General features: G+C 40.0%; 3 protein-coding genes and 1 long non-coding RNA gene across 38 annotated transcripts; 2 read left to right on the top strand and 2 right to left on the bottom strand.

Annotated features, from left to right (window-relative positions):
* Positions 1-13,104: 13,104 nt before the first annotated feature.
* On the bottom strand, positions 13,105-75,232 carry CLHC1 (clathrin heavy chain linker domain containing 1). 30 transcript variants are annotated; one of them, XM_063649368.1, is made up of 13 exons: positions 74,863-74,975; positions 67,547-67,619; positions 65,348-65,606; positions 60,895-61,082; positions 55,436-55,569; positions 52,404-52,605; positions 52,178-52,290; positions 51,409-51,493; positions 49,040-49,146; positions 24,446-24,620; positions 17,971-18,173; positions 15,068-15,247; positions 13,105-13,447 (listed from the first exon to the last, which is right to left on the bottom strand). In XM_063649368.1, the coding sequence occupies exons 3-13, from the start codon at positions 65,522-65,524 to the stop codon at positions 13,251-13,253; spliced, it is 1,761 nt and encodes a 586-aa protein (XP_063505438.1). In that variant the 5' UTR covers positions 65,525-65,606; positions 67,547-67,619; positions 74,863-74,975; the 3' UTR covers positions 13,105-13,250. The 30 variants fall into 30 exon arrangements, with proteins under 30 accessions (XP_063505438.1, XP_054329930.1, XP_063505436.1 ...); XM_054473955.2 differs by lacking the exon at positions 74,863-74,975 and adding an exon at positions 74,630-74,799; XM_063649366.1 differs by lacking the exon at positions 74,863-74,975 and adding an exon at positions 74,630-74,767 and having other exon boundaries at positions 51,409-51,514.
* On the top strand, positions 74,394-78,228 carry RPS27A (ribosomal protein S27a). 2 transcript variants are annotated; one of them, XM_063649379.1, is made up of 7 exons: positions 74,394-74,734; positions 75,131-75,336; positions 75,436-75,500; positions 75,991-76,045; positions 76,740-76,825; positions 77,448-77,579; positions 78,047-78,228. In XM_063649379.1, the coding sequence occupies exons 3-7, from the start codon at positions 75,453-75,455 to the stop codon at positions 78,194-78,196; spliced, it is 471 nt and encodes a 156-aa protein (XP_063505449.1). In that variant the 5' UTR covers positions 74,394-74,734; positions 75,131-75,336; positions 75,436-75,452; the 3' UTR covers positions 78,197-78,228. The 2 variants fall into 2 exon arrangements, with proteins under 2 accessions (XP_063505449.1, XP_054330060.1); XM_054474085.2 differs by lacking the exon at positions 75,131-75,336 and having other exon boundaries at positions 74,401-74,734.
* Positions 78,229-79,264: 1,036 nt separating this feature from the next.
* On the bottom strand, positions 79,265-112,005 carry MTIF2 (mitochondrial translational initiation factor 2). 5 transcript variants are annotated; one of them, XM_054473942.2, is made up of 15 exons: positions 111,537-111,985; positions 110,299-110,365; positions 106,387-106,612; positions 105,081-105,192; positions 97,265-97,436; positions 96,638-96,798; positions 95,073-95,249; positions 92,018-92,157; positions 88,973-89,097; positions 86,668-86,872; positions 86,054-86,306; positions 85,573-85,713; positions 82,638-82,802; positions 79,932-80,072; positions 79,265-79,465 (listed from the first exon to the last, which is right to left on the bottom strand). In XM_054473942.2, the coding sequence occupies exons 3-15, from the start codon at positions 106,603-106,605 to the stop codon at positions 79,293-79,295; spliced, it is 2,184 nt and encodes a 727-aa protein (XP_054329917.1). In that variant the 5' UTR covers positions 106,606-106,612; positions 110,299-110,365; positions 111,537-111,985; the 3' UTR covers positions 79,265-79,292. The 5 variants fall into 5 exon arrangements, with proteins under 5 accessions (XP_054329917.1, XP_054329918.1, XP_054329920.1 ...); XM_054473943.2 differs by having other exon boundaries at positions 111,890-111,948; XM_054473945.2 differs by lacking the exon at positions 110,299-110,365 and having other exon boundaries at positions 111,890-112,005.
* A 47-nt stretch (positions 112,006-112,052) lies between these two features.
* LOC134737857 (uncharacterized) lies at positions 112,053-114,147 on the top strand. The gene is made up of 2 exons (XR_010123244.1): positions 112,053-112,159; positions 112,880-114,147. It is a non-coding gene; the product is annotated as an uncharacterized LOC134737857 (long non-coding RNA).
* Positions 114,148-117,276: the final 3,129 nt, after the last annotated feature.

The following is a 117,276-nucleotide window of genomic DNA, read 5'->3' as shown; positions in this document are numbered from 1 at the left end:
GGGACTTGAATGATAAAATATTTATTTGGTGATAAGACCTTGTGTTCCAGATCAAATGTCCACTCTTGCCTGGATTACCTTACAGTAAAGTCAACTTAATGACAGTGTCTGCTGCCTGCTGCCTCCAAATCGCTGGAGGGTCACTCACCCCAGCTTGCACAGAAGCCATCCCAGCCTCTCAGGTGGGGAAACAGACCAATCAGCAGAGATTCATATCTTTGATAAGCCACGCACCCCACGTACCCGGCCCACATGTGCTGTTCAGGACCACCAGGCTTCAGTCCTTTCTGCTTCCCTTTCCTTCCTCAGTGATAACACCAGTGATGGTGGGTTATCTTTCCTCCTCACCCCTTCCTTTCTTTGGTGCCTTGTCTCTGACAGTGTCGGAAAGCCATGTCCCTGCATCCCTGCCCTGCATGAAGACAGCTCCCACAGAGGCTCCTTCTCAGAGTTCTAGCTCTTCCTGGTTCTGGTACTGTGATTTCCTTCCTCCGCGTGCCCTATCTCCATGGGAGGTAATGGTTCCTGACTGAGGCAGCCTCTGGGTACTCAACATTCCTTACTGGTTCTCTCAACCTTGCCCAAATCTCTGGTAATAATCTCTTTATTAAAGTCTTTTTATTTGAACATTTATGGATAAATTCTATTTTCCTGTAAGGCGGGCCCTGACTGATATATATACTCGGAGATACCCATGTCTGCATCTAATTAGCTGAAAGGGCCAGCCATATCCTCATTCGTCAGCAGGAGCAGAGAGACAGCAGTGCCCGGTGCTCGTTCACTCATTTTCAACACAGAGCTTCCACATTCCAAGCAAGTCAAGCTTGCCCTTCCTTCCTCCCTCATCTTTCTAGAGGCAGTGGTCTAGCTGCACATTCTCATAAAGCAGCTCAGTGTGGGCTGCCAGCAATCTAACATCAGGATGGAAGAAAACAGAGGCCTCAGAGGTTCGGCATTTTCTGGAATCTAATGATTCTGCTGATTCTCCTGCGTTTAGCAATAGCTGTTTCAATTTCAGGATGCTTAGATCACTTCTTTGTTCTCTCTGCTGTGTAACTACGGCATTACTGTGAGTCTGGGGGGAATTCCTGTTTGGGGATAGGCCTTTTTAAAGGTTTTATTTTGGTTTTTGCCTTGTTCTGAATAAGTCAGGTCCATGTACTTGGCAGAAGGTCAAGTTTGTTTGGGATCTTCTCCTGCAGTGTGTCTACAGCTGACCTCTACTTCAAATGGTGCCGCTCTGTCCCTCAGGCTCTGACATAACTCCCTCCTCTCACTTCAGGGTACCTGTCTAAGTCTGGGAGATCCAAAACCTCTCCTTCTCTTTTGTATTTACCTGCCTCCAACTTCCAGGTTGCTGCAACCTTCACTGCCAAGTCACTCAGCAGGTTACTCCGATGCTCATTCATTACCCATTTATTTACTGAAGGCCTACCATGTGCCAAGGAAAACAATAGTGAACAAATATTTATCCCAGCCCTTCAGGACCTCAGAGTCTCGCGGGGAGGGGAAGACAAGTAAACAAGACGTTTCGGATTCTGCTGCTTTTGCGGGGAATTACAGAGGTGAAATGGAAGGGCTTGGGAGTGGGGTCCCTGCCGGGCTCTGCCTCCTGACCATGAGCATTCTAGACCAGGGATCAGGTTCACAGGTAGCCTATTTTCCACACCTCATAAGAAATGTGTTTCGTAAATAAGTAACCACACCTGAGTTACTATGCAAATAAGCTCAGCTCTGCCCTCCGAACAGCCAAGTTCACTTTTCCACTAGCCTTTTCTCTCCTGCTTCTACCTCCTCTGTCTTTACCCTGTGCCGCTAATTTCTCAGTCTGTCATTACTGAATGAGACACCCAGCCTGGAACAGAAAGGACAGTTTGAAGGGGGTCTCTACCCGGTATCTGAGCCGAGTTGCTTCTAAGGGCCAGTGTTTACGATGGCTCCGACTCATGCCTTAAAAAAAAAATCGCTACAGAAAATACCAACACTGATAGCTAAATCCAATTAAATTAAGATTAATAAAAAGGGAGGGAGGCCAGTAGAATGAAGCCAGCAGGAAACCTCTCTTGCTGCAGTGTGCTGCTCCGTGCATTTCAAATGCAGCCCAACACAAGTCCTGACTCACCTTCACTTACCCTTACACAGGAGCCTCGCAGACAGGCTAGGTGCAGCTGCAAGATGAGCTGCTAAGAACTTGCTGATTTCAATACAGACTGGTTTCCAAAATGTTCTGGGGTTTTAAAACTTCACTCCCCCAAACACTTCAGGCTATGCCATAACTAATCCCACATCTTGCATTTATTTGGGAAAAGAGACTTTGGTATTCTGTGAGATAAGAATCTTTGGTATCTGGGTGAGATAAGAAGCAAAGACTAACTAGGGAATCTGGCATCTCTTTTGTTGCCATTTCCTGTTGTGAAAATCCTTCAAATCAAAATATTATTGAACGCTGGAGTCAGAAGGAGTGATGGAGATTACTCGGTTCTATGGCCTCTCCCTGTTTTGGAGAACTAATGGAGGAAACAGGCCTTGACTGAGCTCCTACAAACGAGTGCCTCAGCTAATGCAGGCTGCAGTCCAGCATTCTGTCGACTGCACTACTGCCATGGGGATTCATCCACAAGGTGTTTACAAAGGACAGAGAAGGAATTCGCAGCCACGAAAGGGAGAATGGAAACTCTCCAAAGAGGAAGAAATCAGCTTGACATTTAGCTTGCCATCTAGGCTGGCTGTCACGAGGCCATGAATCTGCCTGATGAGAGGTGAAAGAGAGAAATGAAGAAGACGAGGAAAGAGGGAGGGAGGAATAAATTTCAGAACAAAGAGAATCTGTGGCTCTGCACTCACTCCCTGTACTGGGGTGGCAAAGGGTTGGGTGGGAATGACGGGAAGGGAAATATGTTCCTGGAGGAAAAGGCTTCTTATGTAAAGGGCTAAGGAAAGACTCAGACCCAAGTAGAAGCCAGGGGAAGCTGCTGTGGTGGATGCTGTGACGCTCCCCAGGTCCCCTTTCATGAATGAAGAGTTTAGTCCCTCACATGGTCGAAAAGCTGCTAGAGCAAGATCCTTGGCCATCAGCACTCTTGGGGACTTCCTGGGCTGAAGGAAACTACCCTGCCCAAGTCATGCCTACTTCCAGTGGCAGCCCCCATCCCGTGACTCATCCACAGGAGTCTAAAGGCCTGGCTGGTTCCACACACCCACTGGGGATACCTCAGAAGGGCCCTCCCAGCTTCAGTGCATTCCAAGTGGTCAGCTGAGCTCTTTTCTGGGACTACTTCAGAGCTTAGCTTCTCCCTCTGCCCAACCCTGCTTTCTTCTCTTCCCTTCCACAGGGTGGATACGGAGAGCACTTCCTAATGAACAGCCTGCACACAAACCTTTGTCTCAGAGTCAGTTTTCAGGGAGCCCTACCCACAACACTGCTTATGAAGTAAATGTGCAGAGCCCTGCTGAAGGCAGAGAGAAGATTGTCATCTGTTGAGTCTGGTCAGGTAACTCACACCGTGAAGAACATTGCCCAAGTCCTTATTTAGAGATAAGTTTGGTGCCACCTTACAGTCAACCACAACATGTGTATTGGGCCATCCAAGCAACAGAGCAGGGGGACTGAAAAAGTGATCCCTTCCCTCACAGAACCTGCCCTTCCTCAACCAATCAGTCAGATACAGGTACAGCCAATTCTTAAAGACCTTTAAAGAGCACTCCAAACCCACCCTTGGAACTGTCACCCCTTATAAAGTTCATAAACCTTAACTATCAAAAACATCTCCCTGCAATAATTTAAAGTTTTAATTTAAATTAAATTCTTGTGTTAATTTCTTTTTGTTGTCTCAAGCAGAAGTAGAAAACATGTATAAGGTTCTCTGTTCAGTAATCCTTTACGGTTCATCTTTAATATTTCTTCAAGGTTAATGATCCCATTTCCCACTAGCTTTCTGGCAAAAGGTCATGTTTTCAATCCTATCAGCTCTGTAGCTTTCTGTAATAAAGCTTGGTTTGAATGTCAGTCAGTTTAATGGCTATGCCAATTTCTCACCTATTAGAGCCAAGTCTTTATCATCCTCTGTGGCAAATGGCACAAGTGGATGCAATAACAAGTCACACTCTAAAGACACTGAGGGCACTTTGGTTCCCACTCTTCCAGGCAAGCATTTCCACAGCCTGGGCTCCTAACTGAAGATATAAAGGGATCAAGAGGTGGGAAGAAGAAAGGTTAAACCTAGGAACACAGAAGCCAATGTGCCCCCAGAGAACAGAAGAGGCGGTCTGCAGAGTTCAGAGGGCAGGCAGCTCATGCTTGAAGGTGATAGGCTTCTGCCTACAAGAGAAATCTGAGCACATCAGTTACTTCTGTCTTACCAAGAATCCCTGAGATACTTAGATTTCTGAGTTGAAAGTGAGATAAGGCCTGTTTTGTTTTGTTTGTTTGTTTCCATGTACATAGCTCAAGATGTTTTCTGGGCCAGGTGCGGTGGCTCACTCCTGTAATCCCAGCACTTTGGGAGGCCAAGGCAGGTGGATCATGAGGTCAGGAGATTGAGACCATCCTGGCCAACATGGTGAAACCCCGCCTCTACTAAAAATACAAAAATTAGCAGAGTGCGGTGGCACATGCCTATAATTCCAGCTACTCAAGAGGCTGAGGCAGGAGAATCGCTTGAACCAGGGAGTCAGAGGTTGTGTGAGCCCAGATGGCGCCACTGCACTCCAGCCTGGTGACAGAGTGAGACTCCATCTCAAAAAAAAAAAAAAAAAAAAAAAAAAAGATGCTTTCTGGATCTGCAATGATAAGTAGTGATTTTTGTTGGAGAAAGAAATAAGGGAGGTCCAGGCCCTTACTTTGCTATCTCTGACCCTCTACAGAAGACCCACCCAGTAACTATGACATTTAACTGTGAGTGGTAGAGTTTTTATACTCATGAGGAAAACTCACACTAGTGGTGCTAAACCACTGGGCGTGGCCTAACACCATTTCTGATAGCCAGGGGAGCTGGGGTTGGGGAGGGTGATTACTGGCATCTAGTGTCCTGCATCTACAAGGCCACAGGACAACCTCACATAACAAAGAATTATCCCGTCCAAACTATCAATAGTGCTGAGGTTGAGAAACCCTGACTTACAAATAATTCTCTGTCCTCCTAAATATATTCACCTACTCAGGAATCATCAGGCCTTGTTTCTCCTCCTCTAGACACTCAGCTGACCTGGGAAAATTACAAGCTGCTTGACCAACAAGCTCATTATCTTGTTTTTGATGGAGACAGAGCTGAGGAACAAAGACAACAAATAAAACCCCAACTGTGGGGTGAAAGAAGACTTAACCTTGACTCACAGGCTCCCTTCAAAAGCTATGTGGTATGTGGAGATCCGTGAGCTGGCAGTTCTGGTGAGAAAATAATAAAGTCTCAGAATTACTTCCTAGGCTAGGGTCTCTTCAGAGGCATACAGAGATGCCTCTTGCTTTCACCTCTGTACTAATCTCATTGCCCCACTTCGAATCAAGGCTTGAGCACTGTGCAAGCAGAATAATCAGGCACTCTCTTCAATTAGTTCTGAAACCATCTCAATGATTTTGGGAGAACACACTCCCCACAATCTGGCAACAAGTTGTCTGGCTTGGGTTATTTCTAAGTCTACATTTCTTAGTTTCCTGAAGAATACACTGGGCATGCCAAAAGGTTTCAAAGCTACAGTTACGGCATCAGCAACAACTCTTCAACTAGCCTGTGCTTCAGCCCAAAGCAGCACAAACAGAAAAGTCAGCCAAGCCACGAGGGGCCTGGTCAAGCGTCTAACAGTGTAGGATTGCTGCATAACGAGCACGATCCTACTACAATACAGCCTTTGAAGTGCCTTGAAAATAAATTCTATGTTTAGAAAACAAAGTCCTCTCTCCAGGCCTGGACTCACCCCACTCACCCCACCCTCATCCCTATTTCACTGAAAAGCTAAATATGAAAAAGTTTTTGGATGTTTACATATTTTCATATAGAGTAACTTTTTTCTTTAAAGGGCCATCTTCTTAAGAATACAAATCCTCCAAGAATGGTCCTCGAGCTGCTCAAGCTTTCCAACCAGAAAATATGACTGTATTGAAAAATACGACTAGAAACAATAGGACCAGCCTCACTTCTTCCCCATAGAAACACTTCCAGCCACTGAAGGTCTTGCTGGCATCTCTGCTGCCATCTACTGAGTCAAACTGGCACATATTCTAGTAAATCCTAACCAAGAAAGGTCATTGTTCTGTATATGTTTCCATTTTAACTCTCACCATGTTGTATTACAATTGTTTGTACATAACTTTACTTCTAGATTGCAAGTACCCATGAGATACATAGGATGTCTTATTCATCTTTTAGTAGGTAATCAGGAAATGGTTGTTGGATTAAATAATTTTGAGTGTTGCACAGGACTTCTCCAAAAAGATCATCTCAAGAATTTTCTTAAGGACTCTTCCAAAACCCAGAAACTACCATAATTATATCAAACGGAAGAGAGCAACTAGTTTATTTTTTAAGGCCTTCAGAGTAGCTCCTTCTACAACTTTCTTTATTCACCCAATATCAACCTTCACAATCTCCACCATCAGCAAATTATTCTGTCTCAAATAAAAATGGTTTATTATTTAGTTCTATGGCTCATGTGGCTTAGAGTTTGTTGTATCCTTAAGTTGAGGGCTTTTGGACACTCAAAGGCAGAACTGTGATTATATGTTTGTTTTTTTCTTCCCAAATTGAATAACCCCATTCCTTCAACTTTTCTTTCTACATCTTCATGATCTATACATGCTCAAAATTAGTAATAGTTTTCTTAATGTGAAGCCTCAAACTAGTTTCGATACTCTATATAGCATTTGGGCAAAGATGATTTCAACAAGTGTTTGTGGTGCCTGCTGTTATCCCTATCAATGGGACACCTTGCATCAGGCAAACCTAACATTTACCAGGCAGATAAATTAGGAGTTGGTGATTCATCTCACAGAGCATTCCCAGGAAAATTTCTTCAAAATAACTATTTCAGTGCTATTTCATTTAGAAAATATTCATTTTATGAGCAATTTTTCATGGATTACAAATCACAGAATGAGAGTAGCTGTAATCTTATTGATGTCTAATTTATGTGTCACTTGGGTTTAAGATATGCACCTTTTTCTGGTATCTGCTACTGGTGTTATGAGCTCTTCAAGACCTCTTGTTCCTTAGAGAAATGGTCAGCATGAAAATCATCTCTTAGAAAATATTATCATGTTCATTTGACACCTGAAAAAGCATACCCAGAGGGTAGAAGAAACTTGGAGACTGTTTATACACACAAATAGCAAATAGAAGTTTTTCCCATCTCTAGGGGACCAACCTGGGCAAAGGAATAGAAGGAATAGCCTTGGCAATTATTCTCCCTGTCCCTGCACCCTCAACAAAACAGGGAGAGTCACATTCTCTGATGCCAAGATTAATACCCATCTTTGGTTTCTTAGCAAGCAGGCTCTCTGCACTGCAATCTGGAAGGCCATGGAATCTCTGCCAATGTTTTTCTCATCCTCATTATTGATCCTAGTAGCAGCACAAACCTGTTTCTGGATGTTGTGTTCAGAAGCTGATCAACATTAAGTACTCACCTCAGGGAGGCTGGCCAAAAACAGCCTGCAGACTTTTCAAGCTGACTTTTTAAACTGTTTGCTCTTTGGGTTGGTCAGGGCTTGCAATCAAAACTCATCATCTTTAATTCATAAACGCCTAACTCTTTAAGCAATTTGGCAAAAATCTTTGACAATTCAGTCCCACTGCTGGGGGCTGCTTCCAAAATATACATTTTCAAAATGTGTGAGCAGGCTGGACATGGTGGCTCACGCCTGTAATCCCAGAGCTTTGGGAGGCCAAGGCGGGCAGATCACCTGAGGTCAGGAGTTTGAGACAAGTCTGGCCAACATAGTGAAACTCCATCTCTACTAAAAATACAAAAATTAGCCAGGCATGGTGGGGGGCGCCTGTAATCTCAGCTACTCAGGAGGCTGAGGCAGGAGAATCACTTGAACCCAGAAGGCGGAGGTTGCAGTGAGCCGAGATTGCACCACTGCCCTCCAGCCTGAGTGACAGAGGAAGACTCCATCTCAAACAACAACAACAATATAGTCAAAATGTGTGAGCAGTATGAGGCGAAGGAAGAGTTCCAGGAGAAAATGGATGGGAATGTGTTGTCACACATTCTGATCTGTGTACAACCAAAGTGGTAGAAGGGTGACATGCCCTTCCTGTTAAGCACAAACCCACCCAAAGCTCACTCTGTTTATGACAGTATCTTTATTATCTGACCTAATAAAACAAGATAACAGAATTTAACCTATACAACTATTCCTTGAGTGGAAAAGATGGATCCTTCTCAGTGTGGCCCTAACACATTAATACACATGGGAGCTTAAAGGTAGAGTTTGCACCCAGTGGAGAGCTAAAAATGCTTGGTGGTGATTATTGCTGCAGTTTGATATACAACATGATAATGGAGACACCCCACAGCCACAGTGGAATTTCCACTAAAGAGCTAACTGGATAGAGGCAAGGATCCATGTAGGCAAATCTTCAAAATGTAATTTTATAGCCTCTATTTTAAAACTGTAATACTGCTTCTTAACCAAGTTTATGGCATACAGTTGGGGAAGAATACTATAGATTAATTCTTTAGAGTGGGGTTGGGGGAAGTCAAAATTACTTAAGGACGCCGTACCTTTTTCTCTTTCTACACACAAATTACATCTGTGTTATCTTCCGTGTTCCTCTGCGTTAGAAATCAAAATGGCCTCCATACTGAATTGGCTTCCACATAGTAGCTCTACCCTTTATCCTCCCTTGTGTTACATCAGTAAATTGGGTATTCTGCAGTAGGCTTTTCCAAATGAGAAAATATGGTAATTCTTTTTTTTTCAGTCAGAGTCTCACTCTGTCGCCCAGGCTGGAGTGCAGTGGCACAATCTCAGCTCACTGCAAGCTCCACCTCCCGGGTTCACGCCATTCTCCTGCCTCAGCCTCCCGAACAGCTGAGACTATAGGCGCCCGCCACCATGCCCAGCTAATTTTTTGTATTTTTAGTAGAGATGGGGTTTCACCATGTTAACCAGGATGGTCTCGATCTCCTGACCTCATGATCCACCTGCCTCGGCCTCCCAAAGTCCTGAGATTCAGGCGTAAGCCACTGCGCCTGGCACCAAATAAGAAAATATGGTAATCCTTTACTATCTTTATCCACTAAAAAAGCTTCATTTAAAGTTGATGGAGGCCAGGCATGGTGGCTCATGCCTGTAATCCCAGCACTTTCGGAGGCCAAAGCTGATGGATCACTTGAGGTCAGGAGTTTGACACCAGCCTGGCCAACATGGTGAAACCCCATTTCTACTAAAAATACAAAAAGTATCTGGGTGTGGTGGCAGGCACCTGTAATCCCAGCTACTCGGGAGGCTGAGGCAGAAGAATCGCTTGAACTCAGGAGGCGGAAGTTGTAGCGAGCTGAGATTGCGTCACTGTACTCCAGCCTGGGTGACAGAGCAAGACTGTCTCAATAAATAAATAAATAAAAATAAAGTTGATGGAAACAAGAAATCAAATTTAGCCTCAGTTTAGGACAGAGGTTTCAAATTAGTGACCTGGTCTACGGCCATACCACCCTGAATGCACCTGATCTCGTCAAATTAGTGACCTGCAGGTCAAGTCTGGTCTGCAGATGTGTTTTGTTTGGCCCACACAGTACTGCTCACATCAAATCTGCATTTCCAGCTTCCAAGAAGGTAACACCGAGTCCACAGTCCTGCATAATAAAAGTTGCCTGGAATTTATCACAATTGTCCCTTTCAAAAAGTCCCCAGATCCTCCTTTCCCTGAGTGTGATACATTTCACTCATTTACAGTAGTGCCAAACCTCTATAGGTAGACACAGATCCTCAAGGTAGGGAGGGTACTTGTAGATAATTATCAATTAAAAAAAAAAACAAACTAAAAAACCTATATAAATAATAGTGTCTTTTTTATGTACCCAATATATTTTTATTCAAGAACACAACAAATTATAACTACTAGTAAACTGACAGCTTTATACACCGAACATTTGTTAAATGCCGTTTTTTTCTGAGAAAGAATGGAAGAAATGTATGAGCTTTCTATGAAATGTAAAAAGTTAAAAAAAAAAGCCTCTGCTATGATTTTTGACTTAACATATGCTGTAGCAATCCAACAGAATTCCAGGCACCTAAAAAGTAACAGGTTTTCATCTTTTAAAGTTAAAAAAGTGATTAATTTAATGGTCATTTCTTAGTTAATTCAGGATTTAGGAAAAGTTCTAAATATTAAAAAAAAATTTTTCATTAAATTAGACTTCTGTTCAACATCTCTAAACCTTTCCAAATGAATGAATTTAGTAGAAATTCATTTTGATACATGCTTGACTATAATAAACAAAAATGTAACTAGTTACAATTAAATCTTTCAGACCTTGGAAGAAATATCTTCCTTTCCTCACTGGTATGGTAGAAAGAAAACCTAATATGAAATCAGAGAAACTTAGTTCATCATGACACTTGCTTTGCAACTGCTATGTAAAGCAATCAATGGCAAGAGGAAAAAAGGAGAGAAGACACACTCAAGACAGCAAGACCTAATAGAACACATGAACGTTGGTTAAATCTTCATTGGAACAATTCAAATGTTAAAAGGTATTTTTAAGCAACCGGTGAAATTTGAATATGGACTGGCTATTAGATAATGCTAAGGAATTATTATTAGTAACTTTTAAAATACGCTGTGTGTTTCCATTGAGGTTGTGATCTTGCTAGCAGAAATTGTGTGCAAAATAGGTATTCAGTAGATGTTGTTGATGCTGATGTTGAATTGTAGTATTTGAAATTTAGGCTGAAGGTCAAGAAGCATTGGTAAATAATTTGTACCTTTTCAGAATTACTGAATTTTAGAGTTGGAAATGACAAGAGGAGGTATCTACTCAAAATAAATTTATCTTAAGCATGAGGAAAAGGACACATAGCTAGACAGTGGTGGGGCTGGTCCAGAATGCAGGTTTCTGTGCTGAGGCCCAGATTATACCTCCTTCAGTGTAGCTTACATGGAGGCTCTTATAGCTTCAAAGCCCTCTGTAGCTCACAACTCAATTCTTTCTCCTTCCTCATTTAACTTTATAATCTTGCTCTTCCTCCCAACTCCATTTTCCATCTCCAGGCATTTTAATTTATATTCACTTGACAACTTTTACTTTCCTTGGGAAAGCTGCTAAAGGCAATGCTAATTGAGAAGGAGTAATAATGAGCAAAGGAAAAACAAGGCAAAATTAGAATAACAACAACAATGGCTGTTTAAGCTTTCTCTAGATTTATATACCTACTTTATCCTCCTGGCTTTCATGGAGACATTTTTTTTTCTAAGCTGTGTCAATGGACATATAATAGCTTTCTATTAATCATACAGGTCTCAAAGAAAAAAAAAAAAAAAAAAAGGTTTTAAGCCATTGGTACACAAAGAACCAGTGCTGCCGAAATACCTCTCCCTTTCCATTCCTTTTTTCCATCCTTTATCTGCTCTTGTCAACAGCCTGTATGAAGGCCAAAAATCAAAATATTATTTTGATAAGCCTTTTAGTAATAAATTGCTTTTTAAACTATGCACATGTATTACTTTAAAAATGCTACATTTTAGAAAGCTGAATTATAATTATCCAGTACTCTGTTTAGCACCAAATGGAAAAATTAAAAACTCAGCTTGAATGCTTCTGAATTTATAAGATAAGCCAGGCAACCCTAATACGAGTGTGGACAGATAACTTAGTATCAGCAATAAGTTGTACCAATATATCAAACACTTTAAAGAAGGATAAACAATAAATACAAATGAATAGACATATGGGATTTAGTAAGTACAAACTAAGTAGAGAAATGTGTGTTTCTGGGGCCTATTACAAAGGAATTACAGCTATCTTTTACTAAGTTCCTCTATCATGTTACACACTTACACTACACATACATTATCACTAATCTTCACAACAAGCCTAAGGGAGGACTGCCCATATTTTGTAAATGAGTAAGAGGTAGGACAAGAATTTTAATATGAAGCTGTCTGACTCCCCGTTCATCTTCTTTCCACTATAACGTAAAAATACATATTCATTTTTATTTTAAATTTAGGAGGGGAAAAGTTATGCTCTTTGCTCTTATTCTAATAGCAGGTCATTTTAATTTTTTACTTGAAAATTTTTTTCTTTTTTTAATAACAGAGATGGGATCTCACTGTGTTGCCTAGCTGGTCTCAAACTCCTGGACTCAAGTGATCCTCCTGCCTCGACCTCCCAAAGTGCTGAGATTACAGACATGAGCTACCTTGCCCAGCCAGCAGCTCATTTTAACCATGTTCCATGGTCAAGGCTGACATTTAGCTAGTAAGCTCTGGTGTAGCATAAGGGCTAAAGGCTGTTCTGATTAATTAGGTATCTGTTCTGCTTGATTTGTGCCCATGCTATACTAATCATTAAATACTTTTAATATTACACCTGTCCATGGCACAGAACTTTCACAGTTTTCAATCAAATACTTATTCAGACACTTGAAATAATCCAAAACCACTTCTTATGACATATTTTCCATACCCATAGGTATCACAGGTCTATTTCTATGCAAAATTCGACTGGTCTTCTCTCTAAGTAATAACATGCCAAGAGTCCCAGCTTTTATACTAGAAGCCTAAGCTTCGCCATGTTTATATATATCAAAGCATGGGGCACATCTTTAAATCAGCAGTACAAAATTACTATATTCTAGGTTTTTGCCAGCAAGTCCAACCTTGAAATGACATCCTGCTTTTCTTGTCAAGTCAGGCTTGTAGCATTTCATGTTTGGGAAGACAGTCTAACACACAGGATACTACCCACACCTTCCTCAGTTCTTGCTATCATATTACATCACCAGAAAGTAATATATCTGGACATTAGCTTATGTCCTTAGATAAAAATGCCTACACTGTTTCACACAAAGCTATAATCTTGGATTTTATCAAGATTCAATATAAGAAATGACCATATGGGAAAAAGGAAGCAATAGTATAAATATTTCATAGACAAATGTAAATGTCATCATAACAAAAGTGTGATTTATTTCTGAGATCTTCTTACTCTAGGTTTATTTATAAGTTAGTTATGTTAAAATCGGTTTGCCCAACCAGCATACGTAAGGTGTTGTACAAGCTCCCTCAGCTGGTTAAGATATAGAACTACCAAAACACATGTTCCATTAGGTTGACTGCGTCATCCTCTTCAGAAATTTCTGTAACTGCAGCCTGAGATCGAAGAATAGACATGATGTCATTAGATAATTTGTCAAAGCCATTCTGTGAACATATATTTGCCACTTCTTGCCACTTTTCTATGGAGCAAAAGGAATCATTTATCATAAGACTTTCTACTGCATCTGTGGGGAAAAATACAATATTATAGTATGGCACTTATTTGATAATCTATACTTTAGTGATTCTTCAAAAATAGAAAAGGACATAATTTCAACTCAGTTACTGTTAAACTCTACCTGATTCCCCTAAGATTAATGATATAACATGCAGTGCTCAGTCAAGCTCATGGTAAGTACTCGTGTTAGTTCCTTCTCCTCCTCCCTTATCACTAACCTCTTCATGTCTCAATTCAACCCTCTACCACTTCTCACATTCTATGTCTCCACTCATCTCCTTCTTGTTAAGGTAGCAGATGTTGAAGGCTATGAGGCAGGAGCTCAGAAAGTGACGAATGTGGGCTCATCCTTACTCACAGAGTCTATAAGGCACCACTAGGAACTATCAAATAACTGTGGACCTATAGGTCGAGTTTTCATGATTTCAAACACATATAAATGCCTTAGTGGAGCTAACCCAAGGACTGAAGAAACTCTTTGACAAACTCTTTATCCGGTCTCTAGCTGGAGATCTCTTAATGATAGGGCTTCTATAACAAATATTTTTCTTAAGGAAATGAAATCATTTTGTTTGTTAAAGAAATTTAATATTATTTACTTTTAAAAATATCTTAGTGATCTATCAATTTATGGAACTCATTTCTTACCTATTACCTGCATTACTTATGGCACTTCATAAAAAAGGATCACTTTTTAGAATACTGTCATCACTATAATTTTATTTCTACCATAATTATTATTTTTCTATAAAAATATTTTAGTTGATATCTGTAACGATAATTTCAAAATATAAAGTTACCTTCCAAAATATGTTTTCAAGTAATTTAAAATCAAGTTGTCTGTTCAACTTCCTCTATTAAATTAATGAAAAGAAAATAAAAGTGAGTTTTAATTATTCTCTCTCTCTCTCGTTTTTTTTTGAGGCAGGGTCTCACCCAGGCTGGAATGCAGTGGCACAATCACAGCTCACTGTAGCCTTGAGCTCCCTGGGCTCAGGCGATCCTTCCACCTCATCCTCTCGAGTAGCTGGGACTACAGGTGCATGCCACCACACCTCGCTAATTTTTGTATCTTTTTCATAGAGACAGGGTTTTGCCATGTTGCCCTGGCTGGTCTTGAACTCCTGAACTCAAGCGATCCACCCGCCTCAGCCTCCCAAAGTGCTGGGATTACAGGGGTGAGCCACTGCACCCAGCCTAATTAGTTATTCTCTAATCCACAGCAGAGTTAGGTTTAGAGTGAATATCATACGTAAATACACATACATTTGGTTTAGGAATTAAAACATATAGTTTATATCTACATAACATTTAAAATACATATAAAAGCTAAATATACACATATGTCGACATATATAAAGTTTTTAGTGTTAGTGATTATAATTATTGTATTATTCCCCTCAGTCTTCATAAAGATACTCCCTTCATTCTAATTCTCTCAAGAAATATATCCTATTACCAATAGATTATTATTTACATGGCAGTCTTTACATTTATAAACTCCTAAAGTTAACTCTTGCTAAGAAGGAACTCTTAGGGAAATTTGAGTTAACTCATGCATAATCATCTTGAATCTCTCCCTAGATAACCCACTACTATTTCTTCCACAACATTTTATTCTACTTACCTATCCCACCTTTACTTATTTCTTGAAGTAGCTTAATGCCAACTGTTTTCATATCTACAGAGAACAGATGAAGTATGGCAAGACCAAAAGATAAAGATAGTTGTTTCTCATTCAACTCTTTAGTGAGACACTGAATTAATTCAACTTGGGGACATGACATTAATAGCTGCAACAGGTCATCTGAAGGCAAAAATGAAAAACTTTATCTCAACATCCTAATATGATAAATCAACTAGAAACTAGGACTAGCTAATGTCTATACCTGCCAATCAACAGTTTTTCTAATCCTTTCAAAGCCCTCAATGACCCACTCCAAGTTAAACTCAACAGTACTATCCCCTAGCCCCCCCTCAAAAAAAAATCATGCTCAGCATAGCAAAAAACAAAGGAAAACTACCCATAAGAGTATCCAAAACATAATCAAATAATTAGAATGAAAAGAAATGTGGTATAATAAAAATATAGATTGGCTATCAGGAAACCTGAATTCTAATCATAGCTCCATCAGTTACTTACTCATTTTGGAACTCAGTTTTCACATCTGAAACATGCTAGAATTGGAGATAATTTCTAAGGTTCCATCTAATACTACAGTTTGTTTGTCTATATCTTGTTGCTCATATTTGGACTAAATTCTGGTGAGTATAATGTCTTTCTTTCTGTGCGTTGCACAGAAAAAGCAACTCAGTCATTTTTTTCCTAAAACTATCAAGCATTTAGAAATTCAAAAATGAAAACTTTAGGAAGCCATTAGCTATTTCAAGTAGCTAGAGGTGGAGCCATATGAAGTTTCCTATATTTGACCACAAAAAGAACAATTCCATATGGGTTAATCTACTAGTTAACCACTGAGGTAATCTAAAGCTACAATTATGATTTGTATTCTTAAATTTTTTCAAAACAAAGTCTCATTGTGTGGCCCAGGCTGGAGTGCATGGCTCATCATAGGCATAATGATTGTGTACTATATCCTCAAACTCCTGGGCTCAAGCAGTCTCCCGCCTCAGCCTTCCCAATAGCTGAGACTACAGGCATGCACCACCATGCCCCACTCTATAGTATCAAATTTATAAACTTTGTATTAACTTCCTAAATTTTTTAAAGTAAAAATATTATTTTGGGGCCACAATAGAGGTAATTTTCAGAATAACTTCTGAGAGCCTTTCAAGAACTACCATAAACATAATTTTAACTCTGAAAGCCTTGGGTTTTAAAAATGTATTTAATATATAGAGATGTCCCACTATGTTGCCCCAGGCTACTCTTGAACTCCTCTTCTCCCTTTTGCTTACTACATTTCAAAATCCATTTTCTTTTTAAAAAAAATATTATTATTATTATTATGGGAAAAGATCTCACTCTGATGCCCAGGCAGGAATGCAGTGCCACAATCACAGCTCACTGCAGCGTAGAACTCCTGGGCTCAAGCTATCTTCCCATCTTAGCCTCCTGAGTGGCTGGGACTACAGACCCTATCCCTAAAATTTTTAAATTCTAAGAGTAATTAAAATCTATATCTGATGTCTAAACATTAACATATAATTCTTACATATGGAAAAATAACAGTTAACAACACAGAAACTGAAACTGTATACTTAGGTAATGGAATATTAATTAATACCTACTATGCCAGATTCTGTCCTGTCACTACATAACTAAATCACTTAGCTCTAGCTGTGCCTTAGCCTCTCTGTGGAAACATACTATTTTTTTCATCTATAAAATGGGACAATAACAAAACCTACCTCATAGAGTCAACATAAGGATTAAGTGAGATAATCCATGAAAAAAAAGCCTAGCTATTATTACAATGATAGTATAGGGCATGCTGTTATTAATGAAGAAATTTGTAACTTGAAAAAAGAAAAACATAAGATTCTAAGAAAAAGTCAATTAATTGCTTGAAAATGACCAGATTCAACAACCACTAAAACTCCTTTTTCCTGGAATAATGTGACCTAAAATGGCCATGTTTGGTTCCATTTTGCATCTTCTTAGAACTGGGATACATAGCCTGCAAATCAGGACAGGCACTGGCCAGGGGATGGGGAGATGTCAGCAATGCCTGTACTTAGAGTTATTGCCAAACTAGATCCAGAGTAAGAGATCTGCTCTTCCAACCAGGGTCACCCTAAGGTCCACAGTTCTCTCAGATTACCGTTCAATTGTAATCTCAGATTACTGTTCAACTGTGTTTTAAAATTCTGAAACAAATTAGAAATTCTTCATTTCTAATGCTTATATTACAGTTCAAAACATTATATATCACAGGCTGGGTGCGGTGGCTCACACCTGCAATCCCAGCACTTTGGGAGGCTGAGGCGGGCGGATCACAAGGTCAGGAGATGGAGACCATCCTGGCTAACATGGTGAAACCCTGTCTCTACCAAAAATACAAAAAGTTAGCAGGGCGTGGTGGCGGGCACCTGTAGTCCCAGCTACTTGGGAGGCTGAGGTAGGAGAATGGCGTGAACCCAGGAGGCAGAGCTTGCAGTGAGCCAAGATCATGCCACTGCACTCCAGCCTGGCAACAGAGTGAGACTCCATCTCAAAAAAAAAAAAAATTATATATCATGAATAAGTTATTTTAAAAAATCATATATGTAGTATGTTCTAGCATATCTGCTAAATTTATCTTTAAAACTGTATATTTCCAGGACTATCTGGTTTATTAAATGTTTGTATTTTGAGGAAATACATAATATTTTTGAATGTCTAGCATGAAAGCCAATCAGCTCCAGCTTACCTATGTTCATGAAAAATTACAAAAGAAATCTCTACTTATTAATATATATATAATTGATTTTATAACGTAAGTTTAAAGTAGTGCTTGCTATTATGGGTAATCTTACAATTAAAGCCCAGAATTCAAATGTATACAAATGGCAGAGTTTTTAACTTACCGGTAGTAAAGTCCTTCAACTGCTGTATGTATTCCATGACCCTATGAGTCTGACCCTGTTTACACAAGCAAAGAATAGCTTTCTTGTGCAGGCCGCATTCACTGTAGATAATCTGAGCTAAAGCCAGGCACTTGGCCTTGTTATAAGTATCCTGCTCCCCATAATCACAAATCACATCCCCAGCCTCCTCAGAAAATGTCAGTCTAGAACAAGCAGATCAATAAGACATATGTTAGAAAATTCCTGATGAGTGGCTGAGACTAAAATATTTGAAAATTCAGCACAGTAGAACTGGATTTTCTACTGCCTGTAAGAATTCCAAGTTACAATTTAATAGGCAATTGATTATGTAGGAGAAATTAAACATATCTGAGATTTAACAATAACAACAAAAAACAACCAGTGTGTATTCCCTCGGAGGAAGAAATTTTGGCTCCTCAAAAGCTCAAGTTTTAAAAAAATCCACAAACAAGATTAAAACTCTCCTAAAAAGACTGATAGGTCTAAAAATTACAAGGTAAACAAAAAATGCTCTCATAATTGGGGGTCTTAATATTCTCAAGCAGTTCTCTAGATTCTAAACCCTATGGAATATAAAAGCTTATTAAGTGTTGGTTATAGATAGTGACAACAATTTCAGCTCATAGAGGTAGACATTGCAAGCATTTGTACTAAAAGGAAAACAGAAAGTGCGACAGCACTGTTATTTTTTAAATTTGTTATAGATTTATAAGAGGCGAGAGGGGAAAATGGACATAATTCTGCCTATTAGGAAAGACTGAAGAAGCAGTTCTTTTGAGATGGCTCAACTGAATAGATTTCACTTGTACCAGCTTTTATATAAAACTGAATAGATTTCACTTGTACCAGCTTTTATATACAACTGAATAGATTTTAATGTACCACCTTTATATACAACTGAAGTTAATCATCTGATGTACTATCAGAGTAACTTCACCTAGAAACTACAGGCATAGCCAAAGAACATCTGTGTATGATTAAAGATATCACTTCTAATTACTGGTGGTATGAAAAGTATACTTTATATTTTTAATTAATAGTTACAAAATAACGGCAATCATATGATATTGGTGTCTGTATACAACTAAAAATGCTGATAACATTAAAATGAAATCCTGAACCCCCTACAAAATGTCTCTTTACTGAAAATTCAATAAATAAAGCCTTCTGTGTTTATTGGGGTGGGCGGCAGAGGGATGAGTCTAAATCAAAAGGCAGCCTGAGTACAAATCAATTATTTAGTTAAGCAATTCTCTGACTTCCACACTTTAATACCAACATATAGGTTTTAGTAGCTACAGTTGCCACAATTTCTGAGGCTGAACAAGTTAATTATTTCAGTCTATGTAGTGACTGAAATACTGTAGCAAAATCAAAATGCCAGTATTTTAGTATTTATTTATGTTATTAATGCCATTATTTTTTTAAGGGTCACCACCTCAGAGAAGGTCAGGGCTGGGAAGTGGGCCAGGGAAGTTCCCTCCCCCTTTTTCCCTCCAATCACCTCATCATACCCTCTTTCTGCTTTCCGAAAGTCCCCTGTTGGGATTTCTCACCCTTACTCCTAACTCAAAGAGGACTCTTTCTGGGACTTCTGAAAGTGGATCTGAGACCAGGCTAGCTCTGGAGAATATGAACAGCTAATAAATAAAATAAAACATGCTAAACCCCACAGTAATCTAAGACATATTTGATTATAAATTTGATTCTAAATTTTTTTAATGTCAAAATAAAGGTAATATACAATCTCTAACTCTACACATAAAATTTATTTATTGTTACTTTCTAGGATTGAGTTTGCAAAGTTAAAATTTCAGAGGATATTTATCTTCCTCTGGGAGCAATGTCTGCAATTAAGAGAAATAATACCAGTAAAGGATGATTTCTTAAAATTTAGACTTTGTAGACCAAGTGATTAGACTTTTCACAGGTAAGAATGACTAAGAGAGCCATGATTAGCCCGTAAGGCAGGCTGCTAAAGGGCTAGCTCTATGCTGAGCTTCTGGGAATGAACTGGAAGGCTTTTTAAGGTAGCCATGTGACAGACGCCAGATAATCACAGGCAGAAACCAGGAAACAGAGACTAAGTATGAAGAATGTGAATTGCCTTTAATATTCCCTATTATATTATCTCAGGATCCTTAAAACTAGCGGCATTTCCTCAATGCACGTAGTCACAGAACTGCATAGTTATTAAAAAATTTACATTCTTACAACTAACAGGTAGAATGGGTCAAGAACCATCACTATGTGTAAGAAACTTAATCTTGTCTGAAGTGTCTTTGCACTAGAACTTTTTATAAAAGGTTTTGGTAAAGAACATACACTTTCTGATGATGTCCTCAAGTCCAAACCATTTCCAGTGCTCCCTGATAAGTACTTTTTGTGGAGGGTGTAGAAACAAGATCAGGCAGAGAAAGAGAGAAGGGGGGCAAAGAGAGAAAAGAAGGGCATACATATGAAGAAGATATTTCCTAAAACAAAATTAACAGGCTGGGCGCAGTGGCTCACGCCTGTAATCCCCAGCACTTTGGGAGGCCGAGGCGTGTGGATCACCTGAGGTCGGGAGTTTGAGACCAGCCTGACCAACATGGAGAAACCCTGTCGCTATTAAAAATACAAAAAATTAGCCAGGCGTGGTGGTGCATGCCTGTAATCCCAGCTACTTGGGAGGCTAAGACAGGAGAATCGCTTGAAGCCGGGAAGTGGAGGTTGCAGTGAGCCGAGATTGTGCCACTACGCTCCAGCCTGGGCAACAACAGTGAAACTGCCTCTCAAAAAAAAAAAAAAAAAAAAAAAATTAACTATACGTGGACAGTAAATGAAGGCCATAATAAGAACGGGTGGGAGAAACACTCTGCACTGGTAAATAGTGCCATCAAGATAGCTTTATCGAGTTGCATGGGGAAACGGTGAATTTGAAATGAGTGCTAGTAGGCAGTAGTATGCAAACCTACCATTTTTATGTTTGGGATATTTCTAAGTCATGAATTTATTTAGGAAGTGCTTGCTTACTAATGTCCATTTATCTCTTTATAAGATGATACCCTTCTTAAAGATGAGAGCTGTTCATTATTCTCTAATATGTATTCTACATCCCTATGCATTCAGAGTCAAGTAAGCACAGCCCTTATGCTGCCAGCAGCAGGCTATAACTACTAGACAAATGACAGGGAGGCCCTTCCCTACTCTGCCTTCCAATATACACAGCCCAGCTCAACTTCACAAAGACACAGTATAAGCAGCTGCTATCTATTCTCTGACTGATCTTCATAAGTTGTTCTATCGTTGTGGTAGACACTGTTCTGGTGCTTCATCCAGGTCCCATTTACTGAACCAGTGCCCCTTCTCCAGCTGACTACTAACAGCTCACAGTCGCCCCCTTCTCTGAAGAATTGTCCTCAGGTGTCTGTAGCCACCTCACCCAGAAAATTATGCCTATCCACAACCCCCAGTAGTCTACACTCAACCCCCAGTGACTGATAGGGGTTACAAAAGGCCAGCCCCTTAATAAAAGGAAAGAACTCTGTAATGTCTATGCTCTGTAACCCTCCCCCTGTGATAATGGCTAATACTAGACTTGAACTGAGTTCACATCCTTGCTTGGCTCTTCTCTAAGTCCTATCCTATTTCATTCCCCTTAAAAATTTTCCTGAGGAGTAGTTTATTAGTAAATGATCTGCACCCTAATCCAAGTCTCAAGTTTTCTTCAAGGAAATAGGGAACCTGAATGCCAAAAATATTCCTCTCTGCTTCATTATATAGCAACAGTCTTACCTGTTCATGATAATCAAGTCAGTCAAAACTTCTAGACTCACAGACACAAAGTTGCAGGCATGGGAAACACAAATTTCCTGGGATGGTTAATCTTATGTGTCAACTTGACTGGGCCAGAGGGTGCCCAAATATTTGGTTGAACATTACTCTGGGTGTGTCTGTGGCGTATTTTGGGTTGAGATTAACTTTTTTTTTAGTTTGGAAGTATTTATTTTCAAATTGTAATGTCAATTTTACCAGTACTAAAAAAGAGAGAGATTGCTCTTATAACGAGTTACGTAGTTTGTCAATTTTTTTGTTGAGATGACAATGTTAATATATATACTTTTATTCATCTAATAAAGATGTCATTCACACATTCTATAAAGTTTCATTTTAATTAAGGGTTTCCTTCTCTGACATTAGTGCTATTATCAGAACAGGAAATTAGAAACTATGTCAAAAGCAACGTAAGCTTTTTACTCTGTGGCAACTGGCTGTGTTGTGTAGGTAATACTTACATTCCACACTTATTTTATTCTTACACTGGGAAAAACATTCCAATGTTGTTTGTGAGAAATCAATGAGGGAGGGGCTTGAGACTATATAAAAATCTGATTTATTACAACAGCAATTTTAAATGACCACTCTAACAGAGTACATGACCTGTAAGTGGTACTAAAAAATACTGATAGACTTTCAAAAATAAATTTAACATAATTCGTTTAATAATTTTCTCATTTTCCCTAATGTATATTTTTGTTGCTGTTGTTTGTTTTTTGAGACAGCATCTAATTCTGTTGCCCACGCTGGAGTGTAGTGGCATGCTCAAGCTCACTGAAGCCTTGATCTTCGAGGCTCAAGTGATTTTCCCACCTCAGCCTCCTAAGTAGCTGAGACTACAGGCATCGCCACCATGTCTGGGTTATTTTGTTTTATTTTATTTTTTTCATAGAGATGAGGTCTCCTATGTTGCCCAGGTTAGTCTTGAACCCCTGAGGTCAAGCAATCCTCCTGCTCTGGCCTCCCAGTGTTGGGATTACAGGCATGAGCCACCATGACCAGCCTTGAAATTTTCTTTATAAGCTAACAAAACTGATTTTCTTGTTTTGTTCAAGGCTTAACAAAATTCAAAACATTTCTAAGTAAGAAGTCAATGTCTGAATAAACTGTATAATTTTGCCAAACATGGTAATTTTAGGTGCATGGGAATAGGCTCTCAGGCCCTAAGATGGGTCCTTCTTCTTCTTTTTTTTTTTTTTTGAGATGGAGTTTCACTTTTGTTGCCCAGTCTGAAGTGCAATGGCACGATCTCGGCTCACTGCAACCTCTGGGTTCAAACGATTCTCCTGCCTCAGCCTCCCAAGTATCTGGGATTACGGGCATGTGCCACCCGCCCACCTAACTTTGTATTTTTAGTAGAGATGGGGTTTCTCCATGTTGGTCAGGCTGGTCTTGAACTCCCGACCTCAAGTGATCCACCCACTTCAGCCTCCCAAAGTGCTGGGATTACAGGCGTGGGCCATGGCAACCGGCCAAATGTGGTTCTTCTTTGCGTGACACTTGAAGACTGATTCTGCCCTACCCCAAGGTATTCATACAGGAATGTTCTATGAAAGGTCTTTACTTGCTCCCAGATAGATATGTATACAACTATGTATATCTCCAGGGTGAGTGTGCACTTACTTTATAATCATTCCTACAACTGCTTTATGGTTTGCCCATAATTATGAAAAGCCAGCAGGCATAGCAATTGTTCTACTTATAGCCAGAAGTATCCACGAGGAGAAAAAAAGCTTACGGGAAAACCTAAGATTCGTTTCTTAGATGACCTGATAGGATTTTCACCCTTTGCAGCTGTGTAGCTAGTGAGGAACATTCATAGACCAGGAAAATCAAACATTCGGTTGAAATGATGCTGTTCTGTTCTCTGCTCTAGATGGGAGCCATCTTCCCATAGATGTTACTTTAAAGGATCTCCTCTCCTTTGCCTATGTCTATTGATAACTCTTGTCAATTTCTATCACCCCGATAATAGTCAATATGAAAGTAATTTGGAATGTAGTGGTGTATTTGCTAAGAAAATTAGATCTCTACAGGAAACTAAATGCATATATATATATTTTTTAGATTGAGTCTCGCTCTGTTACCCAGGCTGGAGTACAGTGGCGCGATCTCGTCTCACTGAAACCTCTGCCTCCCTGGTTCACACGATTCTCCTGCCTCAGCTTCCTGAGTAGCAGGGACTACAGCCGTGCGCCACCATGCCTGGCTAATTTTTGTATGTTTAGTAGAGATGGGGTTTCACCATGTTGGCTAGGCTGGTCTTGAACTCTTGACCTCAAGTCATCTGCCCACCTTGGACTCCCAAAATGCTGGGATTACAGGCGTGAGCTGCTGCACCTGGCCACCACGCCTGGCTAATTTTTGTATTTTCAGTAGAGACAGGGTTTCACCATGTTGGCCAATCTGGTCTTGAATTCCTGACCTCAAGCGATCCTCCCACCTCTACCTCCCAAAGTGTTGGGATTAGAGGCATGAGCCACCACACCTGACCACTAAACACTTTCTGATTAATTGCAATAGGGATCTGAAGTAAATGTTCAAGTAACATATTGATAAAACTATTAATATTTTTAGAACAAACAACTTTATTAACCAAATGTCAAAATTAAGTTAAAAGCTTAACTTTGCTTACCTTTCCTGTGTAACCCAGTTGGTAACTAAATCTAACCGTTTTTCCGATAATCCACATTTGATTCCTTCCAGGGTTAGGGCTGCATCAACAGGACATCGAAAAGCATGACTTGTGATAAAGAGGGCCTCAAAAAATAAGAGTAATGGAAGAGGCTTTCCTCTAATTTTTCCAGCAGCTACAGAAAGGAGAAAATTTTCTGAGTCAAATACTTTAAGAAATAGTTTGCTTTTTCTTATTTCATATTACTATTTTTGTGCCTTTGCTTTTCTAAAACTTTGACAATCTAAAATTATAAATTTATAATTTTTAACTCATGCTTATAGATTAAACTTTATCTAAATGACTAAATATCACGTGCCATGTGAAGATGGAGGCAGAGATTGGAATGATCTGCTACAAGACAAGGGAGGCTAAAAATCGCTACCACCCACCAGAAGCTAGGAGAGAGGCATGGAATGGAATCTCCCCTAGAGCCTCCAGAAGGAATGAACCCTTGACACCATGATTTCAGAGCTCTGGCCTCCAGAATTGTGAGCGAATATATTTTTCTTTTAAGTCATAGGGTTCTCCTGTTAATGAGGCCAATTTGTTACGACCGAAGAGAACAAAAGGTGCAGCTTCAGATACACAGAGGATAAAATTCCTAATGCAAATTACCCTGCTTTAATGACCAATCAAATGAGGCAAATATAAAACTGGACATTTAAAGGTACATACTTAGTCTAACATACCCTAACTTTGAAAATAATGCAATGAGGATGACAAATTAGGATCCTGAAATTTACATGTAGATTCAAGCAGTGACCAAATAAAGTATGTCAATCCCAAATCAGCATGACTACAATTCATTTTTTATTAAGCTGTATGTACACTCAATGCTTGAATTTGCAGGGGAGGAAGACTGTCAATTTGAACTCTTAATTAATCCATCAGATTATTTTCCTTTTTGTGAGCAGAAAATAAATTTACCACCATATCTTATTTCCTAGATTTTTATTTAATTCTCCTCCTCAAAGTCAAGTGAGACAGTTTAGAGAGAACAACTGGATATGGATATCTTGGAATTTAGAGAACAAAAAGAGCAGAGCCTGATATTTGCCTGGAAAGTTTAAAGGTGAAAGGCTAGAGTGAGTAAAGAGAATTAAAGTACGAGCAAATTCTACTTTCACAAGATTGCATGTTCCTTAAGGGTGAAGGAGATTCCATGAAAGGCAGGTAGGCTGGTTGTCTTGAAAAGGCTCTCTCAGGGAGGTCTGCATGAGGACCAGATAACCCCACCTGAGAGAGTCTTTGGGGGTACACACCACCAGAAGTAGCTAAAGGGGAATCATTAGCAGCCAGCTAAAGTAATACCTCCTGAATCAATAAAAGGCACAATGGAAAGTCCCCAGTGAGGGAAGGCCCTACAAAGCAAAGACTAAAGCAGTAAACTAGGAGCCAACATTGGGCATCTACCACACCCAAGAAACATCAAAGCCTAATGACCACTGCACCAGTTGAGTAAGACCTTTCTTGTCCCTTATATAACCCCACTGTAAAGCTGCCTAGTGATTAGAAGAGGAGAGAGTAGCAGAGTAAAGAAGAAGCAAACATGTCTCCTGAGCCTCAATAGGTTCTAGAGCCAAATCAGAGCCTAACCAGGGTAAGGGGAAAAATTTTAGATTAAACAAGAGATTGCGGTTTCTATTTAGTTTAGACGAGACTTTTGGGTACCTAAAAATAAAACTATTAATATCTAAAAGCGAGTGAAAAAAAGCTATGTGACATGACCAAGATATTATCCAGTAAAAGAAATAGGAACGTCAACACAGCCCTTTTAAAGGGCAATGGTGAGGAAGAATAAAGTTGTTTCTTGCTTTGTACTCTATCAAGTCTAGCTTGAACTTTAGACTCTATCATGTCTGATCTATGATCCAGTTTCATAGATCAAAGCTTGGTAAAACCAGGTATGAAATAAAAAATGGATTCTGCGTCTGATTGACGGTCTACTAATGAAATGTATGGATTTTCACAAGATAATATATAATACCTATTTTTTTATTGTTCACAGACTTTTTAAACTTACTTCTCAACTCTCAGATATACTGTATTGTAAAGAAAATTAATTCTGAATAAGTGGCATGGTGCTAAAAACTCGTAAAGCTTGTATGGTGCTTTGAAATTATCAACTGGTCTTAACCAGTAACCCTAACAAGGTGGGTATCATTAACATTCCTAGTTTTCTTTTCTTTGTTTCTTTTTTTTGAGATGGAGTCTCGCTCCGTCACCAGGCTGGAGTGCAATGGTGCAATCTCGGCTCACTGCAACCTCTGCCTCCCGGGTTCAAGCAATTCTCTTGCCTCAACCTCTCATTTAGATGGGACTACAGGTGCGTGCTACCACGCCCGGCTAATTTTTGTATTGTTAGTAGAGACGGGGTTTCACCATGTTGGCCAGGATGGTCTCGATCTCTTGACCTCATGATCCACCTGCCTCGGCCTCCCAAAGTGCTGGGATTACAGGCATGAGCTACCATGCTCAGCCTGTTTTCTTTCTTTTCTTTCTTTTTTTTTTTTTTGAGACACTGTGTTGCCCAGGCTGGAGTGCAGTGGCATGATCACGGCTCACTGTAGTCTTAACTTCCCAGGCTCAGGTGATCCTCCCACTTCAGCCTCCTGGGTAACTGGGACTAAAGTCATGTGCCACCACGGCCGGCTAATTTTTTGTATTTTTTGCAGTGACAGAGTTTCGCCGGTTGCCCAGGCTGGTCTTGAACTTCTGGGCCAAGCAATCTGCCTGCCTCAGCCTCCCAAAGTGTTGCTATTACAGGCATGAGCCACCACACCTGGCCAACATTCCTGTTTTTCAAGTAATAAAACTGAGTTTCAAGTAGATAAAGTAGCTTGCTCAAAGAACACAATGCAAGTGTATATTAAAGACGAAACAAAGATATTGTGCCTCCTATCCAACATTTTATAACATTCTATCTTCTTCATGTTTTGTGATGTTAAATATATATACATTTACACACACACGTGATGGCAGAAGATAAAAGATTTCTTAGGCCAGGCGTGGTGGCTCACACCTGTAATCCCAGCACTTTGGGAGGCCAACGCAGGTGGATCACAGGGTCAGGAGTTCAAGACCAGTCTAACCAACACGGTGAAACCCCGTCTCTCTAAAAATACAAAAATTAGCCAGGTGTGGTGGCACCTGCCTTTAATCTCACCTACTCAGGAGGCTGAGGCAGGAGAATCACTTGAACCCAGGAGGCGGAGGTTGCAGTGAGCTGAGATCGTGCCACTGCACTCCAGCCTGGGTGACAGACTGAGATTCCATCTCAAAAAAAAAAAAACAAAACACACACACACACACACACACACACACACACACAGATTTCCTATACCTACTATAGATTAACAAGATTCATGACAATTCAATTAGACTTTCAGGTAAAGACGGTAGACTGAACACACACATTCAATTTTAGTTCATTAAAATCATTAAAATAATAGTAAAGGGATTTCATAAGAATACATTTAAAAGGAAATAACAAAATTCTGAAAGCCAGAAAATAGAGAGTAGAAACTAGCATAGCAGAGACTTAAAAGTTTGATTCCTAAACTACCAATAAGGAAAACCAAGAAGAAGCAATCCAATTCACACCAAACAACACAGAAAGTCTCAGGAATTGCCAGCACCGGGAACCTCTGTAATGAGATGGGCTAAAACTAGAAATCACGGCTGAAAGCCTATTTAAAAAGCTATTCCTCACCCAGTCAGATGATACTCCCTTCCAGGACCTAGAAAAAGCTGAGGCTTATTCTCTGAAAAAGATAAAACAAAATGTGTCTACATGAAGACAACAGGCACAGTTGAGGGTAGAAATACCAAACTATTAATACGCCTTTTTTGAATTTCCAGAGAACTTTCTTCATATCACTAGAATCACTCTACATGTAAGCTCCGTGATGCAAATCATTTTTGCAGGTTTCATTTTCTGCTATACCCCCAGCACCTAGAACAATGCCCAGCACATATTGGATAATCAATTTTGCTGAATGAAGAGTAAATGAATAAACAAATGAATGAGCTGGCTCCATACTTGTCTGCCTCTTTATCTCTCTTCCCAATTAGTCCTTTATCTCATTGAAAGGATTGGGTCTTACTAATCTTTGTATCTTAGTACCTAGGTCATAACAGTTTAATCTACAGTTAAAAACAGTCTATTTAATAAAATTTTCTGAAAATGTTATAGGAAAATACTGCTGTGAACATTATTTTATTAGAAGTTCCGCTTCTACCAATGATATCTTTGAGCTTTAATATGTCTTAAAAACTAGGTTTTATACAAACTTTTAAAAACAGAAAGCAATTGTCTAAAAAATAAGTATTTTAAGATGTAAGTAATTTTAATCGATTCTAAGCTATCAAACTTGAGATGGGCCTTCAAAGATCTAAGACTCTGAAAACATGAAAGTGTGGCTTACATGGACTACTATTCCTCGCTATATCTTTCTCTCTCCTTAGATAAAATAAAACAACCTACATCCACAGGGGAATGAAGTCTGAATTTCAGTTATGTATGTGATTCAGGAAGCCAAAGCCAACAAATTAACAAAGATCAGCTTCAGGCTGTTGAAACATTAGAGACCAGGCAGAGACAAACATAAAGCCTCTCCAGAGAACACACAGTAATCCCACAGTGGGGAAGAAATTAAGCTCACAATATTATCAATGTAAAAAGCTTACAATATTATAAATAAAAATTATCAGTCACACAAATCAAAGCACATCCATGAGCATGAGTTAGGATACCCAATAATCTGGAGAATTTGTATACTTCAGAACTACAAACAACTGACTATAAAAGAGAGTATAAAATATCTATGTCTGGCTGAGCACAGTGGCTCACGTCTATAATTCCAACACTTCAGGAGGCCAACGTGGGAAGAATGCTTAGGCCCAAAAGTTTGAGACCTGCCTGGGCAACACTGTGAGATGTCATGTCTACAACAACAACAGCAACAAAAACACATTAACCAGGCATGGTGGGTGTGCCTATACTCCCACCAGTATAGGCAGCTACTTGGGAGGCTGAAGAGGGAGGATCACTTGAGCCCAGAAGGTCAAGGCTGCAGTGAGCTGTGGTCACACCACTGCACTCCCACCTGGATGACAGAGTGAGACCCTGTCTCAAAAAAAATTGTATGTTTAAAATTATTAGAAATATAAAGGTAGAAATGGAAGCCATAATTAAGATGAACAGATTTTTAAAACAAGCAGATTTGAAATGTTCTAGAAACAAAAGATACGATCATTGAGGTGGCACTACAAATTAGTGGAGAAAGTACAGACTTTACATAAATAGTACTAGAACAGAGAAACTATATATTTAAAAAAATAAGGCCGGGCGTGGTGGCTCAGGCCTGTAATCCCAGCACTTTGGGAGGCTGTGGCAGGCGATCACCTGAGGTCAGGAGTTTGAGATCAACCTGGCTAACATGGTGAAACCCCGTTTCTACTAAAAACAACAACAACAAAATAATAAAAGAAATTGGCCAGGCATGGTGGCATGCACCTGTACTCCCAGCTACTCCTGAAGCAGAAGAATCGCTTGAACGTGGGAGGCAGAGGTTGCAGTGGGCCGAGATCGCGCCATTGCACTCCAGCTTGGGCAACAAGAGCGAAACTCCATCCCAAATAAAATAAAATAAAATAAAACTGGGCCAGGTGTGGTGGCTCACGCTTGTAATCCCAGCACTTTGGGAGGCCAAGACAGGAAGATCACTTGGACTCAGAGGTTCCAGACCAGCCTGGCCAATATGGCAAAACCCCATCTCTACCAAAAATACAAAAATGAACTGGGTGTGGTGGTGCATGCCTCTAATCCCAGCTACTCAGTGGTTGGGGCATGAGAGTCACTTGAACCTGGGAGGAGGAGGTTGCAGTGAGCTGAGATCAAGCCACTGCACTCCAGCTCAGGTGACAGAGCAAGACTCTGTCTCAAAAAAAAAAAAAAATTATTAAAGAAAAATACTGAACTCCCAAATCATACTGAACACAAAAACAAGTTTCAGGTAGCTTAAAAATCAAATGTAAACAGCAAAACGATGATATTTTCAGAGGAGAAAAAGGAAAAATGACTTAGGGTAGGGAAGGACTTTTACATAATACATAAAAATAATTAACCTCAGAGGAAAAGACTGATAAATTCCACTACATTAAAATTAAAAACTTCTGTTCATCTTAAGATATCATAATGAGAAAAGATTTTTGTAACTCATTTTAATTAACAAAAGATTAATATTTACAATACATAAGTAACTCCTAAAAATCATTGAGAAAAATATAGACAATCCAGCAGCAAAATGGGCAAAAGATCTTAAGTACTTCACAAAACGGGAAATCCAGATACAAGGATATATACGAGCTGAGTGCAGTGGCTCACACCTGTAATCCTAGCACTTTGGGAGGCCAAGGTGGGAGGATGGCTTAAGGCCAGGAGTTTGAGACCAGCCTGGGCAACATAGCAAGTCTCCATCTGTATAAAAAATTTTTAAAAATTAGCCAGGCATGGTGGCTCACAGCTGTAGTCCCAACTACTCGAGACACTGAAGTGGGAAGATCACTTGAGCCCAGGAGGTTGAGGCTGCAGTGAGCCATGTTTGTACCACTGCAATCCAGCCTAGGTGACAGAGCAAGATCCTGTCTTAACAAAAGGGTATATGCGTATACATATACATGAAAAGATACTCAATTTCACTGGTAACGAGGGAAGTTCATATTAAAACCATAATAAATTTACATGACCACAAGAATGATAAACATTTAAAGGTCTAACACTACCAACCATTGTCAAAGATATGGAACACAGGAAATCGCATGCATTACCATTGGGAATATAAATTAATACAAACACTTTGGGAAAATGTTTGTTATTATCTTCAAACGCTGAAGATATGCATACCTTATGACTCAGAGAGTTCAATCTTAGATACATATCCCAGAGTTTACATACATGCACCAGGATATATTTTCATAGCAAAATTGTTTATAATAGCCCCAAACTAGAAACCATCTACATGTCCATCCACCACAGAACAGATGAATACATTGTAGTATATTTCAATCTAGAAGATTTAAAATAAACCACAGTTACATGTAGAAACAAGGCTAAATTTCACAACTAATGTTGAGTGAAAAAAAGACATAAAATAATATAATTATAAGCAATAGTATAATTCAGGAACACATGCAGGATTAAAGAATATATACAATATAATTCAATTCACATTTAAGTGCAGTGGATTACAAGGATGTGATCCAGCTGCCTATCTCAGTAAATATAAAAGACATATTTTTATTTTCATAATTTCCTTAAGACACAAGTGAATATTTAAGGCAAAAATAGTAAAAATGTATATGATAATAGCACAAAAGAAGAAAGGTGATGGTAAGGTTCATGCATTACATGTAGAGTAGTAAATTATTAATTCAAGGTAAACTCTAGCAAGCAGTGAATATTATAATCCTTAGAATAACAACTAAAACAATAATACAAAGAAGTGTAGCCAAAAAGCCAAGATAGGAGAAAAGAGGGAATTCTTAAAAACTACTCAATTAACACAATATAAGATTGAAAAGAAGAAACTAAGGAACAAAGAACTGATGAAAATAATGGAGAAAAATATAGCAGAATGATAGGCTTAAGACCAAATATATCAATAATTTTGTTAAATAGTTATTATGTTAATTATGTTCAGTTATAGCAGATGAACTAAACTCTTGCTTCTGGCATGAAACCAGATAAAATATATAAAATAACAGCCTTCAAGTCATTGGACATAAGGCAGTGAAGGTTAGTGATCCTTGAAAGATGGGAGAAAAAAATCAAGGTAAACCCAACAATAGCCTCAGTTTACTGCCTGGAGAAAGTTTCCAAGCCAGAGTACAAAGATGGAGAAGCCAGTTAGAGTCTAGGTTCCTGAACTGAGAACATGGAGCTGGAAGTCTGGTGAGGTCAACGCATATAAAGATCACAGGGCAGAGTACCAGAAGAAAGACAGCTGCCTAGGGTAAGAGCTTCAGAGATCTGCACAGCATTCCCCACAGGTCATCAGCTGAGTACTGATTAGCACATACCAGTGAGGAAGCTACCTAAGGCCAGGGAAAGAACTATTCAGAAGGATTAGAGGGACTAATCCCTAGGGCTCAGAAATAGCTGAAAATAACTCTTCCACCAGAATGGCAAACTTGCTAATCCTCAGGTATCAGGTAGAATATTCAGAAGGGTTTTGCTTCCAACCAAACACTGCTCCAGTCCTGCCTAACAAAATTTGAAAACAAGCTCCAGAAGGATCACATTGCTTCCAAGTAACCTACCTATATCCCAGAACAAAGGTTAAGAAGAATTTACCAAAATTCAGCACCATTAAGGTAAAATTCTTTTTTTTTTTGAGACGGAGTCTCACTCTGTTGCCCAGGCTGGAGTGCAGTGGCATGATCTCGGCTCACTGCAAGCTCCGCCTCCCGGGATCACGCCATTCTCCTGCCTCAGCCTCCCGCGTAGCTGGGACTACAGGCGCCCGCCACCACACCCAGCTAATTTTTTTGTATTTTTTTAGTAGAGACGTGGTTTCACCATGTTAGCCAGGTTGGTCTTGATCTCCTGACCTCGTGATCCACCCGCCTCGGCCTCCCAAAGTGCTGGGATTACAGGCATGAGCCACCATGCCCAGCCTAAAATTCTTAATGTCTTGCATCCAATCAAAAATTAAACTTGCAAAAAAGCAAGAAAATATTACCCATAACGAGAAAAAAATTTAATAAATCAAAATTGACATGATAGAATTTGTAGAAAAGGATATTAAAAGTTATTATAACTGTATTATTTCACATTTACGAGGGAAAGATGGAGTATGTTAAGTAGAAACATGAGCTATATAAGAGAAACTCAAATCAAGGTTACAGAGATGAAAACTACAATGTCTGAAATGAAAAATACACTGGATGGGATTAACTGCAGATTAGATATTGAAGATTAGTCAATTTAAAAACAGCAATAGAAAATATCCAAAATAAAACGTAAAAGACTAAAACTTGGACAAAGAATAAATGAGCTGTAGGACAACTTCAAGCATATAACTGACATCCCTGAATCGGTGAGTGGGGAGAAGGGAGGCTGGGGCAGAAACATATTTGAAAAATAATGGCTATGTATTTTCAAATATGAGGAAAACCATAACCCATAGATCCAAGAATCTCAATGGACTCCAAGCATAAGAAGCATGAAAATAAAACTATACTAATGCTCACAAACAAATTGCCAAAAAAAAGTAAAGATGAGAAAAATCTTAAAAGTAGTCATAGAGAAAAGATACATATGTACAGAAGAACAAAGATAAAGATGAAATAACATTTCTCGGCAGAAATAATGCAAACCAGAAGACAGTGAAACAAAATCCTTTAACTACAGAAAGAAAAAGAAGGTCTATCTAGAATTCTATACCTAGTAAAAATACCTTTCAAAAGCGAAGGTAAAATGCAGAATTTAAAAGCTGAATGAATTTGTCACCAGCAGATCTGAACTAAAAGATTAAAGGTAGTTTTAGCAGGAGTAAAATGTTGCCAGATGGAAAAATATATATATGTTTTTGCAGACGGAGTCTCTCTCTGTCACTCAGGCTGGAGAGCGGTGATCTCGGCTCACTGCACCTCCGCCTCCTGGATTCTGGTGATTCTCCTGCCTCAGTCTCTCAAGTAGCTGGGATTACAGGTGTGTGCCACCATGCATGGCTAATTTTTGTATTTTTAGTAGAGACGGGGTTTCACCATGTTGGCCAGGCTGGTCTCGAACTTCTGACCTTGTGATCCGCCCACCTCGGCCTCCCAAAGTGCTGGGATTACAGGCGTGAGCCACTGCGCCCAGCCAGAAAAATAGATTTACACAAAGAAATTAAGATAGATATGGTATATGCTATGAATGTTAAGTATTTAGATGTGTAGTGTTTTTATTCTGTACATCAAGTGGTATAATATCACTTGAGAATAGAATGGAGTAAGTTAAAGATATAATCTATAAAACCTACAGCACAACCAAAATAAGACAATAATGAGTTATATAGCTCCTAAGTCAACAAAGGAGAAAAATATTCAATTAATCCAAAAGAAGCCAGAAAAAGCAGAAAAAAGGCTTAAAAAAAAAAAAAAAGAGAGAGATAAGAAAAATGGAAACAAAATAAAACACACCAGCAAAGTGTGGTGGTGTGGTGGTGCACACCTGCACTCCCAGTTACTCTAGACGCTGAGGCAGGAGGATCCCTTGAGTCCAGAAGTTTGGGTTGTAATGCATTATGATTGTTCCTATGAATAGCCACTGCACTCCAGCCTGGGCAACATAGCAAAATCCTGACTCTAAAAATAAATAAATAAAAACAAAACATAACATGTCAATAACAACATTAAATGTAAATAATCTAAGCACTCCAACTAAAAGGCAAAGACTGTCAGATTGTTGTTGTTGTTGTTGTTGTTGTTTTGAGATGGAGTCTTGCTCTGTCACCCAGGCTGGAGTGCAGTAGTGTGATCTTGGCTCTCTGCAACCTCTGCCTCCTGGGTTCAAGCGATTCTCCTGCTTCAGCCTCCTGAATACCTGGGATTACAGGCACTCACCACCATGCCCAGCTAATTTTTGTATTTTTAGTAGAGACATGTTTTCACCATGTTGGCCGGCCTGGTCTCAAACTCCTGACCTCAAGTGATCCACCCACCTTGGCCTCCTAAAGTGCTGGGATTACAGGCCTAAGTCACTGCTTCTGGCCTCAAATTGTATTTTTAAAAAGTAGGATCCAAGTATATGTTGCTTAGAAGAACTGATCTTATATATGAAGACACTAATAGATTAAAAGTTAGAGGACTGAAGAAGATAAACCATGCTAATACTAATCTAAAGAAAGAAGGAATCACTCTTCTGATTTCAAAACTTACTACTAAGCTACAGTAATCAAGATAGTATACTACTGGCATGGGGTGAACATCTAGAGCAATGGGATAGAACTGAAAGTCAAGAAATAAACTCTAAATATTTTTAGTCAATTGATTTTTGACAAAGAGGTCAAAATTCAATGGATACAAAGTATTTTCCCAACAAGGTGCTGGGAAAACCAGATTATCCTTAAGCAAAAGAATGAACCTGGACCCCTACCTCACATCATACACAAAAATTAACCAAAAGTAGATCATGTATCTGAATGTGTAAAACTCTTAGAAGAAAACAGGAGTAGATCTCTGTGATTTTTTTTTTTTGAGATGGAGTCTTACTCTGTCACCCAGGCTGGAGTGCAGTGGCACGATATCAGCTCACCGCAACCTCCGCCTTCCGGGTTCAAGCGATTCTCCTGCCTCAGCCTCCTGAGTAGCTGGGATTCCAGGTGCCCGCCACCACACCCGGCTAATTTTTGTATATTTAATAGAGACAGGGTTTCATCATTTGGGCTAGGCTAGTCTTGAACTCCTGACCTTGTGATCCACCTGCCTCAGCCTCCCAAAGTGCTGGGATTATAGGCGTGAGCCACCATGCCTGGACAGATCTCTATGATCTTAAGTTAGGCAAAGATTTCATAGCTACAACACAAAAGGCAAAGCCATAAAAGAGAAAATTCATAAGTGGAACTTATCAAAATTAAAAACTTTTAACTTCAAAAGAAACCAGTGAAACACTGTTTTTTAAATTAAAAAGAGTGAAAAGACAACCCACAGGTGGGAAAAAAATATCTGCAAATCAAGTATCAAATAGGGTTTTAATTCAGACTATACAAGGAACTCTTAAAACTCAAAAACACAAAAAACACAATTTACAAATGAGCAAAGGATAGACATTTCTCCAAAGAAGATATACAAATGGCCAAGAGACAAGTGAAAAGATGCCTAACATTATTAGTCATTATGGACATGTAAATAAAAACCACAATGAGATACCGCTTCACACTTATTAGAAAGTCTATAATCAAAAGATAGATAAAAACACATCCTGTATTACTAGCAGGAATGGAAAACGGTGCAACCAAACAGATTAGCAATTCCTCAAAGTGTTAATACAGAGCTACCATATAATTTAGCTTGTCAATTTCACTCCTAAGTCTCTACCTAAAAGAAATAAAAACATGTAACCACACAAAAACTTGTATACAAATGTTCATAGCAGCATTATTCATAATAGCCAAAAAGTGGGAAAAGCCCAATGACCATCAACTGATGACTGTATAGACAAAATGCAGTACATTCATACAATGGAATACTATTTAGCCATATAAAGAAATGATACATGCTACAGCATGAACAAACCTCAAAAACATTATGCTAAGTGAAAGAAACCTGTAACAAAAAGACCACATAGTGTATGATCCCATTTACATAAAAGGACCAAAACAGGTAAATCTATACTGACAGCAAATAGATGAGTGGTTGCCTGCAGTTTGGAGAGGAAGAAGAGACCAGGGAATGAGGAGTTAATGGGTACAAAGTTTATTTTTGTAATGATGAAAATGTTCTAAAATTAGGTTATGGTAATGGTTTTACAACTCTGTATTACAGTAAAATCATTAAATTTTGTGGCATTTTTCCCACAAAGGCAACATATTCATTATACTAATAGAAAAGAACAAAACTAACATAATCATCTTAATAAATGTAAAAAAAAAAGTATTTGACAAATCTAATATCCATTTCTGATCAAAATTCTCAGCAACCATGAATACAAGAGAATTTCTTCAACCTCATAAAGGGCATATATGAAAACCTATAGCTAATAATTAATAATGAAAAACTAAATGCTTTATCCCTAAGATCATGAACAAGGCAGGAATATCTCCTTTTATCACTTCTATTCAAAACCGTATTGGAGAATTTAGCCAGTACAATAAAGCAAGAAAAAAAAAAAGTCACCCAGATTTGAAAAAAAGTAAAACTGTCTTTATTAGCTGATGACATGATCACTTACACAGAACATCCTAAGAAAGCCACAAAAGAACTAACAAAGATTTAGCGAAGTCACAGGATACAAGACCAATATACAAAAGTCAACTGAATTTTTTTAAATCTCTTTTTTAAAAATAAAAACTGTATATCTGTATATATTTAAGGTCTACAATATGATGTTTGATATACATAGTGAAACGATTAATATGTCAAGCTAAATTAACATCCATTACCTCTGTGTGTGTGTGTGTGTGTGTGTGTGTGTGTGTGCATGTGTATTGAGAACACTTACACTCCACTCTCTTAGCAACTTTTTTTTTTTTCTTTTTTTTGGGGGATGGGGTAGCATTCTGTCACCAGTCTGGAGTACAGCGGTGTGATCATAGCTCACTGGAACCTCAAACTCCTGGGCTCAAGCAATCCTCCTGCCTCAGCTGACCAACTAGCTGGTACTACAGGTATGTGCCACCATGCCCAGCTATGCAATTTCGACTATGCAATATAGTATTATTAACTATAGTCAACATGCTGTACATTTATCCTACATAACTCAAACATTGTATCCTCTGAACAACATTTCCCTATTTCCCCCACCTACCCTGTCCTTAGTTACCACCATTCCACTCTCTGCTTCTATGAATTCGATTTTTTTGGATTCCACATATAAATGAGATCATGTACTATTTGTGTTTCTGTGCCTGGCTTAGTTCACTTAGTATAATGTGCTCCAGATTTATCCATGTTGTTGTATCTGATGAAAGAAATTAAAGAAGACAAATAAATGGAGAGATATGCCATGCTATGAACTGGAAGAATTAATATTGTTAAAATATCCAGGAAGGCAGAGCAAGATGGCTGAATAGAAGCCTCCACTGATTGTCCTCCCCACAGGAACAACAAATTTAACTGTCTACATGGCCGGGCATGGCGGCTCCCATCTGTAATCCCAGCACTTTCGGAGGCCAAGGCAGGCAGATCACTTGTGGTCAGGAATTCAAGACCAGCCTGGCCAACATGGTCAAACCCCATCTCCACTAAAAATACAAAAATTAGCCAGGCATGGTGGCGGGCACCTGTAATCCCAGCTACTGGGGAGGCTGAGGCAGGAGAATCACTTGAACCCGGGAGGCAGAGGATGCAGTGACCTGTTGCACCACTGCACTCCAGCCTGGGTGACAGAGTGAGACTCTGTCTCAAAAACAAACAAACAAACAAAAAACAAAAACAAAAAACTACCTACACAAAAAAGCACCTTCATAAGAACCAAAAGTCAGTTGTGTAACCACAGCACCTGATTATAGCTTCCTGTTACTGAAAGAGGCACTGAAGAGGGTAGAAAGACAGTATTGAATTGCCAACTCACCACTCCCCCATCCTTTGGCAGTGGCCATGTGCCATGGAGAACCTGTGCTTGGTGGAGGGAGAGTGCAGTGATTGTAGGACTTCGCATCGGAACTCAGTGCCACCCTTCCACAGTGGAAAGCAACATCAGGCAGAACTCAGCCAATTCTCATGCAGGAAGCACTTAGACCAGCCCTAGCCAGAAGAGAATCATCTATCCCAGCAGGTTGGAATTTGAGTTCTGGCAAGCCTCACCACCACAGGCTCAAGTGCTTTGGGGTCCTAAATAAACTTGAAAGGCAGTCTGCACTACAAGGACTGCAACTCCTAGGCAAGTACTAGTGCTGTGCTGGACTCACAGCCAGTGGACTTGGAGGGCATATTACCTAGTAAGAAATCAGATGATGTGGCCGAAGGAGTGTTTGTGCTACCACTCCCACAACCCAGAGAGTGCAGCTCACAACTGTGAAAAAGAGTCCTTCCTTCCACTTGAGGAGAGGAGATGGAAGAGTAAAGAGGACTTTGTCTTGCAATTTGGACACCAGCTCAGCCATAATAGGATAGGAAACCAGGCAGAGTCATGAGGCCCCTATTCCAGGCCCCCCAAGCTCCGGGACAACATTTCTAGACACACACTTGTCAGAAGGGAAGCCCCTGTCTTGAAAGGAAGGACCCAATCCTGGCAGGACTCATCACCTGCTGACTAAACAGCCCTTGGGCCCTGAATAATCAGCAGCAGTAGCCAGGTAGTACATGCTGTGGGTCTTGGGTAAGACTCTGAGATATGCTGGCTTCAGGTGTGACCCAGCACATTCCCAGCTGTAATGGCTATCAGCTGGGTGATCAGCTTCTTCTTGAGAAAAGTCGAAGAGTAAAAAAGACTGTCTTGCAGCTTAGGTACCAGCTTGGCCATAGTGAGGAAGAGCACCAAGCAGGCTCTTGGGGTCCCCAATTCCAGCACTTGGTTCTTGGATGGCATTTATGGACCTAGCCTGAACCAGAGGGGCGCCCACTGCCCTGAGGGGTGAGTTTCAGGCCTGGTAGCATTCACCACTAGCTGACTGAAGAGGCTTTGGGCCTTGAGTGAACATTGGTGGTAGCCTGGCAGTACTTCCTGTGGACCTGTGGCAGTGCTATCCGTAGGGAGAGACTCCTCTGCCTGCGGGAAGGAGAGGAAAAAATGGGAAGGACTTTGTCTTATGGTCTGGGTACAAGCTCAGCCATAATAGAATACAGTGCCAGGTAGATTCCTAAAGTTTCCAACTCTAAACCCTGGCTCCTGATGGTATCTCTGGAGCCACCCAGGCCTAGGGAACTCACTACCATGAAGGAAAAAAAACAAGCCTGGACGGCTTCACCATCTGTTGATTGTAGAGCCCTAGGGCCTTCAGCAAATGTAGGAGGTAGCCATGCAGTGGTTACAGTGGGCCTTGGACAAGACCCAGTGCTGTGCTGGCTTCAGGTCTGACCTACTATACTCCCAGAGCTGGTGACCACAGTGGTGCTTGTGTTCCACCCCTTCTCCAGCTCCAGGCAGCTCAGCACAGATTTGACGCAGTCTAGATCACAAGGACTGCAACTTGGAGAGACTCCATTTTAGGGGAGAAAGTAATGGAAAAGAACAAGAATTCTCTGGCAATACAGAGAATTCTTCTGGATCTTATCCAAAACCACAAAGGTGGTACCTCTAATGCAGATATGGTTGCAGTAACCAAAAACTTAGATCACAACACCCAAGTCTCCTTGAATATCTGGAAAGCCTTCTCAAAAAGGACAGGTTCAAACAAGCCCAGACTGTGAAGACTACAATAAATACCCAATTCTTCAATGCCCACACAGAGATAAACAGCCACAAGCATCAAGACCAACCAGGAAAACATGACCTCACCAAACAAACTAAATAAGGTAACAGGGCCAATCCTAGGAAGACAAAGATATGTGACCTTTCAGGCAGAGAAATCAAAATAGCTGTTTTGAGGAAACTCAACAAAATTTAAGATAACACAGAGTAGGAATCCAGAATCCCATCGGAGAAATTTAATTAAGAGATTGAAATAATTAGAGACAGGCATAAATTCTGGAGTTGAAAAATGCAACTGACGTGCTGAAGAATGCACCAAAGTCTCTTAGCAGCAGAATTAATCAAGCAGATTAGTGATCTTGAAGCCAGACTATCTGAAAATATACAGTGAGAGGAGACAAAAGAAAAGAGAATAAAAAAGAATAAGGCACACCTTCAAGATCTAGAAAATAACCTCAAAAGTGCAAATCAAGGAGTTATTGATCTTAAAGAGGAGGTAAAAAGACAGAGATGGGGTAGAAAGTTTATTCAAAGGGATACTTGGCTGGGTGCGGTGGCTCACGCCTGTAATCCCAACACTTTGGGAGGCTGAGGAGGGTGGATCACCAGAGGTCAGGAGTTTGAGACTGGCTGGGCCAACACGGCAAAACCATGTCTGTACTAAAAAATACAAAAATTAGCTGGGTATGGTGGCACATCTGTAGTTTCAGCTATTCAGGAGGCTGAGCCAGGAGAATCGCTTGAACCCAGGAGGCAGGGGTTGCAGTGAGCCGAGATCACACCACTGCACGTGAGCCTGGGTGACAGAGCATCACACCGTCTCAAAAAATCCAAAACAAACAAAAGGGATAATACCAGAGAACTTTCCAAACCTAGAGAAAGCTATCAATATTCAAGTACAAGAAGGTTATAGAACAGCAAGCAGATTTAACCCAAAGAAAACTCTCAAGGCATTTAATAATCAAACTCCCAAAGGTCAAGGATAAAGAAAAGATCCTAAAAGCAGCAAGAGAAAATAAATGACATACAATGGAGTTCCAATATGTCTGGCAGCAGACATTTTAGTGGAAACCTCACAGGCCAGGAGAGAGTGGCAGGACATGTTTAAAGTGTTGAAGAATAAAACATTTACCCTAGAATAATATATCTGGCAAAAAATATCCTTCAACACGAAGGAGAAATAAAGACTCTCCCAGACAAACAGCTGAGGGATTTCATCAACATCATACTTGTCCCTTAAGAAATGCTGAGGTGGCCAGGTGCAGTGGCTCATGCCTGTAATCCCAGCACTTTGGGAGACTGAGGCGGGAGGATTGCCTGAGCTCAGGAGTTCGCAACCAGCCTGGGCAACACAGTGAAACCCCATCTCTACTAAAATACAAAAAACTAGCTGGGTGTGGCAGTGTGCACCTGTAGTCCCATCTATTTGGTAGGCTGAGGCAGGAGACTTGCTTGAACCCAGGAGGTGGAGGTTGCAGTGAGCAGAGATCATGCCACTGCACTCCAGCCTGGACAACAGAGTGAGACTCCATCTCAAAAAACAAAAAACAAAAAACAAAAAAAAAAGAAAAGAAATGCTGAGGGGAGTACTCCAATCAGAAAGAAAAGGATATTAATGAACAATAAGAAATTAAAGGTACAAAACTCACTGGTAATAGTAAGTTCACACAAAAAAGACAGTATTATAACACTGTAATTGTGTGTAAATTACTCATATCTTAAGTAGAAAGGCTAAAAGATGAGCTGATCAAAAATAATTACTATAAAAACTTTTCAAGACATTGACAGTACAATAAGATATAGATAGAAACAACAAAAAATGAAAAAGCTAGGGGACAAAGTTAAAGTGTAGAATTTTTATTAGTTTTCTCTTTGCTTGTTAGTTTTTTGTTTCTTCATGCAATCAGTGTTGTCATCAGTTTATAATAATGGGTTATAAGATATTATTTGCGAGTCTCATGATAACCTCAAATCAAAAAGCATACAATGGACACTCAAAAAATAAAGAGCAAGAAATTCAAACATACCACCAGAGAAAATCATCTTCACTAAAAGAAAGACAGGAAGGAAGGAAAGAAGGAAGGAAGAGAAGACCATAAAACAACCACAAAATAACAAAATGACAGGAGTGAGTCCTTACTTAATATCAAGTGAATGTTAACAGACTAAACTTTCTAATCAAAAGACACAGAATGGGCCAGACACAGTGGCTCACACCTGTAATCTCAGCACTTTGGGAGGCCAAGGCAGAAGGATTACCTGAACCCAGGAGTTCAAGATCAGCCCAGGCAACATGGTGAGACCTTGTCTCCACAAAAATTTAAAAAATTAGCCAAGTGTAGTGGTGCATGCCTGTGATCCCAGCTACTTGACAGGGTGAGCGAGATGGTAGGATCACTTGAGCCCAGGAGGTTGAGACTGCAGTGTGCTGTGTTCATACCACTGCGCTAAAGCCTGGGTGACAGAAAAAGACTGTCTTAAAAAAAAAAAAAGAGTGGCTGAATAGATAAAAAAATAAGACCCAACGATCTGTTGCCTACAAGAAACACTTCATCTTTAAAGACACATACAGACTGAAAATAAAGGAATGGAAAAAGATATTCCATGCAAATGGAAACCAAAAAAGAGCAGCAGTAGACAAAATAGTTTTCAAGATAAAAACTATAAAAAGAGACAAAGAAAGTCATTATATAATGATAAAGGGGTCAATTCAACAAGAGGACATAACAATTATAAATATATATGCCCCTAACACTGGAGTACCCAGCTACATAAAGCAAATATTATTAGTGCTAAAGAGAGAAATAGACCCCAATACAATAATAGTTGGAGACTTCAACACCCTCACTTTCAGCATTGGACAGATCATCCAGGCAGAAAATCAACACAGAATCATCAGACTTAATCTGCACTATAGACAAAATGGATCTAATAGATATTTACAGAACGTATCACCCAACAGCTGAAAAATACATATTCTTCTTCTCAGTACATGGGTCATTCTCAAGGAAAGACCATATGTTAGGCCACAAAGCAAGTATTAAAACATTCAAAAAATTGAAATAATATCAAGCATCTTCTCTGATCACAGTGAAATAAAATTAGAACTCAACAATAAGAGGAATTTTGGAAACCATACAAATATGGAAACTAAACAATATGCTCCTGACTGACCATACACAGGTCAGTGAAGAGATTAAGAAGGAAATTTAAAGATTTCTTGAAACAAACAATAATGGAAACACAACATACCAAAACCTATAGGACAACAATGAAAGCAGTACTAAGAAAAAAGTTTATAGCTATAAGTGCTTACATCAAAAAAGAAGACAAACTTCAAATAAACACCCTAATGATGCATCTTAAAGAATTAGAAAAACAAGAGCAAACCAAACCCAAAGTTTTTAGAAGAAAAGAAACAATGAAGATCAGAGCAGAAATAAATGAAATTGAAATGAAGAAAACAATTATAAAAATCAATGAAGAGTTTTAAAAAAAAATTGACAAATCCTTAGCCAAACTAAGTAAGAAAAAAAGGGAGAAGACCTGAATAAATAAAATCAGAGATGAAAAAGGAGACATTACAACCAATACCACAGAAATTCAAAGGAGCCTTATAGGTTACTATGAGCAACTATATGCCAATAAATTGGAAAACCTAGAAGAAATGAATAAATTCTTAAGACACATACAACTCACCAATACTGAACCATGAAGAAATCCAAAACCTGAACAGACCAATAAGTAATGAGATTGAAGCTGTAATATAAGGTCTTCCTGAAAAGAAAAGCCCAGGACCTGATGGCTTCACTTCTGACTCTACCAAACATCTAAAAAAGAACTAATACGTATCCTACTCAAGCTATTCCAAAAAACAGAGGAAGAGGAAATACTTCTAAACTCATTCTACAAGTCTAGTATTACCCTGATACCAAAACCAGACAAAGACACATCAGAAAAGAAAACTACATGTCAATAATTCTGATAAACATTGATGCAAAAATCATCAACAAAATACTAGCAAACCCCAATAACACGTTAAAAAAATCATTCATCATAACCAAGTGGGATTTATCCTAGGGATGCAAGGATGGTTCAACATACAAAAATGAATCAATGTAATGTATCCTATATCAACAGAATGAAGGACAAAAACCATATGATGATTTCAAGAGATGCTGAAAAAGCATTTAATAAAATTCAACATTCTTCATGATAAAAACCAGAAAAATATCTGGGGATAGAAGGAATATACCTCAACTAATAAAAGCCATATATGACAGAACCACAGCTAGAATCATACTGAATGGGAGGAAACTGAAAGCCTTTCCTGTAAGATCAGGAACCCAACAAAGATGCCCACTTTCACCACTGGTATTCAACACAGTACTGGAAGTCCTAGTTAGAGCAATCAGACAAGAAAAAGAAATAAAGGGCATCCAAACTGGAAAGGAAGAAGTTAAATTATCTTTGTTTTCTGATGATGTAATCTTATATTTGAAAAAAAAAAAACAAAACCTAGCTGGGCGCAGTGGCTCATGCCTGTAATTCCAGCACTTTGGGAGGCCAAGGTGTGCGGATCACCTGAGGTCAGGAGTTCGAGATCAGCCTGATCAACATGGAGAAACCCTGTCCCTACTAAAAATACAAAAATTAGCCAGGCCTGGTGGCAGGTGCCTGTAATCCCAGGTACTCAGGAGGCTGAGGCAGGAGAATTGCTTGAACCCAGGAGGCGGAGGTTGCAGTGAGCTGAGATCGCGCCATAGCACTCCAGCCTGGGGTACAAGAGTGAGACCTGTCTCAAAACAAAAACAAAAACAAAAAAAAGTAAAAGAAAAAAATCTAGAGACTCCACCAAAAAACTATTAGAGGCCAAGCATGGTGGCTAACACCTGTAATCCCAACACTTTGGGAGGTCAAGGTGGGCTGATCACTTGAGGTCAGGAGTTCAAGACCAGACTGGCCAACATGGCAAAACTCCATCACTACTAATAGTACAAAAAAGTTAGCTGGGCATGGTGGTGCACGCCTGTTGTCCCAGCGACTTGGGAGGCTGAGGCAGGAGAATCACTTGAACCTGGGAGGCAGAGGTTGTAGTGAGCTGAGATTGCGCCACGGCACTCCAGCCTGGGTGACAGAGTGAGACTCAGTCTCAAAAAAAAAACCTATTAGAACTGATAAACTCAGTGAAGTTGAAAGATACAAAATCAACATATAAAAATCAGTGCATTTCTATATGCCAACAACAAACAATCTGAAAAAGAAATTTAAAAAAGTAATTCTGCTTATAATAGCCACAAATTAAATACCTAGAATTAACCAAAGCACTGAAACAGCTCTACAATTAAAACTATAAAACACTGATGAAAGAAACTGAAGAGGACACACAAAAAATGGAAGCATATGCCATGTTCATGGATTGAAAGAATCAGTATTGTTAAAATGTCTATACTACCCAAAGCAAACTACAGATTTAATGCAATCCCTATCAAAATACCATGAAATTCTTCACAGAAATAGAAGAAACAACTCCCAAATTTATATGGAACCACAAAAGACCCAGAATAGCCAAAAACCATCCTAAGCAAAAAGAACAAAACTGGAGGAATCACATTATCTAACTTCAAATTCTACTACAGAGCTACAGTAACCAAAACAGCATGGTAATGGAATAAAAACAGATGCACAGTCCAATGGAACAGAATAGAGAACCCAGAAACAAATGCACATACCTAAAGTGAACTCACTTTTGACAAAGGTGACAAGAACATATACTGGGGAAAAGACAGTCTCTTCAGTAAATGGTGCTGGGAAAACTGGATATCCATATGCAGAAAAATGAAACTAGGCCCCTATCTCTTGTCATAGAAAAAACCAAATCAAAATGGATTAAATATTTAAATCTAAGACCTCAAACTATGAAACCATTACAGGAAAACATTGGGGAAATTCTCCAGGACATTGGTCTCGGCAAAAATTTCTTGCATAATACCCCACAAGCACAGGCAATCAAAGAAAAAAATGGACAAATGGGATCACATCAAGGTAAAAAGCTTCTGCACAGAAAGGATACAATCAACAAAGTGAAGAGACAACCCACAGAATGGGAGAAAATATTTGCAAACTACCCATCTAACAAGGAGTTCATAACCAGAATACATAAGGAGCTCAAACAACTCCATAGGAAAAAAATCTAATCATCTGTTTAAAAATGGGCAAAAGACGGCCAGGTGCGGTGGTTCATGCCTGTAATCCCAACACTTTGGGAGGCCAAGGCGGGTGGATCACCTAAGGTCGGGAGTTCGAGACCAGCCTGACCAACATGATGAAACCCCATCTCTTCTAAAAATACAAAATTAGCTGGACATGGTGGTGCATGCTTGTAATCTCAGCTACTAAGGAGTTTGAGGCAGGAGAATCACTTGAACTTGGGAGGTGGAGGTTGCAGTGAGCCGAGATCGCACCATTGCATTCCAGCCTGGGCAACAAGAGGGAAACTCTGTCAAAAAAAGAAAAGGCAAAAGATTTGAATAGACATTTCTCAAAAGAGGACATACAAATGGCAACCAGGCATATGAAAAGGTGCTCCACATCATTGATCATTAGAGACATACAAACCAAAACTACAATGAGATATCATCTCAGCCCAGTTAAAACAGTAGCTTTTATCCAAGAGTCAGGCAATAAGAAATGCTGGCAAGAATGTGGAGAAAAGGGAACCCTTGTACACTGTTGGTGGGAATGTAAATTAGTACAACCACTATGGAAAACAGTTTGGAGGTTCCTCAAAAAACTAAAACTTGGGTTACCATATGATCCAGCAATCCTATGATTATACCATATGATCAACAATCCTATGATTAATGCAGTGCTATTCACAATAGCCAAGATTTGGAAGCAACCTAAGTGTCCATCAACAGACAAATGGAAAGAAAATGTGGTACATATAAGCAATAGAGTACTATTCAGTCATAAAAAAGAATGAGATCCTATCATTTGCAACAACATGGATGGAACTGGAGGTCATTATGTTAGGTGAAATAAGCCAGGCACTGAAAGACAAACTTCACATGTTCTCATTTGTTGGTGGAGTTAAAAATAAAAACAATTGAACTCATGAACATAGTAGAAGGATGGTTACCAGAGGCTATGAAGGGTAGTAGGGGAGTTGGGTGGGGGAGTTGGGGCTGTTTAATGGGTTAAAAAAAATAGTTAAATTGTTAAAATGGCCATACTGCCCAAAGCAGGGAGATCTACAAAGCAGGGAACTACAAAATCACAATGAGATACCATCTTACACCAATCAGAATGGCTATTAATAAAAAGTCAAAAGGCAACAGATGTTGGAGAGGATGTGGAGAAAAGGGAACGCTTTTACATTTTTGGTGGGAATGTAAATTAGTACAATCTTTATGGAATACAGTATGGAAATTTCTCAAAGAGCTAAAAATAGAACTACCATTCAATCCAGCAATCCCACTACTGGGTATCTACCCAAAGGAAAATAAACCATTATATGAAAAAGACACCTGCATTCATTATGTTTACCACAGCACTATTCACAATAGCAAAGTCAGAGAATCAACCTAAGTGTCCATCAAGGGATGACTGGATAAAGAAAATACACACACACATACACACACACACACACCCCCCCCACAGAATACTACTCAGCCATAAAATAAAACTGAACACCATTATCCTAAGTAAAATAAATTAGGGCGAGAGAACTAGGAAGTAGCAGGAAGAGAGGGATACTGAGGGGCATGAGGGAACTTTTCAGTGATAATCTCATGGGTGTATGCATATGTCAAAGCTTACCAAATTGGGCCGGGCATGGTGGTTCACGCCTGTAATTCCAGTACTTTGGGAGGCCAAAGCAGGTGGATCGCCTGAGGTTAGGAGTTTGAAACCAGTGTGGCCGACATGGTGAAACCCCGTCTCAACTAAAAATACAAAAAATTTAGCTGGGTGTGGTGGCAAACACCTGTAATCCCAGCTACTTGGGAGGCTGAAACGGGAGAATCGTTTGAACCTGGGAGGCAGAGGTGGCAGTGAGCCAAGACTGCACACTGCACTCCAGCCTGGACAACAAGAATGAAACTCTGTCTCAAAAAAAAAAAAAAAAAAAAACTTACCAAATTGTGTACTTTAATATGTACAATTTGTTGTATTATGTCAATTTACCACAAGGAAGCTGTGTTTTAAAAGGATGTGGAGCAAATTTGACAAAGTATTAACATTTATTAAATCTTGATAGTGAGTACATGGGTGTTAATGTTTCTCCATACTTTTCTGTATACTTAAAATCGTTCATAATGTAATTTAGAAAATCTAATCAAACCCCTAATGTTACTGCTAAGCAAACTGAGTAAATGGTAGAGATAGGGCTGGGGCCTAGACCTTTAGTCTCCCAGTTTAATGCTTTTTCTATTTTATGAGAGAAAAGGTAGTAAATTTGCATACATATATAAGGTTCAGAGAGAAATGCTTACCCTTAAATGTATTCATTGTACCAATGTTTCGAAGAATTCTTCTAGGACTGTTTGCTGCATAACAAGCTGCTTTTTCATATTCACCAAGTGAGATTAACTCATTAAATCTATAGCCATCACATTTTATAATGCATTATAATGACACAAAAAGAGAAAAAACTGATTAGAAATGTTTAATACAGACTAAATATAGTGGCATAACGATATAGAAAAACAAAAAGGAATTCTAATAAACTGTAACTAGAATCATTCACACTGTAAGATGTTCTTTGAAATCTTTCTCTAATACTCTGTTGGGTTTTTTTTAAGTCTCAGAATAAAACTCCCACCTGCTAGCTGACTTTGAACATGATCCTAAACTTTATTCCTATAGCACTTACAGCAAGCCATAGAGAATGGAAGAAATAACTTGAATTTATTATGAACTCAGATTTTTTTCCCTGCATATCATCTCCACATGAAAAAGTACTGGCATCAGAGGGAAGAAGGGCAATCTGCTTAGAAACATCGCCTAAAGGAAATATTAATTGAAGATAGAAGCCGCCAAATTGGGCCGGGCATGGTGGCTCTTGCCTGTAATCCCAGCACTTTGGGAGGCCGAGGATGGGGGATCACGAGGTCAGGAGATCGAGACCATCCTGGCTAACATGGTGAAACCCTGTCTCTACTAAAAATACAAAAAAAAAAAAAATTAGCTGGGCGTGGTGGCATGTGCCTGTAGTCCCAGCTGCTCAGGAGGCTGAAGCAGGAGAATCACTTGAGCCCGGGAGGCAGAGGTTGCAGTGAGCCAAGATTGTGCCACTGCACTCCAGCCTGGGCAACAGAGCGAGACTCCGTCTGAAAAAAAAAAAAAAAAAAAAAAAAAAGAAGCAGCCAAATTGGAGATCAAGAGGTGTCCTTGGGATTCAGAAGCCTATGTTGTTCTGCCACGCAACAGGCTCCCAATCAAAGATTAGCACAAGAAGGAAAGATAATAGTTAAGATAACTTAAGCCTCTACTCCTCTTCCTATGGCAAAAGGTCTTCAAATCAGTCCTTACCTCACAATTAATAAAACTATGATAAACAGAAGTTACATAGTGTTGCAAATGAATGTGGAGCCCCAGGCAGAAAACCCACTAAAGTAATATTAAGCAAAATACATAAAACTTTCAATCTCAACAAGGGTTTTTCTCTCATATCAAACTGTCAGACTTAGAGAAGCATTACAGTGTAGGGAAATAACATGAGCTTTTGTGTTCTGCCCAAAATTATATTTACCCCCTTCTTTTTACCATACCAACAATCCAATTAACAGCTGAAAACTGTTTAACATATAAAGACCAGGAATATTACATATGTTCATTACAGATAAGCATCATAGCCTACGAATTAACCTCTTAAAGAATATAGTCTTACTATGTATTAAAAATGTTTAAAAATGCACGTGCATGTTAAACACCAGGGGAGCAGCTGTGAGGGGAAAAAAGCAGGGAAAAGGAATTGAAGATAGGAGGAATGATATACAGTGGGACGTCAACTGTAACAAACTTCTACAAAAAGAGCTGAAGTAAATAAGGCAAAATGTTAATTTCTTGCTAAGTTGGTACACAGAATAACATTTTGTTAATGTTATTCTCTATATTTTTTATGTATACTTAAAATATTTGATGAAAGTAATATTTGATAAAAAGTAAACAAAGTAAAAAAGAATATAGTCTTAAATCTCTTTAATCTTCTATTATATACTATATATAATAACTTAAGTATTAGGGAGAAATATGCCTCCTTAATAAGTCATGGGATAGAAATAATGAGAAAGAAAGGACTGAATTGGCTAGAATAATCTGAATCAAGAAGACATTCTCAAAAACATTTTGTAACATCAGGTTGATAGCTAGGAAATGTAAGAAAAATACAAGCTGGGTTTCCCTTATCCTAAATGCATGGGACCAGAAGTGTTTTGGATTTCAGATTTTTTCATATTTTAGAATATATGCATATACATAATGAGATATCTTGGGGATGGGATCCAAGTCTAAATACAAAATTTATATTTCATATATACCATATACACATAGCCTGAAGGCAATTTTATATAATACTTCTAATAATTTTGTGCATGAAACAAAATTTGTGTACATATTGATCCATCAGAAAACAGAGGTATCACTATCTCAAGTCAGTGCTCAAAATTTTTCAGATTTTGGAACATTTCAGATTTCAAATTTTTGGATTAGGAATGCTTAACCTGTATAAATAAAACATATCAACATTATAATCCTCTTATCTCCTCTGAAAAATCTCCTAGATTCCCAATATGGTATGTTATTCACAAAGAATCTATGAAAAAATATAACTCTGAAAAATTAAAGCTTTTAAAATATTTGCCTTTCAATGTAGTGAAGCATAATTTCAGCTTCTTTTGCCCTGCGTGGATCATCTTCCATTAGTTCTTCAACAATGCCTTGGTCACCTGTAAATATTGAAAGTACCACTGGAAGATATTTAAGGTTACTTATCAATAGAAAACAATAAACATACATGTGTTTAATACCAACAACTTATTGCTATGGCTCCTAACAGCAGCAACCTCTTCCTAAATTTAGTGGCCTCCCCGTCCGTTTCCTTTTTTTTTTTTTTTTTTTTGAGACGGAGTCTGGCTCTGTCACCCAGGCTGGAGTGCAGTGGCCTGATCTTGGCTCACTGCAAGCTCCGCCTCCTGGGTTCACACCATTCTCCTGCCTCAGCCTCCCGAGTAGCTGGGACTACAGGTGCCCGCAACCACACCCGGCTAATTTTTTGTATTTTTTTTAGTAGAGACGGGGTTTCGCCGTGTTAGCCAGGATGGTCTCGATCTCCTGACCTCGTGATCTGCCCGTCTCGGCCTCCCAAAGTGCTGGGATTACAGGCATGAGCCACCATGCCCGGCCTCCTCTTTATTTTGATGTACATTTTCAGGCATTCTGTCTTTGGCTCACCAAGTCTATTCTTTACTAATTACCTGTTAGCTGTTGAAGGAAGAAATCCATAGGGTAACAGAGAACTAGCTGAAGTATGATTTTGCTTTATTTAAACTCAGCCTAAGAAAACCCCATTCTAACTTGCTAGCGAAAAAAATGTCTTCCATTATTGGTACTAATTTAAAAATATAATCTACCTTGTAAATATTTGGTTTTCTGAATTTGCTCCACAAAGTCCTGAAATGGGCTGCTCATATCAGATTTTACCCATGAAGTAAGTGCCTGTGAAATTATCTGCAGTCTTTGATGACTAAAAAGATAAAAAACGTCAATAACACACTGAGCCTAAAATCAAATGGTGGAATGTAAGAATAAACACAAATAAAACTCCAAACTTTAAAAACATATAATCAACTTCCATACCAAAACTGTAATTTTTTGTTCAGATTTTCAGCTACATCTCGCCGTTTTAATAACACAATCATTTCTTCATCTAAATCAGCCTTCCTCTGAGCTGGCACATATTTTATCAACATAGCTTGTTTAATTTCTGCATATTTATCTTCAAGATGTTTCATGTATTTAGTGAGAGCATCTAGATTCATGGATTCTTGAAGAGTCATGCCTATGGGGAAAGGGAACAAATCAAACAAGCCAAGCCATGTGTGGGACACTTGTGCTCAAAGAACAAGTCTTAGAAAGACAGTTCACTATGTTAAGAAACAATTTAGAAATGACAGTATGCACTTATAGCTTACTGAACATAAGTAAAATTAGCATAAACTTGTGAATGGCTAGCAGGTTATTTATTTATTTATTTATTCATTTATTTATTTTATAGAGACAGGGTCTTGCTATGTTGCCCAGGCTAGTCTTAAAACTCCTGGGCTCAAGCAATCTGCCCACTTCAGCCTCCCAAAGTGCTGGGATTACAGGCGTGAGCCACTGTGCCAAGCCAGGCTAGCAGTTTTATTTTATTTTATTTTATTTTTATTTTTATTTTTTTTGAGATGGAGTCTCACTCTGTCGCCCAGGCTGGAGTGCAGTGGTGCAATCTCGGCTCACTGCAACCTCTGCCTCCCAGGTTCAAGCAATTCTCCTGCCTCAACTTCCGAGTAGCTGGGACTATAGGCGCCTGCCACCATGCCCGGCTAGTTTTTGTACTTTTAGTAGAGACAGGGTTTCACCATGTTGGCCAGGCTGGTCTTGAACTCCTGACCTCAGGTGATTCACTTGCCTCGGCCTCTCAAAGTGCTGGGATTACAGGCGTGAGCCACCACACCCAGCCTCAGGCTAGCAGTTTTAAAGATTATCAGTGAAGACTTGGTGAAGACTGAGAACACACAAACCTTAGCATCTGAAAAAATTTTTTTTAGTGATTTCATTAACACACCTTGAAGACCCCTAAGTATCACTGTTACTCGGTAACGCCAAGAGCTTCTGGCTAACAATTCAGGATTTGTCAACAGATTTCTCTCTAAACAAATCTCTCATTACCCTATTATAGCTAACCCCAGAGTAATCAGTTTATTATTCTCAACACAAAATATAAATGCCTGCCAAATCTTCAGTCCTCTCTCTCACTGTCCCCTCTACTTATTATTCATAACTCTCTCTTTCTCTTCAAATGCCTTTAAAAAATATGTATATATATATATAGAGAGAGAGAGAGAGAGAGGCTCTCACAGGGTCTGCTCAGGCTTGTCTCAAACTCCTGGACTCAAGAGATCCTCTCAGTTCAGCATCCCAAAGTGCTAGGATTATAGGCATGAGCCACTGTGCCCAGCCCTAAATAATCTTCCTTTCTCATCTGGGCCAATTGTTGACTTTAGCACATATCACAAAATACTCCTCCTCCAAAAACTTACCTGGATTGATTCTACTTGATTTTAACCAGTCCCTTACCCAGAATTTTCTCAGCACTTAGTCCCAATTTGTCAGTTATATGTATCTTATTTGTCATTTGCTAGTCACAATTTTATATTTGAAAGTGAATCTAGGCCGGGCGCAGTGGCTCACGCCTATAATCCCAGCACTTTGGGAGGCCGAGACGGGCAGATCACGAGGTCAGATCGAGACCATCCTAGCTAACACAGTGAAACCCCGTCTCTCCTAAAAATACAAAAAAATTAGCCGGGCGTGGTGGCAGGCGCCTGTAGTCCCAGCTACTCAGGAGGCTGAGGCAGGAGAATGGTGTGAACCCGGGAGGCGGAGCTTGCAGTGAGCCAAGATCGGGCCACTACACTCCAGCCTGGGTGACAGAGCGAGACTGTCTCCAAAAAAAAAAAAAAAAAAAGAAAGTGAATCTAGTCCCTACTTTTATGAAACACAAGATGATTATCACAAGATGATTATTCAACCTCATTTGAAATCCTCTAGTATAGAATAGCTCATTACTTCAAGACACAGCTTCTTCCACCAAGACCAAATCTGGCTTCCTAAAATTTCTACCTATTAATCCCGCCTCAGAATAAACACTAGCCAAAATCTTTAAAAGTTTGGAATACTATTATCTATTCTCAAAGTCTTTCTTTTTTCCAGGATGGATATCTGTAATTCCTCTATCCACTCATCGTAAAAACCTCTCCATATCCTAGATGAATTCCAGGATATACTACAATTTCTTAAAATGTGGTAACAGTATTATGCTGAAGATGTGGAAGCAGTGAATGCTGACATCGACATGAATCAACAATATCCACCAAAACTTAATACGCTACAGATTTCCTTATATTATACCAGTGGTTCTCAAACTTTAGAATGCATCAAAAAAACCTGAAGCGGCCTGGCACAGTGGCTCATGCCTTTAATCCCAGCACTTTGGGAGGCTGAGGCGGGTGGATCGCTCGAGCCCAGGAGTTTGAGACCAGCATGGACAACATGATGAAACCTCGCCTCTACTAAAAACACAAAAATTACCTGGGCATAGTGGCACGCGCCTGTAATCCCAGCTACTTGGGAGGCCAAGGCACGAGAATCGCTTGAACCCTGGAGAGGTTCAAAGTTGCTGTGGGCCGAGATCACTCCACTGCACGCCCAGCCTGGGTGACGGAGAGAGACTAGGTCTCAAAAAAGAAAAGAAAAACCTGAAGGTCTTGTTAAGACACTGCTGAACTCCACCCACTGAGTTTCTGACACAGTTAAGTCTCTGATCTGATGGGGACCATGAATTTGCATTTCTAAGAGGTCTTTAGGTGATGCTGATGTTGATACAGGAAACCACACTTCAGGAGCCACTGCATTACACTTTATATAACCCAGCTGACTGAAACTCAATCTTTTAGAGTTCGTTTTTCCATTCCCTTGAATCTACCTAGAGTCCTGACTAAAATTACGTGTACAACACACACGTGCAAGATGCACATACATCAGCACATTTATATTAATGTGTGGCTTAGGTAAAAAATTGGAAATAATCAGGATTTCTCTCAAATATTTTAAACAAAATACAATACCTGGAATAGGTTTTGAAGGATCTTTGGAGAAAGTACAATATTTTACTTCTTTTGTGTCATACTCTGCCCTACACTGCTTGATTTGATCTATTTGAGATTGAATCTTCGAGGAATTACTTTCGATAATCCTCATTCTGGAAAACAGAAAGGCTTTATTATGTCTTTCGACTAACTTAATTCTTGAACCACAAAACCTAAAGTAAAACAGGTTAAATCATTACTTTATTTTGAACCATTATGGACTAGGTGAAATGCCCTGAAAAAAGTTATCTAGCCTCACAAATGAGGAATAATTTTCTTTCTGAGCATCAGTGAAATCTCACACTATGATCCAGAACCCTATTGGAAATTCATAAGTGCTAATCACAATAATATGGCCACAAACTATTCTCTTTAGTAGAAAATTACTTTTGTAATTTAAAAAATATTTTGGTAAGTAATTATATTAGTTTCCTGTGGCAACTGTAACAAATCACCACTAACCTGGTGACTACAAACAACAGAAATTTATTCTCTTATAATTCTGGAAGCCATCAATTCAAAATCAGTATCACCGGACCAAAATCAAGTGTTGGCAGAGCCGTGCTTCCTTCAGAATCTGTTCCTTGCCTTTTCCAGCCTTGGGACTGCAGGCATTCTGACTTCATCACTTCAGTCTCTGCCTCTATGGTCATACCGCCTTCTCCTCTGCCTATGGCAAAGCTCCTGTTTCCCTCTTATTAGGACATTTATGATCATATTTAGGGCTTACTTTTATAACTTCCCTATCTCAAAATCTTTAATCACATCTGCAAAGACCCTTTTTCCAAATATGGTTAACATTTAGGCGTTCTAGAGAGTAGAACCTGATGTCTTTGAGAAACTTTATTGAGCCTACTACAGTAATTTTGATCCTAGAGCTAGAGGAAGGACAGCACTTCCCTGAGATAAAACTAAGTTTATCCAGAAATGAAAATTTTAAAGACCAAAAGGTAGTATAAACCTCTCTTAAGCATTATTTGAAGTTTTCTTCCTAGTTATGTTGGCCCAAGGGAGAAATAACATATTAAAATACACGCAGAAAAATTATTTTTGACACTTGTTAAAGCATAGTAGGGAAGACTTTCTTCAAGAGGGGCCATGCCAATAGCTATAGGAACCACTACAATGGAGAATGATTGGACTCAATCTGAATATGACATGGGCAAGTGGGAAGTGATAGCTAAGGAGCAGGGTGGGGTCAGTGGATGACAAATTACTAAAAGAAAACATCAGATGTGAGGAGAGATTCTAGATAAACTGACCTAAGAGGATTCTTGTTGAAGGCAGGTCACGGTAACTAGACATCACCTGGAGGATGGTTGGGGGATCACATGTCATGGATCGGGGGTTCTGGCTAAACTTACTTCACAGGATTCTTGCTAAAATTGAATGGTGCAGAGATGAATGTGGAAGTCCAAAAGTCAGGCCTAGTTGAAAAGGGTTCAGGAGAGCCTGAGTAAAATTTGATCAGGAAGAGAATTTTTGTCAATATATAAATGTCACAGGGTTTTTGGCAAATTAAAAACAAGTTTCTGCTGGGCGTGGTGGCTCATGCCTGTAATCCCAGCACTTTGGGAGGCCGAGGAGAGCAGATCACGAGGTCAGGAGTTTGAGACCAGCCTGACCAACATGGTGAAACCCCATCTCTACTAAGAATACAAAAATTAGCTGGGTGTGGTGGTGGGCACCTGTAATCCCAGCTACTCGGAAGGCTGAGGCAAGAGAATAATTTGAATCCAGGAGGCAGAGGTTGCGGTGAGCCGAGATCATGCCATTGCACTCCAGCCTGGAAGACAGGGCAAGACTCCGTCTCAAAAAAAAAAACAAAAAAAGCGAGTTTGTCAGTAGATAACTGCTGGCTGCTGCTTCTGATTATTATATAGTGCTCTTGGTAACTATTGATGGCTCAGAGTAACAGCTTGCAGTATTTATGAGAGGATTGTGGAAATAAAATATCCACTGGCTTTATTCAAAATAGATTTGTACTTATAAACAAAAGGTATGTTAAAAATAAGCAGGTTTTCAAAAGAAACTGAAAGCAGATACTTGAACATGAATTTTCAGAGTGGCATTATTCACATAGCCAAAAATGGAAACAATCCAAGTGTCCAAAAACAGACGAATTGATAAACAAAATGTAGCATATACATACAATGGAGTATTGTTCAGCCATAAAAAGGAATTAAGTTCTAATACATGTTACCACATGGGTGAGAAAGTATCTAATTGTTGCTCCTTTCTATGCTAATTTTATGATCTCTATTTTTGACAACTTCACTAAGATGAACCTAGTTGAGTATTTCTTAGTATTTATGATGCTTGGGATTCTTTGGGTTTGTTGAATCTGTGAATCGGTATCTTTCACATATTTTCAGTGTTACATTTGGTAAATGATGGATAAATTATTTTCATAGATAATTTTAAGTCAACTTGGAAAACTATGCAAAGTTTGACCTCCATTTCTGGCAATATGACTGGCCAGATGTTGAGACAGACCTTCCTACTGGGGAAAAGTACTACATAATATATTTTTTAAAAATCTTTCCAAAAGCATTAGAAAGTCAAAATCAGGGCAAAATCTAACAGAATAAAGAAAACTCTCAGCCGTTATTTCTTCAAATATTGTCTTTGTCCCATATTCTCTTCATTGTAGAGCTGTGATTAGACATAACAATATGACCTTCTCACTCTGTCCTCCATCTTTTTATAATAGCTTTATTGAGATATAGTTCACATACTTCAGGAATCATCCTTGTAAAGTATATATAGTTCAAGGAATTTTGGTATAGTTGTGCAACCACAACCACTATTTAATTCCAGAATATTTCATTGGCCTCAAATAAACTGTGTACTCATCAACGATCAGCTGAGTAAAGGGCAATTTTCCTTGCGGTCCCAGGGGTGGAGCAGTTTACCTCTGGTTCACCCTATGATGATAGCCTTTTAGCATCCTAGCTTTATATGGTGAGTGTTTCCCAATAGACTATACCAGGTGGAGCGATCTTGGGCTGTGCTTTTTATTCTGCATGCCGTAGTAAAAACTGAAAATTATGGTCACTAGCTTTTAAAAAAATGTTCTCGGGGCCAAAGCAGTTTTAGTGCTCCACTTATCTTTTGTCTTCTGTTAGATTTTGCCCTGATTTTGACTTTCTGATGCTTTTCGAAAGTTTTTTTTTTTTTTTTTTTTTTTTTTTGAGACAAGAGTCTCGCTCTGTCACCCAGGCTGGAGTGCAGTGGCGCGATCTCGGCTCACTGCAAGCTCCGCCTCCTGTGTTCACAGCATTCTCCTGCCTCAGCCTTCCTAGTAGCTGGGACTACAGGCACGCCCGCCACCAGGCCGGCTAATTTTTTGTATTTTTAGTAGAGACGGGGTTTCACCGTGTTAGCTAGGATGGTCTCGATCTCCTGACTTCGTGATCCGCCCGTCTCGGCCTCCCAAAGTGCTGGGATTACAGGCGTGAGCCACCGCGCCCGGCCTCGAAAGATTTTTGAAAAAATATATTAGGTAGTATTTTTCCTCAGTAGGAAGGTCTATCTCAACATCTAGCCAGCCATATTACCAGAAATGGAGGTCAAACTTTGCATAGTTTTCCAAGTTGACTTAAAATTATCTGTAAAAGGCCGGGCACGGTGGCTCATGCCTGTAATCCCAGCACTTTGAGAGGCCGAGGCGGGCGGATCACCTGAGGTCAGGAGTTCGAGACCAGCCTGGCCAACGTGGTGAAACCCCATCTCTACTAAAAATAAAACAACACAAAAAAATTAGCTGGGCATGGTGGCAAGAGCCTGTAATCCCAGCTACTTGGGATGTTGAGGCAGGAGAATCGGTTGAATCTGGGAGACAGGTTGCACTGAGCCATGAGCCAAGATCACACCATTGCACTCTGGCCTGGAAAAGAGCGAAACTCCGTCTCAAAAAAAAAAAAATTATCTGTAAAAATAATTTATCCATCACTGACCAAATGTAACACTGAAAATATGAGACTACTTAACAGGATTGAGCATCTTATCCTCTCCCAGTAGGTTACTTACCTTTGTGAATAACAGGATTAAGTGCTTTAATTCAGATAGTAATCATGAAATTGTACTATTAAATCTTCCATGGAGGAAATTACCTGGAGCAATTACCTGCATCCCTTATTTATTTTATTTTATTCCTTTTTTTTTTCTTGAGATGGCGTCTCACTCTGTCACCCAGGCTAGAGTGCAGTGGTGCAATCATGGCTCACTTGTCTCCATCTCTCAGCCTCAACCAATCCTCCCACCTCAGCCTTCCAAGCAACTGGGACCACACCCAGCTAATTTTTTTTTTAACTTTTTTGTAAAGAGAGGGACTCACTATGTTGCCCAGGCTGATTTCAAACTCCTGGCCTCAAGCAATCCTCCTACCTTGGCCTCCCAAAGTGCTGAGATTACATACAGGTGTGAGCCACCCTGTGCGGACCCTCATTTTTATGATACAAAATGTGCTTTCAATTATACTAAGAGGGCCAGGAGTGGTGGCTCATGCCTGTAATCCCAGCTCTTTGGGAGGCGGAGGCATGCAGATCACTTGAGCTCACAAGTTGGAGATCAGCCTGGGTAACATGGTGAGACCCCAGTCTCTACAGAAAATACAAAAATTAGCCTGACATAGCAAAACTCTATCTCTACAAAAAAATACAAAAACTAGCAAGGCGTGGTAGCTTGCCTGTAGCCCCAGCTACTTGGGAGGCTGAGGTGGGAGGATCACTTGCACCTGGGAGGCAGAGGTGGCAGTGGGCCGAGATCAAGCTACTGTACTCCAGCCTGGGCAACAGAGCAAGCCCTGTTTCAAACAAACAAAAAGACTATAACTAACTGCCCACTCTTGCCTTTTTGGCCAGCACAGTGGTTCACACCTTCAGTCTTAGCACTTTGGGAGGCTGAGGCAGGAGGATTGCTTGAGCTCAGCAATTCAAGACCAGCCTGGGCAACATAGTGAGACCCCCATCTCTATTTTTAATATTAAAAAAAAAAATTAGCTGGGCATGGTGGCATGCACCTGTAGTCCCAGCTATTCAGGAGGCTGAGGCAGGACAACTGCTTGAGACCAGGAGGCAGAGGTCACAGTGAGCCAAGATTGCGCCATTGCACTCCAGCCTGGGCAACAAGAGTGAAACCCTGTCTCAAAAAAAAAAAAATAAAAATAAAAATAAAAATAAAATATATATATATATATATATATATACACACTAAGAGGTACTATAAAAGTTCTCAAACAAAAGTAATATTTTTTAATTGATGTAAGTAAACAATACAGTAACTTCAAGTTACTAGGAGAAGGTAACATAAAAATGCATCATTTAAATAAAATTGAAATTCAATAAGACTAAGAACCACCGGCTAGAGTTACACTGGCTAGTTATTATAATCAAGCAACAACTACCATCTTTTGGGCTAGTTACTAAAATACTTACTTTGCTTCAAGTTGGATTGTTCTTTTCCTGTGATATACCAAAGCTGTAGGCTCTGCTGCCAAACCTTTAAGTTTTCCATGAAGACAAAATGTAGTTCTTCGGCCTTTCTTTATTGTCTCAATAAAGGCATCATATTCTTTTTTGATTGAAGTAAGAATGGATTTGTATGCAGTGACGTGCTCTATTACCTGAAATATTATTTTTCTGCCTATGGTATTGTTTTTTTTTCTAGAAGACTATGGATTGAAATTCTTGCAAATAACATTATAGATTATTTTTAAAATGAAACATGATTAGCAATTAGAAATCTAAACTCTACAGCAAGCTCAAACATAATTGGACACTAAAGGCAATATTTACTAAACATGTGCCCTTTGTGGAACATTACAGTAGATAATGTGGAGTTTAAATATGAGAGGAAAAAAAGGCCATTTTTGTTCTACTTGGTATGAACACATGCATTATATGATTTCAGTTAAAAATAATGCTAGTTCTAATTTTCCCAGTTCTTAATCTTTTAAATATAATTCTGTATCTTCTCTTACTCGCTCCAAATCTAGTCTCTAACTTCATTTAAACCTTAAAATCCTGGATTCTCTTCACCTCCTTATTTCTCTAACCCATCAGCTCCTATTGGCTCATCAATATTCTCAATGTCTAATTGCATTTCTATTCCCAGGATGTCATGTGCACCTGTAAAAAACCCCTCATCACTATACATTCGTGGCGTCAAATGGTGTTTAGGCACAGAAAATCTCTGGAAGGATAACAGAAGAAAACAGAAACTGGGTGCCTGCAGAGAAGGACAGGAGAAGTAGCATCTCAGATGAGAAGGTCCAGACTTTCCATTGTACAATCTCCTTTACTGGTTTATTTATTCATTTATTTTTTGTTAATCTTATATATGCATTACCCATGTAAAAATAAAGAAACATTTTTAAATAAGTCAAAAAATAAAAATAGAAAAGTTATAAATAATGTATGGTTTCCAAATTCTGCACACGAGGATTTCAGAGGGATTGATGAATACAGAGAATAGACAGGCTCAATCCCTAATTTTCCCAGAAAGCTGCAATTATGCTTTCTATTCCTGCTACATCTCTAGCCTCTGGTATCCCCCACTGGCTTTCTTTAACTAGGCAATATCTAGAAAAAATTATCTAGGAAGGCATCTGGTCTATGAGCAAATGATATAAGGAGATTATTGATCTCCTGGCAAGTGCCAGGAGAGGAATATTTGAGTGGATGATACTTGTGGTCTTTTTGACATGACCTTACTACCTATCCACCCAAATCAAGAATCCTTAATAAAATAGAGCTCATCAATCTGCGGCTTTCCAAATTAAGTACCCTGTTGCTCCTGGCCATCTACTTCATACACTCCTCTGATATGCTCCAACAATCCAAGACAACTCAGATATATTAATGAGTAGATAATAAATATGTAGTGGTATCATTCACGATCAGCTCCCAAGTCTGTTTGCTAGAAGAAACAGATTTCAGAAGAGCACTCATGGGAACCTTTAAGAATGCACAGAAAATACACTAAAGTAGAAATATGCAAACTGGCACATCACAGGATGAATACAGCTGGCAATTTTGCTTAACCAACATAATATTTTAAAATTTAGGAAATTTCACCCCAAAACCACATTTTCAACTTCTCTTGCAAACTCCGAAAAATCTACCTACATGGAACCCCTATTCCTTAATGGCAATAATACCTGGAGCTTTCGATTACAATCTCCTTTACTGGTTTATTTATTCATGGTTTTATTTATTTATTTATTTATTTATTTATTTATTTATTGTGGTTTTTCATTTTACCACAATCCCCACCATTCCTTATTCTCTTATAGCCAGCCCACTTAACTCTTTTATATTACCTTGGTGGCCTCTGCAGGCATTTAAGTTTGAGACCCCAGCATTAAGGCTGCTACTAAATCCAAGAAAATAACCATAGCTATATTTACCAGGTACAGGGGTCTAAGGAAGAAGAGGAATGGTTTTCATTCCACCTCAGCTCCTACATATGGATCTGAACTATTTGTACAATATGCTACAGGAACACAAAAGGTCAGCCACTTTACAGAGTCCAGCTACCTCCATATCCCCGCCCCCCTTTTCTTTTTTGGTAGAGACAGAGTCTTGCTATGTTGTCCAGAATGGTCTCAAACTCCTGGCCTCAAGCGATGCTCCTACCAATCCTCCCAAAGTTCTAGGATTACAGACATGAGCTACTACACCCAGCCCAGTAAGTCATCCATTTCTAAAAAAGTTCATTCTTCCGAGTTTTGGTCTTCTCTGCTTACTAGGTTTTTCGCTCACCCTACAGTCCACTCCCAACTCTTGGTATGAGTTTCAAGTCTTCCTTGCTTTGATTCAGGTATGATTCTCCAGGTCAAACCATCTATCTTTGATTTTAAACACAATTTAGTATTTGTTCCCCAATTCCAAGTACCCAGAGATGCAAGCTGACACTTTTATCTTCTGTCCAACTAGTTCCTTTTAAAAGGGTAGGAAGATCAAAGAAGACAGTCATTAATAGTTCATTAACAATCAAATGTGCTAAAATAATGTGAAAATGAAGAAGGTAAATTATCTGTTATCAAGAAGCTAGAAGAAAAGTTTCTCAAAGTACCAAATGATTTCCATTTCTAGATCCCCTCTCAGTCCTGAAGAACAGAATTATTTACAAGGTAAAATTTACAATTATGCAATGTGCAAATAGTACAAATGTAAATCTTTTCTCCTCACCAGGAGAAAAGAAACAGGGACCATATATGTCAATATTATTTTCTATTTAATACCATATGTTTTCTCTAGGAATTAAATTTACCAACAATACCTCCAAAATGACTTCACTATAACTACATTAATGTAAAGCAGAGAGCTCCTCATGTAAGAAAAATTCTGACAAGTGTTAGCACTTGGGCATGCAAAGATAAACATGTTATAGTTATGACTTTCCTTTGCTAATTTCACACAGTAGAGTTGCAGCATGACTCTTGATATTTATAAAACCTATTCAATACATTACCTTTATTTAAACATTCATGCAATACATTCCTTAATAACTAAAACACCAAGAGCAATATCATTGATCCTAACAGCATATAAAATGAAGCTAACCTGCCAATGTACCACTTCTAAGAGATAGATTTTCTGTATGATATAAAAGGAAGAAAAGACTCTGTTTCTCTATTTTATACTCCTATGAATACGTATCAACTTTCCTTATTCTACTGGTAGGTATATATCACTATCTGAAGCTCACTTTCTCTTAGAGTGAGGCACTAGGTTTTTATTTAGAGGAGAAATAAGAGTTATAGTGTGTAATGTTTAAAAATTAAAAGACTGAGTTTCTATTTTGCCTGTGGCTGTTTTCTCAGAGACCAACAGTTTACTGAAGTCTTAAGGTAAATACTTCCTCTGGCAAAGAGGAAAGAAGCTGATTGCACTTATTTCACTGTCAGGGCATCTTCCGAGGATGGGGTGGAAAAAAAAAGCTGCATAAATAAATGAGGATTGGTGGGCAAACTGCAATTGTTTAGAAGGATAATAGGTATTTCTAAAACCTTGAAAAGCAAAATCAAATATGTTCCACAAAGTTAGAGCATTTTCTAAGCTGATCTCCATACTTCCAATATTAATTCCAGTCTAATTCCTTGTAAACCATGACTAGATAATTCTAGATAGAACTCCAATCCACAAGGAACCTCAATTTAATGTTAGATAAAATCTAAACCAAGATTTTAATGATACCACAAACAAACTCAAAATAACAAGAAAGTATTATGTTCCTGCTTGCAGCCCAATTCCTAACAAATCAGATGATACTTTTAGATGAAAAGGTCAAAATTATTATCAGAGGGTACATACAGCCAGGTAGTTGATCAAAAACTGATACCAGGGCTAGGCACTGGTAGTTCATGCCTGTAATCCCAGCACTTTGGGAGGCCAAGATAGGAGGATTGCTTGAGGCCAGGAGTGCAAGACCAGCCTAGGCAACACAGAGACCTTGTCTCTACAAAAAATTTTAAAAATTAGTCAGGAGTGGTGGCACAAGCCTGTAGTCCCAGCTATACAGGAGGTTGAGGCAAGAGGATAACTTGAACCCAGGAGTTTGAGGCTGCAGTGAGATATGAGTGTGCCACTGCACTCCAGCCTGGGTGATACAGTGAGACTCTGTCTTTAAAAAATATATAAAGGAAACTTATAATCTGCTCTCAAGCTAAAATAACTGAAACACTCATTCACAGTCAGGCAATACAAATCCAGAATTACATTTTTCCCATTCATGCCTTTCTGAGAAATTGGATGAACTTCTCAAAATCAGCAAATGGAATGTGATCATTCAAACAGTGGTGTTACTAAGGCAGGAATATTGGTTGTCAACATAGATCATTGCTATCCTCATGAAAACTTAATTGTCTTAAGAGCATTATGATACCTTATCAAAAACATTTCGGTATATGATGTAATATTCATCAGCAGGTCCTTCCTCACTACAGCCCAGTCTTTCAGTTTCTGTAATTATGTATCTTTGCATACTTTCCAAAAATTCCTTGTCATTTCTACAAATGATAGGTGGGAGAACTGCATGTTTTCTTATTTGATGAACTGACATATTTGACAATCTGCACACTTGTTCACTGAAGAACAGCTAAATCTTGACCTGCTCTTGCAACAAAGCCAATACTTTGATAAGCCTGAAAGAAAAAAAAGAACATCAATTAATATAATCATTTTTTAAATTAAGTCAAATATTGATCTAAAAATGTATTTTTTTTAGAAAAAATTTCCGTCTGTCTCTGTGATAAATACTTCAACCTATGTATTAAAAGGTCTATGCTGCCAAGCGCGGTGGCTCATGCCTGTAATCCCAGCTCTTTGGGAGGCTGAGGCAGGTGGATCACCTGAGGTCCAGGAGTTCGAGACCAGCCTGACCAACATGGAGAAACCCCGTCTCTACTAAAAAGACAAAATTAGCCAGGCGTGGTGGCGCATGCCTGTAATCCCAGCTACTCGGGAGGCTGACGCAGGAGGATCGCGTGAACCCCGGAGGCGGAGTTGCGGTGAGCCGAGATCGCACCATTGCCCTCCAGCCTGGGCAACAAGAGCGAAACTGTCTCAAAAAAAAAAAAAAAAAAAAAAAGTCTATGCTATTCCACTGCCATATGCTGCTGCTCTGGGACAGAAATACCAAACACCAGTCAATGAAGAGCTCTTCTCTTGCTAACTATGCACAACTCCTCTCACATGTATCATATAATTGATGGTTTCTTATGTATAATTCACACTTTCTAATAGAAGGTTTGGTATTTTATATTTATTTGTGTCATGTGGGAAAACTAATTTGTAAGCCTCTTGACACAAACAAGGTCAACTATTTTACGACCCCGGCGCTTATCTGGCCTAGCTTCATCCAGCACACAATAGCTATAAATAATGTATTTATTTTTATAATAAACTTTATTTTAATTCTCATCTTTAATATTAAAGTACCAAGCAAAAAGAGGTCCGGACTTCTGCTAAAATCCATCCCTCAATGATGTCAAAAATAACAGTATTTTTCAGAGTATAGCTTTCAAGCAGCCGCATTACACCGCTTTCAGTAAAGAATCATGGGCGGAGGCGGCCCGGCGGGGGCGAGCGCGCTGTGGGCCGGCCCCGCGCAGCCTCAGGGCACCTCCCGCTCGCCGGGACTGGGTTCTCCGCCGGCGTGGCCTGCTGTGCCACGGCCCAGGGAGCTGTGCCGAAAAGGTAGCCCACAGGCAGACAGATGCCAGACCAGACACAGCCGGGAACCCGGCCAGGCGCATGACCCTCAGGGCCGAGGCCTGAGTGAGTGCTGCTCAGATGTGACTAAGAGGGATGACCTCCTTCAGCGAGGCAGCTCCTAAGAGGCCACCTGCAGGTCCGTGTGGGGGAAGACGCCATGCTGTCTCGGGACCATGGCGCAAGGTAGATGGCTGCGATGGTCTGTAAGGAAAATCACTGACGGCAGCTGCCTTCTGGAGCCAGTCTGGAAGGTCTAGAGCGGGATAGAATTACTTCCCATCCTTATGTGATGCTTGGAAAATGGTTTAACCTTGATCATGTACTATGTTTATAATTAAAAATCCAAAGAACCAGCTAATGTTTGAAAAAGGAATCTTCCACTGAAACATTTGGATACCTGACATTCTCCCAGGGCACTCTGGACCCGGCAGTGGTTGGGGTCTCCTGGGAAGCTGAGTGCTGGCTTACAGCCAGCCTCTCCAGTTCCCTCAAGCTCTGGCTTCAGCTCGGGCCCCTCCAATCTATCTCCCCCGACCCCAAGTCAGGAATGCTGTGGGCTTCCTGCCCTCACCCCGCACCTCATGACCATCACGCTGCCTGCCTGCTTGCCCCCTGCCACCTCCAATTCAGTCCTGGGTGCCTTCGAAGCCCGGCCCCACTGCCTGCTTGCCCCCTGCCACCTCCAATTCAGTCCTGGGTGCCTTCGAAGCCCGGCCCCACTGCCTGCTTGCCCCCTGCCACCTCCAATTCAGTCCTGGGTGCCTTCGAAGCCCGGCCCCACTGCCTGCTGGGGGGTTCCTGCAGCATCCCTTCCTCCAGGCTCCCCATCTCCCTGAAGCTTCCAGGTAGCAGTTGGTGGGGCACTGACCTGTGAGCTCTGGAATGTCTGCTTAGAGTTCTGAGAGGCAGGAACTGCTGTCTTTGTAAGTACTCAACGCCAACTGTCACGTGATGAAGGAATGCATAAAGAGTTTTTACTGAAAGGCCGAGCGCGGTGGCTCACGCCTGTAGTCCCAGCACTTTGGGAGGCCGAGGCGGGCGGATCACGAGGTCAGGAGATCGAGACCATCTGGCTAACACAGTGAAACCCCGTCTCTACTAAAAATACAAAAAAATTAGCCGGGTGTGGTGGCGGGCGCCTGTAGTCCCAGCTACTCAGGAGGCTGAGGCAGGAGAGTGGCGTGAACCCGGAAGGCAGAAGTTGCAGTGAGCCGAGATCACACCACCGCACTCCAGCCTGGGCAACAGAGCGAGACTCCGTTTCAAAAAAAAAAGAGAAAGAGTTTTTACTGAAAAAAAATAATAATAATTGTCCAACTGAAGTTGGATACAGAAGTTGGTTCCTAAGATTTAGTCACATTAAGTTCAAACAGAACTCTTGGCTTGCTTAATAATGGCTGGCAAGGCAAAACATTGTAACTTTTTCCCTAATTACAGAAGCATACTCCTGGTATAAAATTTGGAAAATATAAACCAAACAAAATTAATGAAATAAATATCTATTTAATATTTTGGAATATTTCCTTCCAAACATTATAAAACTTGAAATTAAACTCTATATTCAGTAGTGCATCCCATTTTTTTCACTTAATATTAAAAGCACTTTTTCATGTTGTTAAATTGTTTTTTAAAACATGACTTCTAAAGCTTACACAGTATTTCATAGTATGATGTTCCATTAATTTATTCCCCCATTGTCAGATATTTTCACTATTTCTGTTTTGTTTTGAGACAGTCTTGCTCTGTCACCCAGGCTGGAGTGCAGTGGCACGATCTCGGCTCACTGCAACCTTCACTTTCTGAATTCAAGTGATTCTCCTGCCTTAGCCTCCCGAGTAGCTGAAACTAGAGGTGCAGGGCACCATGTCTGGCTAATTTTTTGTAATTTTAGTAGAGATGGGGTTTCACCCTTTTGGCCAGGCTGATCTCCAACTCCTGGCCTCAAGTGATCAGCCTGCTTTGGCCTCTCAAAGTGCTGGTATTACAGGCATGAGCCACTGCACCCGGCTGCTATTTTCACTAATATAAACAATGCCATGATAAGTAAGTGTCTCAATCAATTGTATCATGTTCTGGCAATATAACTGATATCTGATTATGTGAATAACATATACAGCCTGTAAATACTGCCCATAGCCATATACAGAAGAGGAGACACCAAAATAATTCTGAAGATTAAAAGGCCAAAATTATCTTCATGTTGATGAACTGGATAGCAACAAGTCAATTTATGAATTAATATAAAGTAGTTCCAGCAAGGGAATAACTCATTAATGAATAAAGTTTTCCTAAATGAGAAATACATTTTTTTATTCATTCATTCAGCCAGTATTTATTGAGTGTCAACAAAGCACCAGGCACCATTTCACAGCTAGGAATTCGGCAATAAGTAAGATAAGGTCCCTGGCTCCTTGGAGCTCATGATCTGGTAGGGGAGACAAACTATAAATAAATAATATAATTTCAAATAGTAAAAGATAACCGGCGCAGTGGCTCACGCCTATAATCCCAGCACTTTGGGAGGCCGAGGCAGGCAGATCACGAGATCAGGAGTTCAAGACCAGTCTGACCAACATGGTGAAACCCCATTTCTACTAAAAATACAAAAATTGGCTGGGCGTGGTGGCACACGCCTGTAATCCCAGCTACTCAGGAGGCTGAGGCAGGAGAATCACTTGAACCCAGGAGGTAGAGGTTGCAGTGAGCTGAGATTGAGCCACTGCACTCCAGCCTGGGCAACAGAGCAAGACTCCATCTCAAAAAAAAAAAAAAAAAAGTAAAAGATAAAAGTCAAAAGAGGAAGAAACGGGTGTTATCATTAGGGAGGGGGTAGTGACATTTGGACACCAGTGGCTTCATACAGTATTACCCTTAGGATAAAATCCAAGTTCCTTTACTTGGCCTATTAGTCCCCTTCAGGAACTAATGACTCCTGTTCTTTGACCAAATTTACTCTCTTCGTGTCCCTGTCCTTTGCCCCATATCCCCATTCCCACACCCATGAACTTCCTCTCTTACCTTAGGATCTTACATAATTCTCTCCCCTCCCTGCAGACCATCCTCCTATATTACCCCCAACCCCCAAAACACATACATACTATCACTTTGATTCACTTGGCTTTTACTCTTTCTTCAGCTTCAGGAAAGCTGTCCTGGATTCCCTTAAAATTGGTCAGATGCCACTGCTATGTTCTCCCATAATACTGTGCACTTCCTCCATCATGGTATTATCCTTCCACCACACTGCCTTACAGACTTCCTGTTTATATTCTGTCTCATCTATTAGGTTGTAAGCGTGACAAGATCAGGAAACAAAATGTTCTCATTCCCCATTATCCCTCCTTTACCATATGCATTCAAGTGCACAACGCAGTTTCTAGCAGAGCAGTACTCAAACATATGTTTGCTGAATAATCAATAATCACTGAACAATAATCTAGTCTATTCATAAGACATTGGACTTGTGGTGCTCTCAAACCAGAACACAGCTAAAGGGATTGTTCCTTAACATCTACAAAATGCCATCGAGTTACATAAACCAACCAAGATTACCATTCATTCATTCATTCATATTAGACATTTAGGGATATGTTGACAAGTCACAAGGGTTCCCAGTCAAGTGTTCCAGGTCTAGTAAATGAGCCACTGCTACAAAGCAGAAAAGGCAGGGTGACAGAGGTGAGCACAATGGGCTACAGAAGGCCAGAGGGGCATCTCATCAGCCTATGGAAGGGGGCAAGGAAACATTAGGGAAAACATCTAGTAAGACAAAATCTAGGGCAATGCTTAAGTTGTGCTACATTTATTTACTCAATATTTGGGGGACACCTATTGTTTGTCTGCCATTATTCTAGACAATGGAGACACAGGATTGAACAAAACAAAGTCCCTAATCTTATAGAGGTTACATTCATGTAGAAACAGACAACACACAAGAAAAAAAATAGGCCAGGCACGGCGGCTCATGCCTGTAATCCCAGGACTTTGGAAAGCCGAGGCAGGTGGATCACTTGAGGTTAGGAGTTCGAGATCAGCCTGGCCAACATGGCAAAACCCAGTCTCTATTAAAGAATACAAAAATTAGCTGGGCACAGGGGCTCACACCTATAATCCCAGCTACTTAGGTGGCTGAGGTATGAGAATCATTTGAACCAGGGAGGCGGAGGTTGCAGTGGGCTAAGATCATACCACTGCAATCCAGCCTAGGTGACAGAGGGAGATTCTGTCTCAAAAAAAAAAAAAAGAAAGAAAGAAAAAAAATTATATATATATACAGAAATATAGTATGACAGATGGGGTTAAGTTGTATGAAGAAAAATAAAACAAGGTATAGGGGATAGAGAGTAAGGAAGGTGGGAGGATGCTATTTTCTATAAGGGCAGTAAGTCAGGAAAGACAAAAGACCTCACTGATAAGGTGACATTTCAGAAATCTGAAAATAGCAGGTCATGTAGATTCCTGGGAGATGAGTGGTTGAGGCAAAGAGAACAGCCAGTCCCAAGGCCTCGGGGTGGGACAACACATTTGAGGAACAGCAAGAGGGCCCATGGGGCTAGAAGAGAATGAGAAAGGGAGAGAAGAGATGAGATCAGAGAGGTAACTGCCAGATTATGTAGCATGTAGGGTCTTGAGGGCAGAACTACTATCAGTCTTGGGGGTACCTTTGTGTGGTTTAGAAAAAGAGGTCCCTTTCTCTGGGCAGACTTGGCAAGAGGAGCAACACTGGACTGTGGCCTCTACTTGTTCCAGCACTGGAGCAACAGCCTCACTTGTAAGAATTTAGGCTTTCCTCTGAGTGAGATTCGAAGCCTTTAGAGGCCTGTGTGCAGAAGAGTGGGACAGCTGACTTAACATGTTAAAGAACTGTTCTTCGAGAACATTTGGAAATGGAACTAGAAAAGGCAGAGATGGAACGATCTACCTATGTTACAGAAGTCAGAGAGTTGAAGGCACAGTTAAATGAAACACTCACAAAACTTAGAACTGAACAAAATGAAAGACAGAAGGTAGCTGGTGATTTGCATAAGGCTCAACAGTCACTGGAGCTTATCCAGTCAAAAATAGTAAAAGCTGCTGGAGACACTACTGTTATTGAAAATAGTGATGTTTCCCCAGAAATGGAGTCTTCTGAGAAGGAGACAATGTCTGTAAGTCTAAATCAGACTGTAACACAGTTACAGCAGTTGCTTCAGGCAGTAAACCAACAGCTCACAAAAGAGAAAGAGCACTACCAGGTGTTAGAGTGAAGTAATTGGGAAACTGTTCATTTGAGGATAAAAAAGGCATTGTATTATATTTTGCCAAATTAAAGCCTTATTTATGTTTTCACCCTTTCTACTTTGTCAGAAACACTGAACAGAGTTTTGTCTTTTCTAATCCTTGTTAGACTACTGATTTAAAGAAAGAAAAAAAGCCAATTCTGTAGACACCTTCAGAGTTTAGTTTTATAATAAAAACTGTTTGAATAATTAGACCTTTACATTCCTGAAGATAAACATGTAATCTTTTATCTTATTTTGCTCAATAAAATTGTTCAGAAGATCAAAGTGGTAAAGACAATGTAAAATTTAACATTTTAATACTGATGTTGTACACTGTTTTACTTAACATTTTGGGAAGTAACTGCCTCTGACTTCAACTCAAGAAAACACTTTTTTGTTGCTAATGTAATCGGTTTTTGTAATGGCGTCAGCAAATAAAAGGATGCTTATTATTCAAAAAAAAAAGAATTGTTCTTGGCCAAGCATGGTGGCTCATGCCTGTAATCCCAGCACTCTGGGAGGCCGAGGTGGGCAGATCACCTGAGGTCGGGAGTTTGAGACCAGCCTGACCAACATGGAAAAACCCTGTCTCTGCTAAAAATACAAAATTAGCTGGGCGTGGTGGCGCATGCCTGTAATCCCAGCTACTGGGGAGGCTGAGGCAGGAGAATCACCTGAACCCGGGAAGCAGAGGTTGCCGTGAGCCAAGATTGTGCCATTGCACTCCAGCCTGGGCAACAACAGTGAAACTCCATCTCAAAAAAAAAAATAATAGTAATAATTGTTCTTGTTGCTCTGTGGAAAACAGATTACAGGATGCAAGGGTCAAAGCTGGAAGTGCTGTTAGGAAGCTACTGCAATAATCAAGGCAAAAGATGATGGTGGCTTGAATCAGGGTGCTAACAATGGAGGTAGTGGGTAGTGTTCTGCATATATTTTGAAAATAAAGCCAAGATCTGCCAAGGTAGATAAGATGTGGGATATAAAAGAACAGTCAAGGATGACCATAAAGTTTTTGGCCTTAGTGACTGGAGAAATGGGAATTGCCATATATAAAGATGGGAAGAGCAATTTCATGAGATTAAGCGTTTGGGGCCTGTCCATTAGAGATGTTGAGTAGATAGCTGGATATGTGAATATGAAGTTGAGGTAAGTGGTCTGAGTGACAGATAAGTTTATGAGTCATTTCCATATGATGATACTTTAAAAGTTATTAAACAAAAATGAGATAACCAAGAAAATGCAGACAAAGCAGAGGTCCAATGACTGGGCCTTGGGGATACTCCATGGTTAGAGGTCTCGCAGATCAAGAGGAAACAGCAAATGAGCCTAGAAAAGAGACTCCAGGGTGGCAGAAAAACTGAGAGGTGAAGTCTTTGAAAGGGTTTCAAAGACAGATGGAATGAGCAACTGTGTCAAATACTGCCGACAGATCAAATAAGATGAAATGACCATTGAATTTAGCAACATGGAGGTCATTAGTGACCATTACAAGAGCTATCCGATCAGAATGGTGGGGACAAAAGCCTGAAAGGAGTGGGTTCAGACAACGGAAGGGAAAGATTAGAGACAATATGTACAAGCAACTCTAGGAAATTTAGTTGTAGAGACTAGTTGGCGGACTATGGGATGAAAAATGTTCCAGGAGGCAGGGCGTGGTGGCTCACGCCTGTAATCTCAGCACTTTGGGAGGCCAATGAGGATGGCTCACTTGAGGTCAGGAGCTAGAGAACAGCCTGGCCAACATGGTGAAACCCCATCTCTACTAAAAATACAAAAATTAGGCGGGTGTGGTGATGGGCGCCTGTAATCCCAGCTACTCGGGAAGCTGAGGCAGGAGAATTGCTTGAACCTGGGAGGCGGAGTTTGTAGTGAGCTGAGACCGCGCCACTGCACTCCAGCCTGGGCAACACAGCGAAATTCCGTCTCACGAAAAAAAAAAAAAAAAGTTCCAGGAAGAAGAAACGATTGGATTCTTCAGAAATGCCAAAACACGGGAGAGCATAAGTCAGGAAATTAAATTAGCTTAATTTACTAAAATGTAGAGTAATGGGTTTAGCAGATTAGGTTGTAAGGAAGGCAGAGGCTGAATGTCATTCCAAGAAATTTGAATTGTATCCTGAAGATGAGGTATTTTAAGTAAAATAATAACACACATTTACCTTTCAGAATGAATATTTTGGAGGCAATAGTGAAGGTGGGTTATAAAGGAGGAAAGACTGGAGAGAGATAAGGAGTTAGATACGGAACCCCTACAAGAGAAAATTAAGGTCTGAATTTGGGGATGGGGTCGCAGAGGGCAGAGGATGAAGAAATAAATACAGAAGACATTAGAAAGGACTCTGGTTTGTGGAGTGGAGAAAGGACAGGGGGAACTTGCTTCTAATTGGCCTCCTTGCCGGAAGAAGCACCCCATACATACTCCAAAAACTTCCTCTCAGATCAAAGACTCCCAATGCCCAAATTTGGAAATTCTACAACTAAATAACCATTCTGCAGGTTTCTTTTCCGTACGGCTTCACTTTAAAATTTGAAAATTCCTGAGATTTTTCAACATATTACAGCGTGTCACACTAACGAGTGACACACAAGACCCAGACTCTTCCCTAGGCTGGGAGAGACTCGGCGGTTGAAAGCAGGGAGGGGCTACAGGCGAGAAAGAGCTGAACCCCCGCTTCCGAAGATTTCACCTATTTTTCAGTTTGCCTGGAGCAGGCCACGCAGATTCCCTTCCCTTGGAAGCCCAGGGAGCGTCTGGTAGATTGCTGACTCTCTGCCCATCACCGTCCCTGCAAGTGAGTGAAGGACACCTTTCGTGCCCCGCACCCTTTGCCCCTCCCTTAACATTTGCTCCTAGTCACTTCCGGCCCGTTCCCACGCTCCGGAAACCACTATTCCGCTTCATCCTACCTCCAGTCCTCACCTGAGTCCTTTTCTCCAAACACCGACTTCAGTGCTTAGAGATAGTAACTAGGGAATCTGGGAGGTGGAACTGCATCTCGGGACAAGTAGTCCAAGGTAGAAGAAAGCAGTGGAGAACTACAATTCCCAGAATGCACTTCCATTTCCTACCTCTTCCCCAATGAGGCCCCCCCCGACCTCCTTTTAAAAATTCTCTTAGCCACGTTGATTGTATGGGAAAAGCGTTTTTAAAACATTTTTTACGTTGCTTAAACCTACCATTTCGAAAGCATTCCTAAGGCTAAAGTGAGAAATAAGCCCAGGCTAAGGAGAGGAGAAACGAGGTTCACGTTCTGGTCTGGCACCGGGTTGGATTGTCGCTGGGACGGCGGTCAGGCATTTGGTGTGGTCGCCTAAGGGGTGGGTCCTTCGGAGGGAGCTCCGGGAAACCCCGTGGGCCTGCGCGGCGTTCTTCCTTTTGGATCCGCCATCTGCGGTGAGTGTCTGCATTTCGGCTGCTCTCGGGCTAGCACCCTATGCTGCGTTCTCTTGTGATCCTTGACCTAACCCGTCTCTTCCTTTTCCTCAACTTCAGGTGGAGCCGCCACCAAAATGCAGATTTTCGTGAAAACCCTTACGGGGAAGACCATCACCCTCGAGGTACGGGCCAGGTGGTCATGAGGAAGCCAAGGTCCGAATAAGGTCCTGAGGTGGATTTTAGGACCGGCGCTGCTTTCCATGTCTTAGACCATGATACCGAATTTGGGTTCTAAAACTTAAGCTTTGAAATGAGTACCTTTTGCTGAGCAACGACCTAGAAGTGATTTTCGGTGGCCAAAGGCTGGGCCTGTCTCCTCTCGAGGGGTTCTAGCTAGCTAGTTAAAACGGAGGAGCTGCGGTGGGGAAGGAGACGCTCTGCCCGCCGGGCACGAGCACGTGTGGCCCTGCGGCCGCCGCCCGCTCTGAGCTGGGGAAATGAAGGTGCTTTCCGGTAGCCGACTTGGGACGTTGTCCACTGGGTGGGTAATTGGTCTCTCGAGTAGGTTTCACCCCTGTCGCTGGTTCGGTTCAGTGGTAATTGTCAAACTAAATGAGTTCTGCTGTAGTTCCTTAATGTGTAACCAACATACTTTCATTTTAACACTCATAGGTTGAACCCTCGGATACGATAGAAAATGTAAAGGCCAAGATCCAGGATAAGGAAGGCAAGTAGTATTTTGTAGTTAAGAAAACTTAACCTGTGGAGACTTCGGCCTACCTGTAGGTGCTAGACATACCTGCTCTTGGTGAGGGGGGAAGGGGTCAGATTGACAAAGTGAAATACTTGTGGAATAACACAATAAACATTGGTGATCGGGGAGCACAGTACCTAGATTGGAATCCTTGAGGTGTATTTCACTTGCGTGAATTTGGACACTTATTTATTTTGTGTGAGATGGAGTCTCTGTCGCCCAGGCTGGAGTGCATTCGCTCGTCCCGGCTCACTGCAGCCTCCGCCTCCCGGGTTCAAGTGATTTTTGTGCTTCAGCCTCCCTAGTAGTGGGGATTACAGGCGTGCACCACCATGCCCGGCTAATTTATTGTATTTTTAGTAGAGACTGGGTTTTACCATGTTGGCCAGGCTGGTTTTGAACTTTTCACATCAAGTGATCCTCCCACCTCGACCTCCCAAAGTATTGGTATTACAGGTGTGAGCCACTGCAGACAGCCAAGTATTGTCCCTAAGATTAAATGCGGTAAAATGTGATGTGTAAAGATTTAGAACCATGCCTAATATCTAGTAAGGGCTTATTGTCAGCCGTTAGTATCATGTATTTGATTAAGGGGTGTTACCTTATAAGTCTGGAGCACATCACAGGCTTGGTGTGCTGTGACTTAATTTTTGTTTTTTCTCATTAGGAATTCCTCCTGATCAGCAGAGACTGATCTTTGCTGGCAAGCAGCTAGAAGATGGACGTACTTTGTCTGACTACAATATTCAAAAGGTCTGTCTAGGGGAAGAGCAGCCTCTTTAAAATAAAAAGTTATTTTGGAAATTTTTTATTTTACTTTTTTTGAGACAGGCTCTGACTCTGTCACCTAGGGTGGAGTGAGTGGCGCAGTCACTGCAACCTCCACCTCTCAGACTCAGGTGGTCCTTCCACCTCAGCCTCCTGTAGTTGGAACTATAGGCACCCTCCACCATGCCCAGGCTGGTCTCAAACTCCTAGGCTCAAGTGATCTTCCCACCGTGGCCTCCCAGTGCTAGGATTACAGACGTGAGCCACTCCATGTGGTGTATTTTGAACATTTTGACACGCAAAAGGGGAGAATGGCATTCGATTAGCAGTAGATTTTTAGGTATCCTATACTGATACTTGAGAAGCACTGCTATAGTTTCTCCCATTATGAATTTTGCAAGTTGCATCCCATGGTGTAATGTAATGCATTCTTTAATCTCCCTATAAACTGTTAGTTAAGAATCAGATACTTTATTGGGGTTGGGGGCTGCAAGATTCTCTCATAAATGCTACTGTGTACTGCTGCTTTTAATTAGAAGACGCATAATGTTGGGTGTGCCTGTTCTTAGTGGAATCATGAAAGCTTGCTTCATTCTTCCATTAACAGGAGTCTACTCTTCATCTTGTGTTGAGACTTCGTGGTGGTGCTAAGAAAAGGAAGAAGAAGTCTTACACCACTCCCAAGAAGAATAAGCACAAGAGAAAGAAGGTTAAGCTGGCTGTCCTGAAATATTATAAGGTGAGCCAGTTAAAGTGATGGGCAGAATGTCAGCAAAGTCTTGGCTTATGTGGAAAACTTAATCTTTATAGTACTTGTCAATATTTTCTTGGCCTGAAGTATCCAATATTATCCCACTTTGGTTTAAATGAAGTATTCTGGAAATGAGAAATTCAGACTTTCTGGGGTTTTTCCTGTTTGGTATTTGAAATCAGTTATGTAATAGGGTTCTCAGTTTAAAGTCGGGTTTGGGTTCAGGTCTTTACCTTTGTCTACCACTTGCAAAGCTGGCCTTTAGTGTTCAAAAGTCCCAAGACTTCTGAATGTTTTCATTGTAGCAATAATAACTGGTGAGAATTTAGGGTGCTTTGGTTTGTAAGCACGAAAACTACCAGTATTACAGTTAAAAGCTTAAATATTTTGAGTCACTTAAATTAGACTTCAGAATATGTTGTAAAATTATCTTACAGCAGGTTTGTGCTTTTCAGGTGGATGAGAATGGCAAAATTAGTCGCCTTCGTCGAGAGTGCCCTTCTGATGAATGTGGTGCTGGGGTGTTTATGGCAAGCCACTTTGACAGACATTATTGTGGCAAATGTTGTCTGACTTACTGCTTCAACAAACCAGAAGACAAGTAACTGTATGAATTAATAAAAGACATGAACTAACATTTATTGTTGGGTTTTATTGCAGTAAAAAGAATAGTTTTTAAGCACCAAATTGATGGTCACACCATTTCCTTTAGTAGTGCTACTGCTATCACTGTGTTAATGTTGCTTCTGGGGATTGTGTGACCCAATGGTTTTGTATATCTGCCAGGTGCCAAGCACTTGTACAGGTCTTGATATTTTCCATTCTTAGACTACCTATACTTTGGCAGAAGTTATATTTAATGTAAGTTGTCTAAATATAAGCCAGTTTGTGTTTCTGTCCATTTCTTGACCTCAACACAATAGACATTTGGGGCCAGGTAATTCTTTGTTGTGGGGTGCCTGTAATTCCTACGCTTTGGGAGGAGCACGTGAGCGTCCAGGAGTTCAAGACCAGCCTGGGCACCATAGCAAGACCCCCATCTCTGTAAAAAAAAAAAAAAAAAAAAAAAACAAAAAAAAAAACGTAGGCTGACTCCTATGGTCCTGCCTACTCGTCCTGCCTACTGGGGAGTCTGAGACAAAAGGATCCCTAGAGCCCAGGAGTTGTCATTAATTATGCATTGCACTTCAGCCTGGACAAGACCCTGTTTCCAAAAAAAAAAAAAAAAATGCATCCTCAGTCTCTGGGTGGTTTCAGTGGAATGTTTGCTGTCTGTTCTACAACTGTTAGGAATTTAATGTTTGTTCGGGATGTATCCCTATAAAGGAATGATTACTTATTTGTACTGTTAACACTAAAAGACAGTATAGTTTCAAGCAGGACTGGGGTAGCCTATCTTCCTTCGGAGCTCAATTCAGGGAAAGCTGGTTCACTTGATAAGCCTCTTAACTAAAGTATACACTTGAAAGAAATCGGTGATGTGTAAATAACAATTCCTTTTTACCATATTGCCAGTCTTTCCATTCAAGGATTTCTAGCTGGAGGCATCCTTAAATAAGATTTCCTGTTTCTGAGCACTTTTGACAGTTTGTGCAAATGCATATGAACACATGGTAAAACAACTTACTTTTTGGCCAGTAGTAGTGCATTTCTACCTTCAAACAAACAACACGTTGAGTTATTTAAATTTTTAATGTAATTTTAAAATCCTGGATCCCAAGAAGTCTTGGCTTGAATTTGCTTTTCTTCATAACAAACAATTCTATCTCCCACTTGAAATTCCACATTTTCTTCATCTAAACTGAGACCACAATCCATTCCCGTTTTGACAATTGAAATGTCATCTTTATGGTGTTTCAATGAGGTTAATGAGCCTTAAAAAGATAATTTAAGGTTAGTATATTCAATAAATGATAAGTACCTACTAAATATTACATTATGTGGTGTTAACCAGGAAATTACACTGAAATTCTTAAAAATTTTATGGTCCTGTCAAGTTAAATGATGGGACTAAATACCAGGGGAACCCCCTCAAAAATGAAGTTTGCTGTGAATAAGAGTTGATTTGTAGCAAAATAACCTAAATCTCCTATTTCAAAGGTAAACACAAACTTTTTGCTGAGGATAGGATGGTACTCAGGACTTGAATGGGTAAAACCAACATACATCTCAGGCAAAGGGAACCCATCAACTATAGACAATTTAGGAGTTTCAATAGCAATAAGAAATGGCCTGAGCTGAGATTATGGGCATGAAAGATGAACAGATTTCAGATGGTTATATAGTCAACAGGTTTTGGTGACTGGATATGCTATTATAGGAGATTTTGATGTTGCTTACCCTTCCAAATTACATGTCCATTACGGGTTAGTTTAAATTTTTTTTGTTTTTCTAACTGTCCCTTTTGGACTCTGCAGCCAGCCACAGGAACTTTTTTCTTCCCTTCTGTTACAGAGAAGGTAGCTAGTATAGATGCCTCACCTTTAGGAAGAAGAGAACATTAATGTGTAGAAAGATTTTGAGAAATACATAATTTCTGACATTCTGTGGTGTAAGAATTAAAGGTATGACAAAAATCCAAATTCATGCCTAGAAAAAAGTCTGGGTTTCTTTAACTCCAGTTTTATTTTCCTGACCAATATTAAGAATAAAAATGCATGCAAATCTTTGGCTATTCTTTTCTTTTTCTTTTTTTTTTTTTTTTGAGACAGAGTCTCACTCTGTCATCCAGGCTGGAGTGCAGTGGCGTGATCTCGGCTCACTGCAACCTCCACCTCCGGGGTTTAAGCGATTCCCATGCCTCAGCCTCCCGAGTAGCTGGGATTACAGACGCCCACAACCACATCCAGTTGATTTTTATATTTTTAGTAGAGACGGGGTTTCACCATGTTGGCCAGGCTGGTCTCAAACTCCTGACCTCAAGTGATCCACCCGCCTCGGACTCTCAAAGTGCTGAAATTACAGGCGTGAGCCACTGCACCCAGACATCTTTGCCTATTCTTGTCTGCTCCATGAAAACCTTGTTTTAAGCTTTCCTTCAATATATTTTCTAGAGTAGATCTATCATTACTTTATTTCTCTGTTTTTTGGGTTTTTTTTTTAATTTTTACAGATGGGTCACCCAGGCTGGAGAGCAGTGGCATGATCATAGCTCACGGTACCCTCAAGCTCCTGGGCTCAAGCAGTTCTTCTAGATAGCTAAGACTACAGGTGCGTGCCACCATGCCCAACTAACTTTTTTATTTTTATCTTTTTTGTTGTGGAGGCTGGTCTTGAATTCTTTGCCTCAAGTGATGCTCCTACCTCAGCCTCCCAAAGTCCTGGGATGACACGCATGAGCCACTGCACCTGGCCTCATTATTTTTCATTTTGCCACAGGTAATTTATATCTACTTAGAAGTACTAATTCTACTAATTCTGAGTCTGGTTTTTTTTTTTTTTTTTTTGAGATGGAGTTTCGCTCTTGTTGCCCAGGCTGGAGTGCAATGGCGCGATCTTGGCTCACCAGCAAACTCCACCTCCCGGGTTTCAAGCGATTCTCGTGCCTCAGCCTCCCAAGTAGCTGGGATTACAGGAATGCGCCACCACGCCTGGCTAATTTTGTATTTTTAGTAAAGACGGGGTTTCACCATGTTGGTCAGACTGGTCTCTAACTCCCAACCTCAGGTGATTCGCCTGCCTCGACCTCCCAAAGTGCTGGGATTACAGGCATGAGCCACCATGCCCGGCCAAGTCTGTTTTTTTCCACTGACTAAAAATACAAATTCCAATAATGAAGTAACAGGCACTATAATGAACCAATTTTCTAGGGTGCTATTTTACTAGTGTTATTTGTTAGTGTTATCTGACTGGTGTCTTTGCTTAATCCTAGAAACCCTCATGACTCAGTTTTCCAAATTGCTCTTAGCACAAGAACATAAAAATCTCTGTACGATCATGTTGAGTAGGTCAGAAAAACCTAAAATAATAAATCTGTTATGTAGACCAAAAATGCAAAATCAAATCTCATCATGGGGAAACACTGGACAAATCCAAATCAAGGTACATTCTACAAAATAGCTGGCCAATATGCTTCAAAAATGTCAAGGTCAAAAACAAAAATTGAAGAACTGTTCCAGATTAAATGGAGCTCGAGAGATATGACAACATGGATATATTATAATCCATGATCCTGGACTGGGGAAAAAAAGTACATTGTTGGGACAATGGACAAAATGTGAATATGGACTATGTATTAGATAAGAGCATTGTATAAGTGTTAAATTTCCTGAGTTTGATTAGTTCTGTAGTTTTATAAGATAGTATCCTTTTGCTTAGCAGATGTACATATTTAGAGGCAAATGGGCACTATATCTCAAACATTTTCAAATGGTCCAGGGAAAAAACATCGTATGTGCATGGAGCAGGACAAAAATGAGGCAAATAGGACAAAATGTAAACAACTGGTGAATTAGGTAAAAGATACATAGGAGTTCCTGGTATTTCTCTTGCAATTTTTCTGGAATTTAAAACTATTATCACAATTAAAAGTTAACCAAAAAAAAAAAAATCTACGTGGGGAGGAAAAAAAAATAGATGAGGTGATTTAATCAATTTTAAATAAACTCAGTCTTTACTCTGGCTATGATATATGCTAGAAACAATATTTTTAAATATTTAATATTTAAATGTAAATTTTCTTCTTATGGTAGACTTCTCTGCCAGCCCCACAACAAAGTCAACAGCTCTTTCCATGACACTGTTAATAATCTTTATGCGTTCAATAGTAGTGTAATTTGTATTATAATTATTTGTTCATATTTAAACTGGAGGGCAAGTTCTTAATTCCTTATTTGCTTTTGTATCCTCAAGGCACAGGCACAATGTGTTACACAGGGCAGGTGTTTACATAAGAAGTTACAATGGATTCTTATGGTAGTCATTTTTTTCTAGAACACAGGATGTATCTTTCAACATTGAAAACGTTTCCTCTAAGCTTTGCTTTGAAGTGCTATTTATAGCACCTAATATACTAATTTTTAAAAGTAACATTCAGTGATCACTCACCTACTGGGTGCTCTTCCACAGCACAGGGTAATCTGCTGCTCAGTTCCTCTTGCAAATCTTCAACAAGACGGTAAATTATTTTGTGAAGTTTAATTTTTACTCCTTTTTTTGCAGCTGACTGTTGGATAACATTGCCTGCATTCACATTAAAGCCATATATAACACCTAGCAAACAGAAATACGATCAATGAAGTAGCACAACGATTATATTATAATCATTTATTTGTCTTTCAAGCAGAAACTTGAATCTAAATTGTTTTATTTTCTAAATTAAAATAGCAAATAAGAGGCCGGGTGCAGTGGCTCACGCCTGTAATCCCATCACTTTGGGAAGCTGAGGCAGGCGGATCACCTGAGGTCAGGAGTTCAAGAACAGCCTGGCCAACATGGTGAAACCTCGTCTCTACTAAAAATACAAAATTAGCCGGGCGTGGTGGTGGGCACCTGTAATTCCAGCTACTCAGAAGGCTGAGGCAGGAGAATCGCTTGAACCCGGGAGGCGGAGGTTGCAGTGAGCTGAGATCACGCCATTGCACTCCAGCCTGGGCAAATAGAGCAAAACTCCATCTCAAAAAAAAAAAATAGCAATTAGAGGAGGTTAGAAGGTCTATGACTTTTTTTCTCACCGAAACTAGTAAATTTTCCAATTGATGAAAGAATTTTATAAACTGTATTGTGGCTTGTTTAACAAAGAAAATTTCTTTATAATTTTAAACCCATTCATTTAAGGAACATTCAGTGCCTATAACGTGTAAAGCAGTATGCTAAACAAAATTTGGTTTTCATACCAGAGAAATAAAAACACAAAAAATGACCAGGGCTAAAATACTATTCCTTCATTTTAATAACAATTACATTATTAAATTATAATCTTATTGTCTACAATTTTTGTGGTTTGCACTTAGGTATTCAGATGGCCAAAAGATGCCCAAAAATAGTGACTTACAGGGGTGGAGGGAAAAATAGTTACTTAATTGGTAAAGATCAAGAGTTATTTTTAAGAAGCAAGTTTCATGGAGCTGGCCATTTTACCAAAAAACAAATAATGTATTTAACTGTAAATACTTTGGGAGAAAAAAAAGCAAAACACTCTTGTCTTAAACAAAATAAGTAAAAAAAATTAACCTAGATTGGGGCGGTGACTCACGCTTGTAATCCCAGCACTTTGGGAGGCCAAGGTGGGTGGATCACCTGAGGTTGGGAGTTCGAGACAAGCTTGACCAACATGGTGACACCCTGTCTCTACTAAAAATACAAAAATTAGCCAGGCATGGTGGCAGATGCCTATAATCCCAGCTACTCAGGAAACTAAGGCAGGAGAATCTCCTGAACCCAGGAGGTGGCGGGTGCGGTGGGCCAAGATTGTGCCACTGCACTTCAGCCTGGGCAACTGAGCAAGACTCTGTCTCAAAAAAAAAAAAAAAAAAAAAAACCAACCCAAAAAGAAAAAAAAGCAAAACACTCTTGTCTTAAACAAAATGAATGAAAAAAATTAACCCAAACAGTTTAATCAGGAGAAAAACACAATCACCTTGAAAGTCCTATCATTAAGAAGTCATTCAGGCCGGGTGCGGTGGCTCACACCTGTAATCCCAGGACTTTGGGAGGCCGAGGTAGGTGGATCACCTGAGGTCAAGAGTTTGAGACCAAACTGGCCAACATGATGAAACCTCATCTATGCTAAAAATATAAGAATTAGCCAGGTGTGGTCGTGGGTGCCTATAATCCCAGCTACTCGGCAAGCTGGGGCAGGAGAATCGCTTGAACCCAGGAGGGAGAGGTGGCAGTGAGCCAAGATTGCGCCATTGTACTCCAGCCTGGTTGACAAAAGCAAAACTCCATCTCAAGAAAAAGAAGTCATTCAATTGGCTAGGCACAATGGCTCATGCCTATAATTCCAGCACTTTGGGAGGCCAAGGCAGGTAGACCACCTAGGTCAGGAGTTCAAGACCAGCCTGGCCAACATGGTGAAACCCTGTCTATACTAAAAATACAAAATTAGCCGGGCATGGTGGTGCACGCCTATAATCCCAGCTACTCTGTGGGGGCTGTGGCAGGAGAATCCCTTGAACTAGGGAGGCAGAGGTTGCAGTGAGCCGAGACCGTGCCACTGCACTCCAGCCTGGGCAACAGAGTGAGGCTCTGTCTCCAAAAAAAAAAAAAAAAGTCATTTCAATATCTTTCAATACACTATCTATATTACAGCACAGTACTAAGCCAGTCAGTGCCTACCAAATACTTTTAATTAATCAGTTAGATGTTACCTCTATCCTTTTCAGTAGTAGAGGTGATATATAACTCTAATCAAGTTAGGTTTCAAAGAATCTCTTTCCTAAATGATTCCTAATCACTCAACAATGTTTTTGCTTTACTAGGTGTTTGACTTATTTAACAGTCATGAGTCCCCCTTTTTGTGTATCATAAATTCGACTAATAAAGACAGTTCCCTGCCTTCTAGGCTTATAAAGCTAAAAAGACCTTTTACTGTAAAAAGATACGACATATAAAGTTATCAATTACCAAAGATAGGTAGCCAAAAGTAAAAGATGAAGGAAAGAACTGAATAGGGTGATTACAGTGTTAGGAACATTCAGAAGTCTAATGAAAGATATGAGAATCAACCTTGGGATAGTAAAGAACCAGGAGGAGTAGGGAGAGGGGGCAGTAATGGTGCTTTAAAGAAAAAAAGATAAACGTGACCAGGTCTTGAAATAGTTCCCCAAAATTGCAGTACGACCACAACAAATGGAGCTATGGCCACAATACTGCACATCCTATTAAGTTTCAATTGCTAGCTGGGACTGGACTATAGCAGGAAGGGTGATGCTGATAGGAATAAATGTCAGGTGTGACAAGCCAAGCAACAAAAGACAGAAGCAGATGGTTCACTGTTATTTGCGGAACACAGATTAACAAAAAGAAATGGAATCCTTACCATCAAATGTTTCAGCAAGGTTAACATCATTTGCACTAATATCACCCACTCCAAAATGTACTAATTCTAGTTCACACTCGTGTGAAGCATCATAGGTATCTATAATGTTCAAAATGGCCTCAACAGAACCATCGACATCACCTAAATACAGAAAAAGTTTATAATTGTTGCTTTTAAGAGTTAGACATCAGCAGACATAAAAATGACAATAATCTATTTAAAGCCATGATAGGAATGTCATTTATCACTAAATCCACTTTTATTTAGGCTTAGCATTACACATATCTACTTGACTTAATACCATATAATGAGCCAAACGTACATTTACAACAAAATCAGCAAGAAATATGTTGACTATGAAAATCTCTCCTAAAATATTGAAATAATTTTCATGTAAATGTAAAGGCCCAAACTATGAGAATAATAAAAAAATATATATATTCAAAGAATGAACTGTAATGTAAAATCTTTAAAAAGATACCTTTAATAATCACAGAAAGTACATTTGAATCTCTTTCCATTTTCTCTTTTGGCTTTAAGGGTATTTGTTCTTTTCTTTCTAAAAACCGTAGAATTGATCTCTTCTTCCACAGTAGATTGCCATACTTCTCACGGGCTTTCTGATATGCTTCTTGGTGTTCCTTTCGCTTTTCTTCTATTATTTTCAGATCCTGTTGCCCTTTCTCCTGTTCTTGTTCGTATTTCCTCCAGTCAACAACTTCACGTGCCCTTGGCTTTATAGGGGAAAAATGCATTATTTAATGAAATAGACATCAATAACTGCTAGATTAAAGCCTTTGTGTTGTCCCGCATTAGGAAATTAGCTTAACTCATGTATGAAACTACTACTTTTATAAGTTTCAAGAAACATGTAAAATTTTAATTTGAGAGCCTGTATAATTGAAATGATTTAAAAATCTTATCCCCACCCCCCAAAATTCTATAGTCTAACGCTAAAATAGCACAACTTGCATCCTCACAGCCCCTTATAATCTAGATTTGTTAACATTAATAGACATATTTGGTATAACATTGTAAACTGGCATTTGAAATCATTATATTATATCTAATATATAGGAATTAAGCTTGATACACCTCAGATTCTACTTCAAGAATTTCTTCTCCTGCAGAAGGAAGGTCTCTCCAGCCTGTAATTCCCACTGGCATGCTGGGATAGGCCTCAGCAATTGTTTTTCCATTTTCATCAAACATTAAGCGTACTTTTGCCCAACATTTTCCAGCAACCAGAACAGAGCCTTTTCTTAAAGTTCCTCTTTGAATTATAGCTGTAGTAACGAGACTAAAATGAAAATAAAAGTATATTTTTAATGTCATAATGTACTTTAAGTAGAGCAAATATATCTTTATGAAGTTTAAGTTATATAAACATGTGTATACACAAGATTAATTCCACCACTTCTTAAGCAGTTTTTCATACTATAAAAACATTTCAAAGCTAGGTGCAGTGGCACATCTGCAATCCCAGCTATTCAGCAGGCTAAGGCAAGAGGATCACTTGAGCCCATGAGTTCAAAGTCAGCCTATCAAGACCATTTTAAACAAATTTATTTGCAATAGCCAAGAAGTAGAAGCAACCCAAATGTCCATCAAGAGACAAATGGACATTGCTTCCAAAGAAAATGTGGATTTTACATACAAAGGAATATTATACAGTCTTTAAAAAGAAGGAAATTGGCCAGGTGTGGTGGCTCACGGCTGTAATCCCAGCACTTTTGAAGGCCAAGGTGGGCGGATTGCTTGAGCTCATGAGTTTGAGACCAGCCGGGGCAACATAGCAGGACCCTATATCAATTTAAAAAAAAATAGGCTAGGCACAGTGGCTCACACCTGTAATCCTAGCACTTTGGGAGGCCGAGGCGGGTAGATCACCTGAGGTCAGGAGTTTGAGACCAGCCTGGCCAACATGGTGAAACCCCATCTATACTAAAAATACAAAAATTAGCTGAGTGTGGTGGCACGCGCCTATAGTCCCAGCTACTCGGGAGGCTGAGGCAGGAGAATCACTTGAACCTGGGAGGCAGAGGTTGCAGTGAGCTGAGATCACACCACTGCACTCCAGCCTGGGTGACAGAGTGAGACTCCATCTCAAAAAAAGAAAAATTAAAAAATAAATACATATTAAATTTTTTTAAAAAAGGAAATCTTTTCACTGGCTACAACATGAATAAAACTCTAGAACATTATACAAAATGAAATAAGCCAGTTACAAATGGATACATATTGTATGATTCCACTCATATGAAGTATCTAAAGTAGGCACAAAATAAAAACACAAAACAGTGCCAGGTGTAGTGGCTCACGCCTGTAATCCCAGCACTTTGGGAGGCCGAGGCAATTGGATCACCTGAGGTCAGGAGTTCGAGACTGGCCTGGTAAACATGGCGAAAACCCTGTCTCTACAAAAAATACAAAAATTAGCCAGGCGTGGTGGCGGGTGCCTGTAAATCCCAGCTACTTGGGAGACTGAGGCAGAAGAATTGCTTGAACCCAGGGAGTGGAGGTTGCAGAGAGCTAAGATCACGGCCACTTCACTCCAGCCTGGGCAACAAGAGCAAAAGTCCATCTCAAAAAGAAATAAATAAATAAAAGAAAAGCAGAAAACAGAAAGGTGGTTGCCAAGGGCTCAGGAGAGGGACAAGGGTAATTTTAAAAGGTGTATAGAGTTTCAGTTTCACAAGATAAAATAGTTCAACAGATCTGTTGCACAACAATGTGAATAAACAACAATACTGAACTGTATATTTAAATATGGTTAACATAATAAGTGGGATATTAGGTGTTTCTTACCACAATTTTAAAAAAAAATTTCTTATAAGGTTATGCTAAGAGAAGAAGCAGGGAGCAAAGTGTTCTGACAGAATCTTAACCCAGTTTCTATCCCAGTCTCCATCAGCTAAAGGATTACTCACAGTTGTTAGAGAGTGTAAAGCAATGAGAAAACCTCTCTTGCTGATACGGAGGAAAATTCAAGCACACCACTTCAAAGACCTCTCTGCGTATTATATTAATGGGTGAAGTATAAAGAATTTACAAACCCTAAAATGCAACTATTGGTATTTCATTCTAATTTATGTTATCTATAAGACTTTACCAATTCAGCTGAGTCAGTGAGGAAAAAAAAATAAAACAAATTGAACTACTTATGTCACCTAAATATGACTACTAGATGTATATGGATAGTTGCTATGGTCTACTGATAATAACTGCATTTTTGTGTTCTTGTGTTAGTACAAACAATAAAATACTTTTTAAAACAAATGCTTTGAAAATATTGTTCACGAACTAACAATAACATGCAACAAAAATAATATATTGTCATATAATCAAGTCACAAAAACCACGGAACAAATTAAAAAGGCAAGCATTTTAAGAGTCCTACCCTCTTCCTTTGTCTGTGAAAGACTCTATTACTGTTCCTTCCACTGGACCATTGGGATCTGCTTTCAATTCTAACATTTCTGCAAGAGCAACTGTTGCTTCTGCCAAAGCCGTCAGATTATCGCCCTTTAAGAATAACAAAGGTTGTTAATACACATTAATAAATATTATCTGTAAATGTAAATACCAGCGACAGAAAGTCACATAATCCTTGCAAGTTATATTATACTTTTCTCTTTAATCATTAAAAGCATGATTACTCAATTTAACAAAGAAAGGAAGGGAGGGAGGGGAAACAAAAATAAAAAAGAGAATGGGAAGAGTGGAAGAGAGGGAGGGATCAGCAAGAAAACCTGAGCCATGGACAGACCTTGCAAGGAACAAGTGGCTATTTTTTTTAAAGGATGGCCACTGGTGGGCTTGTTACTATCCCTTTCATAAACACATGCAATGCTTCATTCATTTTCTTTCTCCTCCGTCTGTCCCTACAATTGTGTTTCCTTCCTCTTGCTTTCTTTTTTTGTTTAAGTTCTATCCAACTGAACAAGATTTCACATCTATTATTTCATTTGATCAACTCAAGAATCCTACAAAGTACATCAAGCATGACTTACCCTTATTAAATAAATGAAGAGAAAAAGCACTAACTAGAGATCTAGGCTCTAAGCTGTGCTTTATAACCACCCAGCTATGCAGCCTTTAAAAAAAATCACCTCACCTCCCTGGATCTCCTTACCTCAACCATAAAATGAAGAAGCCGGAGTGGGTGATTCTTTTACCTTTCATGGTCTATGTTTACTATGCTCTCTAGGGCTCCAAGATCACACAGCTGATTAACTGGTGATGGAAATGGAACTGAAAGGCAAGGCATTTTTCCACTCCTCGTATCAGCTAAGAGATTGCTCACAGTTGTTACCAAGTATAAAACAACAGACAAGGGCTGGGCACGGTGGCTCATGCCTGTAATCCCAGCACTTTGGGAAGCTGAGACGGGCGGATCACTTGAGTTTAGGAGTTCAAGACCAGCCAACATGGTGAAACCGCATCTCTACTAAAAATACAAAAAATTAGGTGTGGTGGCACGTGCCTGTAATCCCAGCTACTCAGGAGGCTGAGGCAGGAAAATCGCTTGAACCCAGAGGCAGAGGTTGCAGTGAGCCAAGATCATGCCACTGCACTCCAGCCTGACACACAGAGCAAGACTTCATTTCAAAAAATAAAAAATAAAACAATAGACAACTGTAAAACAAAACAAAACAAAAAAATTGACTAAATACTTTGCTTACCCCCCCACTTATTCCTAGTATTTATTCCAATTTACAAAATGCTTCTCCAAAAAGCAGAACTAGAGTTGTTTCCTTGCATGAAGTAATCCTTTATATATCTTGGAAAAGAAGGCCTCATCTTACCTCCCTGCCACTCTCTTCCAATCCCCTCCCTTCCCTTGGAATCATCTCTGACACACCTCCAAATCTGCCTAAGCAGCTTTACATCTACCTACTCATCTGATGGTATCTGGCCAGAAAAGGTGGTCAACTCTTCAAATATTTTAATTTTTTTTTTTAGACAAGGTCTCACTTTGTTATCAAGGCTGGAGTGCAGTGGCATCATCTCAGCTCACTGCAACCTCCGCCTCCCTGGCTCAAGTGGTCCTCCAGCCTTAGCCTCCCCAATAGCTAGGACGACAGGCACATGCCACCAAGCCAGGCTAATTTTTGTGTTTTTATAGAGACAAGGTCTTGTCATGTTGCCCAGGCTGGTCTTGAACTCCTGCCTCAATGGATCTGACCACCTCGGCCTCCCAAAGTGCTAGGATTACAGGCATAAGTCACTGCGCCTGGCCAAATATTTTAATCTTATTGTAGTAAGCCTAACATTTGGCTTTCGGAGTGTAATAACAATTGAGGGATAGTGTAGAAGATAACAAAGTAAGGTAGCATTTTATAAATTTCAGAGAAAAAGATGCACAGTTTTACTATTAATGGAGGCATAATTTCTAAGTATCTTGGAGGTACATTTAGGAAAAGTAAAGATGAAATGAGATTTAATTGGAGGAAGGTGGTAGAGTAACCCACCATCCCTTCAGTGAATGATCAGGAGAAAAAAAAGGCTATATTATAAATAAACTTTGTAATATAATAAGGATGGACAAAAAAGGAAATTGTTACTTAGCAGCAACCTCTATAGGGTAAGAGAACTGGAAAACACTGATATGAGGCAAGCACTGAGTTTCCTTGGTGTTTATATTCAAGAAAGAACAGATGGTAATCTTAAAGAAAATGGAATTCATTATAAATAACATTTTAAAACATGTAGCAATGTAATCCACAAAAACATTCAGTCAATCAATAACAAAATCAACCTTAATATTTAATCTTGGTATTCGTGAACTTTTTGTTTAAATCTCTTAAATGCTGTAAGGCCTGTTTTCCACTTGTAAGAGGCATGAAATATAAGCACTTTTTTGTTAACAACTGGATTTCATTTCTGCTTAAGACAGTCTTTGGTCAGGCATGGTGGCTCACACTTGTAATCTCGGTGCTTTGGGTGGCCAAGGTGGGACAATGGCTTGAGGCCAGGTGTTCAAGACCAGCCTAAGCAACACAGTGAGACCCTATGTCTAAAAAAAAATTTAAAAATTAGCTAGGCATGGGGTGGCACCTGCCTGTAGCCCCAACTACTCAAGAGGCTGAGGTGGGAGGACAACTTGAGCTTTGGAGGTCAAAGCTGCAGTGAGCTGTGATCGCACCACGTCTTTATCCTACTATTTCCCTTATTCACCATTTATTCTCATCCTAAGTATCTCATAATAAAAAATATATTCCATTTAGACTTGACTCCACACTGATTAGCTGGTGACTGACCTCTCTGAGCCTAACTCCTAATATGCCAAACCAAGATAATACCATCTTTGCCTGCCACCAAGAAAACTTTTTAAAAACAACACAAAGTATGTACATCAAAATGTCCTTGAGATGTAATATACTGTGTGCATTATGTACAGCATTCCCATCCAGGCATATTTATATGAGGTCCCCGCATTTACCGTAAGTGCGGAGACAGGCACTGCTTGAACATCACCTCCATAATCTTCACATACCACATCATAAGCCAGCAGCTCTTTTTTCACTTTCTCAGGATCAGCCTCAGCTTTGTCACATTTATTTATGGCAAGAACAATAGGAACTGAAAGAAATGGAGTTAAAAAGAGTGAAAATGATGACACCTTCAATTCCAGGTATTCACAGTGAAAGACACCAACTTTCTGTTCTGGTTTTCTCTTTACTCAGTGGATGTTTTTATCTAACAAAAGGCCAAAATGACCCACTTTAGAGTCACATCACCCTACTCTGCGCTCTACATATAGAGAAATCCAGACTCAAGATGTTAAAAGTATAATTATAAGCAGATTCTGAGTGAATAACAGACACCTGAGATTATCAAAAAAAACAATACAGTCGGGCTGGGTGCGGTGGCTCATGCCTATAATCCTAGCACTTTGGGAAGCTGAGGCGGGTGGATCACCTGAGGTCAGGAGTTTGAGATCAGCCTGGCCAACATGGAGAAATCCCATCTCTACTTTAAAAATTAGCCAGGCGTGGTGGCATGCGCCTGTAATCCCAGCTACTCGGGAGCCTGAGGCAGGAGAATTGCTTGAACCAGGAAGGCAGAGCTTGCAGTGAGCTGAAATCATGTCACTGCACTCCAGCATGGGCAACAGAGCGAGACTCCATCTCAAAAAAAACACAACAAACAATACAATCATCCCTGGGTATACTGGTGAATTGGTTCCAGGATCCCCACCACTGCCTATACCAAAATCCCGGCATACTCAAGTCTTGCAGCCAGCCCTGCAGAACCGTGTGTACAAAAAGCCATGTAAGGAGTTTCAAATTCTGTGAATGCTGTTTTATTTGTGTTTGGTTGAAAAAAAGTGTGTGTTAAGTGGACCCACACAGTTCAAACCCATGATGTTCAAAGGTCAACTGTATTTTGGGTAGAAAAAGGCCTATCCTTAAACCTAAAAGCAAGATCAGTAAGTACACTGGAGATAATCTCCAAAAAAAAAAAAATCATGAGAAGATTCCAATTCAATACTACTAGATCATTTGCCTCTTCTTTCCAGGGTTTATTAACTCATTGTTAAAAACCCAACATCTCATCTTAGGTTAAAACTAAGTACCAATATCACAAATTTTCTTTTAGGACTTATACTATTTATTCATACACCTAGGTCAGTGACCTAGTAGGCTCTCAATAAATGTTTACTTAATGAAAGGACCAAATAATCTTTTAATCTACTTACTATCACTAGACATATCCTCTCTTTAGAGAAATCACACAAAATTCTATGAGGTAATTCTGTGGTTGCATTTCATCATCTCTGTAATTTTCTCAGGTATCAAACAGAAATTTTAAAAGATCCAAAAAAGTTTTGCAATCCACAACGTACTATTACAAAAAAGTAACAGTATTCTGGCCGGGCACGGTGGCTCATGCCTGTAATCCCAGGACTTTGGGAGGTAGGTGGATCACCTGAGGTCAGGAGTTTGAGACCAACCTAGCCAACATGGTAAAACCCCATCTCTACCAAAAATACAAAAATTAGCCAGGCGTGGTGGCAGTCACCTGTAATCCCAGCTACTCAGGAGGCTGAGGCAGGAGAATTGCTTGAACCTGGGAGAAGGAGATTGAAGTGAGCCAAGATTGCACCACTGCACTCCAGCCTGGGCAATAAGAGCAAAACTCTGTCTCAAAAAACAAAAAGAAAAGGAAAAGAAAAAGTACATTCTATGTTGATGAGCTGGAACTTAACAGGTACCAAGAGAAGAGATGTACAAAGCATGATCTAATGAATTTATCCTATCTCAACCAATTGCTTGGTAATGGGATCCCTGGCAAATTTATCCCTCTCTTCTTGCATGTATTCCCTAGAATCATTAAGAACATAGTACATCACACAAAGGCAGTTTTGAGGAATTAAAAAGGAAAGAGAATAACAATGGAAGCTAGCAGATCCAAATTCCAAATGCAGACATACTGAAAATTAGTGTATAATTGTATATAATTAAGGAGAGTTCTGGCTGCTGTCTGAGTCTTAGTTTTCATGCTGTAAAATGAAAGAACTGGACTAGTTCAATAACTCCCAACCTTTTAAAAATCTTGCCAGTAAATCCGGGGGGGGGGGGGGGGGGTAGGGGTACAGTCATTTCAGAATAAAAATGAATATACTGAATGTGTAACTTTTTTTTTTTTTTTGAGAGGGAGTTTCGCTTTTGTTGCCCAGGCTGGAGTGCAATGGCACAATCTTGGCTCACCACTACCTCCACCTCCCGGGTTCAAGTGATTCTCCTGCCTCAGCCTCCCAAGTAGCTAGGATTACAGGTATGTGCCACCACGCCTGGCTAACTTTGTATTTTTAGTAGAGACAGGGTTTCTCCATGTTGGTCAGGCTGGTCTCGAACTCCCAACGACCTCAGGTGATCCACCAGCCTTGGCCTCCCAAAGTGCTGGGATTCCAGGCGTGAGCCCCCACTCCCAGCCTAGAATGTATAATTACATGTGTGGGTATTTATTATTATAACTTTTAAATGAAGAAACAAGGGAGAAGATGGTTAAGTGATTTTCCAAAAGTTTGAATTTTATACATTTGATCAGATAAGAACTTATTTAAAGCAGAAGGGAAAGTTTCTCTTTAGAGAAGAATTCCACATAATAAATTAACAGGAAATAACAGAATATAACCACTATGCAACTCCTAATGAATTTAGGTGATGGGTAGATCGAATTTCATTATTCTTTTCTTACTTTTGTATCTGTTTAAAATTTCCATGATAAAAAGTTAAAAAAAAAAAGGGGGGGGCATAGTAGAGGAAAGATTGTACCTGTGGTCTGTACTTATGGTCACAAGTCCCAAGTAGAATCCTGCTATACTCTTCCTATTAGTTATAAGTCTGTGGGAAAACAATTTATCTTTGAGGCTTATCTGTAATACAGGTATAATAACTCTGGGATTGTTGTGAAGACTAAATGAGCTACATGTAAATGGCCCCAGAACTTTGACTTTATGTAGTAGATCCACTAAGTCAGCCACACAGTACCGTGTGCATCTTTGGCATGCTGAATAGATTCTACAGTTTGTTTCATCACTCCATCATCTGCAGCTACAACCAATATGACAATGTCAGTGACCTGAGCACCTCTGGCTCTCATTGCTGAGAAAGCAGCATGTCCTGGAGTATCAAGAAAAGTTATCTTTTCCCCAGAAGGCAGAGAGACTGTGGAAACAGAAATTCAAGAACATCAAGGATTCAAACATGCACTTCCTTAATACCAAAGAATATACGTGACATTATCAGAAACCATCAATAATTCTTTAAAATAATTTTATTACTTCCATTAATCTTAATCAGAACACAGATCATCATTTCACAATGAAAAGTGATAAAATGCCAGTGAGATTCTTATGGGTTTTTTTCCATGTAAAAATTTCAAACTAATGTCTCCATATTTCTAGAACATAACTACTTTCATAAATGTATCAACTGATATATCTATTTTAGAGACAGAACAGACCAATTGTTGTATAGGCAGCCACCCTCACATTAGCAAATCAGAGTTGCACAACTCCCTGAGCCACAGAGAGGCAATTTAGTAGGCAGTAGCTCAGGATTTGAGTCCACTGACCTTGGGTTTAAATCATGGCCATGCTACTTACTGGCTATATACTGTGGGAAAGTTGCTTAACTCGAAGAAGTATCAGGCTTCTTATTTGTAAGAGCAACTATTAATACCTACCTTATGATGTTGTTGTCAAGATAAAAAAGACAAAACATATAAGGTGCTCAGCACAGTACTGGAAACATGCTAGGTGCTCGTAAATGGGACTATTATTTAATTATTACCAGCAATATTATCACAACCTAGCAAAGAAGGTTATATAAACATAATTAATTAATAAAAAATTATAGGCTCATTAAATCAAACAAAGAATGAGCTAGAATTAAAAGTTAACACAATTTTCAGCCAGGTGCGGTGGCTCACACCTGTAATCCTAGCACTTTGGGAGGTCAAGATGGGCAGATCACTTGAGGTCAGGGGTTTGACACCAGCCTGGCCAACATGGCAAAACCCCGTCTCTACTAAAAATACAAAAAAATTAGGCCGGGCACGATGGCTCACACCTGTAATCCCAACACTTTGGGAGGCTGAGGCGGGCGGATCACAAGGTCAGGAGTTTGAGACCAGCCTGGCCAACACGGGGAAACCCTGTCTCAACTAAAAATACAAAAATTAGCCAGGCACGGTGGTGCACACCTGTAGTCCCAGCTACTTGGGAGGCTGAGGCAGGAGAACTGCTTGAACTGGGGAGGCGGAGGTTGCAGTGAGCCAAGATTGCATCACTGCACTCCAGCCTGGGTGACAGAGTGAGACTCTGTCTCAAAAAAAAAAAAAAAAAAAGTTAACAGTTAACACAATTTTCTTCTTATAGAAAGTACAAAAAACAGCTTTACTAACCACTTGCCCTACATTTCATCAAACCAATGACTGTAAGCTTTAGCCTTCTCTTTTACTTTGAATTTGTATATTTCATACTATGACATTTAGTTTAAGAAAATAATAAGTGGGGTTCCCAAGCACATTGTAAGGTAATTTGTGTTCATACCAAGAAAGGCACCAATGTGCTGAGTGATTCCTCCAGTTTCCATTGCTGCCACTTGAGTTTTTCGAAATTTGTCAAGTAATGTCGTTTTTCCGTGATCAACATGGCCCATTATAGTAACAACTGGGGACCTTGGGGTTAATAAAGCTGGATCTGCCTGGGGCCTACAATTAACAGCAAAAGAGTTTCATTTCTTAAATATCAGAAATACTTTATAGCCTGTGAATTGGTTCACATTTATCCCTGTGAACTACCATTAACAATAAAACCCAATATTCAGTGTGGATTAGACCTATTTCCCCCTCCTATACATATAATGACTTATGACAGACGATTTAATAACTGCCTACCTACCTGTAGTTTGCATTTTCATAACAATGAGCAGAACTGAATCAAATTTGAAAATTCAGACCAATGTATACATTCCGCAAATTTTAAAAAATCCTTAAAGTTTTATAATAACTTGAATGTATAATACACTTTCTAATGCTTTAAGTACTTTGAAGAAAAGTTTATACACACATATCTTTATTACAAAAGAAATTTTAAAGCACATCTTTCCATTAAAAAGTGTAAATATAACTATGTAGTCTTCCCCAAACCCTGCCAGTATATACAGTTAAGTTTTACCTTCTTACAGCATCTTTATTTTTTCTGACTTTGTCCTGTTTTAATTTACTCCACTTTAACTTCATCCCTGCCTTCGTTATCACTTCTTTGATCCAGACTTCATCTAAATGTGAGTCTGCTTCCAGTGAATCTATGTCAATATCAGTGTTCAATAAAGCTTCATATACATAATCTGGTTGGAATAAAATAAAACCTTTTAGGATCATTAATTAAATGCTCAAGAAAGTAATCCCTATTAATAAATGTCTATATAAACAGTACACTCAATGAGAGGAATAACTATGCAAAGTGTTTCTCTAATATTAACAAATCACAAGGAAGCTAAAAAATGTTTTTTAATTATTTAAAATATGATACATTTCTATTAACTGACTTTTCTGCATATTCATAAATATTTGAATATTTATGTATTCTAAGCCATCTGAATCATCAATAAAACATTAAGATAAATTTAGTATTTATAATAATTGATTGTAGTCTATTTCTCTAAAAATTTAAGGTCACAAATGTCATGTATACACGAATGTGTGTGTGTATATACAATCAATTCCCATTATTTGCAATAATTATGTTCAATAAAGTCACCAAAACTATTGAATTAGCAAATATTGAACCACTGTTCTGAGGGGAAATATAAAGTTGGGTTCCTGCAAGCCTTTAGTCACATTTCATCAACTAATCAATACATAATTTTGTTTTATGCATTTCTGTTTAAAGATAGATATATATTTATATATAGTATTATATATAATATATAGTATTTATCTATATAATAAATCTCAATATATGATATATTATATATAATATATAGATATATATTATATATAAATACATATCATATATATATTTATATATAAATACATATCTTATATATATAATATTTATATATAAATATATATTTTTATATATATATTTGATTCATTAACATTGAACTCATCACCAATTGCACTATAACTCATGCCAGAACAAGCTTATCTGAGATGCATATTTTCTCTGTAAGGCATATCACAGCCTTCTTGGGCTTAGGAACACTAGATAGGACTTCAGTACCACATTTAGGAGCCATTTTAAACAACAAAATTACCAACAAAAAACACAAAAATGTGAAAAAAATGTGGCACTAAATAGAATACAAAAAGGACACTTGTTTGCAGTACGACAGCTGAAACAGAGTGTCACCTCATTCAACCCCAGCTTCAGAACATGTACAATGGACAACTCACATTTTTCACTGTTCTGCACACGTCCAATAATAACTGCAAGATAACCTGAGTACTGATTTTTTTCTTTTTTTTTTGGGACAGAGTTTCGCTTTTGTTACCCAGGCTGAAGTGCAGTGGGGAAATCTTGGCTAGCTGCAGCCTCTGCCTCCCAGGTTCAAACAATTCTTCTGCCTCAGCCTCCTGAGTAGCTGGGACCGCAAGTGCACGCCACCATCCCTGGCTAATTTTTCTATTTTTTGTAGACAGGGTTTCACCATACTGGCTAGGCTGGTCTCAAACTCCTGACCTCAGGTGATCCGCCTGCCTCGGCCTCCCAGAGTGCTGGGATCACAGGCGTGAGCCACCGCGCCCGGCAAGTACTGATTTTTGAGCTGCAAATACATTTTGTTGAGTAGGTGAATTTTCAAATACAGAATCCACACCTAAAATAAATAATCCACTCATAATGAGAACTGACAGTATGTACAGACAGACAGACAGACAGACAGACACACACACACACACACACACACACACACACACACAAAATATATCTCTGAATACATGTATCCGCAATTCATTCACTTGTTTATGTATCTAGGGTGTCCAAAAAGTCTTTATTTTTTATTTTAAAAAAATTTTTGGCCAGGCACGGTGGCTCATGCCTGTAATCCCAACACTTTGGGAGGCCGAGGCAGGCAGATCACGAGGTCAGGAGTTCAAGACCAACCTGGCCAATATGGTGAAACCCTGTCTCTACTAAAAATACAAAAATTAGCTGGGCGTGGTGGCGGCGCCTGTAGTCCCAGCTACTCAGGAGGCTGAGGAGAATCGCTTGAACCCGGGAGACAGAGGTTGCAGTAAGCCGAGACCATACCACGGCACTCCAGCCTGGGTGACAGAGTGAGACTCCATCTCAAAAAAAAAAAAAAAAAAAAATTTTTTTTGAGACAGGGTCTTGCACTGTTGCCCAGGCTAGAGTGCTATGGCGCAATCCTAACTCACTGCAGTAGCCTCAAATTCCAAGGCTCAAGCAATCCTCCTGCCTCGGCCTCCATTGTAGCTGGGACCACAGGTGCCACCACCACATCCTACTAATTTTTTGTAGAGAAGGGGTCTTGCCATGTTGCCCAGGTTGGTTTTGAACTCCTGGTCAAGCAATTCTCCCACCTTGGCCTCCCAAAGTTCTGGAATTACAGGTGTAAGCTACTGCACCCAAACCAAAAACTCTTGAAATATAGGAAAAATATTTACTTATTCTCTTTTTCATTTTATTTAATGTGCTTTGTTTTAATCTCAGTCATGTTTCCCTGTGGATGATAAATAAATGTATCTGTGATGATAATGAAATAGGTAGTTTTATGTTCCAGACTTGCAGTCACCCTATAAAAATATATTTAAAGAGTAGATATGAAAGAAAGGCAGCCAGGTGCGGTGGCTCACACCTGTAATCCCAGCACTTTGGGAGGCTGAGGTGGGCAGATCACCTGAGATGAGGAGTTTGAGACAAGCCTCGCCAACATGGTGAAACCCCATCTCCATTAAAAATATAAAAAATTAGCTGGGCATGGTGGCACGCACCTGTAATCCCAGCTGCTCCAGAGGTTAAAGCAGGAGAATCTCTTGAACCCGGGAGGCGGAGGTTGCAGTGAGCTGAGACTGCACCACTGCACTCCAGCCTGGGCAAGAGTGAGACTCTGTCTCAAGAAAAAAAAAAAAAAAGGAAGAAAGCCATCCTCAGATAAGCAGAACATTACACTAAAAGAACATCCTGTTCACTGGTGTGCTGGCAAATGTTTAATAACTATGCTCTCAAAAATAAATCTCTAATTTACAGTATTCTCCAATTTCCATGGTGCAAATATGCCCACCATGGTTGATTACAAGCTACCAACATAAAGTCACTGAATGCAGAGTTGGGAAGAGATGCACAGCAGTAGACTACTATATAGTCTTTTTACCATATAGATATGATAGGCATAAATAACCTTGAGAACACAGATAATTGTAAAATGCAATAAAATAACTGGGAAGTGAAGAGTTGGTTTTATTTGTTTGTTTGGGGTTTTCCGAGGTAGGGTCTCACTCTGTCGCCCTGGCTGGAGTGCAGTGGCACAATCTCAGCTCACTGCAACCTCTGCCTCCCAGGCAGTCCTCCCACTTCAGCCTCCCAAGAAGCAGGAACTAGAGGCTCGCATCACCATACCCAGCTAATTTTTGTATTCCTTTTGTAAAGACAAGGCTTCATCATGTTGCCCAGGCTGATCTCAAACTCTTGGGCTCAAGCGATATGTTTGCCTCAGCCTCTGAAAGTGCTGGGATTACAGACATGAGCCACCGCACCCAGCCAGTGAGTTTTTGAGTTTTTACTACCTTTGTGACTTAATTTTTTAAATTTGAGCTGTTTAACAACCAGCTCAAATAATTCCTTATAATTTAGCAATAAGCTCACAAGCTGATTGATGCAAGCCAGCACCAGCAAGCCACTGATCGTACTCCACAATAATGCCAAGAAACTATTTCCTATTTATCTTTCTACCACATGCTTTCCCAAGGAAGCACATTTTAAGAATGATACAACTCAAATTTATTATGTGAATATGCTCTCAGAGAACTGTAAAACTATTTCAAAACAAAAATTATGAGTTGGCCAGGCATAGTGGCTCACACCTGTAATCCCACCACTTTGGGAAGCTGAGGTGGGTGGATCACCTGAGGTCAGGAGTTCGAGACCAGCCTGACCAACATAGTGAAACCCCATCTCTACTAAAAATACAAAAATTAGCAAGGCGGCTGGGCGCAGTGGCTCACGTCTGTAATCCCAGAACTTTGGGAGGCTAAGGTGGGCGGATCACCTGAGGTCAGGAGTTTGAGACCAGCCAGACCAACATGCTGAAACCTCGTCTCTAATAAAAATACAGAAATTAGCCAGGCGTGGTGGCGCATGCCTATAGTCCCAGCTACTCGGGAGGCTGAGGCAGGAGAATCGCTTGAACCTGGGAGACAGAGGTTGCAGTGAGCTGAGATCGTACCACTGCACTCCAGACTAGGTGACAGAGCAAGCCTCTGTCTCAAAAAAAAAAAAAAAAAAAATTAGCCAGGCATGTTAGGCACCCGTAATCCCAGCTATTCGCGAGGCTGAGGCAGGAGAATTGCTTGAACCTGAGAGGTGGAGGTTGCAGTGAGCTAAGATCACGCCATTGCACTCCACCCTGCGCAACAAGAGTGAAACTCTGTTCAAAAAAAAAAAATTATGAGTACAATTCTATTTCCAATAATGCTAAAAATACCTAATACTCTAGTTTTCCAATACATTATACCGAACTTTTGAGAGGTAGCTTACATAGAGAGATAATCGTTTCCCCTCTGTGTTAAATGCATATGGTATTAACATACTATTTTATTTTTATCCAAGACTTAAATAAATATTTACATGTAGAAAAGTGTCCAACATATTGCAACAAGAAATATTACATCAAGCTACTTAACTGACCCAGGAAAAGAGGGAGTAAATGTACTCATATCGCTAATGTATATAGTAGTTAAAAATAATTACCTCATGAAAACTATCTTTAATTCAGAAGAGATTTGAATATGAAATAAGCTTCAAACAGACACATTTATTTTCATCATAGACAATCAGTTTGGCGTTTAGAATACTGCTCCACGACACTAAATTTGTATTTTAATCATTCTATTTATTAGTCATACTAAAGAATTATGGTTATGGGTTCCTCTATGTGTATAGGGGTAGGGGGTAATGTTTAAAAAAAAAAAAAAAGGAGTACTCATCTTTTACAGATACATACTGAAGTATTTATGGATAAAATAAAATATCTGTTGTCACTGACTTATGCATATATTTAAGCTTATTCCATTCTTTCTGCTACCATATTTGTCTGATAATTGCTAATAATAAAAAGTTTTGCCAGGCACAGTGGCTCACGCCTATAATCCTAGCATTTCGAAGGCTAAGGTGTGCAGATCACTTGAGGTCAGGAGTTCGAGACCAGCCTGGCCCACATAGTGAAACTCTGTCTCTACTAAAAATACGAATATTAACTGGGTGTGGTGGCATATGCCTGTAATCCTAGCCTACTTAAGAGGCTGAGGCACAAGAATTGCTTGAATCAGGGAGGCAGGAGTTGCAGTGAGCCAGCATCCTGCCACTGCACTCCAGCCTGGGTGACAGAGCAAGACTCTGCCTCAAAAAAAAGTTTTAAAAATCAAGCCTATTATCAATACTATTTATAAAACCACACCAATACAATTTTCCTTAGAAAAATTCTGAATGACATAGCCATATTCATTTATTTTCAAAGTTTTCTAGCTATAAAATGACTGAATAATCCATCTGCAAAATTATTAAAAATGCCAAACAGGCCAGGCATGGTGGCTCACGCCTGTAATCTCAGCACTCTGGGAGGCCGAGGTGGGCAGATCACCTGAGGTCGGGAGTTCGAGACCAGCCTGACCAACATGGAGAAACTCCCTCTCTACTAAAAATACAAAATTAGCCAGGCGTTGTGGCACATGCCTGTAATCCCAGCTACTTGGGAGGCTTGAGACAGGAGAATTACTTGAACCCAGGAGGCAGATGTTGCGGTGAGCCAAGATAGTGTGCCATTGCACTCTAGCCTGGGTAACAAGAGCGAAATTCTGTCTCAAAAAAAAAAAAAAAAAGCCAAACAGTATGCTAACAATTTTGTACTCTTTGTAAGGATGTACATGCACAAAAAGTAGTAACACTTTCAGGCAGGAAACACATTGAAGTTAGCATTGCTGTGATTTACAAAATAATTATTGAAAGATAATGTGGTTGATGAGTAACAGCACGTGCTCTGGAGCCATATTCCATAGGTTCAAATATTCCCCATATTCCCTACATTCAAATCGTGGCTCTCCCACAAACTAGCTGGAAATAGTGGGTAATTACTTATCCTCTCTAAACCTCACTTTCCCAGCATGTAAATAAGGATACCTAACTTTAGGGCATTGTGAGAATTACAAGAGTTAAAAAAGTACTGGTACATATTAACAGTTCAACATATATGAGTCACTATTAATTCTTTTTTTCCCCAAGAGTCTGTTACACTTTGTTACAACAACAGGGTATTTCTCATATACTGAATTTTAATGTCACTTTATAATGAAAACTCAAATTTTGTTTCAAAAATCCTAAACTGGTAATAAGCACATCACAATGAAGGAATATAAAAATGACAATAATATGCTCCATTTATAAATAAAAATAATATTATGACAAGTTGTAGTTATTACTACCAGTATTTCTTTTTTTTTTTTAAGATGGAGTCTCGCTCTGTCGTCCAGGCTAGAGGGCAGTGGCACGATCTCGGCTCACTGCAAGCTCCCCCTCTCCGGTTCACGCCATTCTCCTGCCTCAGCCTCCCGAGTAGCTGGGACTACATGCGCCCGCCACTACGCCAGGCTAATTTTTTTTGTATTTTTAGTAGAGATGGGGTTTCACCGTGTTAGCCAGGATGGTCTCGATCTCCTGACCTAGCCTCCCAAAGTGTTGGGATTACAGGCGTGAGCCACTGTGCCTGGCTACTACCAGTATTTCTCTGCTGGCCTTACAGATATTGTCAAAATGAGAGAAAAGGCTGGGCATGGTAGGATCACGCCCGTAATCCCATTACTCTGGGAGGCCGAGGCGGGCAGATAACTTGAGGTCAGGAATTTGAGACAAGCCTGGCCAACATGGTGAAACCCCGTCTCTACTAAAAATACAAAAATTAGCCGGGCCTGCTTGTGGGCACCTGTAATCCCAGCTCCTCAGGAGGCTGAGGCAGGAGAATCACTTGACCCTGGGAGGTGGAGGTTGCAGGGAGCCGAGATCATTCCACTGCACTCCAGCCTGGGCAACAAGAGTGAAACTCCATCTCAAAAAATAATAATAAAAAGAGTGAAAAAAAGGAAATCAGAAAATTATAGGGCCAGGCATGGTGGCTCATACCTATAATCCCAGCACTTTGGGAGGTTGAGGCAGAAGGATTACTTGCACTCAGGAGTTCAAGACTAGCCTAGACAACAAAGTGAGACTCTGTCTCTACAAAAAATAAAAAATTAGCTGGGCATAGTGGCACATGCCTGTAGTCCTAGCTACTCAGGAGGCTAAGGCTGAACGATTGTTTTGAGTCTAGGAGGCCAAGGCTGCAGTGAGCCATGATCGTGCCACTATACCGGACAAAGCAAGACTCTGTCTCAAAAAAAAAAAAAACTACAAAAAAAAGAAAGAACAAAGAAAATTATAGAAAAACAAAAAGAGAAAGTATATAAGTATAGCCCCTCAGTCTAAAAACATTCTTTGGATTTATTCTAATAGCCCACAAAACTTCCGAGAAAGAAAACTTAATTCATGTAAGAAAATCTTTTCCACTTTAATTAAAAGCAAAATCTTGGAGAACTACATTTGGCAGAGTCAAGAAACTAACCAGGGATTATGACTTAAAGTGAAGAATATTACAATGACTTAATATATTTTTTAAGTGCCAGTCTAGTTTTTAATCTTTCAATGCCTAAATCTCATTGCAAATAAAATGCCTGGTATTCCAACATTCCCATATTTTGCTTTGTAAAAATATCTGACTTACCTGTGTTTTTTTCCATTGCCCTGGCCAGTTCCTCAATAGTCATTCCAATCCATACTTCTACCACCTTTTTAGATTTTGTTGAAGATACCTGAGATTTCCATGGTCCTTCTTCCTATTAAAAAAATCAGAACATATAAACAAAAAGGAAGAAAAAACTTAAGTGACAATTTAGACTTATTCTCAAATATCTACCACAATCATAGCTACAATTTCTTTCTTTTTTTTTTTTTTTTTTGAGACAGAGTCTTGCTCTGTCACCCGGGCTGGAGTGCAGTTGCACGATCTCAGCTCACTGCAACCTCTGCCTCCTGGGTTCAAGCCATTCTCCTGCCTCAGCCTCCCCAGTAGCTGGGATTACAGGTGTGCACCACCAAGCCCAGCTAATTTTTGTATTTTTGTTTTGTTTTTTGTTTTGTTTTGAGACAGAGTCTAACTCTGTTGCCCAGGCTGGAGTGCAGTGGCACAATCTCGGCTCACTGCAACCTCCACCTCCCAGGTTCAAGCGATTCTCCTGCCTCAGCCTCCTGAGTAGCTGGGACTACAGGCATGCGCCACCATGCCTGGCTAATTTTTGTATTTTCAGTAGAAACGGGGTTTCACCATGTTGGCCAGGTTAGTCTTGAACTCTTGATCTTGTGATCCGCCTGCCTTAGCCTCCCAAAGAGCTGTGATTACAGGCATGAGCCACCGCGCCTGGCCTAATTTTTGTATTTTTAGTAGCGATGGGGTTTCACCATGTTGGCCAGGATGGTCTCGATCTCTTGACCTTGTGATCTGCCCACCTTGGCCTCCCAAAGTGCTGACATTACAGGCGTGAGCCACCGCATCCGGCCATAGCTACTGTTTCTACCAACAAACACTCCCACAAGTAGTTAAACCTTAAGCTAAAATTAAAATCCTGCATCCTTAATTCACTGTTTTACACTGATTTCCAAGGAACCAAATTCATCAGCACCACACAATTAACCAGAACTTTCCTTTCTCACAAAGCTCTATGGCTTGGAGTATAGCATTAAGTAATAAATACTCTGTAAAGGATAAAATACTCAAAATGGATTTCTACTCATGGTTCTAGGCACTTTCATTTTAGACCAAGTAATAAAATAACTTACAGAAATCTGCAACTATACCGGGCGCGGTGGCTAATGCCTATAACCCCAGCTACTCAGGAGGCTGAGGCAGGAGAATTGCTTAAACCCAAGAGGCGTAGGTTGCAGTGAGCCGAGATCGCGCCACTGCACTCCAGCCTGGGTGACAGGGTGAGACTCCATCTCAAAAAAAAAAAAAAAAAGAAATCTGTAACTACCTTTTTTGTTACTAGAAGCCTATACTGGGATAAAGCAGACCCAGTGAGCACATCTGTTGGCCAGGGCCAGGCATACAGTTGAGCTGTCCACACAGGGTAAGCAGATGAAAACCCATGCCTCCACTGTCTTAAGGCTCTTCTTTGACACAGACTGTGCAGTTGCATATAAATAGTGTGAAATCGTAGCAAGTTCTCCAACTTCAGTAGCTTCTGGTTCATGTTTCTCCTGGAAAAAAAAAAGGTTTTAAAATAATATTCAAATCAAGTTAGCAAATATTAATTGGATATTTATTATATGCATAGCACTGGACTACACTTAGCTCACTAGACTTACAACAATGAGTAAAACTGGGTTCCTGCCCTGAAAAATCTCAGTCTCATCAAGAGATGGGATTCCATACCAAGTACTCTCTAGATACTAGCTATTATTATTACTGTTAATGTTACCACTATGATAGAATTGAAATACAATAACAACTCGTAAAAGGCTCTTTTTTCACTCTTGAAATATCAACTAACCAAATCACAACTAGAGTAATGTTTCTAAAGTGCAAATTCCAAATGATAATATTTCTGTTAAACACCCTGAAACTTCTTTTTCGAAACGGGGTCTCACTCTATCATCCAGGCTGGAGGCTGGAATGCAGTGGTGTGGTCACAGCTCATTGCAGCCTCGACCTCCCAGGCTAAAGTGATGCTCTCACCTCAGCCTCCCTAATAGCTGGGACTAGAGGTGCGCACTACTATGCCCAGATAATTTTTTTGTTTGTTTTTTTGGTAGAGATGGTGTTTCAACACATTGTCTAGGCTAGTCTCAAACTCCCGGGATCCAGTGATCCACCTTGGCCTCCCAAAGTGCTAAGATTACAGGTATGAGCCACCATGCCCAGCCTTACTTTATTTCTTACACTCTTAGAGTCCTACACTCCTACCTCTCAAGCTTTTGTTATTGTAACCCACCTATCATCTCTGATGGTTTCTCATTTCATCTCTGAAACTTTGCACACACTTCCTCTAGTTGGAATTGTCTTTCAACTCTTAACACTTTTCCATCTTCCCATCTCACCCCCTAAAAAAAGATGCTTTATAGTAGGAAGAAGACACCCAATATTTATTGAATAATGCCTTTTGAGTATTATTCTTAGAATGAAAGAAGAGTTTTTTTTGAGAGAAAACTGTAACAGAACTCATTAGTAATATATAGTTCTTTTCCTCCCAGTGGCCTCTATTGCCTCTGCTCCCAAGACTGCATTTCTATGGCTTTGCTTTTCAGTTTTTAAGGGCAGGAACGACAAAAACAATGTAAAAAGAACATGTTTTCCAGCTGGGTGTGGTGGCTCATGCCTGTAATCCCAGCACTTTGGGAGGCCGAGGTAGGCGGATCACCTCAGGTCAGGAGTTCGAGACTAGCCTGGCCAACGTGGTGAAACCCTGTCTCTACTAAAAATACAAAAACCAGCTGGGCATGGTGGCGGGTGCCTGCAATCCCAGCTACCCAGAAGGCTGAGGCAGGAGAATCACTTGAACCTGGGAGGTGGAGGTTGCAGTGAGTCGAGATCGTGCTATTGCACTCCAGCCTAGGCGACAAGAATAAAACTCTGTCTCGAAAAAAAAAAAAAAATGAAGAACATGTTTTCTTCTTAGGAAACACTTCCTAAGTACCATATGCCAGGCTTTCTGCTTGATATTGTTGATTCAAAGTTTAATAAGCCAGGGTCCATTCCACAAACAGTTCATTGTCGTTAAAGCAAGCTTGCCAATACGATGAATCTCAGGCACACCAGACACTACATACAATGACTGATTATAACCTAGGGTCGCGTTTTCATTGCAATAATATGCAAAATTATTTCTATAAATTGTAAAGTCATTTTAAGGTTTTTTTTGTTTGTCTGTTTGCTTTTCAATGGAGAGTACATTTCCAAGTAGTGGGTATAGCCTTTTAGACTCTTCAGTATAGATTTTCTTTTACTCACTACTCGAAAATAACTTTAGTTAACATTTTAATATATATATTTTCAACTCTTTTCTTTGTGCTTTTATCTATTTTACTCACAAAAATAAGGTCATATTAATTTTGTTTTACAACTTTTTACACTAAAGAATATATTGTGAATATTGTTTTATATCATTAAACATTACTAATCAGCCCTTTGTATCCATGTGTTCCACATTTGTGGATTCAAACAATTGTGGATGGAAAATTTTCTTAATTTTTTAAAAAGATGGTTCTGTCTCTACTGAATACGTACACTTTTTTCCTTGTCATTATTCCCTAAAGTATACTGTTTACATAGCATTTGCTTTGTATTAGGTATCATAAGTAATCTAGAGATGATATAAAGTATACAACGGTATGTGCTTAGGTTACATGTAAATATACACCATTTTATATAAGGAACTTGGACATCTGTAGATTTTGGTATGCGGCGGCGGGGGTCCTGGAACCAATGTCCCATAGATACTGAGAGACACATATATTCTTCAGCATTACAAAAAAAAAAACAATGGAAATTATGAAGTATTTCAATGTGTTTACCTTAACCACATAAAGCTATCTTGAACAAAATTATAAACTTTTACAAAGTCTTAAAATTTTTGGCCAGGCGCAGTGGCTCATGCCTGTAATCTCAGCACTGTGGGAGGCCAAGGCAGGTAGATCATTTGAGGTCAGGAGTTTGACACCAGCCTGACCGACATGGTGAAACTCCGTCTCTACTAAAAATACAAAAAAATTACCTGGGCATGGTGGCACATGCCTGTAGTCCCAGCTACTTGGGAGGCTGAGGCAGGAGAATTGCTTGAACCCAGGAGACAGAGGTTGCAGTGAGCCAAGATCACACCACTGCACTCCAGCCTGGGAGACAGAGCAAGACTCTGTCTCAAAAAAAAAAAAAAAATTTTTTTTAATGATTTCTCTCATAATATGGCATTTCTACAATATGCTTATATTTCACATTTATATACAACATATATATTATATAAATATATTTATATTTTCTACTAGATATTCTTTAAAATTGTTCACAAATGATAATAGTTATTTGATGTGACCAAAGAAATTAAGGCTCTGGTCGGGTGATCTTTGCTAGATAACTAGACATTAAATGCTACATTTCATTCTTTTTTTTTTTTTTTTTTGAGATGGAGTCACCCAGTTTGGAGTTCAGTGGTGTGATCTCAGCCCACTGCAACCTCTGCCTCCTGGGTTCAAGCGATTTTCCAGCCTTAGCCTCCCAAGTAGCTTGAACTATAGGTGTGCGCCACCTTGTCGGGCTAATTTTTGTATTTTTAGTAGACACCGGGTTTTACCATATTGGCCAGGCTCGTCTCAAACTCCTGACCTCAGGTGATCCACCTGCCTCAGCCTCCCAAAGTGCTGGGATTACAGGCGCGAGCCACCACGCCTAGCCTAAATGTTACATTTCAACCAATCTTCCCAAAGTGTATTTTATGGTTCTGACATAGTAAATTTATGGTTCTGACATGGTAAATAGAATATACTGAATTTTTTTTTTTGAGATGGAGTTTTGCTCATCGCTCAGGCTGGAGTGCAATGACGTGATCTCGGCTCACTACAACCCCCGCCTGCTGGGTTCAGGGGATTCTCCTACCTCAGCCTCCCAAGTCGCTGGGATTACAGGTGCCTGCCAGCCCACCCGGCTAATTTTTTTGTATTTTTAGTAGAGACGGGGTTTCACCATGTTGGTCAGGCTGGTGTTGAACTCCTGACCTCAGGTGATCTATCCACCTTGGCCTCCCAAAGTGCTGGGATTACAGGTGTGAGCCACCGCGCCTGGCCTATACTGAATATTTTTTAAAAGAATGAAAAGAAATGATAACGGAAACAAGTACAGTATAGTGAAGAAAATATCTTATTAGGCAACAAAGGAACCTTAGGTGGACACTCACTCTGACAGTAAGTGTTATCTGGACTCAGCAAGTCAGTTGTTTCCTATGGGCCTCATTTTCCGGATCTCTGTTAAAAATAAATAAATAAATAAGTGTTTGAATATCTGTCCCTCCTATTACAAGACTATGAGGAGAAAATGAGAAGATGTATATACTTTATCATCAGCTATTTTAAAACCATATCACATGTTTTGGTACTGGCTTATAAGCTTTGAGGATTCATTGCTTATAAGTTAAAAATATTCACAAGTCATTAACTTGTTTACCTTCGGACAATTATGAGGTTGTGTATGTGTGTGTAATCGAGCAAGCATTTTACCTTAAAAGGCTTATTCAAGGAAAAATCTGATTTAATGCCAACGAAATAAACACATTAAGATTTAGAAATTCAGGCTGGCCGTGGTGGCTCATGCCTGTAATCCTAGCACTTTGGGAGGCCGAGGCAGGCGGATCACCTGATGTCAGGAGTTTGAGACCAGCCTGGCCAACATGGTGAAACCCCTTCTCTACTAAAAGTACAAAAATTAGCCGGGCATGGTGGCGGGCGCCTGTAATCCCAGCGACTTGGAAGGCTGAGGCAGAAGAATCGCTTGAACCCAGGAGGCAGAGACTGCAGTGAGCCGAGATCACGCCACTGCACTCCAGCCTGGGCGACAGTGAGACTCTGTCTAAAGAAAAAAAAAAAAAAGATTTGGAAATTCATTCAATAGTATTTACACACATTAAATACTTTTAAGAATGGCACATGGAAAAAATCTTATTTACGTTTGTGCCCCTGGACCAAGAAGTAGAGTGCTCGGGAAACACAGGATTCCTTGAGAAATTAATTTTTAAATCAGTATGAAACCTGATTTGAGAAGAGCACAGATTAATGGAGTGGGAGGAAGGACCCTACAAGATATTAACCAAAGCACAGATATGTAATTGAGGCAGGAACTGGAAAGACACATTGGAGGCAATAACCCAAATGTCAAAACTGGAAGGAAACTTGTCACTTATTCCAAGCTCCTCATTTTACAGAAAAGGAAACGGAAATCCAGAAGGGTCAAAAAAGCTTCTCCAATGTCATACCGCTAGTTAATGGCAGTCAAGACTAGAACCCAGACGTTCTGACTCCCAGTACGGTGTTGTTTCACCGCTAGGATATCCTTGTCGAGGAATCTGAAAAAAGTATGTTGCAAATACGTAGCTGGGTTAGTGAAAACGTCTGAGTGTGAGCTGGAAGCTTTGGAACTTACCTGAAAGGTAAAAATAAATCACTGCAGAAAAATTACGGATCTGGGGTGGCTTCGCCTCAAATTGGAGCCCAGAAGGCCTTGGGCCCATGGGAGGCTGGGACGTGAGGACCTGCACCCACAGCCGCGCGCGAGGATGGGAAGCCGGCCAGCCGCTTCCGAGAGAACAGCGCACATGCCTTCGTGAATGCCTAACGTGGGCTCACGCAGGGATTAAATTCATCTTGGAAAGGCTTCCGAACGCACAATGTTTATGAAGTTCGCGTGATTTGTGCCACTGACACGTTAAGCGAAACAACACACACCACCTGCACCGGACAACCCCGGTTAAGGGACCCCACCCACTTAACTCCTACCTACAGCCCCGGGCCCCTGGATTCTGAGCACGGGCAGAGACCACCTTCTGGACCCGGAAGAATGGTCGGTAGGTCAGTCCGTCCCCGCTACGGTCCCCGCCGGGCTTCCGGTCCCGCTGGAAAAGGTTCTTTCCGGAATTCAGAGAGTTGCTGTCGCCGCCGGGGGTGGGACTGTCTGCGGTGTCCGCGGCGGGCGTCCAGCCTGGGAGGGGCTGGTTCAACCTGTGGCTCCTTCCAGGGTCAGCAGCGCGTGGTGAATCGTTTCTGCAGGTCCCTTCCATTTCTTACTTTCCTTTCCTTTCTTTCTCTCTTTCCTTTTTCTCTTTCTGTCCCTCTCGTTTCTTTCCTTCCTTCCTTCATTTCTTCCTTCCTTTCTTTCCTCTTCCTTTCCGTTTTTCGTTCTTTTTTTTTTTTTTTTTTTTTAAGAAAACTGCCTTTATTCAATTAGAAGTTGGAAAAATTAACTGGTACAGAAGAAAAGTGTAATCAGCTGGAGAAAAAGTGCCACCCGTGAGAACTGAGGGCTCCTCTGGGAGGGAATCTGGATACAGTGAGGATTTCTAGGAAGCAAATTACTTCTCCTCTGGGGCTATGAGTGGCCTCGGTGGTGCTTAACACTGGAGGAAACGTTAAATGGGGAACTGTGGGAGAAATGATACCTCCTTCAAAGATACGTGTTCCTAACAAGAAGGAAAAAAGAAATGCAAGGGAACAGTGGCGGTAGAACCAGTTAGTATTGTGCGAACAGTACTTTCTGTTTTCTCCTAAGTCAGCTCCTGTGTATGGCATTAGGAGTAACAGAGCCAGAGTGCCTGGTTTCCTATTCCAGCTCATTCCTAGTGTGTGGTTGGGGATGTTTTGTCAACTGTCCATGTCCCAATTTGTTCAAATACATTATAGTAATGACAGTAGCTAGTTCATAGGCTTGTAATAGGGTTTTTGTTTTGTTTCTATTTGTTTTTGAGATGGAATTTCGCTCTTGTTGCCCAGGCTGGAGTGCAATGGCGCGATCTCGGCTCACCGCAACCTCTGCCTTCCGGGTTCAAGCAATTCTCCTGCCTCGGCCTCCCGAGTAGCTGGGATTACAGGCATGTGCCACCACTCCTGGCTAATTTTGTATTTTTAGTAGAGACGGGGTTTTTCCATGTTGGTCAGGCTGGTTTCGAATTCCCTATTTCAGATGATCCGCCTGCATCGGCCTCCCAAAGTGCTGGGATGACAGGCGTGAGCCACCGCTCCCAGACTGTTTTTTGTTTTTTTTGAGACAGTCTCACTCTGTCGCCCAAGCTGGAGCACAATGGCGCGATCTCGGCTCATTGCAACCAACCTCCGCCTCCTGGGTTCAAGTGATTCTCCCGCCTCAGCCTCCCGCCTAGCTGAGATTACAGGGGCACATCACCATGCCTCGCTAATTCACCATGTTGGCCAGGCTGGTCTCGAACTCCTGACCTCAGGTGACTGCCCACCTAAGCCTCCCAAAGTGCTGGGATTACAGGCATGAGCCACCACGCCCGGCTGCAATAAGCTTTTAATGGGTTGATAAACTGCTGATAAATAGTGCCTGGTTCATAGTGTGTGTTTGCTGTTGCGGTTATTACAGGCTGCCCCCAGAGCTTTCCCTCACCTTGCTTGGACATTATGTCTTTCAGCTGGTCGTTTTGACCACAACCATCACCACCTCCCAAATATAAATATTGTTTTATTATCTTGTCTTTTGGTAAAAGGAATTTGAGAAGAAAACAAAATCAATCAATTAATCTTTTGTCTTTAAGATCTACCACTCCCCTGGGTAATTGGTATGGTACAGAAGTTCATTACTCAAAAGCATACTTGCCATTGAGGGAAGACAGAGACCCTCTCAGATTGTTTTATACTCAGTACCTGTTTTAAGAAAAAAAAAAAGGAAGTGAAATCAAAGACAGGCAGTCCCGCGCCAGGCCCAAAACCAGGCCTGGGCCTGCCTGGCCTAAACCCAGTACTTAAAAATCAACTCATAACCTAGAAACCGATGTTATTCATAGATTCCAGACATTGTATAGAAGAACATTGTGAAACTCCCTGCCCTGTTCTGTTTCTGACCACCGGTGCATGCAGCCCGTCACGTACCCCTTGCTTGCTCAAATCAATCACGACCCTTTCATGTGAAATCTTTAGTGTTGTGAACCCTTAAAAGGGACAGAAATTGTGCACTCAGGGAGCTCAGATTTTAAGGCAGTGGCTTGCCAATTCTCCCACCTAAATAAAGCCCTTCCTTCTACAACTTGGTGTCTGAGAGGTTTTGTCTGCGGCTCGTCCTGCTACACCATCATCTTACCTCCTAACTCATGCCCCCATCCCAACCTACCAACCTCTTTTTTTTCACCACTTTCCCAATGCCTACTACAAAGGTGTGCAATCGGTGTTACTGAATGATTTAATACAAACTCCTCTCCTGGAAATTTTTTTTTTTTTTTTTTGAGATGGAGTCTCACTCTGTCACCCAGGCTGGAGTGAATTGGCACGATCTCAGCCCACTGCAACCTCCACCTCCCAGGTTCAAGCGATTCTCCTGCCTCAGCTTCCAGAGTAGCTGGGATTACAGGTGTCTGCCACCATGCCCGGCTAATTTTTTTGTATTTTTAGTACAATTGGCCTGGCCGGTTTTGAACTCCTGACCTCAAGTGATCTGCCCGCCTCCGTCTCCCAAAGGGCTATGATTCCAGGTGTGAGCCACCGCGCTAGGCCTGGAAATTTTTTTTAACTGAACCTAACAGGCACAGCACTTGAAAACTATTGAAGTTTATTCCAATTGCTATCATTTTACCTACTACTCACAGATATCTACTGAAGTTTAATTTCTGTGAGAAGTAATTCTTTGCTGTCTTACTTGCCTTGCAAGGCAGTTGAGAAACAAGCAGAAATCAGTTGGTAAACCATCAAAGTAGTTGCCAGATCTTTTTTCCACAATATTAAGTTGAAAATAACCATATATGCATCTATATTCCTCTAATTTTCTAATCATTAAGATTTTCTAATCATGCTAATGTAGAAAAATCAAGCAATATACCAAAATATAGAAAGTAGCAAAAAAAAAAAAAAGGAGAGAATGAAAACAGTTAAAGGAACAGAGAAGCCAACCTGAAAGAGCTCCCAATGGCCAAACCTGGAAATATTTGAGCAGCAAAATAACAGTACTGGATTATAACCACAAGTATCAACTATGTATACATATGTTCATACTGACATAAATAAATAATTGAATAAATACATAGAGAAGGAACAAATCTTCCTTACAGAAGAATTCCAAATTTTATATATATATAAATATATTATTTATATATTTTTATATATATAAATTATATATTTATATATATTATATATAATATATAAATATATTATTTATATATATTATATATATAAATATATATATATATATAAAACCTTCACTAGGAAGTGAAGATTAATTCCTCTCCACCTTAGTGTGGGCTGGACTTACTAACTTGCTTCCAAAGAATACAATATGGAGGCCGGGCATGGTGGCTCATGCCTGTAATCCCAGCACTTTGGGAGGCCAAGGCAGGTGGATCACGAGGTCAGGAGTTTGAGACCAGCCTGACCAACATGGTGAAACCCCGTCTCTACTAAAAATTAGCTGGGCATGGTGGCATGCACCTGTAAGCCCAGCTACTCGGGAGGCTGAGGCAGGAGAAACGCTTGAACCCGGGAGGCAGAGGTTGTGGTGAGGCAAGTGCCACTGCACTGCAGCCTGGGCGACAAAGCAAGACTCCGTCTCAGAAAAAAAAAAAAAGAACACAGTATGGAAAGGGGAAAATAGTAACTTTACAGCGGAGAAACCTGGCAGACAATGCATTAACCAAGTGATCAAGGTGAACATCACCTGCAATGTCGTGTTAATATCATGGACCCCCCCTGAAATGATGTGATGAGGACACTTTACCCCTGTAATAGCCTTTTCAAAAACCCACAACCCTACTTTAATCATGGGGAAAACATCAGAGAAACCCAAATTAAAGAGCCTTCTACAAAATACCTGACCAGTACTCTTCAAAACTGTCAAGGTTAGGAAAAGCAAGAAAGGACTCAGAAACTGTTACAGATCAGAAGAGACTAAGGAGACAACAACTCAATGCAATATGGTATCCTGGATAGAATCCTGTAACAGAAAAGCACATTAGTGGGAAAACTGGTGAAATCTGAATAATGTCTGTAGTTTAGTTAACAGTAATACCCTAATGTTAATTTTTTAATTTTCACAAGTGTATTATGATTAATGTAAGATGTTAACAAAATTGGGTAAAGGGCACTTGGGAACTCTCCACTATCTCAGCAACTTTTCTGTAATCTAAAATTATTCCAAAATTAAAAGGTTGATTGCTGGGTGCGGTGGCTCATGCCTGTAATCCCAACACTTTGGAAGGCCGAGGTGGGTGGATCACCTGAGGTCAGGAGTTCAAGACCAACCTAACCAGCATGGAGAAACCCCATCTCTACTAAAAATACAAAATTAGCCGAGCATGGTGGCGCGCGCCTGTAATCCCAGCTACTCGGGAGGCTGAGGCAGGAGAATTGCTTGAACCTGGGAGGTGGAGGTTTCGGTCAGCTGAGATCGCGCCACTGCACTCCAGCCTGGGCAACAAGAGCGAAACTCCGTCTCAAACAAACAAACAAAAAAAGTTGACTTAAAAAAGAAAGAAAGGGCCAGGCGCAGTGGTTCACACCTGTAATACCAGCACTTTGGAAGGCTGAGGCCAAAGGATCACTTGAGGCCAGGAGTTTGAGACCTGGGCAACATGGCAAGACCCTTCTCTACAAAAAATAAAAAAATTAACTGGGCATGGTGATGCACACCTGCAGTCCTATGCTACTCTGGAGGCCAAGGTGGGAGAATCACTTGAACTCAGGATTCCGAGCTTACAATGAGCTATGATCATGCCACTGCACTCCAGCCTGAGTGACAGAGTGAGACCCTGACTCTAAAAGGAAGGAAGGAAGGGAGGGAGGGAGGAAGGAAGGAAAAAAAGATGGAGAGAGGGAGGGAGGGAAGGAAGGAAGGAGGGAGGGAGAGATGGAGAGAGGGAGGGAAGGAAGGAAGGAAAGAAAGAAAGAAAGAAAGATAGATATCCTAAAACACACATAAATATATATACAGATACAATGTATATTGGTGGCTCAAGCCTGTAATCCCAGCACTTTGTAAGGCTAAGGCAGGTGGATCACCTGAGGTCAGGAGTTCAAGACCAGCCTGGCCAACATGGTGAAACCCCCATCTCTACTAAAAATACAAAAATTAGCCAGGCGTGGTGGCGGCTGCCTATAATCCCAGCTACTCAGAAGGCTGAGGCAGGAGAATTGCTTGAACCCGGGAGGCAGAGGTTGCAGTGAACCGA

Source organism: Pongo pygmaeus, chromosome 12 (assembly GCF_028885625.2).
Source record: "Pongo pygmaeus isolate AG05252 chromosome 12, NHGRI_mPonPyg2-v2.0_pri, whole genome shotgun sequence".
Lineage (NCBI taxonomy): Eukaryota > Metazoa > Chordata > Mammalia > Primates > Hominidae > Pongo > Pongo pygmaeus.
The sequence above is the reverse complement of the archived record's forward strand: the minus strand, read 5'-3'. Positions and strand labels throughout refer to the sequence as shown.

Bases quoted from the DNA above. Each gene is read 5' to 3' on its own strand.
- RPS27A (XM_063649379.1), top strand. From the start codon at position 75,453: ATGCAGATTTTCGTGAAAACCCTTACGGGGAAGACCATCACCCTCGAG. The intron at 76,826-77,447 runs GTCTGTCTAGGG...TTCCATTAACAG, and splicing joins CTGACTACAATATTCAAAAG to GAGTCTACTCTTCATCTTGT. The intron at 77,580-78,046 runs GTGAGCCAGTTA...TGTGCTTTTCAG, and splicing joins CTGTCCTGAAATATTATAAG to GTGGATGAGAATGGCAAAAT.
- CLHC1 (XM_054473946.2), bottom strand. From the start codon at position 65,524: ATGTCAGTTCATCAAATAAGAAAACATGCAGTTCTCCCACCTATCATT. The intron at 55,570-60,894 runs GTAAGTATTTTA...TCTGTTTTCCAG, and splicing joins ACAATCCAACTTGAAGCAAA to AATGAGGATTATCGAAAGTA. The intron at 15,248-17,970 runs GTAAGTTAAAAA...TTTTGCCTTCAG, and splicing joins GTTGAAGGACTTTACTACCG to ATGACCTGTTGCAGCTATTA.
- MTIF2 (XM_054473940.2), bottom strand. The intron at 86,307-86,667 runs GTGTATCAAGCT...TCCCCTATAAAG, and splicing joins TTCTTGAAGTAGAATCTGAG to CCAAGGGCACGTGAAGTTGT. The intron at 80,073-82,637 runs GTGAGTGATCAC...TTCTTCCTAAAG, and splicing joins TGTGGAAGAGCACCCAGTAG to GTGAGGCATCTATACTAGCT.